At 52.5% G+C, this 142676-nt stretch overlaps 2 protein-coding genes across 3 annotated transcripts; both read right to left on the bottom strand.

Annotated features, from left to right (window-relative positions):
- Window positions 1-39291: 39291 nt before the first annotated feature.
- Window positions 39292-52748, bottom strand: PCMTD2 (protein-L-isoaspartate (D-aspartate) O-methyltransferase domain containing 2). Its single transcript, XM_087819265.1, has 6 exons — window positions 52667-52748; window positions 49959-50295; window positions 48118-48220; window positions 46857-47028; window positions 43825-43948; window positions 39292-41372 (listed from the first exon to the last, which is right to left on the bottom strand). The coding sequence occupies exons 2-6, from the start codon at window positions 50263-50265 to the stop codon at window positions 40996-40998; spliced, it is 1083 nt and encodes a 360-aa protein (XP_087675391.1). The 5' UTR covers window positions 50266-50295; window positions 52667-52748; the 3' UTR covers window positions 39292-40995.
- A 10726-nt stretch (window positions 52749-63474) lies between these two features.
- MYT1 (myelin transcription factor 1) lies at window positions 63475-94831 on the bottom strand. Of its 2 annotated transcripts, none has more exons than XM_087818658.1 (21): window positions 94777-94831; window positions 93414-93444; window positions 88915-88977; window positions 88040-88287; window positions 86048-86752; window positions 84277-84411; window positions 83652-83742; window positions 83348-83461; window positions 82274-82488; window positions 80692-80879; window positions 79907-80167; window positions 77336-77490; window positions 76298-76360; window positions 76123-76191; window positions 71931-71993; window positions 71605-71688; window positions 67882-68103; window positions 66797-66888; window positions 66097-66200; window positions 63917-64060; window positions 63475-63615 (listed from the first exon to the last, which is right to left on the bottom strand). In XM_087818658.1, the coding sequence occupies exons 1-21, from the start codon at window positions 94829-94831 to the stop codon at window positions 63475-63477; spliced, it is 3243 nt and encodes a 1080-aa protein (XP_087674784.1). The 2 variants fall into 2 exon arrangements, with proteins under 2 accessions (XP_087674784.1, XP_016058382.1); XM_016202896.2 differs by having other exon boundaries at window positions 80692-80816.
- Window positions 94832-142676: the final 47845 nt, after the last annotated feature.

The raw sequence follows: 142676 nt of genomic DNA, 5'->3' as shown, positions 1-142676 counted from the left end.
TCGCATGACCCACTGTGCGACCTTATATTGGGGACCTGGGGAGGTGAGAGGCCACTTCACTTCTGTCTGTAGCCCCCACAGGGAGCCAAGCGCTTGACGTCCCCAGACACTCAGTCACTTCAGAGGGAGTGACAATAAATACAGTGTGGCAATTACTTCTGTGGGTACCAGAAAGCTATGGAAATAGCTAGTATGCCTCACAACATAGAATCCACAAAAGGCTAGAAAGGTGTGGGCTGAAATGAAAGAGATAATGCAGCGTTTCCAATTCAGGCTCAAAGGAAAAGGCGTTTGGAAGAGTCTGTGTCGAAGCTGATGTGAACATCTCGGGGTTTTAGTTAAACCTCAGGTGAGTACGAGCCAACAGTCTGAAGTAGCAGATGGAACATCTGATAAACCAGCAGGGGAGAGTATTTATCCTTAGTAGAGTCGTATTATTTGCTACTTTTTAGTTTAAGGACAATTGCAATGTCTGAAGGAGAAGAGCCCAGTAGGAGCAGGTGCCAGAGCCAGGTTACCTGGAAAGGGGGAGTTTTCTGTGTGCTCCTGTTGAAACTTACTTCTGGAAGGTATACTGATTTTTTTTTTTAATTGAAGAGCTGAAAACATTTAAATGCAGGTTCCCTTTCTTTTTCTAGCTGGGAGGAAGCTGTAGGCAGGTTCTCATTATCACGGCCACCATTGAACAGGGGCCTCCGCTGTCCAGGCCTCCTTTCGCCGGCTCCTATTTTCAGACGGATCTCTCTTGCACTGAAGGTTCTTAAGCTGAGCCTCAGTCCAGGGGAGGGCGTTGTCCAGGGGAAGGGGGTTTAAATGAAAACCATTTACTTTTCCAGCCATTGGTATAGAGGTAACCGATGTCCTGTTAGAGAGAAAAAAACCCTGAGAAATATTTCAGGAAATATTGGTGTTTAAATAACTAACATTTAAAATTGGAAAAAGGTGTTAGTTTCAGAAAAGAAATGAAGACTGGAATAAAGGAATGGGAAAATGCTGGCTGGTGGAGCCTCCCCTCTCTGAAGATGGGTTGGGGAGATGCCAGCAAAGCCCAGAGAGAAGCTGGTGCTCTTTTCTCTGTTATGATGTAATCTATTCCTATTTTTCTTGTTTCCCAACCACTCATCTTCTGTTTTCCTTGCTGGGCATTTATTTAGGGGCCACCGACCCTCCAATCCCAGGCTCCGTTCTTCTTGCCCGTGGTCCCCTTGGAAGGAATCTTTTCTCGCATCATTAACCGTCACCCTGATGCAGCTCATTGTAGTGCAGGGTCAGGCCCACGTTTCCCTCATCCCACACCTTCCGCGATGCTGTTCCGTCCACTCCACCCCGCGGGTCTTATCAGGTACAGACACCTGCCTGACTGCGCCCCCTCATTGCTCAAGGCTCAGCTTGTGCATTACCGGGTTCAGAAAGCTGACCCACGGTTTTGCGACAGTCCCCTCTTATTTACATCATTGCCCCAATATTGTATCAATATCCATATCTAAGCATCATTTTAGACATTTCCAGAGTTTGCTACACTGTAGATACATTTTCAGTCTATTCCAAACATTTCTGCTTTCCTTGGAACTTTCTCCTGGACTCAGTGATTTAGCTTAGTTTCCAAATATTTCAAAAATTTTCAGATAGCTTTCTCGTTAATTTTCAATTTATTTCTAATATGGTCAGAAAACATGCTTTGCACAATCTCAGTTCTTCCCAGTCTCCTGAGGTTTTCACAGCGCAGGATAAAGTCTCTCCTGGTCTGTGCTCTGTGTTCTTGTACATGCATGTTCTGTACGTGTCGGGCTGCGGGTTCTAGAAAAGCTAACCCGGTAAATGGCTGTTCGGGTCCTCTGTGTCTTGGTGACTGTTTTGTCTCCTTGTTCTGTAAGTTGTTGAAGGAAGAATATCAAAATACTCAACAGCAATCGTTCACTTCTGTTATTTCTCCTTTCAGTCTATCAGCTTTTGCTTCAGGTATTTTGAAGCTGTCTTGTAAATATATACAGATTTGAGATTTTTACTCATTTTGGATGAATTGGCCCTTTTGTTCACTTAAGTACCTCACTTCTTGGACAGGTTCACAAAAATGAATTTGTAGTTTGTTTGGATTTTTCTTATTGTTACTGAGGGAGCAGCAGTCTCTCCAACTACATTCGATACAAAAGCCGACTTTGTTTTTATTTCTTGTATAGTCAATTTTAGGTAAACATATCTTTAAAAAATCTGGTAACAAAAATTCTGTTTTTAAAATTTTCACTATCTGGCGTAGATGTTAGAAGCAAGACTGGAGATTATTCGCGTTGTGTTTCCCTCAGTGACAGTGGCCAAACTCCGGGTAGGTTTCCTTGTCCTCGAGTGTAGCCCTGACTCCAAGTCCATTTCCCCCAACCAGTTATTGCAACACACAGGGCTCCTTTACCTAAAAATGTCACGACATGATTAACTTAGAAACCCAGCTGCCCAGCACATAAAAAATATAATCTAGTGCACTAAAATTCAAACTATAAGAAATCAGTCAGGGTCAGTGCTATCGGGTGACGTCCGAGACAGAACTGGTCACTTCACAGACTTTCTGCCGCTGGGGATCCAGCAGCCAGACCCCACCCACAGTGCGATAGAGAGCACAGGACGCAGAAGGGCAGGAGCTGGCACTTGTCCGTTAAACGCGCGGTTCCAACAACGACACAAGGAAGCGGATTGTCTCAGAGGAGCCTGGCTGAATTTTTTTATCACATAAAACAGGAACAATTAATTGGAAATAGGCTCCCTTTGGCTCCCCATTTCGAAACCTTGTGGGAGTTTTTAGATGCACTCCTGATAGAAGCCTGCTCTCCAGCACTCGGTTGCTACAGAGACGGTGTCCCTGCCAGGGCCCTCCATGGCGATGCCTGACGCCCTCTCGTTTGGGAAAGCCAGCCCTTTACAGTTACAGACGTGGGGTGCGGGAGAGAGACTATGAGGACGGTCCAACATTTCCCTACGTCTCATAGCAATGCTAACAATCTCCGTTGAATGAGGTTGGGTTACTCTCTCCCGAATGGGTGGTTTTAACCTGAAAATTTCTGTCAAATTGAACTCCAACTGCACGCGGTAACTATGCTGGGGTGCTGATGGTGACTTCTAAAGTACCTCTGACCCCCTGGCCGGTGTGGCTCAGTGGTTGAGTGTCCACCCATGAACCAGGGCACATGCCGGGGATGCTGGGCTTGATCCCCAGTCGGGGGCGTGCAGGAGGCAGCCGAACCATGTTTCTGTCTCCCCCTGTCCCTGCCCAGGAAGCTTGGTGAGACCACCCTTCTATTTGTTTTGGTTTCCCATCAATGTGCTACTTTCCCCACATTTCCTTGGACTGGAAATAAAGGACATCGATGGTAACAGACCTGCCCTCCTTGCTTCAAGTCCCATCCACAGTGAACAGTTTCTGTTCAAATCAGAATTCTTGGGACAGAGCGTGTACATTGCTTTCTAATTTAATTTTGTATTATAAATGGGGCTCCCTCTCCTTGGTTTCCCCCTTTTGCCCTTCTGTTCCTGGAATCTCTGGATTCTCTCTCCCTCCTGTCTCATCTATACGGATGCTGCCCTAAAGTTTTAGACCTAGGCTGTAGAATAACTTAAAGCCCCACTGTTTCCTCTACAAATTATTAACTACACACAAAAAAGTATGATTTCTAGATGAAAGAAGGACATGGGGACAGAGAGTGACAAATCTTCTGCTTTTACTGCAAACACCTACATTTTCCTCGAGCATTGTCCTTTTCACGTAGCTCTTAGCAAAGGTGTATTAGAGCTGGAAATCCCCACACATGGTGCAGAGAATTCAATTTTGCTGCTAAATCACAGCAACATTTTCCTCTACCTTTGAGGACAGATGGAGACCTCACCATACAATGGTCCATTTCATGACTTTCAAAAAGAAAATGTCAATTTTGTCACCTTGTAATAAAATGGGACACCAAAGACACAGGTCCTGCATCTGCCAGGGAAGGTCAGCAAGGACAATAAAAATCACATCTTTATTAATGAATGTTTAAAAAGCGACATGGACAAAATAGACGCAGAAAGGACAGTGTTAGCAAGAGTCTAGAACAAAGGCTCCACATTACATTTGAAGGAAAATGCATCACTCATTTTAAACCTGGAATTTTTAAAAATGGGCAAAAGCTTTGAACAGGCTCTTTACAGAAGAAATTGATAGGTGACAAAAGACAAAAAACAAAACAAAACAAAACAAAACCCTAAACAAATACAAAAAACACTTGAGGCAGTTCAGCGTCATTAGTCCTCAGGGAAATGCCAATTGTAACAACAGTGAGACATCACAGTCTGTCTGAGTGAAGTAGGTCTTCCTGACCACCAGAGGGAAATGTCGGGTGGTGTGAGTCCCCAACATCCTCCAGATCTTAGTAGGCTGGACACTCACGTCCTGAAGGCAGGTGCAGGCAGGTGGGAAACAGAGTCTCTGAATTTCTTGGTTGGCCCTGACCCTGGAGAACCCAGGGCCCACCTGAGTCACTGTGACCCCAGCAGTGTCCCTGGTCCTGACCGGGCAGTGGGGTGGAGATCTCCACTCCTGTTTAAGATTTTGATTCTTCCAGGAGGTGCCTGGGGTAAGGCTAGGCCAAGCCATCTGAGTGTTTGCTCAGTACCTGAGGGCCCTGGCCAGTTTCCACAGGAGGGTGACTGCCCAGCAGCCACTCACCTGGAGGCGTCCAGGGCCCCAACCTCACCAAGTACCCAGGTCACGTTCCCAGCCCCGAGCTCATCCTGATTTGGAGGAGTTCGCCTTGCTGCACTGAAGGAAGATCTCAGGCTGTGGGACGGTTTTCCAGGCCCCGAGGTGGGGAAGTAACTCCGGCCTGATTCGGGGTGCAGCCAGTGGGTTGGCAGTGGTGCATGGGTCTTGGGACCCCCAGCCAGTGCACCTGCTTCAGAACCTGCCAGGGCAACTCTGCAGGGGCTCCAGCCTCTGAGGGGGCCGGAGCCTTACTCTGCTGTAGCTCAGGCCCGCTTTTGCATTTCCAACTCTGCCCAGGTGAAGCAGGCTGGAGGAAATGCGCTCTCCTGTCTGGTGACAGAGACGGCAGCTTGCAGCCAGGTCCTGGCCGGTGACCTCAGGGTATCAGTGAGCCTTTCCAGCAAGTGAAGCGCATTTGGCATCCAGGTGTACAACAGTTAAGTGTGAATGAAAACAAAATACGAAGAATCGATTAAAGTTGGTGTGTTCGTTGAAATCAACGCTTTGAAAATATATTCACATACAACAGAATTTTGAAAAACACACTTCTAGTTTTGTATCATGTCTTAAACAGACAGGTGGTGTCATTTTACTCCTGGGTTTGAAAGTTTGCTTCTGTATGCTTGAAATATTCAGATACTGGGCACACTCGCGACAGCGGCTGCCTCACAGAGCACTGTCCCCTCCCGCCATCGTGGCTGCCTCTCCCGACACTGTCCCCTCCCGCCATCGGGGCAGCCTCTCCCGACACTGTCCCCTCCCGCCATCGGGGCAGCCTCTCCCGACACTGTCCCCTCCCGCCATCGGGGCAGCCTCTCCCGATCCTGTCCCCTCCCGCCATCATGGCAGCCTCTCCCGACACTGTCCCCTCCCGCCATCGGGGCAGCCTCTCCCGACACTGTCCCCTCCCGCCATCATGGCAGCCTCTCCCGACACTGTCCCTCCCGCCATCATGGCAGCCTCTCCCGACACTGTCCCCTCCCGCCATCGTGGCTGCCTCTCCCGACACTGTCCCTCCCGCCATCATGGCAGCCTCTCCCGACCCTGTCCCTCCCGCCATCGTGGCTGCCTCTCCCGACACTGTCCCTCCCGCCATCATGGCAGCCTCTCCCGATCCTGTCCCCTCCCGCCATCATGGCAGCCTCTCCCGACACTGTCCCCTCCCGCCATCATGGCAGCCTCTCCCGACACTGTCCCCTCCCGCCATCGGGGCAGCCTCTCCCAACACTGTCCCCTCCCGCCATCGGGGCAGCCTCTCCCGACACTGTCCCCTCCCGCCATCGGGGCAGCCTCTCCCGACACTGTCCCCTCCCGCCATCGGGGCAGCCTCTCCCGACACTGTCCCTCCCGCCACAGCAGCTGCCTCTCGTGATCCTGGCCACACTCGCGATAGAGGCCGCCTCTCACTTTCCTTCCCAACACTCCAGTAAGCGGCCGCCTCCCGACACAGCCCCACTCGCAGCAGTGGGTGCTTCTCGATGCCGCCCAGACGGCGACAGCGGCCGCCTCTCGCGATGCCGTCCAACTCTCGTGAAAGTGTCTGCCTCTCGCCCCACTGGCAGCCTTTCCCAATAGTGCCTCCTTCCCTCAACATTTCCTTCTGTTCAGGATCCTGCCCAGCGCTCCCAATACTGGGCACCTCGTCCAGTAGTGCCCATCCATACAACAGTTCCTGCCGCTTGTGACGCTGGCGACTCCAGGGACCCTGGCAGAATCTCAGGGTAAGGAATGCCTCGCGCAACAGTGCCTGCCTTTCGAGATACTGGCTCCCTCTCGAGCTGATGGCTGCTTCTTGATGTCGCGCCTGATTCGGAAGCAGTCTCTGGAATAGTAGCTGATGCTTTCCATAGTAGCTGCCTCTTGTGACATTGCACAGCCCTGTGACCTTTGTCCTTGGACCCTTGAACTCTGACCTCTGACCTATGCATTTACATCTCTCCCCTATGACCCTGGAATCGTAGTGAGAGAGAAACACACTTCACACTTAACACACACACAGCCGGGGAAGCACAAACATTTGGAGCTTGTGCAAGTTTGCCCTGGGGAGGCCTGTACTGGATTAAGAATCAGAGTTTGCTGAGCACATTCATGTACACTGGGTGTCACTCATTTAAACAAGAATTTCTAGGGTACTTGAGCATCTTCAATTTGAATACAATGATCTCTCTGCTAATTACAAAAGCATGACTTATTCATTAATATTAGGACTCTGCTTGGTCTGTGTGGTCTGAGAATGATTGTACTGGAAAGGAGGAAAGCTGCTTCCGTGCACAGAAAAAATTCAAAATTTTTACCCATTCTGACTGGATTCTTCCCAGTCAGGGTAAACAAGCCAATCTCACCAAGTCTTTTTCGGGGTTTCCTTTGTGTCCTAGTGTCATTCTGTCTTCCTTTGGATACAGCTTTGAAAACCATGCGGGCCTGGGTACAAGAACACCAAAAACATTTGGATGAGGAATGTAAGGGCAATACGTTAATGTCATGTTCAATCCATCCTTCTTCTGGCCACAAGGTTCAGGTTCCAAGCTTCTGAGAGGCAGTGGCCCTCACTGGCCTGGGTGTCCTTTCACCATCCCTGCAGGGTATGCCTAGAGGTAGCAAAGTCCCAGAATAGGCCTCTGGGTACCATCATATCAGTTATTTATCTCCTGTAAAATGCTTTGGGCAGGAAGATGGACCAAGAGAGGTCCATTCAGGCCAATTTCCCTGTGTGAACCGCAAGGAGCATCCAGCTGGTCAGGAGGAACCAACACCCACAACCGATAGTGTGTTCGCTTCAGATATCACCTAGGAACTGCATGTGGGTTAACTCCTTAGTAATCTCTGCATTATGCATTTCCTAGTGTGAGCACATGCATTCACTACAGTGGAGTGTCTAGATTTCACACCCTCAGTTAGAGCACTATTTCTGGACTACAGAGATCCCAGGGGTGAATCTTCTGGTTACCCATTCATCCTCAGTTATGTAGAAGCATTCCTCTTTACAAAATTGAAAGTGAATCACACAGCTTTTAAATCTCCAGTCACACAAATGGGATCTATCCTGTCAATCCAGGTGCACTGATGACGCCCTCTCTACCCAACCCGAGTCCCAGCAGGTGTACTCTTATAACTCACCTGGAGTCTGCACTGGACCCCCACACCATGATCGCCTGTGGTCTTTGCTCTACCTGCCTCACTTCTGTCTGCTCTGACACTCACAGATAGGGGTGCAACCCCTGGTCCTCCACCTGATCTCTCTGTGTGGGAAACAGCTCTGCTGAGCTGGGCTTTGAGGACAGGAGCCCAGTGGCTCAGCATGATGTCATTATGAGGAGGCCTTTCCTTCATCCATTCATGTGAATTCATCTAGTAACTGGAGTGAGGCCCTGGCAAGGTCCATTGTCCTACTCAACTGTGGGGATGAAATTCAGTATGTCCTAAAACACAGAGAATGTTTCCCATTCACAGGCTCAGCTCTGAAATGGGACATGTTCCTAGCAGCATGGGGCCTAAAAACAAGCCAGTGGTGAACAGATTCAAGTTCAACCTCAGAGAACCATTAAATACCCTGCCTTTCATTCAACTGGCACCCTTCACATCTACTCTTCACCCTTATCTACTCCACTCTATTGTAAAATAGGCTCCCCAGACCCCACTGGCCTCTAGAGTCCAGCTAAGTTTGTCCAACCAGACATACTGGCAGGAGTCTGGGACCACATAGAATGTTTCTTTCCCGCTCTGCTTTAGAGGATTCTCTGGAAACTTCTGGGCCCTCTTTCGTGTGCTTTGGTGGATTCTCTGGAAGGGGACCTGAAGCTTCCAGAGAATCCACCACACCTGCAGTGGCTCCTGCTTAGAGGAGAGGCTTCAGCTTCACCAGGTAGAACACATCCTGTGCCTCCTTCATCCCTCAGTCCCTCCTGTCCCAGGGTCACTAGCAATCCCTTCATTATGCAGATATCTGCCTTCAGTCACATCCTTTGTCTACTTTTCAGCTTTTTCCTCTCATGCACCATTACCTGTGCTAAATTTACTGTTGAAAACCACATAAAACGGCTGATACTGAATTGAATCTGTTTAACAAAAATTACAATCATGGCTGTTTTGGGCAGACATCCAGGGAGGTGGGGAGGGCTCTCTGTAAAAGAGGAAACAGGAGGCAAATCAAGTTCACTGTCATTTTGAGGTAGTGATTGTTTGAGAGATAGGAATGAAAGGTACACACTGGGTTTTGATAGCTGAAGTTTGGAAGCCCATGCAGAGCACGTCCCTGGAGATCTCCAGGAGACCCGGAGAACATGGGGTTTTGGCTTCAAGGCTAGATTTTCTGGGATCAACTCCCATCTCATCTTCCACTGTGACTTAGGGTGAAGTACTTGGCTTTCTCAGCTGCAGGTTTCTGATCTGTAAGATGTGGCGGTTGGAAAGTTTCCATGGCTTGTTGGGGGCTGAAAGATAGAAGCCATGTAAAACAGTTTCGTGCCTGGTGCCAAAATTCTTTACTATCTGGTGTTTGTCATCATGGTTACTACAGCTGTCCTGAGCAAGTCACGTAAAACGTGAGGTGGGATTCTCCACTTTGCCCCCTAAATGTTCTTATTCAGGTATGCGGCAAAGAAATCCTCAGAAAAATGAGGGCAGGAAAACAATTCTCAGCAAAAGGATTTAAAAGGTATGTAAAACTTAACTTCAAAATAAAAATCTAAGGCCCTGGGTGGGTGTTCGGTTACTTAGAGCATCATCCCTCCACAGCAACGGTGCAAGTTGGATCCCTGGTCAGGGCACATACAAGAATCAACCAGTGAGTGCGTAAATAAGTGGAACAACAAATGGATGTTTCGCTCTCTCTCCTTCTCTCCCTCTGTCTCTCTCCCTAGATCTGCCTTCCTCCCTAAAAATTAATGAAAACTTATCCTCAGATGAGGATTAAAATAATAAATAAAATAAAAGTCTAAGAATAAAAGGGATTTTTGAGTAAAGAACTCGATGAAGAGTAAATGACAACTACTTTACGTTATTAACTTGTTGCTATACATTCAACTGATACATGAGCTAGAATGGTTTCTACTCCATCACAGTGGTCCAGTCCTGAGAGAGTGCTCTTAGACAGTTGTAAGTGATCATTGAGTTCAACAGTGTGCTCTTTGGGCCATCATGTTGAATTTTGAATAAATATTTTGAATACTGCAAGAAAGTCAAAATGTTTCTGTAATTTTTTGTGTGGTTTTATTTATTTATGAATTTATTTTGCATTCTTTCATGAAAGTATTATTGAAAAATCTAGCTACTATGTTCATCTGGATCATAACACTTTCTCTATCATCCATGCTATTTTAATCCTCACACCTTGGTACATTTGTTCTTGTGCAAATACAAACTTATTCTTAGTAATTAATGTGCTCTTGCCACAAAATATATCGCTGTGTAATATAATAAATACTTGATACCATGAAGTCCAAACCTAACATTTCTGTGTTTCCTCTCTACAAAGCCATGAATGGCATGCTCTGCCATGACATCTCCACTGAAAACAAATTATCTAATGGTGGTTAGAGGAAAGAGCTGTCCTAACAAGGAAGAAAATCGTACTCAGAGAAGCCAAACCCACCATCACGACAGACCATTACATTATAACATTTCATAGAAGAGAGAAGCTCTCTGCAAAGTGTTTCTCTTGTGTATTTATCCAAAGACTGAAACATCCTCAAAATAATGCTTGTATTTTACAAAACACAACGTGAAACTAATGCCTTTCTAATGGGAAGAGAAAATCAGTATTGGAACAGTGGCGGTTTAAGGTTTCAAGTAGCAACTCATTGTGCACACCTGGGTGGAGCAGTTTGAAATTTATTCATATGAAGAGCGATTTGGGCAATGTTTTAAGCCTTCCCAAAATTACTAATAAAGATGTTTTCCAAATAATGAATATTGGAACATGCGACTCAGAAAGAGACCATTATATGATCCAACTGGAAGATTTCAGCATCTACACAATATTAAGTCCACGATGAGTGTTAAGTCCACGATGTAAATTTAGGGCAAAGAGATAAAATGCATATATTTCTCTGTGAAAGAACCTACAGTCAAGACATAGGTACTAGCTTCTTCAAAGTCTTTTATAAAAGTGTATTTTAGTGTTGCAATGAGTTTTGTGTTGAATTGTTTAAGAGAAAAGGTGATGTAAACAATTGGAATGTTTTATACTTAGAGTATCTTGAAAAACATGGATTTGTAGCCCAAATTGCTTGTATTACATGAGAACCCACACAAGGTAACACGTGGTAAACCATGTTCTTACAGTTAATGCCTTTAGATGATAATAGACACTTGAAAATGGGTGCATTTTGCAGTGAAATTCAACTATGTATTATCAAATGTTCATTTGAGTAGGTTCTTAGAGCTAATGCATGGATTACTTCATGTCACCATGGAAATCCTTACATTTTCAGAGGCTCATAAGAAAGACTATGAAGAAGAAAGAAGTTTCAGTGTTTCATATCATTTAACTTGCCTAAAAGAGGTATAACATTTCTGTACACTGCAGGACAGATGCATACTCTACATATACGAAACACAACTTTTAGAGCGCAATCATGATTAAAAGTGAAACACATAGGCAATGTGTAATCCTTGAGTAACAGGAACCATCACTAAAGTCCATTACATTATAAAACTTCATAAAACAGAGCATCGCCTTGCAAAGGACTAATCTTGTGTATTTACATAAAGAATGAAACATCCTCACAATAATGCTTATATTTAATAAGACATAATATGTAACTAATGCCTTTGTCATAGGAAGAGCAAACCTGCATTGGATCAGTGTATATTGAGGGTTTCAAGCGGCAGCTCATAATGCACACCTGGATAGGGCATTTATTCCTACAGTTCATGATTAGGAAAGTTTTAAGCCTACCCAAAACTATGAACAGAGATGTTATCCAAATAATGACTGTTAGAACTTGCCTCTCAGTGAGATGCGGTTATATGACACAACAGTCCAGAAGGTATCAGAATTCTTCCCCATACTAAATGTATGTTAAGTCCAGAATGGAAATTGACTGCAAAGGGATGAAATGCATGTATATGTCTTTGAAAGAACCCTCAGTCACCGCATTGGTACTTGCTCCTTCAAGGTCTTTTGAGAAAAGTGTATTTTTACTGCTGGAATGAGTTTTGTCTTGCATTGCTTTGCCTCTAGCAATGGTGATGTACAGTCTTCAATGTTATATACTTAGAGTATCTTTAAAAACAGGGATTTGTAGCACAAATAACTTGTAATCCAAGTAAACCCACACTAGGTATGAAGTATAGCATGTGTAGCTCTCCTTTCTTCTGTCCTTACAATCGCTTCTTTGAAGACAAGCAAGAGCAACGAAGTGTATTATGTAGAAACAATGACCTCTTCTCTTCTGGCACTTTATAAAAGATTTCTGCCCACAAAATTCCAGGGAATAGCTAACCAAAGAAGGATAATTAATGATTATCTTAGCTTTTGCATATTGCTTCACTAGTTCTCCCACCTGCTTCCTCCTTAACCAAACACACTGTGGTTTTTGTCTTTCTATTCTCCCTGCAAAGATTCTCCATTGCTGTGAGCTTTGAGCTTTGTTTTGGACAGGAGCCCATTCGCAGTAGCCAGCAAACAGACTCCAAAACAGTCAAATTGGTCTCTGTGTGTTAATCTTGCATAAGACAGGTTTAACATTGGCATGCCCAGCAAGATCTAATTTTAAAATTTCTTCAGGTCACCGGTACTCCACAAATGGCCTGCTGGGGAACTTCCCGTCACAGGGGGTTATCCCCTGAAGAAGTTCCAGGGCCCCATGATGAGGAATTTTACTCTGCAGGTAAAAAGCTGATGCCCTATGGCCATCTATCCATTTGGAGTCCCTCAGGACACAGCTGGAGGTAAGATATAATTTTAAGTTATTTCCTGGTTAGACTTGTCTCTGGATTCTCACCAATGAGGGCCTGACATGCCATTCTATTTGCGTGCGGTCCCTCCTTGGGTCGGGACACAGACGGAGGGATTTACTTGGTTCTGAAAATCTGTTCATGGGGGAGACTGATCACCTCCCCAGACCTATAGAGTTCCCAGTCAGGTTTTGTCGGGTGGGAATGTCAGAACCTCTGAAAGAGTGTCATGTGAATGTGTCTGTAGTCACATAGCTTTCGCTAGGGGATTTGAATGGGCCCTAATCTGCTTCCGTAGTCGGCCACAACGACATAAAGGTGACTGAGCTTTGGCTGACCAGGCCCGGGGTTTATACAGGTGCACTTTAGTCAAGGCTGAACCAATTCACCCCGAGGCACCAGACGGACGGGCACCTGAGAGGGTCCTTTCGGGGGCTTCCCCTTCCCTTTGTTTGTCTCCAGTGTTAATACCAGACACTCTGGAAGGGGCAGAAAGAAATTATTGTGATCTTGATGCCTAGTTCCCTTTTTCAGGACATTCTGCCTCACTCTGTATCCTTAATTTCAGATATATTAAAAGATATTTCTTGGCTTAGTCTGCCCTCCCTCTCTGTTGATTCCATTTTGTCCTGGGTCATAGACCTGGTGTTTCAGCGCAGTCTCTGTCTCTAGTCCCCCCTTGAGACTCAATTCTTTACTTTCTTTCTCCTTTTTTGTCTCATCCTGCACAAAGCCTGACTGATTTTCCCTTTTTTAGAATGACCAGACCCAGCTTTTGCCTTGTTTTGATGACGTCAAGAGTCTTTTCCGTTCTTTTTCTCTTGAGTGTGCTAATTGTCTTAATTAGTTTCACTATGGGTGGGGGAGGTTCAAAAATTAATAGCCCCTCCAGTGCATGCTCGACCAGTGGGAGGACGCTGGTTTCAGTCAGTGGGAGATGGGGAGCCCCTCTCAGGACACATTCCAAAAAGTCTCTGTGAATTAGAGTGGCTGACATTTGGTGTTGAGGGGGCCTGGCATTGGTTCAATTGACCCCCGGGTGACAATACAGGTTTGGAATGTCATCGTGGGTCAACCAGGACACCCAGATCAATTCCCATACATTGATATCTGGCTATACCTGACCCAGAACCCGCCTCTTTGGCTCAGAAAGTGTGCCAAGGTCATGGGCATAAAAATCCTTGTCACTAGGACCGCTTTTCAAGAGGCAAAATCAAATAAAGGAAGGTCTCCTCCTACCCTCCAATACACCGAGTCAGAGGACCCTCCACCACCCTACAACCCCAGTCATCCTTCCTTCGGACTCCTACCCTCTTCGCCGACTGACCCTTCAGTGCCTCCCTCCCCTCCTCAGACTCGCAATTCCACCTTAAGTGCCACGCAGGTGGTGCTGCTATCCTCTGGCCCTGTCCCCCCCCTGCCGGAGGCCCTGCTGGAAGACAGGGACTCAAGGGGAAAATCTCCTTTTCTTGTTCACATTCCCTTCTCATCTAGCGACCTATATAACTAGAAAGCCCAGAATCCCCCTTTCTAGGAAAAACCACAGGCCCTTATCGGGCTACTAGGGTCTGCGTTTCACACTCACCATCCCATTTGGGATGACTGTCAGCAGCTTATGGTTACCATGTTCACCTCTGAGAAACATGAAAGAATTGAACAGGAGGCTCACAAAGCAGTTTTAGTCCTGGGGGGTAGGGGGTTCCTTAGAAGAAAATGAAGATAGATTAGAACAATCTTTTTCCACAAACCGGCCAGAGTGAGATGCAAACAACTCCATAGGAAGGGGTGCATTGGACAATTTTCACCAGTACCTCCTAGCTGGCCCAAAAGGGGCTGCCCAAAAAACAATCAATCTGTCCATCCATTCCACTTAGAATCCAGGAGCCCATGGTGACTCTCGATATAGGGGGCACCCCAGGAAACTTCCTAGTAGGTACTGGGGCTGCCCACTCTGTCCTCACCCCACCCTTAAGGCCACTCTCCACTATATCTAGGGGGCTACTGGAAACTCCAAACAATATCTTTGGACATTCCAATGAATTGTTGACCTAGTGAAGAATACAGACACTCGTTCTTTTTTTGTAACCCTGGACTGTCCCTATCCATTCCTGGAAGGGGCCTCTTCCTCAAACTTCGAGCCACCATCTCCTTCATGGAGGACACTGCGCCTTAAGCCTCTCAGAACAGCAGGCCACCCGGATTTTAGTTACTCCTGTTCTCTCCAAGGAATATCTCTTACAGGACAGATTTCCTACCCGACCAGTCCAGATCCTTATCTATTGGAGCTACAGTGGCATTTCCCTGAGCTTTGGGCCAAAACAAATCCCCAGGGATTGGCTGAGCACCAGCCCCCGGCAGTCGTTCAGCTGCAGGTTACAACCACCCTGCTAAGGATATGTCAATATCCTATGAGCCAGGAAGGAAGACGGGGAATAACCCCATACATCAACTGCCTAAGGCAGGCCAGAATTCTTGTTCCCTGCCTAACCCTATGGAACACTGCACTGTTACTGGTACGTAAGCCACAGACAAAGAACAATCATCCAGTACAAAACTTACGGGGGGGAAATCTTCAGGCAGAAACCATACACCTTACAGTACCCAACCAGCACACCCTCCTTATCCTCTTACCACCTAGCCAACATCATTATTCAGTCCTTGACCTCAAGGATGCTTTCTTCTCCATCCTGCTTACTCTTATTAGCCAACCCATTTTGGCCTTTGAGTGGCTAGATCCATCTACTGGATTCTCCAGCCAACTTCTTTGGACCCAGCAAGCTCAGGGGTTTAAGAATTCCCCTACATTATTAGATGAGGCACTAGCTGAGACCTCACTGACTTCTGGCAGAACCATCCCTCCTGTACCCTACTAGAGTACGTAGATGACTTACTCCTAGCTGCAGACTCACAAAGTGAATGCCGAGTGACCACTGTACACCTATTACAGCATCTACAAAGTTTAGGGTACCATGTCTGTGCCAAGAAGGCCCAACTCTGCACCACTGCTGCAACACACCTAGGCTTCCAGCTCCAAGAAGGTAAGCAGACACTTTCAGACATCCGAACACAGGCCATCCTTCGGATCCACACCCCCACCACCAAAAGACAGATACCTGATATCTTAGGGGTGACTGGATACTGTTGACTATGGATCACGGTTTTGCATAACTAGCCAAGCCCTTACACACCCTGAAGGGGGAGCAGAGGAGAAACCCTAAATTGGACAGAGGCTTTTGAGAATTGAAAGCAGGCTCTTGTATCGGCCCCTACTCTAGCCCTGCCGGATTTATCTAAGACACTCCACTTATTCATTCACGAATCTAAAGGAATTGCCAAAGGGGTTTTAACTCAGGCCCTAGAGCCTTGGAGGAGGCCTGTAGCTTACTTGTCAAAAAGACTCCATCCAGTAGTGTCAGGATGGGCAGCCTGCATAAGAGCAGTTGCGGCTATTGATATTTTAGTCAAGGAGGCTGATAAACTTACTCTCAGACAGCAACTTACTCTCACTGCTTCTCACGTGGTTGAAACTCTTCTAAGGGGAACCCCTGAGAGGTAGATCTCCAGCTCACGAGTGGTTCAGATTCAAACCTTCCTCCTAGACCAGCTGCGCTTCACCTTTAGCAAAACCCAGGCCCTAAATCCGGTGATTCTGATGCCCAATGATGATGGGGCCCTCCCAGTACATAACTGCGAGGACCTCCTAGATCTGACCGCCCACCAGGCCTGACCTCACGGATATACCCCTCACCAGCCCGGATTTAGAGCTCTACGCAGAAGGGAGCAGTTTTATAGAGGAAGGGATCCGGAATGCCGGGGCTGCTGTAGTCACACAGGAGGAAACCATCTGGGCCCGGGCCCTATCACACGGCACCTCGGCCCAGAAGGCCGAATTCATTGCCCTAACACAGGCACTCAGATGGGCAAGGACACAACTGTCCACATATATAAGGACAGCCGATGTGCTTTAGCCACGGCTCACGTCCATCTAAATATTTATAAGGAAAGAGGACCCCTAACTTCAGGAGGGAAAGAATTGAAAAACAAAAATGAAGTTTTAGCCCTCCTAGAAGCCATTTGGTTCCCTAAAAGACTTGCTCTAGTTCACTGCCCCGGAACCAGAAGGGGCAGTCCAAGGAGGCACGGGGACATCGGGCTGCCACCTAGCAGCGAAGGAAGCAGCGAAAGCCCCCATCCGGCCTCTAGACATTCTCCTGGCCTTGCCGGACCCAGTCTTACCTGAATCCCCCATTATTCTTCAGAAGAAATAAAATTAGCCATAACTAAGCAGGCTGCTAAGGACAGAAGGGTTGGCACCACTTACCCTCAGGCCAGCTATTTTTACCAGAGGCAATAGGAAAGGCCCTTGTCTCCCAACTACACCAGAGCACTCATCTAGGACAATTTAAATTATCAGAACTCCTAAGGGAAAAATATTTCTTCATTAATCAGAAAACCATAATAGAATCAGTCACCTCCAGGTGTTTAGCCTGTGCCCAGGTCAATGCCAGGCAAAGAAAACACCCTCTTCTAGGTGTACGAGCACGGGGATCCACACCTGGAGAGCATTGGGAGCTTGACTTTACAGAAGTCAAGCCCCTATTGGCCGGGAAAAAGTATCTCCTAGTCTTAGTAGATACATTTTTGGGTTGGGTTGAAGCTTTCCCCACCCAAAATGAAACTGCCCTAATGGTAGTCAGAAAGCTCCTACCCGAAATCATTCCTAGATTTGGCCTACCCATATCCCTAGGATCAGACAATGGACCGGTCTTCAGGGCGCAAATATTCCAACTCATAACAAAAGTCTTACACATTAATTGGAAACTCCACTGCTCCTATCGACCCCAGAGCTTGGGGCAGGTTGAGCATATGACTGCAACCCTAAAAGAAATCTTAACTAAATTTATACTAGAGACTGGTGAAAATTGGACCCCTAGCTCTCCCACAGGTGAGATGTACTCCTTACAAGGTGGGTTTCACCCCCTTCAAAATTATGTTTGGAAGGACACCCCGTCTTCCTCCCTGGGTACAGGCAGAACCATTAGCTGAAATCCATAACACCTCTCTACTCAAGTTTCTCCAAACTTTACAGGATACTCAGGCTAAAGCACATCAACAAGTTCCCAGGCTCTCGCTCTACCCTCCTTGGACTTGTACACCTTTCCAACCTGAGGACTCGGTGTGGGTTCAAACTCACCTGAAAGATGGACTACAGCCTACCTGGAAAGGACCCTTCCTCATCATTTTAACCACATCTACAACTGTCAAGGTCCAACACCTCTCTACCTGGATCCATCACTCCCGCCTCAAGGCAGCAGTCTTCAGATGGACGTCCCAGCCAACTGGCAACCCACTCAAGATAAGACTAAAGAAGGGAGGGTTCTCCTTCTTAGCATCAATAACCCTCATTTGTCTGATTTGGTCCCTGGTACCTACATCTGAAATATCCTATTATTGGGAAGTTTGAAATGGAATTTCAGGAGCAATTCTAGCTAACCAGACAGACCCTAGCTGTAGCATAAACCTCACCATTCAAATTGATCTATGTACCCTTTTCAAAAATATCCTCCCTAAAATACTCTCAGCAGCCCATATTATAGTCCCAGTACTCCCGGGTGTGGGCACCCCTTCCTGGAGTGAAATTGACAATCTATTGATTTTATTTATGTCCAGGGACAGGCCCTGGACACCCCAGGTGCTCCAATCCCTCATAGTACTTCTGCCCTAGCTGGGGTTGGGAAACAATTGCTCCCTGGGTTAAGGACAGGGACATGTTTGTAAAAATTGGGAGAACCAGAAGACCCACCAAATGTACAGTAGGACAATGTAACCCTCTTCCCCTCCATCCCCAGGATAGAAGCCACTCCTCTTGGCTCACAGGCGGGACTTGGGGAATCTGGTTCTATCTAACTGGTTACAATACTGAGACTCTCCTCACCATCCAGAAAAGACCCAACCCCCAGGAAAAGTGGCCCATAGGACCCATAGCCGAGCTAAAGCTTCCCATTCCTACAGCACCACCGAAACCCCCTGTCCTGACCCATCTAGAACAACAGCCTAAGGCTGCTAATCCAGCACCCTCAGAGGTGCCCCTACTCTCCCTCTCTACTGCTATGCCACCTACTCAATTCAGCACACCCTGACTTAGCATCTGACCGCTGGCTTTGCCTAGTCTACAAACCTCCCTGCTATTCAGGCATAGGAGTATCTCTTCCCCTTACCCCGGACTCAGATTAGTCCAAGTGCCAGCAAGGCCCCCACCACCTCCCGCTAGGAGATATACAAGGCCCAGGGTTATGCCTCCTCACTGCAAATAAGTCCAATACCCCCAACCCATAGTCTAACCTCTGTAACACACCTTATACTTTAATTCATCTTTCCCCTCCTCTAGTCAGTACTTCTCAGCCCCAAATAATACATGGATTGCATGCAACACAGGCCTAACTCACTGTCTCAGTTCTGAGGAACTACAAGACCCCTGAAACCCTGTTTTCTGTTTCCTTGTATATGTCCTACACAGGTCTCTATTTACACTGGGTCAGAGGGGAGCACTCTTATTTTCCCCCCTGAAAGTTTAACTCATTGGAAATAAACACCCTCCTTCTCTTCCCCATTTTAGCAGAGCTCGGCATAGCCATATCTGCAGCTATAAGCTCCGCTGCCCTAATCACCTCTGATCTCCACATCCTTGAACTCACTGAACAGGTTAATACCAATCTTAGCCACTTAGAGGCCTCAATAGCTGCCCTTAATGAACATGTAGATTCCCTGGCAGAAGTAGTTTTTCAAAACTGCACGGGGCTGGAACTCCTCTTCCTACAGCAAAGAGGCCTCTGTGCTACCTCAGGGGAAACCTGTTGCTTCTATGCTAACAACACTGGTATCATTCAACAACCTCTATCCCTCGTACAGAAAAATCAACCCTCCTGCCCGTGATAGCTGGGCCCTTAGTCTTCCTTATACTCACCCTTAGCAGAGGCCCCTGCATCCTGAGCCGCCTGGCACCCTTCATTAGAGACAGAATTCACTCTGTAAACCTCATGGTCCCCAGAACGGAGTATAATCTTTGTCTTTAGAAGAATGAAGGATTTCATTCTTATCACGTCTTACAAACAGGCCTGGGGAATGAAGCGTAGCAGGTACAGCTCTCCTGTCTTCTACCCTCACAGTCGCTACTTTGAAGATAAACAAGAGCAACAAAGTTTATTATATAGAAACAATGACCTCTCCCTTTCTCTGTCACTTTGTAAAAGATTTCTGCCCACAAAATTCCAGGGAATAGCCAACCAAAGGAGGTTAATTAGCACATATCTAAGCTTAGTATATTGCTTCGCTAGTTCCCCCACCTGCTCACCCCTTAACCAAACAGGATGTGGTTTTTGCTTTTTATTCTCCCTGCAAAGACTGTTCGGGGCTGTGAGTTCTGTTTTGGGTTGGAGCCTACGCCCAGTCGCTGGTTAATATGCTCCAAAAGATCAATTAGGTCTCTGTGTGAATTAATCTTGCATAAGACAGGTATAACAGGTAACTCTTCTTCAACTCTTCTTAAGTGCTCTTACACTTAAAGCATTTAGATGATAAAACTTACCAGAAAATACGGAAATTTTGAAGTGAAATTTACCTCTGTATGAACAAATGTTCACTTCAATAGGTTCCAGAGAGCTAATGCATGAATTACTTCATGTCATCGAAGAAATCCTTACATTTATACAAGCTCATAAAAAAGACAGTAAAGAACAAAAAGTTTTCAGTGTTTCAATTAGTTTTGAGTTGCTTAAAACAGGTATAACGTTTCTACACAGTGCTGGAGAGTTGCTCTACATGCGTGAAACACCGCTTTTGGAGCACAGTCATGTTTAAAACAGAAACTGCTACTAACAGTGTAAACCACTCCTGCAAAGTCTTATGAAAAAGTGTATTTTGACTGGTGGAATGAGTTTTCACTTGCATTGTTTAACCTCTCACAATGGTGATGTACAGTTTTCAATATTTTGTACTTAGAGTATCTTGAAAAAAATGCATTTGTATCACAAATTACTTCTAATCCGTGGAAAGACCCACTAGGTAACTCTTGTTCAAACACACTTATTTAATGCATTTAGGTGATAAAACTAAGCAGAAAATAAGGGCATTTTGCAGAGAAATTCAACTTTGTAGGTACAAATGTTCATTTCAATAGGTTCCAGAGGGCCAATGCATGAATGACTTCATGTCATCCATAAATCCTTACTTTTGAACAAGCTCATAAGAAAGACTGTGAAGAATATTTAGGTTTCAGTGTTTCAATTTGCTTTGAGTTGCCTAAAATAAGTATAACGTTTCTATACAGAGCTGGCAAGTTACACAGTCTCCATATATCAAAAACCGTATTTAGAGCACCATCATATTTAAAATGGAAACTGCTATAAAAAGTGTAAGCCACAGAGAAACAGGCAACTTTCTTAAGACCATTACTTTCTAACACATGACAGAGCTGAGGAGCACTCTGCAAAGGACTTCTCTTGTGTGTTTACTGAAAGATTGAATGATCCTCAAAATAATGCCTGTATTTTACAAGACATAACAGGAAACCAAAGTGTTCATAATGAAATGAGCAAACCAGTATTGGAACAGTGTATGTTTAATATTTCAAGCAACAGTGTACACTTGGAATGAGCATCGTGAAATTAACTCATTCAAAGAGGGAATTTGGCAAAGATGTAAACACTCCCAAACTACCAACAGAGATGTTATCCAAATAATGAAGGTTGCAACAAGCTTCTTATTAGAGGCTGTTACATGACACAACCCTCCAGAAGATATCAGCATTCTACACAATATAAAATGTGTGTAAATTCCAGGATGGAAACTCACTTGAAAGGGATGAACTGCATGTGTTTCTCTTTGCAAGAACCTTCAGTCACTACATTGGTACCTGCTCCTTCAAAGTCTTTTGAAAAACTTGTATTTTGAAAAGGCAACAGGCTGAAATCAATCTGAAGCTGCAGCAGGACAGAGCCTGGGGGACAAGAACCAGAGGACAGGGTAGGGACTGAGGAGCTGGTGGTGGAGCAGAGACTAACTCCCGCAGAGTGAGTGCCTGACAGCGACACCTCAAGGGGAGTGACACCCTGAGCTACACTAGCCACCCTGCACCCTGAAGACTCTACAGGAGACTCTGGAGCAAGACCAGGCAACCACAAGGCTGCAAAATGGCTGACAAGGGGAGGTGGTCCACGGAGAGCCTCAGATCAGCCATCTACCTAAGGACACCAGAGCCAAACCTGGACGCGCCTCACATTGGGTGATACACAAGCACCTCCCAGGAGAACGGAAATCAGCACAAAAAACAGTGACCCGCAGACAACAAGTTGCCCAGAAGAAACCCACCTGATGGCTGTCTTCATTTTTTTTCTTCTCTTTGTCCTTAGGAAGAAGAGAAAGGGGGGGAGGAGGGGAATCATTTGTTTTTTCTTCTTGTTAAATTTTATAATAATTTAATTTTATTTTTAATTATTTCTTTTCTTATTTTATTTTTTTTAAGAATTTTGTTATGCTTAGCTTGTTTTTGTTGTTTCTTTTGTTTTGTTATTTGCTTTGTTTTGTTTTATCCTTGCTTCTAGTATCAAGACTTTCTTGACATCCCTGCTTGATGGCTGGGACTGTATCATTATAACCAAGTTTACTGCTGTTCTGTATAGTTTCCCCAAGTCTCTTATTGGACCCCTCCCTGCCCGGCTTTATCTCTCTCTCTCTCTCCTCTCCATCCATTGGCATAACTTTTTTTTCTTTTTTTTTCTTCTTCTTTTCCTTCTTGCTTTTGTTTTCCTTCCTTCTGTCTTCCTGTCTTTTAGTTAGATTGTTAGTTTCTCTTATTATCTTTAATGTATTTTTAGTTTTTCATTTTCAACTATTACCCTATTTCTATTCTCTCCCTTAATTGTTTGCTGGCCCTTCTTTCAGGATCTTTCTCTGCCTCTATTATCTCCCAGAGGCTTCTCCATTTTAATTTTGTGGGTTTTAAAAAAAATTTTAGTCACTATTAACAACAATATACGTCTCTCTCTCTAAGCTATACTTTTCTTTGTCTTTTTTTAAGCTGTTTTTTTTTTCTCTAGAACTTCTGTTCTCCCTTCTCGTTCCCAGTTCTGTTTTCACATGGGTTGTTTTCATTGTGACTGTCAAGATATTTTGTAAGATACCCCTTGTTTCCTGGAAGCTTAGTTGTCTATTGTCCTGCCTTGCCAGCAGCCGTACAACAGCTTACACGACAAGGTTGGGGCTGAGGCACAGTTAGCCAACCAGAGAGGAGAGTCCTCCCAAGGACTGGTCAACGACAATCTAGACCCAACCACAACAGAAGAACCAAAAGAACCCACAAAAGGGACACCCACAAGAGGGACACGCCTAGAGCAAAGAGCTCAGAAGTACAAGGAAAACACACCTCTGGGCTCCACTGGTCTCACAATACAAAATCCCTCCCCACAACACTGGGAGACAGCAAATATACCTAATATATAGATACAAACACTTAGACCTACCAAAATGGGGAGACAAAGAAATAACCCCAAATTAAAGAAAAGGAAAAATCGCCAGAAAAAGAGTTTGATGAGATGGAGTTAAGCAAGTTATCAGAAACAGAGTTCAGAGTATTGATGATGAATATGTTCAAGGAACTTAAAGAGAAAAACAAGGCAATAGAGGATAAGATTGAGGACTTTAGGGAAAACATGAAAAAAGAGATATATAACATACACAAAAATCAGACAGAGATAAAGAATGCTGTATCTGATATCAAGAATGCACTGGGAGGAATTAAAAGCAGGCTCAGTGAAGCAGAGGATAGAATAAGTGACTTAGAAGACAACGTAGAAAAAAATCATTCAATCACAGCAGCAAAAAGAAAAAACACTTAAAAAGCGTGAGGACAGTCTAAGGGGGCTTTGGGAAAACATGAAGTGAAACAACATTCGCATTATAGGAGTGCCAGAGGGAGAGGAAAGAGAGCCAGGGATAGAGAACTTGGTGGAGGAAATAATGACAGAAAACTTCCCTAGGCTGGCGAGGGAGAAAGCCACACAAGTTCAGGAAGCACAGAGGGTTCCAAACAAGAGAGACCCAAAGGGACCCACTCCAAGACACATCATAATTAAAATGGCAAATGTCAAGGACAAAGAGAGACTATTAAGGGCTGCAAGAGAGAGACAAGCAGTGACCTACAAGGGAACCCCCATAAGGCTGACAGCTGATTTCTCAACAGAAACCCTTCAGGCCAGAAGGGAGTGGCATGAAGTTCTGCAAGTAATGAAAAGCAAGAACATGCAACCAAGACTGCTTTATCCAGCAAGGCTATCGTTTAAAATTGAAGGTGAAATAAAGAGTTTCCCAGACAAAAAAATGCTAAAGGAGTTCAAACCCGCATTGCAAGAAATGCTAAAAGGACTGCTCTAAGAAAAAAAGGAATAGTGAGAGAAAGGTACATCAGCATAAAGGGGGAAAATGGCATTAAATAAGTTTATATCAATAGTAACCTTAAATGTAAATGTAATAAATGGTCCAATCAAGAGACAAAGGGTAGCTGAATGGATAAGAAAACAGGACCCAAATATATGCTGTGTACAAGAGATCCACCTGAGAGCAAAAGACTCACACAGGTTAAAAGTGAAGGGATGGAGTAAAATATTCCATGCAAATGGAAAGGAAAAGAAAGCTGGAGTAGCAATTCTTATTTCAGACAAAACAGACTTCAAACTAAAGACCATAACGAGAGACAAAGATGGTCACTACGTATTACTAAAGGGATCAATCCAACAGGAGGAAATAACCCTTATGAACATTTATGCACCCAATACAGGAGCACCTAAATATATAAAAAATTTCTTGGTGGACTTTAAGGGGGAGATTGACAGCAACACAATCATAGTGGGGGATTTTAACACCCCACTGTCAGCATTCGACAGATCATCAAGACAAAAAATCAACAGGGAAACACAGACCTTAAATGACTCATTAGACCTAATGGATTTAATTGACATTTATAGAACATTTTACCCCAAAGCAGCAGAATACACATTCTTCTCAAGTGCACAGGGAACATTCTCAAAAATAGACCACATGTTAGGGCACAAGGCAAGTCTCTACAAATATAAGAAATCATATCAAGCATCGTCTCAGATCACAATGCCATGAAACTAGAAATCAACCACTATAAAAAAAACTCAAAGATATTCAAACACATGGAGGCTAAATAGCATGTTATTAAACAATGAATGGGTTACCAAGGAGATCAAGGAAGAAATCAAACACTTCATGGAAAAAAATGAAAATGAACAGACAACAACCCAAAACTTATGGGACCCAGCAAAAGCAGTCCTGAGAGGAAAATTCATAGCATTACAGGCATATCTCAAGAAACAAGAAAGAGATCTAATGAACCATCTAACACAACAACTAAAAGAACTAGAACGAGAACGGCAAGAAAAGCCCCGAGGAAGTAGAAGGAAGGAAATAATAAAGATCAGAGCAGAAATTAATGACATAGAGACTAAAAAAATAATACAGAAATCAATGAAACCAAGAGCTGGTTCTTTGAAAAGGTAAATAAGATTGATGCACCTTTAGCCAGACTCACTAAGAAACAAAGAGAGAGGACCCAAATAAATAAAATCAGAAATGAAAGAGGCAATATAACAACTGACCCAACAGAAATACAAAGGATTGTAAGAAAATATTATGAGCAACTATATGCCAACAAACTGGACAACATGGGGGAAATGGACAAATTCCTAGAAGCATACAACCTTCCAAAGCTGAATCAAGAAGAGGCAGAAAACCTGAATAGGCCAATAACAACTAATGAAATCGAAGCAGTAATCAAAAAACTCCCAGCAAACAAAGGTCCTAGACCAGAGGGATTTACAGGCGAGTTTTACCAAACATTCAAAGAATTAACACCTATTCTATTCAAACTATTTCAGAAAATTCAAGAGGAAAAACTCCCAAATAATCCCAAAACTAGACAAAGATACTACAAAGAAAGAAAATTACAGGCAAATATCCCTGATGAACATAGATGCTAAAATCCTCACTAAAATACTAGCAAACCGGATCCAGCAATACATTAAAAAGATCATACACCATGACCAAGTGGGATTTATCCCGGGGATGCAAGGCTGGTACAACATCCGCAAATCAATAAATGTGATACATCACATAAACAAAACGAAGGGAAAAAATCATATGATCATATCAATAGGTGCAGAAAAAGCATTTGACAAAATCCAGCACCCATTTCTGATAAAAACTCTCAGCAAAGTGGGAATAGAGGGATCATACCTCAACATAATAAAGGCCATATACAACAGACCTACAGCCAACATCATACTCAGTGGGCAGAAACTAAAACCATTTCCCCTTAAAAACAGGAACAAGACAGGGATGTCCACTTTTACCCTCTTATTCCACATAGTACTGGAAGTCCTCGCCACGGCCATCAGACATGAGGAGAACATAAAAGGCATCCAAATTGGAAAGGAGGAAGTAAAACTGTCATTATTTGCAGATGACATGATACTGTACATAGAAAACCCTAGAGACTCCATCAAAGTACTACTAGATTTGATAAACGAATTTGGAAGGTAGCTGGATACAAAATCAACATCTGGAAATCAATGGCATTCTTATACACCAACAATGAACTTTCAGAGAGAGAAACTAAAAAAGCAATACCATTTACCATTGCAACTAAAAAAATAAGATACCTAGGAATAAACTTAACCAAGGATGTAAAAGACCTGTACTCAGAAAACTACGTGACACTGAAAAAAGAAACAGAGGAAGATTTAAACATCTGGAAGAACATATCATGCTCATGGATTGGAAGAATTAATATCATTAAACTGTCCATACTACCCAAAGCAATTTATAGATCCAATGCAATTGATATTAAAATACCTACAGCACATTTCACAGACCTAGAACAAATATTCCAAAAATTTATATGGAACTAAAAAGGACCCCCAATATCCACAGCCATCTTGAGAAAGGACAGAGTGGGAGGGATCACTTTGCTGGACTTCAAACTGTATTACAAAGCCACTGTAATCAAAACAGCCTGGTATTGGTACAACAGGCATATAGATCAATGGACCAGAACAGAGACCCCCAGAAATAGACCCACGACACTATGGTCAGTTCATATTTGACAAAGGAGGCAAGAGCATCCAATGGAGTAAAGACAGTCTCCTCAATAAGTGGTGCTGGGAAAATTGGACAGATACATGCAAAAGAATGAAACTAGACCACCAACTTTCACCATACACAAAAATAAACTCAAAATGGATAAAAGACTTAAATGTAAGTCACGAAACCATAAAAATCCTGGAAGAAAACATACGCAGTAAAGTCACAGATACCCCACGTAGTGGACTTTTCACTGATACATCTCCTAGGGCAAGAGAAACAAAGGAAAAAATAAACATATGGGACTACATCAAACTAAAAAGCTTCTGCACAGCAAAAGAAAACAGCCTCAACATACAAAGGAACCCCACGGTCTGGGAAAACATATTTGCCAAGGATGCATCTGATAAGGGGCTAATTTCCAAAGTGTACAAAGAACTCACAGCACTCAGCAAGAGGAAGACAAACAACCCAATTAAGAAATGGGCAAAGGACCTGAATAGACACTTCTCCAAAGAGGACATGCAGATGGCCAAGAGACACATGAGAAAATGCTCGACGTCGATAATCATCAGAGATGCAAATTAAAACCACAATGAGGTGTCACTTCACACCCGTCAGAATGGCTCCATCAACAAATCAACAAACAACATGTGCTGGCGAGGGTGTGGAGAAAGGGGAACCCTAGTACTCCTCGTGGGAATGCAGACTGGGGCAGCCACTGTGGAAAACAGTATGGAGGTTCCTCAAAAAATTAGAAATGGAGCTGCCTTTTGACCCAGTGATTCCACTCCTAGGAATGTATCCTAAGAATCCTGAAACATTCATCAGAAAGGATATATGTACCCCGATGTTCATAGCAGCACAGTTTACAATAGCTACGATCTGGAAGCAGCCCAAGTGCCCCTCAGTAGATGAGTGGGTAAAAAGCTGTGGGACATTCACACCATGGAATACTACGCAGCTGTAAAGAAGAAGAAGCTCGTACCCTTTGGGACAGTATGGATGGTCCTGGAGAATATTATGCTGAGTGAAATAAGCCAGGCAGAGAAAGACAAACATCACATGATCTCGCTTATATGTGGACTCTAAAGAAGTTAATAAAATGATGAACAGAATAGATTCAATGACATGGAAGCATAGATGAGACTGATGAATGTCAGAGGGATGGAGGAGGGCAGGTGGGTGGAGGGGGAGAGAGTAACCAAAGAATTTATATGCAAATATGCACAACCCAAGGACACGGACAATGGTGGGGAGAGGGACTGGGGAGGGGGAGGGGATGGGGTGGAATGGGTCATTGGGGAGAAAAAGGAACATTTGTAATATTTTGAACAAAAATTAAATTAAATTAAATTTAAATTAAAATTAAAGAGTGTAATTTGACTGGTGGAATGAGTTTTGCTTTCCATTGCTTAACCTCTCCCAACAGTGATCTATGGCCCTCAATGTTGTATACTTAGAGTATATGGAAAAACACGGATTTGTATCACAAATTACTTGTAATCCATGAAAACCTCCAACAGGTAACTCTTGTTCAAACATGTTCTTAACCTAATGCATTTAGATGAGAAAACTAAGCAGAAAATAAGGGCATTTTACAGTGAAATTCAACTGTTTAGGTACTAATGTTCATTCCAATAGGTTCCAGAGACTCAATGCATGAAATACTTCATGTCACCCATGAAATCCTTACAGTTGAACAAGCTCATAAGAAAGACTATGAAGAACATTAAGGTTTCAGGGTGTCAATTTGCTTTGAGTTGCCTAAAAGAAGTATAACATTTTTATACAGTGCTGGCGAGTTACACAGTCTACATATGTGAAAAACCGTATTTAGAGCACCATCAAGTTTTAAACTGAAACAGCTACAAAAAGTGTAAACTACAGAGAAACTGGCAAATTTCTTAAGACCATCACCTTATAACACATGACAGAGCTGAGGAGCACTCTGCAAAGGACTTCTCTTGTGTGTTTACTGAAAGATTGAATGATCCTCAAAATAATGCCTGTATTTTACAAGACAAAACAGGAAACGAAAGTGTTCATAATGAAAGAGCAAACCATTACTGGAACAGTGTATGTTTAATATTTTAAGCAACAGCTCTTTGTGGACACTTGGAATGAGCATCATGAAATTAGTTCATACAAAATAGGAATTTGGCAAAGATGTAAACACTCCCAAACTACAACAGAGAAGTTATCCAAATAATGAATTTTGCCAACAAGCTCCTCATTAGAGACTGTTATAGGACACAATCCTCCAGAAGATATCAGCATTCTACACAATACAAAAAGCATGTAAATTCCAGGATGGAAACTCACTTGAAAGGGATGAACTGCATGTGTTTCTCTTTGCAAGAACCTTCAGTCACTACATTGGTACCTGCTCCTTCAAAGTCTTTTGAAAAAAGTGTATTTTGGCTGGTGGAATGAGTTTTGTCTTACAGTGTTTAACCTCTCCCAATGGTGATGTATGGCTTTCAATACAGTGTACTTAGAGTATGTTAAAAAACACGGATTTGTATCACAAATTACTTCTAATCCATGAAAACCTCCAATAGGTTACTCTTGTTCAAACATGCTCTTAACCTAATGCATTTAGATGATAAAACTAAGCAGAAAATAAGGGCATTTTGCAGTGAAATTCAACTGTGTAAGTACAAATGTTCATTTCAACAGGTTCCAGAGACTCAATGCATGAAACACTTCATGTCACCCATGAAATCCTTACATTTGAACAAGCTCATGAGAAAAACTGTGAAGAACATTAAGGTTTCAGGGTTTCAATTCCCTTTGAGTTGCTGAAAAGAGGTATAACGTTTCTGTATAGTGCTGGAGAGTTACACAGTTTACATATGTGAAAAACCGTATTTAGAGCACCACCGCGTTTAAAACTGAAAGTTCTACCAAAACTATAAACCACAGAGAAAAAGGCAACTGTCTTAAAACCATCACCTTATAACACATCACAGAGGCCAGGAGCACTCTGCACAGGACTTCTCTTGTGTGTTCACTCAATGACTGAAACATCCTCATAACACTGCTTCTATTTAAGAAGACATAACATGTAAGTAATGCTTTTGTAATGGGAAGAGCAAATCAGCATAGGAACAGTGTAGGTTTATGGTTTCAAGTATTTCGTCACTGTGGACACCTGGATGGAACATGGTGAAAGTAATTCATAGGAAGCGGGATTGCAACAAAGTTTTAAGCTCACCCAAAACTTCCAACAGAAATGTTGTACAAATAATGAATGTTGGAACATGTTCCTCAGTGAGAGACCTTCATATGACACAAGTGTTCAGAAGATATCAGCATTCTTCACAATACTAAACGCGTGTTAAATTTACGATGGAAACTCACGTCAAAGGGATAAAATGCATGTATTTCTCCATGAAAGAGCCTACAACCATGAAATTTGTACTACCTTCTTCAAAGTCTTTTGAGAAATGTCTATTTTTTAGGGTTGGAATGAGTTTTGTCTTGCATTGTTTAATTAGAGCCAAGCTGATGTACACTATTAGAATGTTTTATAGTTAGAGTATTTTGAATAACATGGATTTGTAACCCTAATTCTTTCCATTTGATGAAAATCCACACTAGGTAACACGAGGAAGACAGAGTTTAAGAAAAACCCTCAAAAGCATGTCCAATAACAAAGAAAAGAAGATATAAGAAATGTGGTGAGAATGTTGGAAGACTGGACCAGGATTTCCAGCGTCCACATAACATCTGTGCTCGAGAGAAAGACCCGAGAACATGGAGAGAAGAAATTGTCAAAGAGACTATTGAGTAAGATGACAAAAATATGCCCAGAGCTTAAAGGAGACCTTGATGTCTTACTTTAACTCAAAGGCCTAGCACCAAGGTGAATTAAAAGGTCTGTTACCTAGGACTAAAAATCAAAGCAAAACCCTCCTTTTCAGCTTAGCCATTCACGGTGGATGGAATGTAAAACAAAAAGAGTAACCAATGAACTGACAAAAAATCCAACTCCTAGATCCAGATCCCAGAATGGTGGTTCCTGGGAGAAGGGGGCGGGGGAGGGAGAACTGGGTAAAGGGCTCAAATATACGGTAACAGCCCAGGCGGGGTGGCTCAGCGGTTGAGCATCAACCTATGAACAAGGTGGTCGCAGTTCGATGCCTGGTCAGGGCACATGCTGGGTTTGGGGCTCAATCTCCCATAGGGGGCGTGAAGGAGGCAGCCCATCAGTGACTTTCTCTCGTCATTGATGTTTCTCTATCTTCTTCCCTCCCTCCCACCCTCTCCCTTCCTCTCTGTGAAATCAAGAAAATCATTTTAAAATACATATATACAGGCAAAGAAGGTGAAGCGCACAACTGAGTATACAGATACTAAATTAATGATGAACAGTACCTGTTAGTAACCAGTTACCTGCATAACTTTAATCTTTTCAAAAGCCCCAATAAAGGAATCACAGCTGACCTGCAGAGAAGGAAACGTCCAAGCGACTTGTGATTTATCAAGGACCCTGGCTGCCACAGTGATACGAGGCCTTCAGGTTTCTAGTGGGAAAAGTACTTTAAACTATGAATTCTGTCCCAGTCAAATCGTTAGTCCAACGTGAGGGCAGAAAAAGACACCTGAGAACAACTTATCAGGAAATTTATTTTTCACTCACCCTTTACTGAAAATTAGCTGAAGATGGTCTCGAACATAAGACATGTGTCGGGACAGAGGGCGAGACCTGTGACTCGGGACACCCTGGAGCCCACCCAGGGAAGCTACTGCAGGGGCTGTCGGGAGGACGGCCTCACCCCTGGCTCGGGGACACATCCCTGGGATGGGGACAGGGAGGAGGGCTGCAAGCAGCAAGTCTTCACTGGGGACACTTCAAACACTAGAACGACTAAAGGATGTGAAGAAAAGCAGGCAATGGGAGAAGAAAAGGAAGACAATTAGAAAACCCAAGAAAGCATGTCTGCAACCACAGGAGACTCAGAAATGTGGGGGAGGGGCCACAGTCATAGCCCAGGCACCTTCCTGAAGAGGTGGGAGGTCTCACGATGCTATTGTACTAGAGGACAATCAGAGACACCTATCACAATGCACATTCTTTAAAGGGGCTGATGACGGCAATGACCCCTAGGAAATAAACCCAGATAATGATGTTTCTACTGTGGGGTGAGAGTGGGGGGAGGCGGGTCTCAGAACCTCCACCCTCTGCTGCAGGGCAGGAGCTGGCAGGTCCTCAGGGGCACTGCAGAGGGGAGTGCAGGGCTGGCACCGCGTCCTTTCATTTTCTGCTCTTTCCTCACTGTCCTATTTTGTTTCATGTGCATATTTTAGTTTGACAAATAAAAGACATGAGAACACTAACCTGGGCAGATTAAGGGTGAGGGAGGACTGAGTGGAAGCTACCCTGCCGCTCTCCCAGGACCAAACTGGAATGACAACTAAACTACGGAAAAACCATCCTGAATAACCAACTGCAACTGTAGACAAGCTGGACGGCACCCCCATAACCAAGGAGGAAAAGGGGAGATCGCATAGAGATGTGTAGGAAGTGCGGAGGCACCAGAAGGCTGGCTGGGCTCCCACAGGCAGCAGCTGAAGGTCTGGAGGGAGATCTCAGCTGAGGGGGTTCCCACTGAGGACTGTGGGGCCTAAATCCCTGGCGGGCTCCCCAGCCCAGAGCACCAGACCTGAGACAGGGGCCCACATAACATCTGGCCCTGAAAAGCCAGGGAGAGAACACCTGGAAATGCAGGCCCCCTCTTCAAGAGCTAATGCATAAAGTTCCATGTGCAGCCACTCACCTTGGGCTCCAGCAGAGGAGGGCAGAGTGGACCGTAGCTGTGTGAGGAGAGCCTAGGGCTGTGGGCCCTGGAGATGGAGCTCAAAGGGCACCCTCTGGATTCCTGGGCTGAGCCATTCCCCCAGACTGCAGAGGCAGGCATTTGCCTCCCCAGCAGCTTTTGCTTGAGGAGGAAGCCATTGCCCCACCCTGCAAGAAAACCTCTCCTCCTATGCCCCTGGAGTTTCTACAGCATGAGGCTCATTAAGAGAATCAGGTTTATCAGCCTGCAGGCAGAGGCAGACCTCAGAGTGCTTTGAGTCTTTGCCTGATCTGCTTCTGGACCTGGGCCTTGGAAAAGAAGACTTTGGTGTGCATCTCAGTCCTGTCCGAACACACTCAGCCCCAACAGAGGGGACTGCAAGCTGTGGGTTGCTGATAGCTCCAAACAGAGTACTCAAGGCCACTCACAAACAGTGTCTGGCATTGGCCAACATTAGAGACCCTCCACAAAGACAGCTTGTCCTAGCAGGCCAACCTCATGAACAGAAACAACTGCAAATAGGCAGCTATTATGGCAAGCTTCAGCGGCTAACTGACCCTAACACGGAACCCTAACACAAAACCTAAACCAAACTTTCATCCTAACAGTAAACCTAACCCAACCCTAAACACTATCCCTAAACCTAAACTTATCCCTGGACGTAAACCTAATTCTAAACCTAACCCTGACGCTAGAAATAACCATAACCCTAAGCCTAACCCTAACCCCTCGCCCTCGCCCTCGCCCTCGCCCTCGCCCTCACCCATTCCAAAGAATTGATGAATGAATTTGTTAGTCCTTTGCCAACATTTCCCAATCCTTAATGCTTTAAGAGTGATGTCCTTCTTTTACAAGTGGTCTTTATAGGGCCACAGTTGTGGCTCCAAAATATCCAAGCCCACCAAAACGTTTTACCTCCCCAAACCTCCTCAGTTCCTCAGATGCACACAGATAACTGGCTTTATGAAACCCACTCCTTGGACCCTTGAAATGCAAATACCTGGCCAAAAACTCTTATCTAGATAATCTTTTAAAATACTAAAATAAAATGCAAGTTGCTGGGGGCTGAGCCTCTTTGAAAGGAAAGAAAAAGTAAAAGGAGAACCTTAGCCATCTAAGTAAATCAATTTAACTTATTTCAACTATTCCTTTTTAAATTTCAAGCTGTTGATGTAGCATCTTATAATTTGTGGAAGGTGTGCTTTTTGAAACTGAAAGTTTGAAATGTGTTCATAAAACTCAATCTAAAGAGTAGCAATTGCTTACTTTAGAGGGGTCACTAAAATCAAAGGTTTTAAAGAGTTAAGAATTTTAATGAATTGGGAAGAAATTGTATGCTTTGGGTAAGAGAATGTATAAGGCGTGGAAACATACTTTGAAGGGAAAATGAAGTGAGTTGTTCTAAAGCTGGTTGTTTCTGAATGGGTCAAAAGGTCTGAACTTAATAACAAACTCAAAGAATATAAAAAAGACAAGGGAAAATACACAAATTTATAATCGTAATAGATTTAACACACCTCTCATTCAGGGGCAGAACCTACCTCTTTCAGAACCAATAGACACCCACTAAAAATACAATAAGGATGAAAGAAACTTCAGTAACATGTCCTGCAAATGGGGTTCAACATTCACAAATAATCCGCTCTACCCAGCAGCTTTTCCTGAGCTCCTGCGCCCGGGTGTTATTCCCAAGGTGCCCAGGAGGCGGCAGCATTCAACACGCAGGTGATGCCCTTTACCCAGCAGATATTCCTGATCACCTGCGCCCGGGTGTTATTCCCAAGGCGCCCAGGAGGCGGCAGCAGAGAAACACGCTTGGAATCTTCTCTAAAGTGACCGTGGCCAGGGCGCAGAGGGGGCAGGACAAAGGCGCTGCACCCTCTGCGCCCCAAGGATCATGATCTCGGGAACTGAATCTGACCGGGGCCTCCTGGGTGAAACGCGCAGGGAATGCTGTTGGCCGAGGGGCTCCCCAACTCCGTCTCCACTTCACGGACAGAGGCCGAGGCCCGTGAAGGCAGCCAGTCCGCAGCCAGCTCCGTCAGGAACCTGGGTGTCCAGCCTCTGGGCCCCAAGGATGCGCCGTCAGGCCGGGCACCAAGCAACATCACGTGGGCTAAGACGTCACGTTGGCGTGATATTGTTGGGGGCAGAGATGTGGATCATACTGTTAACGGTGATTGATAAATCTTAAAAAATGAATGACTAAAATGACAAGAACGTATTTAAATGAAATCATGCATAACTTCAAAACTTATTCATATTTCCCTATAGCGTATAACAATAGGGAATTTTATCAGATTACGTTTTATATAAAGATTTGCAGCCGCCTAACATTTCCTGGTTACATGCACTCAGCTGTTATTTTTAGGATGTACTCTAGGTGGCAGCAGAGAAAAACTTTTCCTGGTGATCTTCATTCAGGTGTTATTCCCAAAATGCCCAGGAGACGGCAGCAAAGAGCACTTCTCTGCCCTCAATGCATTAGAGTTGAGAATCCAGATCCTTGGTGTACCATCACTTCGATAAAAATTCCTATTTTAAGCCTCTCACATATTCATCTTACCTACTGCTCCCATTTGGCAGATGTGGGAGGGACATTTGTTAACTCCATTTTACAGGTATTTAAACTGAAGGCTGATTCTAACATAGTTCAAAGTCCAGAACGGAGGCCTGAATGGCCCAAGAGGGACCAGAAGGTCAAGGACCTGCAGAGTGTCCTGGATGTGCCGAGGAGCCCATAGTTTGGGCTGGATCTTGCTCATTCCATTGAAGAAAATCTGCACATAAACTGTGGTGCAGCCATGCGCTCACCCCAGCTGGTGTTTGGGGTGGGACTTGGGCCGCTGGGGAAGGGGGCAGGTGGAGACGGAGGGGCTGGCCTGGCCTTCACAGGAGCACAACCAGCACCAGGTCCCTGTAACAGCAACTTCCCCACTTCTACTCCCTGCCTGTCCTCCGGCCATTTAAAACGTGTTCTTCCGTCCAGTGCCCCTCTCTGCTTCGGCCCACGTTCCCCTCCTATGAAATGTCAACTGACAAGAGCTTCCTAGCAGCTTGGCATGGAGTCTAGGGCAGCAGTTTCCTTTTTGGGGAGTGTCTGAGCCCCAGACAAGTGCAGAGCTGACTTCTGGTCCCACCACCTACCAGCTGTGTGACTTTAGGCAAAGAAATGGAAGCTCAATCCCCCCTCTGTGGGAGGGTAACGGTGCCCCCGGTGGTGTGAGGACTCAGGTGGCGCCTTCAGTCCTGCCCAGCGCATGACCGGCACTCCCTCTCCCTCCCTCTCCCCTTCTTGTCTTTCCTACCTTCCATGGACCCGCAAATCAGGAGTTTAGCAAACAGTCTCCTTTTAGCAGGATGAGCTCTCCTATTGGTGTCCAAAGAGCCAAAGTCCCCCTAGGTACTTGTTCCACAGTATGAACCACAGCCTCTCTGGTCTTCACACCCCTGCTCCCCTCCAAACTCGCGGTCCCTGCCTCAGCCCAGGGCAGCCCACCTCTCACCAGTCTGCTCACTGCGGATTCCTGTCCCCTCTCGCCCTACCCGACTTCCACACTGTGACCAGTTTGATTTTTCAAAATTAGGGACCTAATCTTGTCATTTATGTATAAAAATTACCAACAGCTTCCCCCCAGACTAGAGAGTCAAGTGTCTGTCGCCGACACAGTGCTGAGGCTCTTACGCCTGTCCCCCCCCCCCCCCCGTGTTTCCTATCCTGCCACCCAGTTCAGCCACCAGAAGCCCCAGCTGTCAGCATCGGCCTCTCTGGTTGGAGGACTTTCACTGAGATTGAGCTTTGAATGCAGCGAAGGTAATAGAGAATTTAGTTAATGATAATGTATCAATATTTAATTGTAACAATTCTGTAAAAACAAAGTTAAGTCAAATAAGAGAAACCTATTGCATCAAACAGGAAAACTAGAGCAAATGGGTGATTTCCTAGGAAAAATATGTAATAAAATGGAACCTAAAATAAGGGAAATACAAATCGCCCACCCGGGCCTCTCCCCTGCTGCTGCTTGTCCTCCTGTCGTCCTGGGGTCTTCCCTTCAGGAGGGAAGGAAGCGGACAGAGCTGCTGGGCCACTGCCCAGCACGCCCCGCCCAGCGAGGACACCACGCAGAGGGAGTCCCAGGGGTGACTGACTGTGATGCGTCAGCTAAGACCATCTGATTGCAACGTACTGGACAGGCTTATTTAAGTAAAATGTTAGTATTTTTTAACAGCAGAAATGAACACTTGCAAGTTTAAGAGTGGGCTTGGACGGGGCAGGTGCAGGTTCTCCCACAGTGGGACCAAGTCCCTCTCCAGCTCTCTACCTACAGGCCCGGTTCCTCGCTGTGAGCTGCCCTAGAGCAAGGGAACTTCGGAGGCCTCCAGCCAACAGCTAGGGAGGAACTGAGGTCCTCAACCTGACGTCACCTGAGGAATACAATCCCACCAGCAACCACATCGACGAGCCTGGAAGCAGATCCTCCCTGCTATGGGTTGAGTATCTGTCCCCCAAAATCCATGTCGAAACCTAACACCCCATGGGGAGTATTAGGAAGTGGGGCTGTTGGGAGGTCATTAGTTCATGAAGGTGGAGCTCTCATGAAGAAATTAGTGCCCAGGAACCTGAGAAAGCACCATCCTGGAGGTCACCTACCTGCAGCTCGTGTGCAGATGCCAAGCGGCCAGCGAGGGTGATCCCAGGAGTGCAGCTCGCAGCTCCCCCACATGACAGTCACTCTCTGCTGGTACATGGCCCTCAACAATCCTAAGGAGCAGGAAGGAAAGAGGCCCTTGCTCCACTCAGGGTCCAAAACAGTCTGTGGCCAGGTGGAGGGTGGTGTCCTCACCCTTCAACCCATCACAACACACACACAACCACAGCTCGATTCTTCTAAAGGACTTTTATTTCCTCCAAGTCTTCCCTAACCCTATGGGGCAACCAGCTGCCACTGAGGGGAAGCTCCATCCCCACAATATAAAAATATAGGTTTTTGAAGAAAAAGAACTCCATCCATTGCCCTCCTGTCACATGAGGTTAGGGGCAAGGCCAAGCTGGGCACAGACTTCAAACGGGACTCAGCGGGTGCCTTGGTCCTGGACCCCCAGCCTCCAGCTCATGAGAAATAAACTCCCGGTGTTGATATGCCAGCAAGTCTCTGGTCTCTTGCAGTTGTCAGGACCGACGGACACTCTTGCACTCAAGCCTCAGGCACCACAGCCCCGGCCAGCAGCGTGACCACAGGACCCAGCTAAGCTGCACCCAGGTTTCTGCGCTTTTTTGTTCCCCCAAAACCATACGGTGGGATCTTAAAGCTGTGACAGTGTTAGGAGGTAGGGCCTCAGGCCCTGGAGCGTCACGATGGGCTTGGGGCTGTCGCAGCCACTGAGGGGCCCTTTCCCGACCCTCCTGGCACTCACAGACTTTTAGCCTCCAGAATGTGAGGAATAAACTTGTTTAGAAGTCACCCAAAATATCAGAATGACGTTTTGTTATAGCAGCCCAGATGGACTAAAACAGCCATGTGTGGGGAAAACTGGACTTCGAAATGAAAAAGACATTTTTGCAATAGCACCTCAAACACTGAAGTCCTGCCCCTGCCCCCTGCCCCTCAACCCCAATCCTAAACCCTGGCCCTGGACCAACCCCAAACCAGCCCTAACGCTAAGCCCCCTCCTTTGCTGCTGGTAAGAGGTGCAAGTATCTTTCAACATTTCATGTTATGGAAAAACTGTGCCAGAAATCGAAACATAGACACTTGTCACATACCAGAATTAAGCAATGAAACAAAGTGAGAAAGAGAAAACATTCTAAGAAAGAAAAACATTTATTTTTTAAGATTTTGGGGGGGGAAATGTGGTCAAGCATGTCCACCCTGCACAGGAAGCAGAAGCGAAGCCAAGAAGGCTGCGCCTCAGCCGCCTCGACACCTTGTGCTCACTCAGGTGCATCGGCTCCTTTAAATCTGCTTCCAACTTGTTAACCCCTGAAAGGTCCAGACTGGCAAAAGCATATTCACACACAGGTGGTTTTTACATTACACACTTAGGATTACAAGTCTGAGCTTTGTTTTGTACACCTCCATGGCTTTACTACTTTCAAGACAAAAGTCACATATAAAAATACAGACAACTCTAAACAACAGTGCACAGCATGTGGAACGAGGTGTGGAGCTCGGGCTTGCCGGCGGCTCATCTGTCTGAAGACGGCGACCGCAGTGCACGGGAAACCCCCTCGCAAGTCTCCGTCATGTTTACAAGATAGACACCAAATATTTCATATATATTATGTTTTTTAACCAAATTCTGGTTTAAAAATCACAACTAAGAACAAGTAAATACAAACTGCTAGGCAAGATTTTACACATACATAGGAAAAACATGTCTTATGCATTGTTTTTTTCTTTTTTAAATATGTTTGGTTTTTTTAATGATTTCAGAGAGAGAAGGGAGAGGGACAGATAGAAACATCAGTGATGAGAGAGAAACATCGATCAGCTGCACATCCCCTCCTGGGACTGAGCCCAAAACCCAGGCACGTGCCCTGACCAGAAATCAAACCTTGACCTCCAGGTTCATGGGTCAACGCTCAACCATTTGAGCCACACTGGCCGGGCATGCACTGCCTTTTCATAAGGCAAACGTGGTTTAAAATAAATGAAATCCATATACAATCATAGGGGAAAAATTTAGTCAAGCAACGTAACAGAACAGATTTCAAAGATACCATTTATTTAACGTCATGTCCAAAAATGCCCACATTTTGCACAGGCCTCTACATATCAAATAGAATGATGTCGCCCTGCAGTTAGCGAGTCAACACACCCTGTTCTCCTCTCTGACAGACGATCTGAGTTACAGGCAGTTCAACAACAGCCAGGAAGGGCCTTCTCAACAGCAGCTTAAATGTACAAGCCTAGGACAAAACACATGCTTTCCCAGCGACTCCAGCACATAGCATCCTGTGACAGAAATGACCCGGTCACTAAACACAGCAAAAAGGTAAGAAAAAAAAAATAACCAAAACTCAGTTAACTGGTTGAAACCACAGAGACACTGAACCTCAGCCAACACCCCAGAGGCTACTGGATAAAACTCATCCTGAATCTGGACGGGGATCTGACTTCAGCGCTGAGTTTGGGTTTACTGTTGTAACATTTAATACTACTCTTTTCTTTGGGTAAAAAAAAAAGGAAAAGGTGTTTTGGAATCAGTGATGTAACTTCAAAACAGCCTGCCAAGACCCTCCTCTGGACCAGAGCCTGATCAGACGGAAGCCCTGACAGGAGGCCCGGTGCTCGGTCCCCGTGAGTAAACTGCTCTAATGCAGTGGAGCTAGCAAAATACAGAGATTTGTTCTTAAGAAAAATTACAAAACAGGTATTTTTCTCCAGAATTACAAAAGATAAAATCTGAGTCAGTACTCTAATGGGATTACAGAAAATACCACCTCAAGTTAAGAAAAGCACAGGCCGCCTAAGAGGCCTCTGTCCAGGCCGCAGCCCCACCTGCTCTGAGGACAAGCCCGTCACCCTCAGACCCGAGACCGCATGAGGACCACAGCCATCCCCATGGCCGGGTGAAGTTTAACAGTTTATTACCAACACATGACACTCAATTCATTCTTCAGGCTATTCTTCCAGGGATTACTAGACATTTGGTTCTTTTATTTCTTGATTGATTGACTTTAGAGAGAGGAAGGGAGAGACACTGGTCTGTGGTTCCACTTACTTGCGCTCTCATTGGCTGATTTCTGTATGTGCCCTGACTGGGATCGAACCCGCAACCCTGGTGTACTGGGTCGACTTTCTAACCAACTGAGCTACCCGGCCAGGGGGACATTAGTTCTTTTGAAGATAAAAGTGTTGGGGAAAAAATTCCTTGGAATTCTTTTGGAATTCCTAAAAGATACCTGGCAGCTTCACACTTTTATTCCTGCTCCCTCAACACAATTAGAAAAAACTACAACTGACGACTCCCGTAGTTACTCCAATTACTTTACAAGATGGCTTTTCCAGAATGCACCCGCTCTGGAAAACTGGGTTTAGAGGATGTCAGGGCCATGAGTTAAGAGGCTGACAAACGTCAAATTCAAACGTGGAAACAGGTGTGTCGCACCCAGAAAGAACTTCACACACCACAGGCCACGCTTCCCTTCACGCTCTGAGCAACAGGGCGAGTGCCAGCCGCAGTGTCCCTCTAACGCAGACCTGTCTCGGGCAGAGCTGGGCGTAACCTCTTGCCCTAGGAAACTCGGTCCCTTTCAATGAAACATTCTCCCACGCACTTACATCTGTCAGATTATATTTAAAGAAATCTACCATTTAATGAAAATTCTACAAGATGATGAAGATCGACCGGAAGAGCTGTGCAGACAGGGGGCCTCCGCTGGCTACAGCCTGCGCCGTGCCTGGCTCACTTGTCCCTGTAGTAGAGCAGGTAGCCCTTCAGGGGGTCAGGCAGGGGCAGGCGCAGGACCTTCTCCCGCAGGACATTCACCGGGGGCTCCGGCCTCGCCTCCACCCGGCTTTGCTCTTCCTCCCGCTGCTCCACGTCCAACCCTTCACAGCTGGTGTCCTCAGCGGGGTTGGAAATCCGACTGGCAAACACCTCTTTGTCCAAAAAGACGATGGTTTCCATTCGACGGCGGCGAACTCTCCTTCGCTTGAACCTGGGAGTGGTCTTCAGTCCGCCCCCACTTCTGCTCACTGCCTCCTGGTGGATGGCCTTCTTAATGGCACCCCGAATGGCGATGCGAGCCAAGTCCTGGAGGCTGCGGACCGCCAGGGGGGCTGCGGCCAAAGGACAGGAGTCAGTGTCTGGGATGACAACACAGGCCTAACCACCCGAGAACTGTGTGTGACAAACAGCACAGAACATGAGCTTTTTCAGGAGACACTTCAAACGCATAACCTGAACTTAGACAGGAGAGGGGGCCCCGCTGCTCTGTCATTCGCAGCCACCTGGTCACTCTGGTCACTGCGTCTACTTGCGATTCTCTTGCATCCAGTGCCATCCAGCACTCTCCTGTCTACTTGACTGTTTTCACTGTACTCTACAAACTATTGCCTTTGTTGTTAAAGTAGAGAAAACTAGATCCACAATATTTTAAAGAACAAAAAGTCCACAGCACACCCAAGAAAAGTAAAACCTGATGATTAAAGCTCTGTTTAATGTAGGCCCTGTGTGTGGCCCGGGAGGGCTTTCGTTAGAGAGAAAGGACCTAGGGATCAACTGTTTCAATCCATTAAACTCAAAATCAGCATCACTTTTTCTCTCTCGTACCTAAGTAGCCCAAAAATTATAACCCACAGTAGGGGGGCTCTTACACTGTCACTTTTATTGACCAAATCGTGGGGGGAGGGGGCCTACGCAGAATCTCAACAAATGCCCACTGATCCAGGGGAACCCTAGAAGCTCCTGCGATCCCACTGTCAGCACCAACTCTTCTCTCAGCTCAACTGTCCTCCTCCAGGAAGGGCTCCAGGGCTCACCCTGTTGCTCGCTGCTGCTCCTAAGGCAGCTGAAACGAGTCCTTCATAGGCCACCAGACTTCCCATTGCCAGCGCCAGCCTCCCTGAGAGGCCATGTGCAGAGGTCTCTCACTGGCCCCTCCTCCACCCAGCCCTAGGGGTGTTTCCTAAGATTCTGATTTTCACCCTTACTCCTCTCCAATGCTCATTCCTTGGTTTGACATCTATTCTGGGGCTTTATTGAGCAGAAACCGGCCAGCAGCTCCCAGGACTCAAGCCCAGTCTTGACCAGGGTCCAGAGCCTCCCACAAATCCACATCTATAACAGCCTCCGACATCCTTCCTCAGAGGTCCCTTGTGCCTGCCCTGGATCCTCTCCTGTATAGGCCAGTGTCTTACTGCCCATCTTCATCTCTGGCCTAGAAAACCCCAATCACCCTCTAACTTGCTCCTGCCTTCACTGTCCCTCGCTCGTCCAGACAGCTGGCCCCGTACACCCACACAACCTCACGAGACACCACCTCCCTGTGTGACATGACTAGTCCAGAAGATACAGTTACGAACACCTGGACTGTTGCTCAGTTCAGAAGCCCTAAACTGCATCACACTATTATTTATCTGACATTCACTTTGAACCAGGCCTCGAAACCCACATCCAGGGTGCCCTCCATGTGGCCATGACTCTCATCTAGGCTCAATCAAGCCTCCTAGACACCCCATTGTCCTCTCACCTCCCAACTCTGCTAGGGCTCTGGAAGGTGGTGCCTTCCCCAACCGCGGACAGCATCTGCTCAGTTATTCTGTGGGATTTTCAGGGAGCAGAGGGTAATCCTGAGTGCAGACACACACATCTCTTATCTGAAACCCTGGATAGCTCTCCAATTCTGTGCAGGGCCCCCCCCCACGCCTCCTCTGTGCACCTGGGAACCGGTGCATCCCAGTGACAGCCTCAGGCCCTTGCCTCCCTCTCTTCTCTCCTTAGGGAATTCCTCCCAGCCTCAACAACCAGGCGCAAACATCTCACTCTCTACACACCTGACCCTCCTACAGCTGCTCGTCACAGCTCCTCACCATGTTGACATCTTGTGACCTGCACTTAGCATCACTTTGATAAATGATCCCTCTCACACATTAAAAGACAATTCTGGGAAGAATTCACCAACATGATTGACTATCTTGGTGGTGAGATTAAAAGTGATTTTTTTTTTTCTTCCTACTTTCATTGCCCAAATTTTCTGAATGATCAGAAAGCAGAGTGCATGCTGAATGCTTTTATTTTAAATAAAGACATCTGTGATTCTCCTTCCTGTATAAATTTTTTGTTGAAATTATAAAACAATGTTTGGCTGAATGCTGAGCTCTTTGCTGGGTCTACACCCTGTGGAGTAAGGGGAACAGGCCTGGCAGGAAGGCTCCACTGCACACCTGCCCCCAGTGGAGTGGCTGACACAGGGCCATGCAGTGCCCAGAGCAGAGTGACCCAGGAGCGCCAGCCAGAGGTGCCGGGACACAGGCTCCACACAGCAGACTTAACTCCCTTCCAGGTGGCTCTTCTGCATCCCATGGCACCACCATCAGCAGCTTGCTGTGGATTTAAAACAAGGCTAAAAGAACCTACAATAAGCTGGAGATGAACTATAACTTTTTAAATACCTAAAAATCACTTGGAAAATTTTTAGGTTATAGTGGGTAGAAAATGCTCTTTCATATTAAAGGTTCCTTCTAACGAGATGACAAAAATCTGAAGAGCGGGTTCAGTCTCTGTACTCACGTAACTGGACAAGTCTAGATTTCCCTGACTCCGAGCGGCGTGGCTGGACCAGAGGGGCAAAGGAGACAGCCAGGATCTTCTTGGTCTCCCAGGCAGACGGGCCGGTACGTGTTATCTTCGTCAACTACTCAGAGAAAAAGTGAGAACACTCAAAGACCTGGCTACCAGCAGGTTAAATGTAAACACGACCACTCCTATATACAACCTAAGAGCACTCAGACACACGAGTCATGGGAGAGCCGGAGTCAGCGGTACCGACCCGATGGGATGTGACAGAAACTACATACAACGTATCAGTTATGCAAGTGTGTAGTCTGAACATATTCACGCTCCCAAACCTAACTTATGTTTACAGGAAGTACCTACGATAGAGGAAAAAGCTAAATGGCAACAAGAGGAAATGATCAGATCAGGAGTGTGGATTCATAGGGGGTGGAAGTCAGGGCTCTAAGAGACAGCCACAAGGCACAAAATGACAATGCCCTAGCCGGTCAGACCTCCTTATAGCAAGTGGGTCCCACAACCAACACACCAAGCGACAGCTACAGTTACAGAATCACAGCTACTTGCTGGGAGTGTAGGGCCTATCGTCACCCTGGGAGATGCGCAGTGAAGTCCAATGAGCTGCCCAGGACCCCTGGAGGCAGGGGCTGGCTGCGGTGTCAGTCTCACAACATTCCCTTGAGTTAGCTTCAGGGGCAGCACAACCACCTAACCAGACAACACGACCCTCCCGTGGGTCCTGTGGGCCTCTTCAGCTCTCGTGGCCCAAAAGGGTCACAGGACTATTTCTGATCAGCTCTGACATGCTAGGATTACATGCCCTCTTATCTAAAATTATCTAAACCAGCAAATCCTCTCTAAACTAAGACTCTAGGCCATGAATCTTAGAAAATACGAGAACAAAGCAGCCACGCACCCAATGGACGTCAACAAGTCGCCTGCATTCTTGTCAAACAGCAAAGACATTTCTCAAAAGGATCTCTAGTTATAATGAACATCAAATATTTAAATATAATTTAAAAAAACCAATGTGTGGGCCCTTAAAACTATAAACCCCTATTACATGTTCTGGATGAGAATAATGTTGAAAATATTCTACAGTCCTCGAGTTAATCCAGCTGTAGCACAATTCCAATAAAAGGGCCTATGTATTTTTGCACAACAATGATCCCTACAATCATTCGTAAGTAAAGACAACTTAAACACTATCCTGAGAGTAAGGAGCAGGAATGGGAAGTCTTGTCCTGTCATCACCGACCTGTGAAAAGAGCAGGAATTGGACAGCAGGACATCACACTCTGCACATCTCTAGTGGAATAAAAAGCAAAATAGCACACACACCCCCAAACAATCTTGAACTGGTTACAGAAATCAGATTGCCGGTGATCAGAGTGATGTCATGTGTTGTAGATAAACATCGTGCTGGGCAGATGCTCCGGGAGGGACGACAAGGCTGATGTGGCTGGCAGGGGGCAGAAACCACCACCCCCCACAGGGGAAAGGGCAGGAAGAAGAACACAGGGAGCACCTCACAGACACACAACCCCTAACCCAGGCTGGAGGAAACTCTGCAAGACAAATGATCTCAATTCTTCAACAAATAAGTTGCAAAGAAAAAGAAAAAATCTACAGATTAAAAACACTCAGGTGACATGCCAACCAGCTGCGGCACACACACCTCACAGGGGCCCCATCACACAGACGGCTCTGAAGGACTTGGAGACAATGAGGAAAACGTAAAGGCTAGTTGACAGTCAAAGATGTTAAGAAATTACTATTAATTTTTTAGGCTGATGATGGTTTTTTGATTATGTTTTAAAAACAGAGCCCTTACCTTATACAGATACACGCTAAAATGTTTATTAATAATTTTTTACTTGGGAAATTTGCTAACTCTTTATGTAGCAGTCAATGACTGTGTCCAATCACAGCACCAGGCAGCGCACGGGCTAATACCTCAGCGGCTGCCAGGCAAGGCCTGAGAACAACGATGCTGCACTGACCTACTTAGAATCACACTTGTGGACTCCTCTGAGTAAAGCAGGGAACTTCTGAAACCTGCACAGGTGCCTTCTTAACAAGGGCATAAACCTGAGACAGGCACGAGGACCACACTCAGCCAGGAGAGCGGGAGCATCAGTTGTCCTAAATGTTCACTAATTTCCTAAAATGGATGATTACTTTTCTAACAAAATGAATTAAATGCAAACATTTAAAAATTACAGAAAATTGCAAAAAAATGCACAATCTCCTAATTTAAAAATTTTGTTAACCCTCACCCAAGGATACTTTTTCCATTGACTTTTTTTTAAGAGTGTGGAAGAGAGGGGAGAGGAGGAGGTGGGGGAGACGAGGGGGGGGAGGGAGGGAGGAAGGGAGAGGGAGAGAAACATAGATATGAGAGACGAATTGAATGGTTGCCTCCTGCACGCGCCATGACAGGCCCCAGGGATCGAACCTGCAACCCAAGTACGTGCCCTTACCCCAGAGGGAATCAAACCTGTGACCCTTCAGTGCGCAGGCTGATGCTCCAACCATTGAGCCACACTGGCCAGGGCTCCTGATTTTTATCATTTCTGTTTCCCCTAGTTCTTTGTGACAGTGAGTCATCCTTCCCAATGGCCAATTCACATTGTTTTTCCCAGTGAAACACAGTTCTGAAAACAAACTGAAACACGCTCGACCAAACAGCAGACTTGGGCAAGATCCCACTAAGCAAAGGATTCCTGTGAAATACCATCACAGTGTTTCACCATTAGACCACCAATTAGAATAGTGTTGCTCTAATGACTTTTATACAGAGTAGTTCTAATAACACAACAGCACAGCGGTGGGGGGTGAGGGAAGAGTGCACAGTGAGGCTCTGAGATGCCTATTTGACCCAGGACCTGTCTTTGCCTGGAGCCTCATTTGTGAAACACAGGAAGTTGTTACAGGAGTTACAAGAAAAAAATACGTGTCAACTACCTGGGACAGACCTTGGCAAACAGTTGCATGCCTAGAGACGTCAGTTAGGAAGGGGGTCTAACCTTCTCTTCCAGGGGCATGACCAGGATGCCCCCCACCTTGAGAAGACTCTTCATGTAGTCCTCATGCTCCTTCTGAACGCCGGCCCCGCAGTACACCCGGTCGTACTGAGAGCAATCGGGAGAAATCTCCAAGCAATTGCCAGTAACAAAGGAAGGCTCACAGAAGTCAAACCTGAAAGGAAAAAATGTGTTCATTCCACAACAACGTACCTTGTAACAGGTCTACACAGTAAATGTCTGCTAACCACAAGTTGTCCATACTCATTTCACAATCCCACAGCGATGGATACAACTCACTGAGCCAGACTTCAAAAGGAATTACAGTATCAATAATTAAACCCTAGAAATTCCAAACAAAATATCACAAGTGAACATCATAAGCATGACCCAAGCTTAAACCATCCAACCTCCAGGCATCATGATCTTTGCTCTGCATTTACAATTCATTGTTTTGCTCAAAGTCACTACACAACAGTGAGATGAGGGTAAGTAAAAAAATTTGGTTTTAAGCCCTAAAGAAAGAATCTTCGTACCTTGTTTAAAAATGGAAAGAGCTAGTTACAAATATTGCTCACAAATTCTGTTTTAAAAACAATCAGGTGATAAATGTCTATATCAGAAACATGAAAACTGAACAACATGAACATTCTGTCTCCCTCTTATGATGTCAGTGAAAACTGCCTTTGCCTAGGTGTCAGTTAACAAACCTAAAGCCCTTAAAACCCCAATATATATAAAGTTTTTTTATTGATTTTTAGAGAGAGAAACATTGATTTGTTGCTCCACTTACTGATGCATCATTGGTTCACTCCTGTATATGCCCCGAACCTGCAAACCTGGCGTATGGGGGTGATGCTCTAACCACCTGAGCCACACCAGCCAAGGCCCCAGCATACTTTTTTTAAAAATATATATATATATATCTTTATCAATTTCAGTGAGAGGAAGGGAGAGGTAGAGAGAGAGGAAGAAACATCAATGATGAGAGAGTCATTGATCGGCTGCTGCCCGCAACCCGGACATGTGCCCCAACCGGGAACCGAACCCCAATCGCCTGTATCCTAGGTCGACGCTCAATCGCTGAGCCACGCCCGGCCGGGCTAGGCCAGGATACTTTTAAATAATTAGAACATATCTACGCACACCCTGGTCTCCTGCCAAACCAAACTCATGTCTTCTGGTCCAAGAACACTGGAGATGGCTTTCTCCCATCTCATCAAGCTTATGCTGCAACTTCGCCCAGGGATAGGCATGACCTTACCTGTCGAAGCTGTCGCTGGTCCTGATGAAGAAGTCGAGCTTCTGCTCTGCATACTCAATCACGTCCGGATGGAGCTCCACACCATGGTTCACCCCAAAAGGCCCTACAAGGGTTCAGAACAAGAAAACTCTCCAAACTGGAGCAACAGCTCCTCCTCTTCCTTCTCTTGTACCGACTGCACCGGCCCTGACCTCGCGTGAGCAATTGCAGAAATCCACAAGGCTTCCTGGTCTCACCACACAACACTGGCCTACATCACTGAGCTAACCTTTACATGCAGCGTAGCCTCTGCTCACATCACTCATTTCTATGAGTTACTGACTCCACAGCTTTCCAAAGTCTGAGCCTCCCTGCTCGCCAACTTCTAAAGAATTATTTGAAGATGTAAAAGAGTCACAGTCTCACCCAGCCGGCGTGGCTCAGCAGTGGAACATCAACCTAGGATCCAGGAGGTCATCAGTTCAATTCCCAGTCAAGGCACATGCCCGGGTAGTGGGCTCCATCCCCAGTGTGGGGCATGCAGGAGGCAGCCGATCACTGATGTTTCTCTCTCTCTCTCCCTTCCTCTCTCTCTGAAATCAATAAAGACATTAAAAAAAAAAAAAGTCAAGGTCTAAAACAGGACCTCAAGGTCTTGCTAATAACTGAAGAAGGAACATGTATTTGCAAATAAAACTTGACACAGGACTCTTACCCCGACGGTCCCGCCAAACACTCAGATGTGGGCACTTTAATAATCCTCACAAAACAGGTTTTAATCACCATTGAAATAAAACTACAGTTCCAAGTCACAATGAAACATTTTTTATATCGAAGGAATTTGTCTGTGAGAGGTTACCTGATGTGTGTTCCCTGCATGTAAACCTTCCTCTAGGTAGCTGAGGTGAACTGTGTGTGGGAATCCTCTGACATGAAGGTCAGAAACAGGCAACACCATCTGTGTGATGGAGGGAGCGAGTGCTCCTCTCTGGAGTGGGTGGATACTATGGATGGGGCAGGGTGTGTGTGGGGCGGGGGGGTCTCGGGCCCCAACAACTCTGCATCTTGCTCTGGGTGTGCTCACAGGGAAGTGGATGCATATGTACTAGTTCTCCAAGCTCCACACTTCACACCTGCCCAGTGCCTCCGTTTCTATATCCAAAGTGACTTCTTTCACAACAAATGACATCTTTGTTCTCCAGACTCACTGTAACACAAGGGCCTGGGCAATCCCAGCAAGGGACAGGTTGCCTTTTCTATCCTGCGAGGCTGCCAGTGTTTGGACAGGAAGCCCAGGACCAGGTCCTGTTTCTGGCGCAATAATTTTTTTTTTTCCAGACAAGCTTCTGGCCATGAAAGTTGTTACTACACCTTCCCCCACTATCACATTTTACACAAGGTAGGAATTAAATGAATCCTCAGTTAACTGATACTGTTGTTGCTAAATGGCTACAAATAACTTGTGAAATCCCTCTCATCCTGGAATTCACCTAAAAATAACCTTACAGGTATTAATTCTTCTAGTTTTCAAATCACAAAACAAAAACTATTTGAGAGAACTTTAAACCCCTGGGGACTTTAGAGTTAATTATTCTCAATTTAGAGAGAAACAGGGCAGGCTGAAGGAGGTATGAGTCACGAACTCAGGTAAGGTCCAGGAGGAGGGTGCGCTGCACACCTGCTGGAGGTACAGGTGGGAGGGGACAGGGAATAGGAGGGGGTCCCTAGGGCCCTCCTTCACCACCCCACCCAGTGACGATTGGTAAATGATACCAGGTAACCCTCGGAAGGCTGAGGGTAGTCAGGTCCCTGCGAAGGACACTGCCAGCTGCCTCTTTTGTCCTGCAAACTCTCCAGATTACCTAAAATGAGCCCCACCATGGAGCTAAGGTAGCCGGTGCCACTGCCCAGGTTCAGGAAGGAGAGCCCAGGCTGCAGGTCCAGGGCTTCCATCACCTCCGAGTAGATGCATGGAGCGGACAGGTGGATGTTTCCATGCTTCCACGCCAAGTCTTTATAAGCATTTTCTTTAAATTCTTCAAGATAATAATCTGCACGGTCGATCGCTCGGAAGGCCTGCTCCACCAGCTCAGTCCGGATGTACTGCGCTTCCTTCAAATTGTCTATCAGCTCATCGTTGTCTTCGCCGGCACTCACAGCACCTCCCATCTTTGAAACCACACTCGCGCAACACTGCAACTAAAAATTTTGAAAAAGAGCCATTTACATGAAAGGTAAGAGCAGAACAATGAAAGTGCTGAACACATACCAAATTCAAATTCTGAATTCTGAAAATAATACAGATGGAATATATTTTGTCAACAGCCACCTGTTCCATCCCCAAGGATACCAAATTCAGAAGAAAAAAAAACTCGATTTGTATCCATCCAAAAAGTCTGTAGTTTATAGCATCGACTGAATTCAAATTAACTTGAGACACCTAAGACATATTTAACAACTTTAAAATATATTAAGCTAAAAAAATATATAAATAAAATATATTAAACTGTGAATTCCATACTTTCATCAACAATCTACAGAGTCAAGATTTTAGGATTAAATTTATCTTGAACACAGATCTGCCTTAACAGGAATATATCCACTTATGGCAAAATCACTGAACGTCAACACATCAGCAGAGGAGGCGATTTGAAAACTCATCCTAACAGCAACTGCTCTTTGAGTATTTCAAGTACTGCAGGATTTTTTGTAAATCTTTAAAGCAAAAAACACTGAAATTTAGGAAAACAACAAATACTAAAACGTATTCATTGTTTATGAACACATGGTGTCCTATATTTTATCTGGCAACCCCTCACCCCTCATACACACAGGACGCCGAGCCCAGCGACGCAGAGGATCTGCTCATTTGGATATTCTGATGTGCACAGTTCAGGCAAAAGGAACATCCACAAAACTCTTACCCGATAGAACATATTGTGACAAACCCATTATTGTAACAAACACAAAATCTGTTCCAAGGCAACAGTTTGTGGGTAGGAGCTGCCACTCCAACCCCTACAGGCTCTGAAGTCCCCTACGCGGCCCCCAGCGCCTAACAGCACGAACGGCCTGCGCCCTCCTCCCGCCCTCCATCCAACCAGCGCCCTCCACCCGCCCAGCGCCCTCCTCCCGCCCTCCACCCGCCCAGCGCCCTCCTCCCGCCCTCCACCCGCCCAGCGCCCTCCACCCGCCCAGCGCCCTCCTCCCGCCCTCCATCCAACCAGCGCCCTCCTCCCGCCCTCCATCCAACCAGCGCCCTCCTCCCGCCCTCCATCCAACCAGCGCCCTCCACCCGCCCAGCGCCCTCCTCCCGCCCTCCATCCAACCAGCGCCCTCCTCCCGCCCTCCATCCAACCAGCGCCCGCCGCCCTCCGGCCCAACCCAGGGCCCTTCACCTCACTCCCGGGGAAGCGCCCGGCACGCCCCGCTCCCCCGCCTACACGGCCGCCTCCTCCGACTCCGACCGACTCCGCGCGACCGCCTCAGGCCCGCCGGCGCCCGGAAGGACGCGGCGACCTCACGAGCTCACGCCCGCTCCCCGCAGCCCCCGGGTTCTCACGGCGCGAACCTGAGGCGGCGCTGGGCGCAGACCCCGCCCCTCACCCCCGGAGGCTCGGCGGAAGGGCGCCTCCCAGCTGCTCCGGGGCCACGGGCGCGCGGCGGGCGCTCCAGGCGGGGGCAGGTCGTCGCCGCGGGGCTCTGCCCGCATGGGCGGCCGCATGGGACACCCCGCGAACGAGGTCGGGCTTCATCTTGGACGAGCCGCTTAGATTTGAGCCGAGTCCGGGGCGGTCACCGTAGGGTTTGGGTCGCTGGTGAAAAGGGGCTGCGCCGGGGTCTGTCGGGAAAGGCCCGGAGCCGCCGCGGCCGCCGCCCCACCCCGCCCTCCGGGCCGGGTTCTCTCGCGCCCCCCCAACTCGGCCTCGCCTTGAAAGCTCCGTCCACACGCACGGCGGGTTCCCGGGGCCGCACCTCCGCGCGCCGCTCGCTCCCGCTGCCCGGCGCCGCCAGGCGGACGGGGCCGCGCCCTCGGACCGCCGCGCGGAGCACGCGAGCCCGCCCGGCCGGAGCCGACGTTCGCCCACGAAAGGCGGCCCTCAGCGCCCTGACCTCGGCACCCTGCTCGCCGGGCAGCACCCTGGCCGCAGACCACGTCCGTCCGTCCGTCCGAAACGCCGGACGAGTAGCCCGTCTGCGCCCCTGGCGGCCGCCCGCGGCTCTGCAGGGCCGAGCGGGCCCCGCCGCGGCCGCCACGCGGCTGCGCGCCCCCTGCCAGCCCGCACCGCCCGCCGCTGGCCCCGCGGGACCGGCCCTCACGGCCAGAAGCACCCGCGGGCCCAAAGCCGCCCCTCTCACCCCATCGGCCCACCCCACTCGAGCCCGAACCCCGGGACGCCGCGCTGGACGGCGCTTCGCGACGCGCCTCCCAGTGGACACGGGCACCCCCAGCCCCGGGCGTGCGGGCCACTCGCGGAGGGGCTGCTCCGACGGGCGGGGCGCCTCCTGGGGGGCCGGGCAACGCCATTCGCGGGAAGACGAGCCCGAGAGGCCCCGACCCCGCACTTGCCTGACGACTAACTGCGGCCGCTTCCCGCTTGTCACTCAGGGGCCGGCGGCGGCCGAGGCTGTGAGGACGCGCTCGGGGGCCGGCGGCGGCGGCGGCGGCGGCGGCGGCTCCACCTCGGGCTCGGCCGGCCCGCGGCCTGTGTGCGGCGCGCCGACCTCCGCCGCCGTAAACATCCGCTGCCCCACGGCGCCTGCGCGGGCAACGGCCCGACTGCGCGTGCGCCCGGGCGGCTCGTGGGCCCCGCCCCGCCCCCGTCCGCCCCGGCCCCGCCCCGCCCGCGGCCCGGTCCGCACCGCCCTGGGGGCGGAGGAGCGAGCCCGAGACGCGGGGCCGCCTTGCATCCTTCGGGGTTGCGGGTTCGAAGCGCGGCGGGGCGGGAGTCTCGCCTCGGCGCCCCGCTGCCAGCCAGGCCCCTCCGTGAGCACGGCAGGGGCCCACAGCCGGACAGCCCCTGGCGGCGGTGGCTGCTGTGCCTCGGGCGGCGCGGACGCGACGTTCAAGTCAGGGCGCGGGACACGCGGGTCAGCCCGGAGCCCGGCTGCGGCCCCTCCCCGCCGCCCGCGAGCCCGGCGTTGGCACCGGCCGGGCAGCCGTGAGCCCACTGCTTCCGCGCGTGGAGCCCTTTTGCGGTAGGGACCCTTGAGGACATCGCAGATGGCACCCGTCCGGGCAGCCTCGCCTGAAGAAACGAGGGTGAATGTCACCACGTCTGGGCTCCTGGCTGCCGACCACACGCAGGAAGAATTGGGGCCGGCGGGCGGGGCCTGGGGTCCGGCCCGGGGGTTCGATTCCGGTCAGGGCACAGGCCCGGGCTGCGGGCTCCATCAGTGGCTCTCTCATCATTGATGTTTCTGTCTCTCTCCTTTCCTCTCTCTGAAATCAATAAAGATATATTTTTTTTAAAAAAAGAATTGGGGCTGGCGGGTGTCGCTGGTTGGTTGAGCATGGACCTCTGACCCGGGGGTCACGGATGGGTTGGGGCCCCGCACACGCCCAGGGGGTCACGGATGGGTTGGCGCCCCGCACACGCCCAGGGGGTCACGGATGGGTTGGGGCCCCGCACACGCCCAGGGGGTCACGGATGGGTTGGGGCCCCGCACACGCCCAGGAGGTCACGGATGGGTTGGGGCCCCGCACACGCCCAGGAGGTCACGGATGGGTTGGGGCCCCGCACACGCCCAGGAGGTCACGGATGGGTTGGGGCCCCGCACACGCCCAGGAGGTCACGGATGGATTGGGGCCCCGCACACGCCCAGGAGGTCACGGATGGGTTGGGGCCCCGCACACGCCCAGGAGGTCACGGATGGGTTGGGGCCCCGCACACGCCCAGGAGGTCACGGATGGGTTGGGGCCCCGCACACGCCCAGGTCGCTGGCTCAGGCCCCAGTGGGGCGCAGGCGGCAGCCCATCAATGTTTCTCTCATGAATGTTTCTCTCTCTCTTCCCCCTCCTCTCTCTGAAACAAATAAAAACATTTTTTTAAAGATTAGGGGGGGGGGGCTGGCTACTGCAATTCAGTCCCCGCAGCCATGAGCACATGCTGCAGAGGGAGAGGAAGGAGAGGGGCGTCTTGCCAGAGGGGGGGGCCTCCTGCTATAGCGGGGAGGCTGGGGCGCCCCCCTGCAGGATTCCTGCCTTAGGGGACAGCTGTGCATTTTGACATGGGGGAGAGTGGAGTCTGGTCAAGAGGGCCTACTGGTAAAGTTTCTCTGGGTCCTACAAGGCAAAGAGAACTTTTTTGAATAATTATGAAAAGGAGCGATATGCAGGGGTGAACTCCGGAGCTACACAGGAGCACATGGTGTGTGTAAGGGGGTGTCCACTTTGTTCGTCTCAAGGTGAGTCAGGGCTACCCTGGTGACATCGGCCAACTTAAGCTTCAGTGGCCTGGCAGGTGGACCCGCACAGGCTGCCTGCGAAGCCCTCGCTTACGAGAGTCGTTGAGGTACCTCTGCCGGACATCAGTCAAGATCATGCTGGGTTGTCTTCAAAGTATAATACCAAGGCTTCCTTTGAGTGAGGTAACCCACTTTTTTAGTTTTTTTAATTGTGGAAACATAGATAACATAAAATTTACTGTTTTAACTATTAGTTACATGCACAGTTCAGTGGCGTTAAGCACATTCACCACCATCATCTTCAGAGCTTGCTTTATCATCTGCAGCTGAAACTCTGACCAAGATGCAGCGGCAGAAGCTGGACTGGCTCTCGCGCCTGAAACAGTGGACACAGTGTGGGAAGCAGCAGTTCTTAGGACACTGGATGTTATGCAACAAAGCTCAGTGGCTCCTGAGGAATGAAAAACCAGCAGGCAGAGCCTAACAATTGTCCCTTCCTCCTGCTGGCACAGCTTCCAGACTACAATGCAGAGCGGAACCCAAGCAGGGCCGGGAGGTCTCCCTGAGTTGAGGAAATAAAACTGAGGATGCAGGGAGACCAGGGCAGCTAACAGTCCCAAAGCGGACTGGTCATGGGGAAGTCTCGAGATCCGAAGGTTCCCGCAAGGATCCAGTGGAGAACTAATCAGCACCTGCAAAAACGATCCGAGGTACCACTGGCCGCAGTCCCAGCAGGTAGGGAGTCGTGCCTGTCCCCACCAGCCAGGCTGGAAAACTTGTGGTCCATGGGACATTAGACGGAGCACACGGCTCTTCCCTCAGCTGTGAGGAACAGCCACTGACCCCAGCCAACAAGTCAAAGAAAGATTTGGAAGGATCACATTGTTCCTAGTAACTGTGTCCTAGAACAAAGCTCAACAGTATTTACTATAAGAATACAAAATCTTCAATACTCCACAAGGTAAAATTCGCAGCGTCTGTCAGCCAGTCTGAAATCGTCCAGCGTACAAAGGAGGAGGGAAGTACGACTCCGAGGACAGCATCCGGAGCTGACGGAGACCTTAGTGTTTGCAGGCAGACGTTAAGGCCTGCGCAGCATGTTACCACAGTGAATACCGTAGGCATCCGCGTGCCTGACGATAGAGGAGGTACAGTAAAAGTATGTCCTGAGAGACAGAGGGGGCACACGTGAGAGGGCACGTGCTGCGAGGGGCGCCTCCAGGACGCCGTGGCTCGGCGAGTCAGGGTCAGGCGGCGAGCGGTGTGGAGGCCAGGACGTGCTGGACGATTGGTAAACACTGTACACTTAGGCTACACTCAACGCATTTAAAAAATTTCTCTCAAGTAATAAAGCAACCTTGGCTTACTTTAACTTTTTTACTTCATAAACTTCAAAATTTTTTTAAACTTTTTGACTCTTTTGTTGATAACAGCTTAACACACAACACAATGTATAGCTGTACAAAAATATTTTCTTTATATTCTTATTCTATTTTCTATTTTTAAAATTTTATTTATTTCTGCATTTTAAACTTTTTTTGGTAAAAACTAAGACACGAACACACACATGAGCCTAGGCCTACGCAGGGTCAGGACCACCAGTGTCGCTGCCTCCCACTCCACACCCTGCCCACCGGGAGGTCTGGGGGGGGGGCGCGTGGCCTGTCCTGTCCCGTGACAACAGCGCCTCCTCCTGGAACACGTCCCGAAGGACCTGCCTGAGGCTCTTCTTGAGGAAAGAGGTGTCCTCTTGTCATAAATATGCCCACAGTGGCTGACTTCGTTTCTTTTTTCCAATCACAGATTTGCTTGTAAGCAGATAGTGCACCATGAACATTCTTCTCTACTTTTGAGAGCTTTTCAGTGTTGGGGTCTATGCTTCCAAACTTTTCAAGGAGCTCCTGAGGTCTGCAAAAGCTCCTGCTAAGCCCTTCACTGTGAATTTTCCAGGGGGTCTTATTTTCCTTCTCTGGCAGGTTCCTTTCTCTTGTCTCTTCTCCAGCTCTGCGTTGCTGTTCCAGTTCCAGCAGTTCCCCATGGTCAGCCCCTCAGGAACCAGCTCCAGGAGCCCCCCATGTCACCCTCATGCTCACCCAGGTGAAGTCATTGGCCGCCTCCCCACAGCCTTGACTTCTGCAGCCACCTCATCCTCAGCAAATCCTTCGACGTCACGGGGCTACAACCTCATGCGGCAATAGGGGTCTTTCAGCTCCGTGATAACCTTGTGGGACTACCGCTGCCCACGCGCTCCATCACTGACCACAGCATAACTATGTGATGTGTGACCGCAAACCATTAACCAATTTGAATTTGAAATTAAAAACAATACCATTCACATTAGCACAGAAAAAGGAAATACTTAGGCATAAATCTAACAAAGCACAAAATCTATATGAGAAAAACTACAAAATTCTGATGAGAGAAATAAAAGATCTAGGTAAGTGGACAGATGTTCCCTGTCCATGGGCAGGAAGACTTAGTATAGTTAAAATGTCAGCTGTTCCCAATTCAAGCTGTAGAGTCAACGCAGGCCAGTCAAAATCCTAGCAAGTTATTGATGGGTATCAACAAAACAATTCTAAGGTAATATGGAGAGGCAAAAACAGAACAAAAGAACACAGAACAAACCCAAAATCCAGACTAACTAGCACAACATTGAAAACAAACAAAGTTGGAGGACTGACACGACCCAGCTTTCAGAGCTGCTGTAACTACAGGAACGGGACAGTGCAGCATCGGTGGGGGAGCCGACAAACATCAGTGGAACAGAACAGAGCACGGAAGTAGACTCACAGATAGTCAGCCGGGCTTTGACAAAGGAGCAAAGGCAACTCAGCGGGAAAAGGACAGTCTCTCCGACAATCTGTACTTGGACAACTGGACATCCACATGTGCAAAAACAAGTCTAAACACAAACCTCACAATATTCCCATGAAAGTTGTAGAAAGTTACATAGAAGGTGGCTGACCTGGGCATGGCAATGATATTTTGCGTACATCACCAAACACGTGGTCCATGAAAGAAAACTGTGGACTTTAGTTAGTAACATATCAACCTCGGCACATTTATTATAACAATGTTCCACACTAACAAAAGATGCTGATAATAAGACTGTACTATCTCTGCAATTTTTCTGTAAACCTAAAACTGCTTTCAAAAGTACAGACTATTAATTTTTTTAATGATAAAATAAAAGCCAGAAGAAGAAGCCAACTCATACAATGTTGACATGAAAGGGGAGTTTCCAGGCAAAAAGCAAGTGATACCAGATGGAAAGATAGGTCTATACAAAGGTATGAAGGGCACTGGAAAGGATGGTCATGTGGGGAATGTGTGTGTGTGTGTGTGTGTGTGTGTGTGTGTGTGATTATTTCCTCGGTGTGTCAGTCCTGGCTGATGACGCCACTTCTTGTTTTATTTACCACAGTGCTGTCTTACTGTTTTTACCATGGGAAAGTATTGCTTTTGCAATGACAGTAACTCCAGTATGTTTTATCAGCTAAGAGTTTTATGCACAGCACCTGTTTTTGAGGAGGAGCTCCGTTTCTAAACCTGAGACAGTGATCAGGAAGCTGAGTCAGGGCTGCAGATGGGGACTCCTCCGGCTGCTGGAGTGGAGTCAGACAAACAAGCCCCGCTGGGTCATGGGGGCTCCTTCCATGTCAGCCAGGAAGCACTGCCAAGCTCACCCTCACTGCCTTTTGCAGAGGAAGTGGGAGGAAGTGGGCAGCCTGGTCCCTGGCCGCCCTTTCTGACAGACGTCTCCAGTGGAGGAGGAAGGTCTCATGCCCACTCGGTGTCCTGAGCCTCTGAGTGAGATTTTTGCCTGCAGATGAATGAACCACCACTGGGCTGGGGAAGCAGAGCAGCCTCTCGAATGGATGGCCTTGAACCTGAACCTTCTCTCCTGCCTCTGACAGGTGTGTAAAGTAGCCAAGGAGGGGCCACACCTGGCAGCATGGGGCCACAATGATAACAAGGTTGGATATTCAGCACAAGGTGGCACCACAACACAGCTGTTGTGATGGGAGCATCCAAACTAGGTTCTCTGAACAGCGGACAAATATTTCTTCCTCTTTTTAAGGCCTTTGCAGCCACAGTGGTCACCCACAGCGTTCAGACTTGCACCAGGCCTCTCTGCTGTGCGTGCTGCATGTGTGACTGCCGCTTCATATCCCCCTGAACATGTTGGCGAGCTCTAACATTCGTATTCGTATGTGTAAACTGATTCATAAGATAAAAATAAAAATAACTTCTCATCTTAAAACAGACCACCTTATTAAAAGTTAGCAACGCATGGGCATGGGGAAGGAGCTCGAGACGGTTGATTTTATGTGTCCACTTGGCTGGGCCACGGTGCCAGATGGTTGGTCAAACATCAATCTAGACATTGCCGTGAGGGCATGTGTTGTTTTTTAATGTGATTAACATTTAAATCAGTAAAATTTGAGTAAAGTGAATTCTCCTCCGTAATGTGGGTGGGCCTCATGCAAGTAGCTGAGGCCCTAAAAGCACAGATGGGACCTCAGGGAAGAAGGGACTCAGCCCCAGAGAGCCCTTGGATGTGAGGCTGCAGCACCCACTCTCCCTGGGCCCAGCCTGCTGGCCTGCTCAGCCTCCTGGCCCGCCTACAGAATTCAGACTTAGCCCCTACAATCGCATGGGCCAGTCGTTAAAATAAATCTATCCTCTATGTGATTGGTTCTGTTTCTCTGGAAAAACCTGACTATTGCAGGGCCCTTGCAAAGAAGTGGCATCAGACCAGGGTCCAGAGATCTGCAGGACACCAATTTCTTAGGATGTAGGTCCCAAGGTTAGAGGTCTCCTCTCTTTTCACCAGCCCCCCAACCACTCCTCATTATTTCTTGTGACTGAGGAGAGGAAAAGCTTCAGGGAAGAGCATGAGTGAGTGATCACCTCAGCAAGGTGGGGCGTGAACTCCAGCACTTCTGACTGCAGCAGCTGGTGGCCAAGACGTCGCTCAGGGAGGGGGTAGCAGCAGATGTATGCACTCTGCAAGCACCAGGTAGATGGCAGCGAGACCTGTGCGTGTTTACAGGAGGGTCCTGGGTGGCAACTGTGGTTAAACATCAGGTGGCTGGCGACCTGCCAGGAGCAGACCGAGGTGCCAGGAGTAGCAGCTGGTACAGATGAGAGGAGGAGGCGGGTTCAGGGGTGTCCTCAAGGTGGTGCATGATCTGGGGTCTGGGCTCCCCCTCCTTCAGCAGCATGTACTGTGGACCCCTTTGCAAGGAAGGAAACTGAGGCACAGAGGCTGGAAGTGATCTGCTGAAGGTTCTCAGGTATGAGGTGGGCCCAGACTAAAATCCAGAGCTGTCACCTGTCTCTGCATCAGAAACCAGGAGCTCCCATGAGGGGGATCTCGCCCAGCACCCGACTCGCCCATGTGCCATCCCTCAGACCTGGCAGCCGCCCTGTACAGACCAACTTCCTGGTTCCCACCCCCCAACAAAGCGTACATTTTGTGTGTGGCTGGCTCCCCTCCTTGGGGTCTCTGAGGCTCTGTACTTGACTGATGAGGGGAGACTAGAGACCCTATAGGAATGGTCTGTCTGGACCACTCCATGGTGCTGGGCATCTCCCCAAACCACACTGGCTCTGACCCTCAGCCTTGGCCATTGAGGGTTCTGTGTAACATTCCATTCACAAGGTTTGTTTGCTTGGACTATGTTCGAAAGTCACCAGTCCTGGCCCCGGGCTCTAGCATGCAGGGTGACAGTAGCAGCTTGTGGGAGGGTGCTGTGCTGTGTGATGCACCCTGGACCACCCACACCTGCCCCACCTGTGGTCCCTTAACACTGGCTGCCAGGAGGCCTTTGAATGCCCACCCACCTAGAGGCCTTTGGCAGAGGCACACACATTCCCAGCTTCACCTACACATCCACAGGCTCCCCCACTCAGAAACTGATGGTGCCCCTATTCGTGTCCCCTGCTGTACCGCTGGCTCCAGGCAGCCCAGGAGGGAGCCAAACTCTAGGGCCCCTTGCATGGGGACCCCAAGCAGCATGTGCCACAGGTCCAGGGATATGACCGATCTTCCAGGGCCTTTCCCCAGGGCCCTCCCCCAACTTTGGCCTGACCATGGGGGCACCCTGCTCAGCTCCATAGGCAGGAGGGCCAGAGGAGCCCTGGGGGATGTGTCTCCACCTCAAGGAGTCCTCAGGGTCCCTAAACAGAGCCACCGTCCCTGGGGAATGGTCGGAGCATCCTAGGAGGCAATGGCATTTACCTGGGAGCTCCTCCAAGACTGGGTCAACCCTGCCCCCCACTCCCCAGCCCACTCTCAAGCCCTCCAGGATGAAGTCACGTCAGCCTGCCAAGGGACACTTTAGAGTCAGGCTTGCTCACACCCAAGCATTCACATATGATGGACATGGGTACAGCCCAGTCCCCCGTCCCCCATCCCCACGGGGCTTCAGCAAAGGAGGCCTCCAGGAGTCCTCTTCAAACCTCCTACACAGGTTCCACACGCCTTCTTCTCTGGTCCCCAAAGTCAGCAGCTGGAGCTCTCCAGACACACAGAATGTGTCCTGGACCCTGTCGCCTCAGACAGGGGTTGATAATGAACCCCAGAATTCCTAAAGCATTTCCTTCGTTCACATGTAAGATGGGAGCTCCAAGTTGGTATGCAAAGGCCAGATTCCCAGGGAGGTCAAAGTGAGCTGACAGGTTGGGTGCGACTAGAAGCCCCAAACCTAAGTCTAACCCTGGGGGAGCTAGAGCTACACCTGTCAGAAAAGTGTGAAACAGCGAGGCCAAGAACTTAAGCCAAAAAAAAAAGGAATCTGTTGCCTCATATAACTGGGTAGATAGCCTTCAGGTATGGGTGGATTCAGGAGCTCTGAAAAGACCATTAGAGAGCTCTCTCTTTCCCCTCTCCCACCTCCACCTTTCTCTCCATTTCTCAGCCCTGCCTCCATAAGGTCCAAATTCTCTCCTACTGCAGGCTTTTTCCTTGTGGCCAGGAGAAATGGCCCAGGGCAGCACCCATTCCCCTCCTCCCCATTAACAGCCTCAACAGGAAGATTTCTCCCTGACCCCATGAGAAAACAGTGGTTTGCCCATCCTGGTTGTGTGGGCAGAGAGGGTGCAGTGCCTTAGATCTTCCAGAATCACGCCTCAGGGGAAGATGCCGGTTCCATGTGTGGCAGCAGGAAGAAGCCTGAGATGAAAGACTCTACACCCACCCTCGCTCCCCAGGAAGGTGATGGAGGGCTGCACCCAGGGGGGCAACTCAGCTCTCAGGCACAGGGGGCGTCCTCACAACACACGCTCCCACCACAGTCAGAGTGGACTTTTATTAGGAAATCACCCTGCAAACACGCCGAGAAGCACTGTGCTGTGGGCTCGGCGCATTTCCTGAGGAAGGAGGGTCACAGTATCAGAGCTGCGGAGGAACTGGGGGCCAGCAGGCTGCCAACTGCTCAAGTGGTGGCGGCCAGCACTCCTCCCAGGGACGGGACGCGGCCATCGTGATCCGCACGTGGCCGCGAGGACTCGACAGGACACACAGCTGCGCTGCACAAAAATAAACAATAAATACAGAGTCCCGCCTGCTGCTGTCTGGGCCTGAAACACAAGGAACCGAATGGGATAAAGAAAACCAAGACTTTCTTTCCACTGGACCAAGGGAAAACATACCCAAATTATCAAAATTTCTCAGTTACAAAATACTTTTTAAAAATTCCATTATTAAAAGAATAAATAACAAAATATATAAAAAATAACTTGGTTGCATCAAAATTATAACTAGAAGTTATAGCGAGACTTTGTGTGTGGCCCTGTTCACGGTCAATTAGTTAATTCTGCTTTGATTTCATTTGTTTCTCTCTCATGGTGTCCTGATGTGTGGGGCAGTTCAAACAGTATAAAATTAATAAATAAAAATGTCAAATAAATAGCAAACGTTAACATAAAAGAGGCAATGAATAGAAATACTTACATCTTGACAAAATTAAGTAATTTACAGAATAATTAAACTAACTACTTTTTTATGTCTTCCAGAAAGAGCAATTTCTCTACTTTTAAATACTAACTTGGAATTGCAGTCACAATCAATTTGGACTCTATTTACATGTAGAAACATTGTGTTTTTAACACATTAAATTAAAATTTACCTTTTCTCGCATCTTGAATAGATCTAAAAGGAAGTGAAACCTTGGTGGTCTCCAATTAAGAATTTGTCCCCTGGCCTCTGTGATGCCATCTCTACCTTGCTCAAGCTCAGCCATGACCCAGGTAATGCAGCAGAGACAGGTTCTAGGCCTGGGTCACACACAGAGAGTCCAGGGCCCTGGCCCCACGTCAGACCTGGATCTAGAGCTGCAGCCCCAAGAAGGAGCTTTAGCCCAAGCTGCTCATGTCTGTGCATGTTAGAGAAGGAGCTGCCCCGGACATGAGGTGCTTTCTTGAGGAGCCAGAGGCTGACTTTCAGGGGCGTCCCAGGTTGGACTCCAGCTGCAGCTCACCCTCACTACCCGCAGGAGCAGTGCTTTGTTCCGTTCTTAACACAAAACTGAATTAACTGAAAACAAAAAACACATTTGCCACACTGGCCCCACTGAGCAGACGGGCCGGGCGTGTGCTCCCGGCTGACCCCACAGCACTCCCAGCTCCACAGACACAGGATCACTGTGGAGCAAACTCCAAACTTCCCTGAGAACCACTGGATGCTTCGAGCTGCTCTTCAGATTATTTTCAGAAAACAAAAATAAATCAATTTGTAATACTTCACGCTCAGCCCTCGCTAGGGGAGGTTGAGGCCTCAGACCCGACAAGTACATCGAGGGAGGCTGATTTCCAGGCCGCCCTTTAGATAAACCCGCCCGAGGCTGCCCAGCTGCCACCTAGAAGTCACTGTGACTTGGGAATCTCCATGGGAGGGCAGGGCGAGGGAGGTAAACAACAGAGCCCAGCTGGGGTCCCTGGCGCCCCCTCCGCAGGCAGGGCCTAGACCTGGATGCCCCTCACGGCCTGCTTGATGCTCTCCAGGAGGTCCTTGTTCTCGGGGTTCCGGTAGCACTCCTTGTTGGAGTACATGTCGGTGAGGGTGCTCACGTAGGCGTCGAAATTCTGTTCACATATTGGCTCCTGGAGAACAGAACCAGTCTAGCGAGCCTGCCTTGCCACGGCCCACGACCCACAGCCCATGCACTTCGGAAACTATGGAAATCAATGGGGACAAGGCCACGCCCACCCAGTGCCCACTGCTCCGCCTTCAGGCTCAGTCACCCACGAGGGCTTGGCTGTGGGTCATGAGCAGCATGGGAGGGCTGGGTCTGTGTGGCAGCAGCCTGGCCGGGCAGCCCCCCAGGGACAGAGGGGTGTGCTCGTTGCCCCCCCCCCCCGTGTCCTGGGGCAGGTGAGTGCCCTAGGACCACATGCCGCTCACCATGTGCGGAAGGCGGATGTCAGCGAGACTTTGGATGAGAGCCTGGCTCAGGCCCGACAGCTCCAGGAGGAGGGCTTCGTTCTGCTCCTCGATGAGCCTGTTCTCCTGCTCGATGGTCCTCAGGCTCTTCTCCATGGAGCAGATCTGCACCGGCGAGACAGGAGGGCCCTGTCCCTCACGTCCTCCAGGACCATCTCAACACTCTTGGGGAGAGTGGAAAGGCAGGGGCCCTACCCCTGGGGGGTCCTGCCACAGTGAGGGACTGGCAGTGCCCTGGTCCCTGGGTGGAGGAGGGGAGATGGTGATTGAGCCGGGGGTAGTGGAGGCCATGGCTTCCTGTGCCGTGTCTTCTTTATAGGGGTGGGAGGAGCACAGGGTCCAAGGCACCTGAGCTCAAACCCTGGGCAACACTCACTTTGTATTCCACGTCTGTAATGGGGATTCTGTACCCAGTGGGGTGTCCCCCACCACAAAGACCAACAACGTGTCTAACATGGAAGTGGAAAGCAGGCAGAGCAGGCAGCTGGGTGGAGTGGCCAATGACTCCTCCGGGCACCTGACAGTGCCCTGGGGTTTCCAGCAGGACACCAGAGGCAACTCCCAAGGGGGCTCCGCAGTGGAGCCTCAGAGGGCAGTGATGACGGGGCTGCCAGCCATGGGCAGTGCTGTCTGCTCTGGGTGGCTCAGGCCCCCAGGTGAGTCTCAGCATGACCCTGTGCATAGGTGTACGGCCCGCATGGGGAGGGGGGCCTGGCCTGGGCCTAGCCTGGAGAAGACGTGCTTGGGGGCGGCCCCCGGCCTGACCGCACCTCGAAGGAGCCTGGGCAGAGGCCAGTTCACCGTGTCAGTGACACACTGAGCTGTCCCCTGTTGTGGAACAGTGAGCTGCCTGTTAGCAGGCTATGTACCCGACAGAGTGCTTTCCTCCAACCAGGAGGCTCTGTGACGAGTGGCTGGGAGCATCATGCTTCTTCGCCTGGTGACAAGCCTCTGGCTTTAAAGGTGTGAGTGGGCTGGGGGTCTGCCTTCTCTTTGCCTGAGACTTCTGCAGAGCACATGGCCCAAAATGGGGGCCTTCCCAAAGGATACTGAACACTGTCTTTAAAAAGGTGGGTGCTGGCAAATTAAGAGAAGTCAGAGGTGCTACCTGTGGGGTTCGACACCAGAGGGCCTGTGGTCTTTGAGAGGGGAAGGGCCAGGGAGGGACAGACACAGCACAGCGATGTGTCTTTGGCGCCAGAGATGGCCTGACGCTCGTTCTCTGCGTCTCTTCCCATGAACCTGGGGAAGATGCTGCTGGTAAGGAAGCCCCTCCTTGCTCTCCAGGGCTGATGTGCCTTTATACAGGCCTCTGACTCACGGGTAGTTGGCAAAAGCCCTCTGCCGGCGAGGAAAGAGCGGTATCAGACATGCCAGGCGGCAGCCTCAGGACAAGGGCCCCACCTTCCTACCAGTCCTCTCTGCCCTCAGGTCCTGCAGGACCTGGTCCCCTCCTATCCCTTTGTCCCTTCAGCCATAGGGACACGACTAAGTGTGGCCCCACTCCTGTACCCCAGCTCTGCTTTGGGCCCCACTCAGCAGTCAAGGGCAGGCCATGGTCTTCTTTTCAAAATAAGACCGTTACTGCTTTTTCATGATTACAAGCCCTCATTTGGAGGAATCAGAGAAATATGACACATACACTTAAAGTCCTTGGCAACCCTATCGCTCAGCAACAGCAGCTCTTTCTGGGTCACACTCCTGCTAATTGCTTTCTCGTAGAAACGCATTCATCTTACAACCACCAGGTGCAGTGGATTGGTATTGTGCCCAGTCCACTCGAGAACATGAAGGGGCACATGACTAAGAGGTCGTCAGGTCACTCAGCCTGGTTGTGGTCACCCACCCTGACGGGAACACCCACCCTGAAGGGACCACCCACCCTGATGGGACCACTCACCATGATGGGGACACCCGCCCTGACGGGGTCCCCCAGCTACCACCAGAGCACTTGCCCTGGTTGAGCTGCCAGCACAGACAGGCCGAGCTTGTCAGGGTGGTCCTGAGCACTGTGCCCATCGGCTCAGCCCGACAGTGACCTTGATGTGGGCTCAGCTCTCCCCCCCACAGAAGAGGAGGCCAAGGACCAAGGGCGAAAGGACTTGCTGAGCTGGGGACCCGCGGGCAGGCGGGCGGCCCACCTGCGACTGCAGCTGCGCCATGGCGGCCTCCGCCTCTGAGTTGGCCTCGTTCAGGTCCCGAATCTCCTGGTCCAGCTGCCTGATGTCTTCATCGCTCTCCAGCACTGCCCCGGGGAGAAGCCTCGGTCACGGAGCCCAGCCTTCCCCAGCCACAAGTGGGGGTGTGGCAAGGCCTGCTCCCTGCATGGACCTGGGGCCCCTTTCCAAAAAGAGGCGCCCAGCCTGCTTTCTGAGCTCCCCGCCCACATTTCGTGCTGGGGTGGCCAGTCTCGGACCACTACCCGCGTGTCTGTGTTTGCCTGAGGCCCTGGGTCATAGGTGGGAAAGTCCAAATCTCGTTGGCAGGTATTAGTTTCCAAGATCAACACGGGAGTGTTTTCAGATAACACTGAATTTCCTCAGCCTCTCTCCATTGAGGTTGTGTTCTCTGCTCCAAAAACCCCCAGGACACAGCCTCCAGGGCTGCCAGCAGGCTTCTCTGATGCCAGAACTCACGGGTGTCCTTGCCAGAGCCAGAGAGCTGGGAGCCCAGACATGGGCCCCCAGAGGTCAGAGCCAAGGTCAGGAGAGCCACTGGCTCAGGTCAAGGGGTCTGTCTCCACCACGACGGGTTCTGCGTCCCAAACCCAAGCCCTACAGGTACTGCTCGCGCACCCAGGGTGAAGGGTCCCGTGCAGACGCCGCTGGAGGTCATCCTTACCGTCACTGGTCTTAAACTTCATGCCGAGAACTTCATCCCCTGAGAGTTTTCCCTTCTTTCCAGCAAAGGTCGCTCTGGGACAGCCGGACAAGCTGAGAGCAAAGGTCACGCATCAAAAACCAGTCCAAGGTGACACATCCCATTGAGAGCCACGTCCTCACCACGGCAGCCTGCTAGGGTCCTGGATGGAACATTCTAGCTCATGTCCTTTTGTCCCGCACCCTGGGGACAGTCTTCCAGCTCCCTCATTCCTTACCCAGTGCCCCGGCCACTGCCCTGAAGACCCGTCCGCCTGTGTCCTGAGGAGGAGGGGCAGGCCCGCACACCCTCCCTGCTGCGATTCCCAGTGCCGACCAGGCTGACCCCCTCGGCGTTTCACTCGCTCTTCTGTTGTAATCTCTCTCCCACCTTCCCTCTCACGTCGACTGCAGGACAGGAACTGTCGCTCTTGCCTCTGCCCTATCTCCAGAGCCTGGTTCTCAGTGCACTCCAGGAAACACCATGGAATTAATGAGTCCATTGACCTTACAGGTGGTAGATGAGGCAAGGACAAGAAAGACAGCTTCCAACAGGACCAAGTGGTGGCCCTGCGCATCTCGCTGTCACTTGGCACAGAGAGGAAGAGGGTTGGTGAGGTGAGGTTCGCCTCGCCCTCGGGCAGGTCTCAGGAGGCAGGTGAGCACGCAGGGGCCACTGCCAGGGCCAGGAGGGGTCCTGTCACCAGGCCCCTTTGCAAGACAGGCAGAGGCCTGGCCCCAAACTTCAAAGAATGTGAGGGGCAGGGCACAGGTTGTAGCAGACAAAGCTCCTCATGAGAAGCTGGCAGCCTGCTGCCGGAGGGCCTCCTCTGGATGTGGAGGGGAGGCTTCTGATAACAGACATATAGGTAACACGGGTCACAAGCACTATCTACTGGCACCAGCAGGCTTCCTCCCCCTCCCCAGTCAGCTACCAGTCCTGGCCTTGGTCTTCCCTCGAGAAAGTGTGGATCACCCGAGCCCCGGGTGGATCCCCCAGGAGCCTTGTGCAGAGCCCCATAGCCAGGCTCCCATGGGGCACACGGTTGGGGGGAAGGGGGCATTTACCTCCGGTGAGTGAGGAAGCTCCCATTGGCATGGCCAGAACCGTCACAGCCGGGAGTTGGGCAGGCGGGCCCTTCACTCTTCAGCGGCTTCCAGGAGAAGGGGGAGCCGTTGAGGGAGCCCTCCTTCTGCCTGCGGGAGGCCAGCGGGCAGCCCGACGCACTCCTGTGAGAGGCGTATTTGCCACTGATGTGACCAAGCCCCACGCAGCCTGGAACTGGGCACCTGGGCACAAACAGTTCAGAGGTGAGCAAGGGGTGCTGGAGGAAAAGCTCGGGGACCCCCTCAAGTCGGGCCCTGCAACCTGCTGGGTGCTCCTGGACAAACACCCACTCTTGCAGCCCCAGGGAGGTGACTGGAGCAGGAATCATGTCCCCTCTCCAGCCTTGGCTTCTTGCCCCCCTGCATGACCAGAGGGTCCCTCGCAGACCTGAGCATGATGTCCTGGGCCCTGGAGTGGTTCTCAGGGGCTTCTGGGACCTTGTTGCCAATGTGACCTCTGTGCCACTCAGCCATGAAAGTGTTGGCTGAGACCACCCAGAGACTACTTGCTGGGAACTTGCTCCAAGCACCAGGTCTGGGTGGCCTAGGAGTCACAAGAGGTCAGAAATTACCCTCAGCCAGGCAGCTTGGGGACAGCAGGGGACAGCCACCCCACAGCATCCCAGAAGGAGGCTGGTCATGGCATGATGCCCATGGATGTCCCAGCTTTGCCACATCTAGAATGTGTGTTCTGGAAGGACGAGTGCGAGGCCACAGAGCTCAGGTGGGAAAGGTGTGACTCGGACATCCACAATGACTCAGCCCGAGGCCTGCGGTCCCCTTTGCTCAGGTTGTTCAAGGAGAGGAAGGGATCCCTATGGATCCCAAACGCCACAGGACAGTTGAGACAACTTGAGAAAGGTTCAGAGTGACTGCCCCCCACACTGCTATTAGAGTCCATGTGGTCACATGAAACGGTGATGCAGCAAGTCCTGGGGTCCCTCCTCGTGGCCTTCGGGAGGGGCCTGGACTCAAGCTCACTGTGGTGCCTCTGAGCACTGACAGCTCAGGACTGTGGAATCAACATGTAACAGAGGACAAGGTCCTCCATCAGCAAGTTTCTAGTCTTCAGTCTTCTCCCTCCAGCAAACAAAACTCATTTAACTTGATGTTTGTCACCCACTTTCCATGTGCTGCAGACCCAGCAACACACAGGACCCAAGAGGGGACACATTGCCCTAGTTTTCAGGGAGGTTCCTGGGGTCCAAAAAATCAGAGGTAGGAAGCCCTCAACAGGGCCAGGGCCGTCCCAGGGGCTCCTGCTGCAATGGGGGGTGGGGGGCCAGCTGCGCTGCCCGGTGACAAGGCCATCCAGGCTCATGGCCCCCACACCCTGGCCTCAGTCAGAGGCAGCCACCACAATCAGTACCAGCCTATTTGCCCCCCTCTGCCAGCTCTAATATCTTTGTTGGTCATCCTACCCACACGGGCCTCAGGCCTGTGGGGTGTCCACTGAGCCAGTCCAAGGTCATCTCAGTCCATAGTCCAGAGCAGAGAAAGCAGGGGGCTTGGGGAGGTTCCATTTTACACCCACCCTCCAAACCTGGACACCTCCCAGCTGGGGGGTCTTGGGGGATGCCTGCACCAGGTGCTCTGAGGTGCTCTAAGGTGCCCGTGAGGCCCCAAAATGACTCCACTCTCCACAGCTACAGCCCATGGTCGGACCTGAAGTCTTCTTCCGCACTTTCTGTGCAAACCCCTCCCCCATCTGGAGGGCTGCAGGGCTTCCCTGGAATTGCATTCCCAGGGAGTGCTTTCTTTCCATCCACCCGCTGTCCAGTCTTCAGAGCTGTCAGGTGACCTTATGTTAACACGTGTGTGGGATGCCAACTTGTGTGGCTTCTGTGCTCCCCAGGCAACCTGTGCTGGGGCACAGGAGTGATGTGCCACCGCACCCCAGGGTCACATGAGCATCTCTTCTGTCAGATGCCACTGCAGCCAGGAACAACAGGGCATTCAGCTCCGAGCCCCAGGAACCTCCACAGATTTTTATGGCCAGTTATTCAGCCATGGCCAAAAGGATTTACCACAAAGTGCTGATGGGACTTAATCTTACACAATGTAGGCACTGGGCAGCCCGCCCGTCCAGACGCAAACGAGCGCTCAGGAGATGCCACCACTCAGCAGGACTGAGCGCACTGCCACCATTCCTACTGTAGTGAGCACTTGGGCAAAGATGCCACTTGGTAATGAACACGTTCAAGTGTATGGCTGGGGGAGGCCTATGAAGGGAGGCTCTAGCGAGTGGCTCCCTCCTTGCCTTGGAGCCACTAGGAACTCACCCATCCTATAGATGCAGAACTGTTTCTAAAAGTCACAGTCTCCAGTTGGCTGCAGAAATCTTGTTTGTTTGTTTTGTTTTTTAAACAAAGTAGACAGCACATTAAGAGGAGGAAACCATTTCTCCCAGTTAACTTGAAAAATGCTGATGTTGGTTTGAATCATTTGCAAACACAGCACAATACGCTCACAACAGCTGACCAGCAGGACCAGGCCTTCCATCCACATGATCACAGGCAAACCCTGGACTCTCAGAAGAAAACACTCTGAGCCACCCTCGCAGTTAGTAGGCAGCATTCCAACAACAACCTATTTTGCATTTTTGATTTAGCATTAATTACATTGTTACTATATAATTTAAATAAAGAGAAGAGTGACAGCCTATTACATGAAACAGCTGATGGGGACCCCCTTTGAAGGGTGTCATGCTGATCAATTAGGCCCTTCCTTTGTGGCCAAGCATAGCTGGCCCAGGTTGCTCCCCTCTGCAGGGGAGGCTGTGACTGGCTTCCAGGCAAGAGGGTCAGAGCAGGACTGCTTCCCCCTTGTGTTGACCTGACCACCTGATGACCTGGCCAACTGACCACCTGACCACCCTATGGCCATGCCCTGACCAAGACAGCCCTGGGTGCTGGGCCATGAGAGAGCCACAGCCATTCCCTTTCTCCACTCCTCACTTGCCAGGAGGATCCATTCCTGCTTTGCCACATCAGCTCTCAAATTCCTGGGCAAATTGCATGGTGGGTCACCCTGTTTGCACTTGTGGCCTTGCCTTGCCCCCACCTGCTAGTAAGGACCTAAGGGGACAAGTTCCCTTCTGGAAAGATTAGCTTACAATAGTATAAGCCCCCACTGAGTGGGGCACACATAGGGTCAGAGTGCATGCACAAGCCCCCAGTGACAGGTCAGATACCCCTAGTGAGGTCAGTAGAGGGTTCCAGGGACTTCCATCAGGTGAGGCACAGGATGTGCTCTCTCCTCCCCACAGCCGTGTTCAGGATGAGCCTCCAGGGATGTCACACTGGCTCCCTGGAAAGGTGTGTGGATGTGCAGGTGTATGAGGGTTTGTTATCTTTCTAACCACAGCCTCCTCCTCGACTCCTGCACCTGACCTTTCCCACCAGACTGAAGTTGTGCAGAGACTGATGCCCACAAGCGCCCTATGGGGCTGCCCCACACCTTGAGCCTGTTCCCAAGTGGCCCCCAAGTGCACAATTAGCAGGTCACTTTGCCTCTCAGCCCATGGGCCTGGGCTGCAACACACATGGCTCGCGCCTTCGTAGGCGTCCACAGGCAGGTGTTGTCACGGGTCAGCTGTGTTCATGGAAAGGGGGTTGAGAAGGAGCATTTTAGTTCTAGGACACAGGACAGGCACAGCCCCGCAAAGCAAGGGCCCTGACTCACTTCATCAGCTCCGGGTCTTCCTTGTCGTCCTTCAGCGGTGCCACCTTGGCTCCACTTTTCTTGGCACGAGGGCAGCCTGATAAGCTGGTTTCGAAAGAGGAAAAATACAGCCGTGGTCCCGACAGCAGCTGCTCACCCTCCTCTCGAGCCTGGGGTCAGCAGCCCCGGAGATCCACGGCAGGGGCCGTCACCAGGAGCCCCAGTTCTGGGCGCAGAGGGCAGCCCAGCTTGGTGGCCGGCAACATTAATGTCTTATTTGGAGCTTTACACCTTCACCTGAGGAAGAAGCCCCACCCCATTGGCACCCCAGGACATGGCAGGCTCACCTCCGGTGTGAAGCATAGTTCCCCGTTATGTGGCCAGAGCCGTCACAGCCAGGCGTGGGGCACCTGCAAAGGACATGGGAGCTGGGACCAGAGCCAGTGAAGCTGCACGGCCTCAGAAGGACACCCTATGCGCCCAGCCCCCTGCAGACCCACCTGCCCACCCAGGTGAAGTGTCACAGTCGGCGGTGCCTGTCCTGGCGGGCCTTCTGCCACAACCTCCGACCTTCACAACTTTGCCACTCGGTCTCCCAAGGGGGCCGGGAAGGCCAAGAGGAGAGCACATCCCCACCACAGGGACTCTCTGAGCCTGGCCTTCTGCAGGGTTTTGGACTACAACAGAAGGTTCCAGAACACATACAGGCCTTCACTTTACACGAGTGTTCAGGAAGGCAAACCTAACACCTAAGATGGATTGTCTTGGTGGCGTCACTGGGAGGAAGAGGGCTTCTCTCAAGGAGGGCTGCACATGTGAGCACGTGAACACAAGCTTACTGAGCACCTGCACCCACACCCACAGAGCTGGCGCCTTGGGGTGTGTCCTCACCTAGGGAGGGTGGCAGGTACCGGCGCAGGAGAGGAGTGGAAGCACGACACAGAAGCCCTGAGTAAAATGCGTGTGTTCCTGCTGCTGTCAGAGTGGGAGCTAAGCCTGCTCTGCACATGCGTCTGCAGGAAGCCCCTCCAGAGTCAGGTGCCACGTCATGTCTTGTCCCTTGTGAGGTGCGGTCGGGACCCTGGGGACCAGGCAGGACTGTGGTGCTTGCATTTGGAGAGCCGTTACTCACAGAGCACTCGCCTACTGTTCCCGGTTTAACCAGCACACACAGAGAGAACCCTGGCACCCCAAGTGGTCCGGGAAGATTGTGGGGACTAGTGCCCACTGGAAGAGTACAGGGCCTCTGCCTCCAAACAACAGAGGTGCCCAGGTGCCTGCACTGTGTCCAAGGCCCTTCCTTGGGGCCTCCTGCACCAGCACATGCAGCATCTGGAGTCTGGGGCAGGACAGGAAGCTGGGATGCCAGAGGACTTCCCACAGTCTCTGGGCCACCGCCTAGAACCCAGCAGCCCGGCACTGCCTGTCCCCATTAGAGAAACCTCGAGGCTGGCAACCAACATGGGGGGCTCAATGCCCAGGGACCTCCTCTGTCCTCTCCCTGCCCAGCTCCTTCTCCAGCCCCAGGGACATTCTGGGGCCCCTCCTCATCACTGCCCCGGGGCCACACATCAAATGCCTCCCTGGTGTGGCAGCTGACCAATGGGTCAAATCACCCTCTGACCAAGTTTTGGGGTAACTCAAACCCCATTGAGGTTATGATGGCTCCTGCCCCAGGCACATGTGGTCACACTTCAACCCACGCAAGTCTGGAATAAAGAAGTTTTTGCATTTTAATAGAAGCTACCCCCACTTTCATCTGGCAGGCATCACCCTTTCCCACAAACCCCGGCTGCTGGCACTCCTGCTCTGACACCTCGTGTCTCTGCATCGTCTGAGGTCCCAGGCACCAGTGGCTCGGGCACTGGGTCCTTCGGGCACATTGGGGGAGCCTCACATGGCTCTCTGTGCTGAGGCCGCAGCCCGTGACACCCCGCTGCCCTTTCCTCAGGTGAGGGCGGCCTGCCAAGTGCTCCCTGGAGGCCAGTGCAGAGTGGGGTGAGGTCGCAGCTGCTCAGGGGGCACCTGGTTCTTCTTAGCCTTGGGGCAGAGCCCAAGCACAGGTGTCCCAGGCCCTGATGGCCCCGGTGCAGCTCTGGGTAATAGGTGATGGCCCTGCCAGGCCCCCCAATGGGCCTGAGTCTCGGGTGGGGGAGGTGACTTATGGAGAACACGCACATGCTGGGACTGGCAGGGGGGACTGTCCTGCACTCCTTGCTGAGACCAAATTCAACAGCTTTTCCCAGAGCTGCATCCAAGAGAGGATGGTGTCCAAGTGGTTGGAGAATCAGCTGTTCACGTCAAGCACCTGCAGCATCAGCCATTCTTGGGGCCCTGAGTACCCACAGGGTCAGCTGCAGGGACGCTCCCACCATTTGCTTTTTAGTGGGTTGTCGGGGCAGGAGGAAGAGCCCTATGTCTAAGGGACACACTACAGCTTGGCAACATACAGGCTCTCACCTCCAAGCCTTATCCCTGTCCCCACCCTCTGTGCAGAGCCCCCATCACACCCTTGCGCCCCAACTCCCCACACAGAGTGAGCTGAGCAACCATGTCCCAGCCCTTAACCACATTGGGTACATGAAAGGGAAGAGCAGATGCCCTTGGGATTTAGTTAAAACACAGAAAACAAATCATACAGGGCTGTGGTTGTGTCCCGGTGTCAGTAGGGAGGCCACCAGAAAAGCCTCATTGGCAAGGCGGAGGCACAGGAGTCAGCCTGAACCCCTGCCACAGGGCCGGTCAGGAGCAGCCCATGACAGACACCCACTGGACAGAAGGAAGGGGGAGACGGGGGAGCTTCAAGCACCAGGAAGGTGCTGGGACCTGGCCCACCTACCCCTGTGGCCTGAGTGAGGCAAGTAGTGGGCTCCATGCGAAGACCCTGTGCAGAGAGAAGGGCTTCTGGAAAAGTCAAGGGCACCTTGGCCACAGTCCCAGGCCCTCCTGAGGCTGAAGACTGACTTGTTTTCACACAAGGAAGACTTTCTGTTGCTATTTCTAAATATGTTTTGGGTTAAAGTTCTTCACAGGCTTTTATTTTTAGAGGATGCAACCCTCCCAACAGCCACGTTTCTGACATTTTCCATCCCGTAGCCCTGAGCACCCATGGTCACAGCTCTAAAAATCATTCAGGCCCTCAAACTAGAAGTCCACAAAAACCAATTACAGGTGGGAAAGGCAGTAGAATTGGAAAGAAAACAGGGGAAAGGAGAGTGAAAATAATGGAAAGATAAAAGACAGGCAAGAGGGAGTTGAGGAAGGGGGTTCCAACAAGGCTGAGCGTTTCAGCTGGATTTCTGGGGCTGGACACCATGGTGCGTCCAGTGAGCTGAGGAAACACCTGTGTTACAGCTGTCACTCCCAGAAAGACGATCTGGTGGCAAACCCACCAGCCCCGTCTGCAGGAACAGAGGCCTCCTTGGTAACAAGGGGAAACGAGACACTTCTCCCAGGTGCTGGGGCAGACGTGCCTCCTCACAGCACTCTGGGAGATCTCGAGTTTTCTGCCCCGTTTCTAAATCAGCTCAGGTCCTTGGAACCCTTCAGGAACAATAGCTCCTCAGCTCAGAGGCACCAGGGCCCTGGCTTTTGTCTGGCCACAGAGTGGAATGAACCAGAGAAATCTGTCTGGATTCAGGGCCTCCCAACACAGAGGCCTAAGGGAGGGAGGAACACTCTTGCAGAGGGGGTGGCCTGAGGGGCCAGAGTGACACCTCTTCTCCCTCCATGGCTTAGCCTGGGAGCCCAAGACCAGCATGTCACAGCTCAACTGAAGGCATGAAAACCAAAGTCAAGGACAGTCCCCGACTCTAGCTCCAAGAGGACACCAATACCTGGGAAACCTCTGGGTGCATCGAGAAGGGCTCTCAAGCAGGTGCTGGTGCCCATGGGGCCTGCCTGGCTGTGCGTTAGGGGCAATGAGGAACAGAGGCAGAAAGAGGAGGGGCTCGGCAGAGAGAAAGGACAAGCAAGGAAGAGAGGCACATCTAAACACCAGGGGCCAAGGCAGCAGCTGGAGGGATTGCAGAGAAGGGAGGGCAGAGACTTTTCTCTTTCATCAGCAGCAGCCACTTCATTTAGCACAAGCTGCACAGCCTGCAGTGGGCTGAGCCACAGCGAGACTCACAAGGAGAGGTCAGTTCTGGGCTGCTCCCAACCCCAAGTGCAGGGAGAGAGCAGGCCCTCAGTCAGGGCCCTCAGAAAGGGACAGAATGGGCCGGGCCACCGGGGGCCAGAGGCGGGTCCTGCTGCCCTTGGAAAGCTGCCAGGGCCGAGGGCAGTACAGGAGCCTGCAGCGGCCCGGGCCAGCGGGGACAGACAGGCGGCAGCACTCCGAGCAGGGAGACACAAGCAGCAGCGGCCCCAGCCAAGCAGAATCAGCCCCTCCACTGCCCTGCCTCTCTGCCCCATTCCACAGGCGGGGCCAGCCTGGGACCGGAGCCCTGGAGAAGGCCGATTTGGGCTGGAGCCTCATGGAAGGGGACAGCAAAGCCAGGGAGCCACCCAAGAGATGGGCGGCCAGGAGGGCAGACATACTTGAGGTCAGCAGAATGGGCAGCCATGAGGTTTCTGAGGCTCTTGTCAGCAAGAGGGCAACCAGAGAGGCTGAAAAAGAAGAGATGGGGGTAAGCCACAGAGGGGAGCAGAGCAGGAGAGGAGGAAGACCCACCACGCAGCACCCCGGCCAGGCCGGCCCGAGCGGGGGACGAACCTGCGGTGGGAGGCATAGTTCCCAGTGATGTGGCCGCTGCCGTCACAGCCGGGGGTGGGACAGCTGAACAGAGGAAAAACAGCGTCAGAACAGAGAGCAAGGCTCGCCTGCCAGGCCTGCCCCGGCTGAGCCTGCACAGGGACGGTGGTGGCACCTGCTCCTGGGTCACCCACTGGCCAAGGGGCAACTCCTCCACTCAGCCTCAGAGCGCAGCCTCGGCCTCGGATGGCAACTCGCCCACGTGATTGAACTCGAGAAGGAAAATGGAACCGAACCAAACCAACTCTCAGCTTGAAGTTAGGATGCCCCAAGCAGACGTGTTGCAAACACACACTTGTGGGTGCCGTGAACACGCAGGGAGCGCCTTTCTAAAGAGTGTGGGCTTCCCTGAGGACAAGGCCCCAGACTGGAGCCCGGATCTAGCCACCCTGGGGAGCCAGCCACAGAGCAGGAGGCTCAGGACAAGAAGAGGAACCTCGGGCACAAACTAAGCACAGGCAAGACTGGATCACCTGTGGTGCAGGTGCTAGGTACGGCCTCACACGGTCCTCTAAGAGAGGTGGTTCTCAGTGGAGGTTGACCAGAAGGCTGTGTGGTGACATCTGGCTAGGAATGGCTTATATCCACTAGCAGTTTTCCTGCTCTCCAATGACATCTGATTAGCCCGCTAGGACTAGCTGGAAGGGCTAGCCAGGCTGCCAATGCTAAGGGCACAGAGTCCTGAGACAGACGCACATCAGGCCTGGCTCTGTGACCAGGGCAGGCCGCTGCGGCTCAGGAGAGGTCAGCTTCCCTCAGCTCTCATCCTGCCATGTGGGTTGTTCTTAATCACATCGGAGGATTATGTGAGCCCAGCACAGTGCAGAGGTGCGGGAGGCCTGTTCCCCCCATGGCCCAGCCAAGCCCATCCCGCCCACTGAGGGCAGCAGGAGGCCCCGGATGCGTTGGACCCTACGTCCCAGGCCTAGCCCAGGCTGCGGTCCTTCCCAGACTGTGGAGGTTCTCCCGAGAGTCCTGGCAGCCAAGGCGGGGACTTACGTGAGCAGCTCCTTCTTTATGTCCTTGGAGAGAAACTTCAGCTTAAAGCTGGTCAGGGTGACTTCCCCCGGGTACTTCCGCTCCTCGGGACTCTCCCCCGACACCTCCTGGTCATCTGCTTCAGAGGAAGCAAAAGAATGGGCTGCTGGCTCTGACTGCAAAAGACCAGCAGGGAGAGGTTTTAACGCCGGCGGGGGCGGCGCCCGGCCCAGGGGCGGGGGGCACCTGTCAGAGCGGCGTCCACAGAGGTGTTTTCTGGAGTCTCCTGTCTTCTGGATAAGGGAGGAAGATTACCCCCCAAAGACACAGAAGGCAGCACCCCAATCTCAACCAGAGCTGCCCCAGGAACAGGGGGCCTCCTGACACCCTCCGTGTCCTTGGCACACCGGCCACCTCCTAAACACGAGAGGAGGGATGTGCTCAGTACACAGTGGCCACCAAAAAGTACCTGTCGAAATGCCGTGACGATGAGGTGACAGGAGAATAACAGCACACAAAGTGCAAGGGAACTGGTCCCCGACCCCCTGGCCACCGCCCTACGTCCCACTGGCGCAGTGCCTGGGCCACAGCCAGCACTTAATAAGCTTTTTGAACTTGAATGCTGGGTCCGGAGGTGCTCAGTCACCACCCAAGGGCAGGGTGCTATGGACGGGGTGACCAAGCACCCAGCCTTTGAAGTTGGGGGGCAGTCTATAAGAGTCAGGAAGGTCAGCGCCCTGCAAGTTGGTCCATAACAGGCAGTTTCAGTGGCTCACAGCTCACATCCCAGCATCGGCACTTGCTTTATGTCCCAAGCAAATGTTCAACCGCCTGGGACCAAGGCTCCCCTTTGAAACTGGAGCTAAGGGCAGCCCCTCACAGGACTTCTGGGGATCAAAGTTGGAAATGCCCTGGAGCACACAGCCAGCATCAGGACTGCCTGAGATCAGTCACTGCTATTGACTCATTCACCTGATCAAGTTGCAAGCTATTAACCAATGTCACCCCAATAAATTTAATTCAAAAAAAAGAAGCTGTGCTTCAGGATGGATGGGGCTCCCAGAAGCACCAACCTGGAGAGCATCCCAGAGGCCTGTGGGCATGGACACTGAGTATGGGCTGCAGCCGGAGGCTGGGGGAGCAGCCCCCCCGGACAGGGCAGAGCTGGCAGGAGGTCTGAGTCAGGAATCCAGGGCCGTGGTACAGAGACCGAGAAGGCCCGGCTCAGGAAGTCTTGCTAAGGGTGACCCAATGGGCGGTGAGGTCCCCATGCCTAGGGGAGGCAGCTGGAGAGAGGAAGGGGCTGGGCGTGAGCTGAGGCCTCTGCCTGGAGGGTGGACTGTCGGCTACAGGGTAGAGTGTGGGAACAGGCTTCAGTGAGCAAGAGCCTGGTGACAGTCCTGGGAGAGGGCAAGGGTGCTCAAAGAGGAGAGGGGCAAGCAGCCCAGGGAGGGGACCAGCCTGAGGTGGTGGCTGAAGAAGGAGCCAAAGGGGGCCGGTGAGGGCGAGGTCGCCAGGGGGGCAGTGAAGCTAAGTCCTGGGAGCAAGACAGGAACAAGGATGACAGCAGATGCGAAGGCCCCGCCTCCACTGGCAGCCCCCCACAGGAAGGCCCCACCAACTGGGCACGGTTTTGCCAACCAGGGGGAAGGCAGCAAGTACAGCCCTGGGCAGGCGGGTCTCGGGCAGCCGCCCTCCGTCGGGGCTCAGGCTCAGGTGCCTCTTCTCTGAGGCCTAACGCCAAGGCACAGCCATGTGACTGAGCCACAGGGTCTCAGCCTGGACCCGAGCCTGCTCCTCTGTAAAGTGGGGGTGCATACGTCGCACGTAGATGGAGCTGGTTCACCAGCAAGATGGAACCAGAGAGGAGACCTCCCCACTCCCTGCTCCACAGGGCCTGCCCTCCTGGTGTGTTGAGGGGGCTGGCGGGGAAGGAGGAGGAGGGAGGGGACCTGCAGACCTGTGCACACTGTGCAGAGGCTGCCTGGAGCCCGCGACAGCCTCAGAGTTGGGCTTTGCTATTCAGGATGCACAGCTCTTTGGGAAAAGCCCCCAATCAGCCCCCATCTCAAGTTGGTGGAGTGACTAGGCAGAAACTGTCCACTGTCCCCAGGCCACAGCCCATCACAGACACCCGACTTTTTGCTTTTTACCAGGTGGTGCTTGTCTTGGGACTCAGGCCACTCCCCAGCATGGGGGCTCCGAGGCCAGGAGTTCTCTCCTGCCTTTATCCAAGGAGCCAGGTGGCTGGAGCATCCTAGGGACCATAGAAAGGGCTGCTGGGGTTTGGGGTGCCCCTATTTGGAAAGCGGGTTGGCTGGAAGCCCACAAAACGAAGTCATCCCTGGTGGGGCCTGAGAGAAGCCCTCTCCTCCCCAGGCTCTCAGAGGCCCCATGTGTGCTGACCACTGTGTCCTAAGAAGAGAGACCACCTCTCTCACAGGGACAAACACAGAGCCCCACCCAGTAGTGAAAACCCTTCACAGGGGAGGGTGAGTCCTGGCTGCCCTGAGGGTGCAGAACCCTGTGTGCAAAGGGACAGGACCCCCAGAGGCTCTGTCCAGAGAAGCAGCCTCAGTCTGCGGCACCCACCTCCTCAGGCTCCCCCTCTCGCTGGCGGCTGGGCTTGGTGTAGTCCAGAGGCCGGTCCCACTCATCCTGGCGGGAGGCCTGGTTGGATTGGGGCGAGGTCATGGAGCTGCCAGGGGTGCTGGTGCTGCTCTGGCGCTGGGAGGCATCTGGAGACTTCACTCCAGGGCTGCGGCTAGGGAAAGCGCCTTCCGGCCGGCGATGTTTGGGCATACTCAGGTCCAGGGTCCCGTTTTCATCCACCTCGACCTCGGCATCCACTGCCTGCAACGCAAGGGCCATCTGTGTTTGGGACCCCACGTCCTCCCACATGGGCCTTGAGGCACTGAAGGCAGCTTTGCAGAGCACCCCAAACATGGTTCCCTCGAAAGGAAGCAGAACGAAACTGAATAGAAGGGCCTCTGAGAAGCGAGTCCTGAGGCCCAGACGGAGGAAGCTCTACCTCCCTCCTTCCAGTCCCCCGGACCACAGACCAGACCCTTGAGGGCATGAGCTCGGTCGGACGAGAACATGTGCATAAGCCTCAGACTCAGGGAGACACGGGAACACACGTGTGCCAGCCACGTGGCCCCTCTATAGGCACACCACACAGTCTCAAAAGGCACCCATCCACGCTCTCTGCTCACCAGGGGCCATAGCTGGGGAAGAAAATGGAGAAAAAGTGATAATCTCCAGATAAACCCTGGATGATCCTGAGAATATCTCGCTCAGAGGCTTGTGGTCTGGGCTGTAAATTCCTCCAAATGAACTCCGCCTCAGAAGCGACTCCCTGCAGGGGGCACACCAACCTTGCTGGGCACGTCCTGTGGCTTCGTGCTGAGGTTCTCGGGCATTTCCCAGCAGCGCGTGGAGAGGTTCAGGATGGCGGTGGCGGCCATGTGCGCAGCCTCGGCGTCGTGCGCGTAGTCGAAGCCTACAGAAGAGGGCGGGGAGCAGGCGCTGTGCCTGGGGGAAGGGGCCTTTGGGAAAGGTCTGGCTGCAAAGAGGGAACACCAGGCTGATGTACAACTTGAACAGCAGGTGGCACACAGACACATAAGGGACTTCAGGGTGGCTGGGGGTGCACAGGGCAAAGCTACAGGGAAGGTGGGCTTGGGGCGAGGTCGTTCAGGTTGCTCACATGTCCACACACCCAGCTCCTACTTGCACTCCTGTCTGGGATTGAGGAGGTTATTTCTGGCCTGACCAAAATTTGTGCAGAAAGAACAAAACCCTCCAAAGACATTCCAGCATCCCTGATATTTTAAACAAAAACAAATTATCCACCTGTGAATCATTATTGAAAGACTAAAGAATTCTGTAAATAGGATGGCTGTTTGGAATATCACACAAGTAGGACAATTGTGTCAATCATGTCAAAAGGCTGGTTTTGATGTCCCCATAAAAGGCTCTGCTTTAGTAAAGTAACATTATTGCTCAAATAAACATAAGGCATAAAATGTTATCTTTTCTAGTAATTGTGCCGTAGCCATAAAATCACTCTCAGGTATGAGATTTCTGAGTAATGACAATATCCCCAGAAAATTTCCAGACCTACAGCAAGCTCCATGTGAGTGCGTGGTGCTGGTGGGTGCCTGTGCGTGAAGGCGGAAACACCTCAGGCCTAACAGATGGGAGAGGTGTTCATGCTTCAGCTGCAGTTGTATCAGTTCGCATTTTTATTATTAACAGGTAGGAAACCCATCACTACTGCATTGGGGCCCATTTCCACCAGGAGATGCCAGCTCCAGCCTCAGGTACAGTGCGGTGCTTTCCACTTCCTATGCGCTTCCAGGGCTAACAGACTGGCAGCCCACAGGTCAGTGTAATAAGGGACAAAAAGACAGGAAGGGTTGTTCCTGAAGGTTCATTTTTGTTAGTACAAGTACCTAGAACATTTGTTGCTAGTATTACAAATAACACATCGTGTCCAGCAAGATGCTCCCCAGCAGGGGGGGAAATGGCTCCTGTCGGGGTACCAGGCTCAACACAGCAGTTGTCTGACCTACCCGACACCAAACAGAGACACAGACACACGCACGAACACACATGCGCATGCACACATGTACACGTGTGCCCTGCCCCTCTGTGTCGGAACAAACAGGCTGGGAGAAGATGGCCAGGAGAGGGAGATTTTGCAGGGTGGGCCACATCAGCAAAGCCATTCTCAAGCCTTTGGACACGCACACCACAAAGGGCCTAGTTTTGTTTCACAAATAGCGAGGGCACACACGGAGTTTGACGGTGAAGAGGGAGGGTAGGCACTGAGACAGCTGAGGCCCTGATCCCATCCCATCAGCAGATGGGCAGATTCCCCTAGTGCTCCTGGCCAGGGCCCTTCCTCCACCACTCCTCACTCTATACCCCCAGGAGCAATTCTACCCAACTTACATTTAAAGGCTTTAGGTGAGGTTTCGCTGGTCTGAATCTTTGGGGCAAGCATGCGTTTGCCAAAAACCTGAGCATCAAAACTTGCGTAGTCGAAGGTGACCTTGGAGAACTTCTCCAGTTCCTTGGCCAGGTTGGCCCTGGGTGTGGCAGGGGCCACACTGGGCCGGTAGCTTCCGTATGGAGGGACCTCGAGCTGCTTCACAAAGCACATGGGTCTGGGGTGCAGGACAGAGGCAGAACCATGAGGACAGGACCCAGGGACCCTGTGCTACTCATCCCCATTGCTTCACCTGACAGCCTGCACAGGGCCCCGCAGAACCCAGGTGGACAAACACCCTGGAAGACCTTCCCCATGTCCTACCACTGACAGTTGCCTGGGGCCTGATCTGTATGAGGAAGACTGGCATGTCCCCTTGCAGACAGCACCAGTCAGAGGAGGGGGGACATGAGACTTTCTCCCAGGACTTAGAACAGATTTCCAACAGGTCAGCGACAGTTAGTATGAGCCCGTGGCCAGAAGCTGGGCAGCAGCCACTCCACAGCAGAACTAGTGGTGGGATGGCGTAGAGTTCCTGGGGAGAAGGGTCTGAGGCATGTTTCTGAAACCAGTCTCAAAGCTAGCCCCACTCAGCTCTTCAGTGGGCAGGGAAGGTTGAGATGGCCCCTGAAGGGGCTGCAGCAGGGTCAGGGACAGGCAGGAAAAGGCCACCGCAGGGGTTTCATTCATCGTTACTGAAGCTCTTCAAGAAGTTCAGATGTTTAAATGCGTAAGAGGCAGCAGGAAGACCCCAGCCCAGACAACACAGGATCCCGGGCAGGAAGACCACCTGGGAGGAGACTGCCAACTGTGCCAGGTGTGGAGGGGCTTCTGTTCCCATCAGCTCAGAGAGAAGATCTGGGAGACTTCCACCCTGCCTCTGCAGCAGACTGGAGGCTGTCCCGTGTGCCCCTGAAGCTGCCCTCCATCCTGGCCCTGGGAAGCCCCACAGCTGCTTGAAGCATCAGCTCCCACACCCGCCCACAAGCACGTGCAGCCAGAGGCAGCCCTTCCGGAGCTGCGGTCCTTGCACTCACCTGAGGATCCGATCGGAACTAGAGCCAGTCTTGGAAGGATCTCCTGTCTGTGGCTGTTGCTTCTCGTGAGATTTGGCTAATTTTTCTGCAGCAGCAATGGGACACCCGGACAAGCTAGAGAAAGACAAGGGGACAGCTGAGCCCTCTCCTCCAGGCTCTGTCTGTCGAGCCGGGGTCACAGGCGGGCACCTGCGAGGAGCCCAGGGAAGCCCAACGACATACAGAGGTCTGCCCGCCATGCACCAGCCCTGGGCCACGCAGGCCCAGCGCCCCTGCCGCCCTCCACGCCCAGCTAGGTGAGTACCTTCTGTGTGTGTTCCGGTTGCTGTTCACGTGGCCCTGGCCCGTGCAGCCGGGGGTGGGGCACTTGAGTACATTCTCGTGCATGGCCAAGACTGTAAGGGGGGGGCGGGGGGTGAGCACGGCAGGAGGGGGCGGGAGCCCGTCCAAAGGCCGCAGCTTCGTGGGGTGGGCACATAGCACCTGGGAGCACAGGTCTGGTGGCTCCAGCCCCCAAGCCTCAGCCCAGGCATGGCGCACACACCCACCATGCCCCCTGCTTGCCTGGGGCAGAAACGGATTCAGCTTTACAACCTCTGGCTGCCAACCTCTTGGTCACAGCTACTGCCTCCAGCCCAGAGGACAGGACAGGCTTCCTCCTGAGCCTTCAGCACAGGCGCAGCCTCTCCACAGCCAGCTGCCTCGTGTCCCTTGGGTATGCCCAAACCATGCCCGACTTCTGGGGGCCCTGATCCAAGTTGCCATCTCAAGGAGGATGACTGAGCATGCTCCATGTCCCCAGCCTTGTAGGGCTCAAGTTTGGGCATTGGGACAGTACCAATCCAAAGGACAGAGCCCCGAGTGGCCACTCCCCCACATGGACACCGTCCGAACATCAGAGGTCCCCTGAGCTATGCAGAGCTACTCACTCTCCGGAGGGATCCTGTCCTTGTGGGGGCACCCAGACAGGCTGCGGTGGTGAGGGTACAGCCCCGTCACGTGGCCAGTTCCGTCACAGCCCGGTGTTGGACACTTGATCTCCCGTTTCTCTGCTCTTGAGGAATCTAAACAGACATGACACACCAGTCGGAAGGTGGCCAGGAAGCCATGTGGCGGGTGACGAGCAGCAAGGGGGCGGGACAGTTCACCCTTCTCTGGCCATCCAGAGGGGAGACTGGCCAGGCTGCCCAAGTGCCCAGAGGGGCCTGGGCTGGACAGTGAGGTGACTCTGGAGAAACTGGTCCACACCAGCTATCTGCCCAGAGACGAGAAGACCAGAGATGGACAAAACTGCCCCAGACAGCAGGGTGCACAGTGATCTGAAGGGCAGCCCACATAGGGGCTGGCACCACTTCCTCTCCCAGCAGCTCGAGTGGGGGCAAACCTTCCCGGAGCCCCACCCTTGAGGTCCAGCCTCTGCATAGGAAGGTGAAGGTAATGTGACAAGCCCCCTGCAAATCTAAAGGCAGCCTTTAGATTTGACAACATGAGAACAAAGTGAAGAGACTTACCCAACGTCACATGACAAACAAGCGCCTGGGCAGACATTTAAGCCCAAATCTCAGTTACTGGGCTTATCTAGCCTCTGCAAGCCCAGAGAGGTCACTAGTGAGTGTGGGGGACCAAAGGGGACACCTGAGAGGGCACTGATGATCTCCAACATAGCCTATGCCCTTGAGAAACTCCTGGACAGAGCTGTCCCCTCTGGGAGAACCCAGACACCACAGAGCCACACACACAGGGACGGCTCACAAATCCCTCCCAGCACCTGCTTTCTGAGCTGGCCTCTGTGCAGGGCACCCATGTCTGCACCTCAGCATCAGCTCCACATGGCCTGCGTGGCGCTGCCTGACGCTCCTAGCTCGGCCACCTGCGTCTGTCCCACGGGTCCATGCCCTCAACTTTAGCCCTGAAAGCAGGACACTACATCTGATCTCCTAATGTCCATCCCATAGGTATGAGTGCCTGAACACTTGGGCCTGGAGCTGTCCCTCTGTCTGTGTCCCCAGTCACTCTCCTCTCCAACACTGTCCCTGATCTGTGGGCCCCACGCCCACCCCCAACTGACACCCTACATCATCCCTGAGTCTACGTCACCTTCACATGTGTCTCCTTGTGTTCATGTCCTCTCAAGGCCTATGCATGAGCCTGTGCTGGCCTGAATGTGAGCCCCCAAACTGCTATCCCTCAAGTCTGTGCCACCCTGAAAGGGTCTCCCCTTGACAGCTATCCTCAGGTTGCAATAATGTCCCCCTCTGTATACTCTCAGCTGTGGCCCTGAATATCTTCCCCTGAGCTGGTTTCATGAGTGAGTGTTTCCAGAAAACATGGCCCTGCGTGTCCCTCCATGATCCAGGTGCGTTCCCCAGGTCTATCTGTGCCCTCCACAACCCAAGTGGGTCCCCCAGGCTGTGGCTGGGCCACTGAATTGGGTCACTGTCCCTCCCACCCTCCTCCTCTCAGCTAGTGCCTCAGCTCTGTCTTTCTCTCCGATGACCTTCTGTGAGCCGTGGGAGCCCTTTCTTCAGGTTCAATGACCAGACTCTGTGGTCGTGTGCCTGTTTGTCCCTCATCTGCATCTGCCGCCCTCCCAGCAGGAAAGGGCGTCAGGCCATGCCTCTCCTGGACCTGTATCTGCACACCTGGGCATCCTGGGTGAAGGACTGGAGGATGCGTGTGCAGAGCAGGCACCAGCCCTACCTTTGCTGCAGTAGGTCTTCCGCGTGGCATCCAGGGGCCTGGCCGCCTTCAGCGGCTCGCCTGGGCCCTGCTCCGCAGGCTGGCACAGGGCATGCACCTGCTCGGCCTTCAGGGCGATGGCCTGCTCCAGGAGGCCCAGGTTCCCCCGGGTCATCACGTCGTACATCTCAGACTCGTCCGGGACCTCGTCCCTGCTGTCTTCAGAGTGCAGCTCAACTGTGATGGAGCCCTCCGGCTCAGGGCTGCGGGGCTCGGGGGCCTTCTGGGGGAGGGCCTGGGGGGCGCCCCCCTGGCAGGTCACATCGGGAGTGTCCTCCTCCCCCTCCTCGGGACCCAGGGACACACTGGGCTGGCTGGACTCCTCGCTGGTCACACCCTCCAGGGACTGGGGACACAGCTCCCGGGAGCACGCACGGGCGACCCCGATGACTCCCTCCGCGCCCCCCGGCTGGATGAAGACACCCTCCTCCCCTTCGTCGCTGGTGGCCCCTTCTTCCACTTCCTCCTGAACCAGGGGCTGGACACCGGGGCCCGGCATGGCGTCTTGGCCCAGGCCCTCCCCGGCCAGTGCCTCTTCTGCAACTTGGCCCAGGTTCAGGAGAGAAGCTGCGATGATCTCCTGACAGCTGCTGCAGCTGCCTGTGGAGGAGCCTGTGGGGCTGCCCATGGGGTCGGAACCACAAGGAGGCTGGATGGGGCTGCTTCCTGCACAAGACCAAAAAAGCCACGTGGAGGGGTGCACAGGAAGGGTGGGTGTCCGGGCCCCTGCCCCGCCACCTGCCACAGCCGGGGAACACAAACCCCTAGAAATGGGGACACGGTGAGGTCATTTTAGTCACAGCCCCTGCCTAGGTCGGGAGATCACATTGAACTTATTTTAGGAGTAGACGGAGTAACGACTACTCTGTTTTTAAAGCAATTGCGGTACTTTCTCAAATCATTTCACCAAAGCGAGACCAAAGAATACATCAGATTTTTTAAAATTGTTTCAAAATCAAAAAGCAGTAAACAAATTTATACTTTTTAAAGGACTCAGCCCTAACCAGTTTGGCTCAGTGATTAGAGCATCGGCCCGCAGACTGAAGGGTCCCGGGTTCAATTCCTCCCAAGGGCACAGTTGCAGGCTTGATCCCTGGCCCCAGTCAGGGCACGTGCAGGAAGCAACCAATCAATGCATTTCTATCACATCAATGTTTCTCTCTCTCTCTCCCTTCCACTGTCTCTGAAAAGAAATGGGAAAATATCCTCGGGTGAGGGTAAAAACATAAAAAATAAAAATAAAAAAAATAAAGGACCCAAATTTAAACATTTTCACCACCATGACTAAGATGTAGGGTGCTCCCCATGCACAGCCCTGTGGAGTCTTCCGCAAGGTCTTGGCAGCCCAAGAGGCCAGCCCTGCAGTCCATGCTCCAGGGGACCGAGCAGGGAGACTGACACCGGACCCCAAACTCCCTCCTTTGTAATTAGTGCTTCCTACCTGGAGCCCAGGAGGCCACACACACTTCAGGCACAGCCAGAGCCTCAGAGGGAGACAAGTGTGGACACCCTCCAGGATATGCTCCAAAATTTAAAATAATCCACCTCAGACCCAGAAGTTCAGGGGTGCTGAGGGGTTTGGACCCGGGGCCTTCACATCAGCATTTGCCAAGGGCTGGGTGCCCCACAGGAAAGACGGTGCAAGCAGGCGTCCTTCTCATTCTCGCCAGACGCCAAGCAGACCCCCGCCCCAGCCCCAGGCAGCTCTTCCCAAGGGCCAGACACACAGCCATGTCCATGTGTCCGTCATCTCTCGTCACACGCACAGTCACACACACAGTGTCTGCACAGATGCAGCCGCCGGCCCTCTCCAGGAAGCCCAGCCGGTGTGGGACAGGACATCGCTTGTTCTCAGGAAGGGCGTTCTTGGCGGGGCCTCCCGGCTCACAGGCTGCGACTCTCCAGGGACACACTGAGCATCCTTTATTCGAGGCAGAAAGAACAACAAAGCACCTTCAGCTGGCCCTGGGCGATGAATCTCCTCCTGTCCTGACATCTCAGCTTCGTCTTCCTCCAGAGTTCCTTCCGACGCATCAGAAACAGAGGCGTCCTTCACCTCGGCATCCTCGCTGCCGTCACTGTCTACACCATAGCCCTCATCCAGAGCCAGCCTCAGGGGGTGTGACTTCCGCTTGGACACCAGGTGCTGGGCCTTGGCGCCCTCCAGCTTCCTCTTCTTGGCCAGAGGGCAGCTCTGCAAACTGGAGGAGGGGACCGGGTCGTGGCCACCCCGTCAATACTGCCCGGGCCCCCTCCCACCCTTCACCCTGTTTCTCTTGGTATCTCATTGCCATCCTTCCGCTAGAAGCCCCAAACTCACTGGCAGGCTGGTTCCAGACTTGAGTGAACTGTCCTGACTGTGCTTTAAATGGCATTTTCAGCTTCTCTCAGAAGACCCCCGAGGGTGGGGCCGGCACCCGCTGCTCTGCTCTGCACCCACCCAGGCCCACCCCTGTCCACCTGCACACCCTTCATACCCTCACCCACCCTCTGAACCTTGGATGGCAGTGGGGGTCCCTGAGGTCCAGCAGACCCCTCGGGATAACTCAGATCATCCCAATGCACCCCAGGTCTGTTCCAAGCTCTGCTGCTCAACTCACACAGCCTCACAGCAGCCTGTCAGGGAGACCTCGCACCCACGCCATGGCAACACTCAGCCTCAGCTGTGAAGGCCCCTCAGTAACAGGTCGAGTGGGAGGACACTGCAGCACAGCACTCGTGAGCAAACGTGGATCCACAAAAGGCCCAGGGCACTAGGTGGGCTCCAACACCCCAGCAGCCCACCCTCCTTCCCAGGAATAGTGGTGAGGGCCCTCAGGCCTCCTTACCTTCGGTGCCTGGAGTACTTGCCGCGGATGTGTCCTGAGCCCGTGCATCCTGGGGTGGGGCAGCTGGGGAGACAAGTGGAGTGGTCATTCAGGGGAGGGGCCCTACCCAGACCCTCACCCTGGGGAGCAGAAGATTGTCTCCAAACTGTCCATCTCAGAATGGATGCTTGCAGTTGGCTAAAAATTAATGAAATAATTCCCCCCACTTAAATAAATGAACAGTTCATTACAGTTTTATGAATGTGTTTAATTAGAGATCCCTATGTCTGAGATAAGACTCCCAGCACTGGCATCTCCTAGGAGGCACTCTTTCCACACATGAATCTTTTCCATCGCAGGCAAAGTGTCCCAAGGGGACGGGACACTCTGAGGCACCACAGGACCAGTGCCTGAGGCCGGCCCAAGGGCAAAGCACAGACACTGGGACTCTCCAACATCACTGATGTCCCGCAGCTCTGAGCCGTGGTCTCTGCAGCCTTCGCCCAGTATGCCCTCGCCTGGCACACTGGGCCAACACAGGAAGGACCGTACAAACACGTAGATATGGCCAAGACACCTGCCCCAGGCTGGAGGCACCCAAACCTGGTACGGCAAAACCAGGAGGACCTGCCCTGAGACCTCAGTGGGGGTGATGCTGGGCCTCTCACAGCCCCCCTGCCTCAGGGCTGGTGAGTAAATGTGGGTGGGCAAGAGCCCCAGGAGCTCCTCACCCTTCACTATCATCTCTTCCCACAGGACCAAACCATGGGCAGCTCCAGAAACTTCTGATCATGAACACAGACCATAGCGCCCAACCCACTTCCCCAGGAGCTGGCTCCCCAGGGCAGCAAGGGGGCCTGTGTGGAGTGTGGGGTCAGTGTCCTGTGGGCTGTTGGACACATCCACAGACCAGTGACTGCAAAGAGCTGTTATCACCCTATTTTAGGAAGCAGCAAACTGATACTCAGCAAGATGGAGAACCTGTGGGAGGTCACCTAAAGGAGGGGGGCTGAGCCTCTCCTGGAAAGGCGTCACCCCAAGGTGCCCCTGTCCAGATGAGAAGGCTTTATTTTTAACAGGAGCAGCAACAAGTTCCCACCCTGGATCAGACATTCCCAGAGCCATGAAGGAAGGAGCGTCCAGGCCACTGACACCTCAGGCCTCTGGAACCCAGAGAGGGGCCCACCCTTGACCTCCTTCCAGATGCCCCCAGTGATTTCTAACCTGACTGATCCCAGGCATGAGTGCAGACAGCTGTGGGGCCCAACTGGCCAGGAGGCCACACCTACTGACCCGTCAGGGAGAAACAGAACAGTATGTGGAGGCAAAGCCCCACCCTGAGGTCAGCAGTGGCCTTTGGGGGATCAGGGTGTCTGGTGGGAAGACTGCCTGCAGCCCCCATGTTGGGGCCTCATGGATGATCTCAGTGCTGATTTTCATTGTTTTTAAAAGAAGACAGAAGGAGCGATAGAGGGAGGGAGGGAAGACACTCCACTTTTTACTGTGGATTTCTTCTGTGGACACAGAGCTGTGGCCACTGTCCCCTGGTCTGCATGTCCGTCCAGTCTGTGCCCTACACTTGCTTCACACTCTCAAGAACTAGTTTTGAGACTTTCCACAAAAGCTCCTTGTTATGGGGGATTTGAAGCTGAGGTCCCAATTAGTCGATTAATCACTGAGCTAATCAGGCAATTAGGTGACAGCTGCCGGGGAGGCCTGTGGGGTACTGGCACTGCCCCCAGCACGTCACCTGCTCTAAGACACACCTCCGCCCACCAATTCAGAAGAGACCTGGCTGCCAGCCCAGCCTGTGTGGAGAGCTGGGAGGGCTACTAGGAGAGGCGGCTGGGATGGGTGGGCTCGGGAGGGCCTGGCGTGGTCAGCACTGAGCAGATCCTGGAGACCGAGGGTCTGGCTGCGAACAGTGCATTCTGGCAACAGATGGGCCCAGACTAAAACCCAAAAAAAGTGTCTGGCACCTTTTTACCGGCTCGAAGGTAAAAACCACCAGACCCCTGTGTTTTCTCTTAGACACTTAAATTCGGCTCTGGAGGCAGAAGGAGCTGAGGGCTCACTTGTCCCAGCTTCTCTGCAGCTCACCTCATCACAACCCCATGCTGCTCCCCAGACAACAAGGGGCTGTGCTTGAGCTAGTGAAGAGACAGCTCGGGAGAGGTGACACAGAGTCTGGGACAATGGGGCCCAAGTCCCTTACCCACGGAGTGAGTCCTGCATGCAGCTCCTTACATAGAACACAGCAAAGAGCTTTCTCTGTGGTCACACTCCCTGTGCCGGCACCCACAGGGGAAGTCTGACCGGAACGGGGCTTGTCTGCTTGTACCTGGGAGAAAGTCCTGTCGTGCTTGTCTGCCCATTCCTGTGGCACGGATATGCTCACAGTGGGCGACGTGCACAGAGCTGAGCCACCAGAGGCCACAGGTCACATCCCCGCAGGCAGCTCATGGCCACAGGCAACAACGGCTCCCATCTCGTGGGATGCGTGTGGCGCTTTGGCACAGTCTGCTCCACTTCACATAAGTACTGGTTCTCAGAAACGTGCAGAGCTGCTGAAGACGCTGTTGCTAGGATGCTACACATAGTTTCCTTAGTTTACACATAGGAAACTAGACAGGTGCTGCTGTTACCAAGTCCATAGGTTGACCCGTAATACTAAAGAAGGTAGACAAGGCCTGGTGCTCACACAGCCTCGCTCATGTTGGCTGTCCTCTCGTAAAGTGTTTCAAAGCCAATCTATTTTGAGTCACTTTTTCTTCGAGCCTCAAAGTTACGAGAGAATATCCAACCCTTTGGGTTTGCCTTTCCAACTCCTTCCATAATTTCATCTAGTGCCAAAATTAACTGCCATTACCAAAGCCAGAGCTTCCCAAGGACTGAGCCCAGGGCCCATTGTCACATGGCCCAGGCGAGGAAGTGGCACCTCCTCCTGGAAGCTTCCCCACCTGTGACCAGGGCCCTTAGAGATCACATGGTGTTGCTCAGGGGTGCTGGTCCGACTGCTGCCATCCTCACCCCACCACCCTTGACCAGGGCCGGGCTTTGAGCTGTAGGGCATGGGATTCCGCTCTTCTGGTTAGATGACCTTTACCCCACTCATCCTCAGTTTCATAAATGGGACAAGAGCACCAGCAGGCACAGCCTCCGTGAGGGTCCCTGACATCAAGACCGTACGGACCGGCCACCACAAAGCCTGCCCAGGCCTGGGCTCTGAGCTTCTGTCCAAACTCCCACGCCCCTTCCCTTCCAAATCCAAGGCACAGCCCCAGAGCTGGAAGGACTCTGGGACACTTTGGGGGCCTCCCTTTCTACTGAGTGGCAAAAGCCAATAGCTCAACAACCATCTAGAGAAGAATAAAGTGGCCCTGGCCCCTGGGTTGTTCTGTTTAGTGAGAATCTCCACCCCTAAGAATTACAGTCCAGCTGAGGCCCTGGGGCCCTGGCATCATGTGGAGAGCTGCTCAGGAAAGAGCGGCATTAACCCTCAGGAACCTGTATGTTCTCTGTCTCCACCCAGAGTCTGGGAGCTCACAGAGACTTCCATCGAGGTGTGCTTGTCAGCCTGGCCCACAGCATGGGCACCTCATGCTGCGGCACACCTACCTGCTGTCTTGGGGGCTGGGCACCATGGTGTCCTCAGCACCAGAGCTGCTGTGGGGCAGGAGCCCCTCCACCCCTCCACGGATGAGCCTCGGGCACGTTGTCTCATAGGAAATTCGTGAAAGTTAAATGGGGCACCCATTGCCTGCATGGCATATTGGGGACCCTTAGCAAGCGTCACCCCCCCCCCTTCTCTCGTGTTTTGAGCTCTAAGAGGATGGCACCGGAGATCCCGGGAAGAGGCCTGCAGAGTCTGCAGTCTGCAGGCAACGTGGGGTGGTGCTGGGACGGCCCAGCATAGGGATTGGGGTGGTTTTGCCTCTAGCCGTCCCCCACCCCAAAGACTTTGGCAAGGCCCAAGGCAGCCAGCAGGTGAGGGCACTGCAGCCTCGGGGAGGTAGGCCTGGCCCCTCCTGCTCTGACCAACATGTCACTGCAGTGGGCTGTCCTCCTTTCTTCCTCAGGACACTCGTGCCCTGTGAGACGTGGCCTGGAATCTGCAGTCACAGAGCTCTGCCACACAAGATCACAACACACAGAACCACCATCTGCATTTCTGAGTCAGTCGAAGACTTGGGGCCAGGAACATCCTGTCCCAGTTCTGGCCAAATGGGGCCTAAGACCATCAGACAAAGAAGCCTGTAACAGCCCACTAAGACCAGCAAATGCTGGTGGTGGCCAGGTGTGCACACATCTGTGACCCTGACGTGAGGTGGCTGTGTGATGGGATCAGGGCAGAGGCAGGGTGACGACAGCTGACATGTGGCAAGGAGAGAGGGGCACCATTAGGGAAAGGGGACCCCAGGGTGCAGCTGGTCAGTTCCAAGTGCCCAGTGTGGGGACATTTAGGGCCTGCAAGACCACAGGTATGACCATGCTCAGTGCTAGCAGGAAGTCTTTCTTACCTAAGGTCAGCACCTGCAGGCTCTGGGAGTGCTGGTGAGAGAAACAGGAAACACTGAGTCAGTATTGAAAAGGCACAGAGGAGAAAAGGTGGGGCCAGTCTTCTCCTGACCTTCTAGCATGCCTTAGGGTCTAATGGAGCAAGCTGCCTCCTCCAACCCCATGAGGGGCTGGTGGCTTTGCAGAGGGATAGATAGCTCCCCCCCCACACACACACACAGGCTCTCTGGGCCCTCAGGGCCAGGGCGGTATCTCTTTCTCTAATTGCACATAGAATTTGGTTTCTGGCAGGAAACCTGACCCAGCAGATAAAGCTGGACAAACAGAGGAGCAGATGGGCTGAACGGCTGGGGCTCAGCGATGGGCCCACTGAGGGCAAAACACACCGGGGGTCCCACTGGGCAGGCAGCACACCTGAGAAGCTTGGTGTTCCCCTCACCTGTGTGTGCCCTGTGGTATTAGGGGGGTGAGGTTGGCCAAGGGACAGGGCTCAGTCCTTGCAGAGCCCCTCTCCCTCCTCACCCCACTGCCAGTTCAACCCAGCCACCTCCCAGTCCCCACCAGCACCCAGACTGACATCCTGGGAGGTGGAGGCTGGTGACGGAAAATTGGCCACCTGTCACTTCCAAACAGAATGGCCCCCTGACACTTTTGCGTTCCCTGCCCTGTGGAGCTGGGTCTGTCTCCTCATCTCTGCCTAGCATGCTTTGTCTGGGCCTGAGGCCCTGCAGCTGCCCCTCAGGCACCCTGAGACTACCAGAGCCTTATGCCCCAGGCCCCAGGGCAGGGGAGGAAAAGGCCAGGCCTGGGCACTGCCGTGGGCTCTGTTCTCCTGAGGAACACTGTTGGAGACAGTGACATCTACAGCTTTAGCCGCTGGGACTGGGGTGGAGCCAGCTGTGGATGCCGGGAGGGGAGGGGAGGGGAGGGGAGGGGGGAGGGGGGAGGGGGGAGGGGAGGGGAGGGGGAGGGGAGGGGAGGGGGGAGGGGGAGGGGAGGGGAGGGGGGAGGGGAGGGGAGGGGGGAGGGGGAGGGGAGGGGAGGGGGGAGGGGGAGGGGAGGGGAGGGGAGGGGAGGGGGGAGGGGGAGGGGAGGGGAGGGGGAGGGGAGGGGAGGGGAGGGGGAGGGGAGGGGAGGGGAGGGGAGGGGAGGGGGGAGGGGGGAGGGGAGGGGAGGGGAGGGGAGGGGAGGGGAGGGGAGGGGAGGGGAGGGGAGGGGAGGGGAGGAGGGGAGGGGAGGGGAGGGGAGGGGAGGGGAGGGGAGGGGAGGGGAGGGGAGGGGAGGGGAGGGGAGGGGAGGGGAGGGGAGGGGAGGGGAGGGGAGGGGAGGGGAGGGGAGGGGAGGGGAGGGGAGGGCAGCACTCACCTCGCAGGGCCTTGGATCGCGTGCGAGCTCGAGTGTCCTCATTCTCTAAGCTCATCTGCAAGGAGAAACAACTGTTATGTTCACGGGAAGGCAGGGCCGCCCGGACCTGCGGCCGTCTCAGCTCAGACTTTGCTGGTGATGGCAAGTCTGTGACACAGAACTACCGGGAACAGCTCACGGGGCAGGAAAGGCCTGGGGCCTGAAACAGCAGGCCAGCCCCAGGGTCCCCCATGCCTTGTGCCTGCCCCCCACCCCTGCCCCCTGAGGAGGAAGGGGCCTGTCCCACCTGCTGCTCACCAGGCACAGGTGCTCAGGCACTAGGGCAGGTCGTTCGTCACAGACTCTGACAACACCATGCCCAGAGCCCAGCTTCCCATGGGAGTTATGTGAGGGTCGTCCGGTCAGAAACAAGTGGCTGGGACCCAGATGGACCATCCGGGAAGCATTCAGAGGTGAGACAGCTTCAAACTCCATTGTGTGCTGTCCCAGGAACAGTCCAAGGAGAGGTGGCCTGAGCTCGGGGACCTTCCCTAATGTGAGGCAGGACGCTCTGTGTGTGTTCCTAGGGGCGCCAGGGCTGCCAGGACACGACCACCCAAGGGACTGAGCCCAAGTCACACAAGTCGCTGTGAATGTTGTAATGTTCTAATAGTCCCATTAACAATGTAAAGAGAAACAGCTAAGATTAACGTTACCCTAAAGTAAGTTAGCCCAATCTATCCAAAACATTATCATTTCAACAATAATTGGTGTAAAAATTGTGAATGGGACTTTGTTCTGTGATAGCTCAGAAAACTTGCATGCCTCCAGGGTTCACAGCACATCTGAGTGTGACCAGCCACATGCCAGGTGCCCATGGCCACTGCGCTGACATGAGGCTCTAGAGGCGAGAGGTGGGTCAGTGAGAGCCAGGCTGGCACAGATCAACCAGACCCACTGGCCACCCTCAGTGTCACTTCTTCCAGGAGTCCCTCCTCGAACCACTTCTTGGGCGACACTGCCCACACAGTCCTCCAAGGAGTTGAGGGAGAGCCCTCAGGAGCTACAGGTCATCACACAGGATCGTTGGCCTGAGGCACTCATGACACATCTGATCAGGCAGGTGATGAGGCAGGAGGTGGGTGGTCGGCAGGAGCCCTGACATGCTCCATGTCTCCAAGGGAGAGAAGCCTCTGCCTGGTCTCCTACACCCCAGGAGGCCCCAGGAGAGCAGGGCTCACCACCTGTGCCCATGGTCAGGAAGAGGAGGAAGCTGTGCCACCTGTCTCAGACCACACTGTGGCCATCAGAGGGGCAGCAGACAGTGGGGAAGGAGTGGCAGGAGAGAGGAAGGCAGGCCGGCAGGAGGGGATGTCTAGGGTACCACCCAGGAAGACAGAAGGAGGGATCCCCCCAATTAGTGAGATAGAATTTGCAGAGCAAACCTCCCCCCAAGCAGCACTAACATAGGATGATTTGTGTGATTTGTTAAGGAGGAAAAGTCAAAACCGGGGGTGACTTATGCAGCCGGCCGGGGTCCAGGCCGAGGAGCCAGGGTCCGAGGTGCACCTATCACAGCCATCCAGCAGCGAGACACAATGGCCACCATTTCTATTTTGGAAATGAGGTTCCCTGTGACCAAGAGCTGACGTTGAAAGTGAAGAGAGGAGCAGGCTTCAAAGGGGCTTCATTACCGTCATGAGCCTTCAGACGCATCTGTGGGCCCAGGCGCCTGCCTCCCCTGCAGGATGCACCATGACGCTGATGCTGCAAACTGCTGGGCGCCTGCTTGCGGATGAAATGCGATCTATAGCTCTTTTTTTGTCAGGTTTCCCAAGGAAACTGGCAAGCAGTCTGCTACGTTAAAGCGTGCCTTGGCAATTTGGATTTCCTGCAGATAAATTATTCAAAGAGCAGAGAACAGAGAGGGTGGCAGGGGTGGGTCGTGGGCGCTGCCTCCAAACCGTGAGCCCTCTGTCGAGCACCTTCCCTTTGCAATTTATCTGGTCAGTCAGTGAGAAATTCTCTTCGGTGCATGTAGCTTTGATTTTAAGGGGGAAAACTGCTCGACGGGATGAAAGACAAGTTAGCTCTTTAACGTGAGAGTGGATTTGTAAGAGCCAAAGACTTGGGATATTAGCAACGAGGCTGATTTCTGAGCTGTCTGAAGCCGGCAGTCCTGGCAGTCTCGGACACAGGGACAAAGCTGCGATAAAACCAGTGAGCTCCATGGTTTTCCCTCTCAGTGGACGTGCAGCACTTCAGAGGTGGATTCTCAGCTGTCCTCATGCCCTGGAACCCTGCTCCGCGTCCCAGACAGAGCCCAGCACCACCCAGTAGCCCCCACCCCGCAAAGACAAGGAGACACATTCTAATTTTTCATTCATTTCTTGCTTAAAAATCCTTTGTTTGTTACAGGCACAAATCCACAAATAACTGAACAGCCTCTAGCCTTGTGGGTAAAAAGGCCCCTGCGTCACAACTGAGCCACCTCCAGCCCACTCCTGTAACACCAGCCCATTCTGCCACGCGGAGCGTCTCCCTCCCCTGTGCTCCTTAAACGGGCTCTGTGCTCAGCCAGCGTTCCACTGGTTTTGTCTTCAATAGGAAAGCTGGGGAGGAGAATCACTTACACACGCCACCCCTGCGAACCAGCCAGGTGGCCTCCGGGTCCTCCATTCGCCTGCTTCACTGACACCATTGACATGGGTCTCCCACGGGGGCTGCTCCTGCTCCTTCCACACGCGGTTGTTGGTAAAGTCGAGAGTAGCCCTGTGAGCTCTTTCTAGGTACAGATGGTTCTCACTACAACTTGCATATCACTGTTGACCAAATTGGGTTCCCTGGGTTGGACATTTACAACTGGGAACCAAACAATTCCCTGTGGTCAGCAGCCTCCAAACCTGTGGATTCATCTGGACTCTGAGGCCATGGAGGGGAGAAGTGCACTCAGACCCAGCCAGTGGCACAGTGGCCAGGAAGGAGGCACTCTGCCCAGGAGTGCTCAGCCTAGGCACCACAGGCTTTACGCCAATCTTCACTTTTACCCCGAGGTCAGTTCTGCCCACACCCTAAGTTCGGTCCTTCACAGCGCAGGAGCCTCCCTGCCATTCTGCACAGACAGCTGAGGCCTGGCCCCGAGAAGCCCCAGACAAGCTGCCTCCTGGCCCCTGCAAGATATCCTGGCCCGAGCAGCGCCACCCTCAGTAACAGAGGGTCCCTCACTCCAGGGAAGGGGGGAGTCGGGGGAGAGCTCAAGAGGAAGGGGGCTGCTCAGACCCAGGAGCCTTGGTAGGGAGGGGAGGCTGAGTGGATTAGTGGAAACCTGAGGACATTTAGGCTGCCTCAGGATGGGAGATGCTCAGAGCTGGGGAGCAAGGAGCACCCTTGGGTGGCAGCTCCTCTCAACAGTCAGGCCTGTGCCCTCCTGCTCTGCCCTGCGCATGCTCATTTCCCTCACGGCCCTCAATTCCATCTCAGATAAACTCCTTCATTCCAGTTTCAAGTCCATCGTGTCCTGCAGAGCGAGGTGCCATGGCCTCATTCGCTGCTCAGCACACGTTATGTGAGGATGGACGGATGGACAGACAAGCGGGAAAGTCAGAAATGTCTCTGAGACCCTGGACTGGAGAAGACAGCTGAGCACACACCAGAGCCCCGAGCTGGGTGAGGGTTCCAGAACCCTGAGACCACAGGGACATTCACTCGGCCCTGGGCTGCAGGTTAGGGCTTCATTTTATTCAGAATTCATTCCAACAGCTGCAAAGTTGCAGAATTACAATGGACTTAGGACAATTTTTTAAAGCCACAAGATTATATGGATTATAGTGTCCCTGGAGCAGACTTAGAGGGAGAGGCGGGAGCATCCACTGACTCCCAGGAGACCACAGGCAGCCCTACCTGAAGGAAGTGGTGGCATGGAGTGAGGGGGGCAGTGGGACATAACCAGAGGTGGCCAGGAGCTGACCATCACCTGCCCTATTGGCTCTGAAGTACCCGCCCAGTGACCCCTTTCTCCAGGGGAGGGCGCGCTCTGTTCTCTCACGGTGCTCACCTGAGGGTGCGCCTGCTCACACTGGCTGCTAGGAAGCCCCTGAGCAGAGACCACTGCATCTGATCCCAGCCACTCCTGGGCAGGACTCCAATTCAGGACTCAAGAGCAGCGTTTCAGGATGCTTCTTGCTCCTCTCCCGTGGAATCCTTCAGAGCCCTCCTGCCTCACCCTGCACAGCCTCCCCGGCTTCCCTTTCTTCTGAACACACACCTGTGCAGGTCAGGGTCTGCCTCAGAGCCACCTCTGCTTCGGGACCTGCAGGTTCTGCTACCTCCGGAACCCCCAGCAGACCCCGGCTTTCCATTCTCTGATCTCTGAGGCTTAACCACTCGCACACACCCGTGCACCCCTGGTTACCTGCAGTGACAGCTCTGTCCCCCTTTGGGGCATCCCACTGCGTGTCTGACATTCTCCTGGCATTTCACCCATTGTTCTACCTCCTGGCACCTGAAGACACCAGCCTCCGTTTTGGGTTGCAGAGAGAACACCCACAGAGCATTACTGACCACGTGTCCCAGGAGAGGTTCTCCAGGCACCTCTAAGCATGGGACCATGGCTCACTCCAACTTCAAGTTAAAACTTACAGCTTTGTAGCCCTGGCCGGCATAGCTCAGTAGTTAGACCGTCGGCCTGTGCACTGGAGGGTCGCGGGTTCGATTCCCTGTGTCTCTCTCACATCGGTGTTTCTCTCTCCCTGCCCCCTCCCATCTGCTCCCTCTAAAATCAATGGGAAAAAATCCTCACTCCTCAAGTGAGGATTAAAAAAAATTATAGCTACATAATGACACCCTGATAAAGCGACCACGTCTGCGTCCCTGTTTAAACTCCACAATAAATGGAATTTGTACCTGCCCAGAGGTAGAAATTGGGCCATGTTAAGTGAAGTGGCACCTCCCTCCCCCATCAGGAACCCCAAGGCCTGCCTGAACGTCCTGCAGTCAACCTTCTGACTGCTTATCTCTAGCCATCCACTGGGTAGCATGTGGCTCAGGGCCCCAGTGTTTCATTCTTCAAGGTCACGTAGAGGTATGAGGACCTACAGTCAACGCCCACTCCTTGTCTCTTTAGGGCTAAACAAGCGCACACTCACAGACACCCCACTCAGCACTCCCCCAAACACAACCACCTGATCTTTTCCTAGGGCCCCTTCCAAACCCACCTATGAGCTGTCCACTTGCCTGGTGCTGAACCCAGAGCCGCTGTGCGTGTGAAAGGGTCCCACACAGGATCCCGCCGCCCTCCGGACACTGAGCTCCTCGCCCACCTCCTATCTGAGGCCAGTGCTGCCAGTGCCGTGTGATTCTCTACTGTCCCGAGGCCAGCACAGCTGGGCTGCATGAGGCCTTCTCAGTCCCCCCGCCTGAAGCTACCGCCCGCACCAGGTCCCCAGTTCTGGGAACCGACCCTTCCACAAGCCAGAACTGCAACTCAGGCCCTACCTGCCCAAAACAGAGTGAAAAGTCTCTCTTGTGAAACGGTCGATGCTGCCGGAGAACCTGACCGTGGCCCACAGACTGGTCCGTGGTAGGTCCCACACCCGCAAGCTCCTCACACTGGAGCCAGGGAGATAGCACCTCCCTCCCATCCCTCACGCAGCCCCATCAATGCGGGTGGCCCAGAGCCCTCGGCCTCAGACGAGGTCCAGGCAGCCTTCTGTGGCTTCACAGATACTGTTTTTTTAACAAATGGAGGGTCTGTGGCAACCCTGCGAGGAGCAAGTCTATTGGCAATATTTTCCTACAGTATTTGCTCAGTTTGTGTCCCTGTGTCACTTTTTGGCAATTCTCACAATATTTAAAACATTTTCATTATTAATATATTTGTTGTAGTGACCTGTGGTCAGGGATCTTTATGTTACTATTGTAATTGTTTGGGGCGCCGTGAGCCATGCCCATATAAGGCAGCAAACTTAATAAATGTTCTTTGCATTCTGACTAAGAAGCAAAAATTTGTGTGACTCACTTTATTGCAATATTAGCTTTATTGTGGAGGCCTGGGCCTGCAGTATCTCTGAGGCTGCCTGTCACTTTTCTGGTCATGGGATCTCTGTTTAGCTGCTCGGGGCTGGGATGAAGCAAGTAAGGCATTTACCTGGGTGCAAATTTAAGGGGGAAACAAAAACTCAGCAATCGCAATTAAATAATAGTTATTGCAATATTTTAAGACATCAAAATTAATGTAAAAAAATCCATGATGAACAAAATGCTAAAAATTTAAATAAAGGTAGGATTGGTGTTACCGACTTTTCCTTTTGCCTCGGGCTCCAGATGGCTCGGCACAGCACCGATAATCCCATAGGAATAAAAGTTCAGGCGGGGGTGCTAGCACAGAGCCATTAAAATGCACATCCCAGCCACAGATTCAAAAGAAAGATGTTGGGCTTTGAGAGTAAAATACAAGCACCCTCGGATGAGGTTGTCACCTAAAACTCTGAGGTCCTGCCCATCCACACCCTGGGACATCACATCTTGGTGGCCGTGCCTTGGGTCACAGCTTGAATCCTTGACAGAGGGCGACTCTGTATCTAGAAAATGAGATCAGAATCTAAGATCTGGGAAGGGAGGCCCACCAAGCCTGTTGTCACCTGCCCTCCTGTCTCCAAGGGTCATCTGAGCCTGGGGACCCAGTTCTGCCCAGAGAATGTCATGGGAAGTTCTAGAATTAGAGGTGTGGCGTGGCTGTCAGCGCATGTGATGTCCTGGGTTTTGGCACAGCCCAGGGAAGGGCGCCTGAGTCACCGTCGTGAATTTTAGGCCAGCACAAACCATCTGCCTCCACTTGGGAAGATCGAAACAAGCAAGATATCCTAGGGATCCCCAGCCTGCCCAGGTCAGACGACAGTGACTGAGGCAAGTTAGGCAGCCCGGCCCCCGTGCTCTGCTGTGGGTCAGCTCTGCCCAGCTTTCTCCCTCTCCTTTTAAAGGGACCAGATTGCTGATGGTCCCAACCTGCACTTTGCTTAATCTAGACTGGTGATGACCAGCCCAGACGTCACCTGTGTGCTGCATGCCTGGAGTGGGAGGGACCTTTGCCCAGGCCCTGGGCCAGGGTGGGGCGGCCCTCCCAGTACCTCACCTTGCCTCGGGTGTCCAGGAGCCTCGAGGTCCTGCAGCTGCTGGCCTTGTCTCCGTGTGTCCACCTCTGACTCAGCAGCTCACCCCGGAACTCATTTTCTGAGGGTCAGAAAAGGAATTAGTGAGTCCAGCTGCGCATCCCAAGGGCAGAAGCAGGGGAACATGGGTCCTGTTTGCTCAGCCATCTATGTGGTCCCCGTTTTCTGGAATCCACCAAAAGACACGCAAGGGACAAGAAAAGGGGCCCTCGTAGGAACGTCATTCTCCTGATTGGGACACCCCTGCACCTCACCCAGGGTGTCCACGGGACACACTGTGGGTTCCAGCCAGGGCTGATACAAGTCACTGTTCCCCCCACCCTGGTTCCTGGCATCTTTCCTCTGCAGAAGCTTCGAGTTAATATTTAATTCCTCACAGAAGTTCACAGGTCCCCGCAGAGGCTGAGGCATCAGCTGGACGTGACAAAGAAATGCATTGTGTACCTATTCCCTGCTCGGCACTCCCTGTTTCCATGACAACCAGCTTTCCAGAGCCGGGCAGCGTTCAAAGGAAGGTCATTAGTAACCAACAATAAAAACAGGAAATGAAAATTCCTGCGTTCTGCTCTCTGCTTCTCCTTGAAAAGAGGTTTGGATTCTGCTGAAGGCAAGTCAGGCCCACCGTTGTCATACCCATGGTCCCCTCTCATGCTTGCCAAGCACCCCCAAAGGTGGTCTTTCTGGAATTCCACCTCTCCTGCCCCAAGCACCCCCATGGTTCCTGGCGACAGCGTCCTCGTGTCTGGAAACACCCCCATGCCCTCAGAGGGTCTCCTGTGACCTCCAAGAGCACAACACAGAGAGAAGCAGACTGGTCGTCAAGGAAACACCTAATGCAAGGTCTTCAAAGGAATGGTTTGGTACCTGTGTGCCCCCCTCGCTGAGCCATGGGCCACCTGCAGGGGACCCCTGTGAAGACTGGCCTCGACCAAAGAGGTATGAACTGTGTGACTCTTGGTTCCTAGGTCCTCACAGGTCACAAGCACACTCAAAATGGGGCCAAGCCCACACAGGTATTCAGATTTCCAAACCCGTAACAGGCATGTGGGGGACAGCCTTTGGGACTCACACGGGCCCTGAGTTCACAGGTGGAGGCACAAAGAGGAAGCAGACAGACTCACACACGGAAGGGATGAAAGACACTCAGGGTGAATCAAGAGGCATAGGGTGTGTCTCGCAGCTGAGGACAGAGGCGAGAGCACACGGGGCTCACTTTCCACACACACCTTCCAGGAGAGGCGACCCCACAGTCCTCTGTGCACTGGCTGGTTTGCGAGACTCCAGTGGAATTTCTTGTCCCTGTGACATATGTAAACCTGTGAGGTGACTGGGGCATGTGTCACTGACAGCTGGAGGGGAAAACATAAGAGCCTAAGATCTGTGGTGCTGCCTGACCTGCGTGGCTCAGCAGTTGAGCATCGGCCTATGATCCAGGAGATAGCGGTTTGATTCCTGGTCAGGGCACATGCCCAGGCTGCGGGCTCGATCCCCGGTAAGGGGCGTGCAGGAGGCAGCCAGTCAATGACTCATCATTGATGTTTCTATCTCTCTCTCTCCCTCTCTTTTCCTCTCTCTGAAATCAATAAATATGTATATTTTTTTTAAAAAAAAAGATTTGCAGTGCTGGCAGGACTGTTTCCCCCCTTGGCACCCCAGCAGGGGGCCCTAGACACACACACCCCTGTGCGACCCCCTCGAGGTCCCTCCTGCTTCCCAAAGCAGCCCAGTGGGGTGAACAGAGCAGGTCTCTGATGGGAGACAACCAGAAAAGCAGGTGTTTCCCATTCTCACCTGGCCCCATTCCCTGTGTTCCCCACACCTGTTCAGGCAAAGCAGAGGGTAGTGAGAGCATTGTCACCTGAAATGCCCACTGCTGCCTCCTCTGGGCCCAGGAGCAGGGTGGCACCTCAGTGACCTGGAGCTCACGCCCCTGGTGTGTACCATCAAACAGGGCACCCCCAAGACCAGATCCTTATTCATGAACCCGCTCTACCCTGATGTGAGTCCTTCCTTTTCCTGGGAACTTTTTGACAGCAGACTATAGTCACTGCTGGAAGTCATAGCTCCCCCTGTGCTGGGAAATAACTAGGGCCCTAGGGTCACCCTGGGACCACCTGTGGCCAGGCCACATGCAGACCAGGCCCATCCTGCCTGACCACAGAGGCAGCACATGAAGCCCCCACACGCCTGACTCAGAGCTCCCAGGCTGGAGGAAGGCCCTGCTGGGGCCCCATCAGGGTGTGCCTCGAAGAAGTCACCTGCTCTGGGCACACTGGGTGGTGGGGCAGAGCTGCCCCCATATCTGGCCTGAGTGTGCCCCTCTTCATCTGGGATGCGAAAGGAAAGCGACGCCTGGGGATTTAGAGCTTTCGTGGGAAGCGCCCTCTCAGGGCCTGGTGCACGGTGAATGTGTGAAGATGGCACTGCCTTATTATCAGGAATCTGGAGCACGGAGCAGGTTTTCCTCAAGACAAGCCCTCCTGTGGGTTCTTAGGTGTCTAGTGAGCTCATCTGAACTCCTGTGCACAGAGGCAGCAGACAAGCTGCTTGGGAACAAGTGGTGTGGAGGTGCTGGCTGGGACCTCTCGGGGTCTGGCACCACAGGCCTGCCTGTCCCCACAGGGGCCCCCCCGGCAGGCAGAGACGCTCAGGGAAGCAGCACAGGCCGTGGAAAGGAGGCTCCTCCTGCGCTGGCCCAGCCGGTCCTCTTCCCAGTGGCCCCACCTTCTCCACTCAGCAGGCCAACCCCCAGGCCCGGACTCAGCAGTTCCCAGAAACAGCAGAACAAAGCCCTGGACCCCAAGCGTGCAGGGTCCCCTTGGGAGGCCCGTCAGCCCAGCACTCCTCAGTCCCTCTCTGTCCCCTCCATGTGGGCTTGATGCCCCCACTTCCCGTTATCAATTGGAGGGTCCCCGGGTCTTCCATGACACCTCACACTCCTCTCAACTTAACCCTTCCTGGGGCTTTTCAACTCTTCAATAAGCTTGAGGCGTCACATTTAAAATCACGGTCCGTGTGGACTGCACACCCAGCGACATCTACCTCACCCCCAACACAATCACGTTTCTTAAGAGACCCAAACTGGCTGACTCTACACCTCGCTCCCACGGCAGTTGGCCTCCACCTACAGCCCTCCCAAAGCAGCTATCCCTGAAGGGTCACCGTCATGTCCATGTCACATCCCCACAGTGCACCCCCTGAACCTGAGCCCCCCTCTGCAGCCTGTGGGCTCCTCCTGGCTGCTGGCCATCCCATCAACTCCTCTTCTGACTCTGGTCCCTGCTCCTAACATCTGCTCCTCACAAGACTGAGCTTTCCTCTCCCAGGGACACTGGGATTGTCTTGCACCTCAGATCCTGCCACTGTTGTGTTGTGAATCTCACCAAAATCTGGCCACTTCTGTCTCTCCAGCTGTTTTGTTTTGTTTGCAAAAACTGACAAACTGATTCTAATATTTATATGACAGTTCAAGGAAAATAGAAGAGCCAAACAATGAAGTTGGGCCCTCTCACACCATACACAAAAATTAACTCACAGCGGATCACAGATCTCAGTGTAAGATCTAAAAGTCTTAGAAAACATCGAAGTACATCTTCCTGGCTCTGACTTAGGCAATGGTCTCTTAGAGGTGACACCAAAAGCACAGGTAATAAAAAGGAAAAGTGGATAAATTGGACTGCATCAAAGTTTATGACTTTTGTATGTCAAATACCACCAATAAGGTGAAAAGACAACCCATAAACTGGGGGGGAAAATATTTGCAAATCATGTATCTGATGAGGGACTGGTATTCAGAACACATAAAGGATGCTTACAACCCCATAATTAGACAACCCAATTTGAATAGACACTTGTCCAAAGACAACATGTAAATGTCAGTATACACACGAAAAGAAGCGCAACATCGAGTCATTAGGGAAATGCAAATTAAAACCACAAACTCACTAAAGTGACTATAATTTAAAAAAACAAAACAGACAGTAACAAGTGTTGGAGAGAACCTGGGGAAACTGGGGCACAGATGTGCTGCTGACGGGATGAAAAACGGCACAGCTACCTAGAAAATAGCCTGGTGGTTCCTCAAAATACCAAGCACAGAGTCACCACACAGCCCACAGTGGCCCAACAATTGCACCCTTAGGTACAGGCCCAAGGGAAATGAAAACATATGTCCACACAAAGCCTTGGGCACAGCCCTGCTTCACATCTTTATTCATAGCAGCCAAAAGGTGGAAACAACCCAGATGTCCATCAACTGCTGAATGGATGAGACAAAATACCGCTGGTCCCCAGCCAGGCGGCTCAGGTGGTTGGAGCACCGTCCAAGACGCCAAGGTTGTGGGTTCCACCCCGGTCACGGCACATGCAAGAAGCAACCAATGATGCGTAGACAAGTCAACAACAGATCGGTGTTTCTCTCTCTCTCTTTCCTCTTTCTCCCTTCCTCTCTTTCTAAAATCAATCAATAATTTTTTTAAAAAAGGCTGAATTGTTCTTGGCACTAAAAAGAAATAAAGTGCTCCTGCATGGTGCCGTGTGGGACCCGCATGCAGGGCGGGCTCAGCAGAGGCAGAGAAGAAACACTACCCAGAAATGGCGAATCCGCAGAAACCCAGGTGTGTCAGAGGTTTGGGGGTTTGGAAGTCAAGTGGGGAGTGACTGCTGATGGCACTGGGCTTCCTTCTGGAGGGAGGGAAGCCCTGTGAAGTCAGTGTGGGGACTGTGCAGGGCCAGGGACGTGCTGAGGCCACTGAGATGCTCGCCTCATTGGGGTGCCTCAGAGGATGGGGGACTGGGGGAGTGCCTCAGAGAACGTGGAGCTAGCATTGATCAGCTTCCACTGGTCAGCAGGGACTTTTGCACATCAACATAATGATTATAACCCACTGGATAAAATAAATCATGTCTACACAGATATGAATAAAAATGAATAAATTGGTAGTTTAAGGAGGAATGAAACATTTCCATAGTTTCAAAGTACCCTCCCCCAAATGCTTATTAAGTGCAAAGAGAAAGACTGTCACTGCCTCAGGAGCTGTGGGATGGCACCATCTCACCCACTGACCAAAGCAGGGGCATCAGGATCAGGGAGAAGAGCGTCACACCTGGGTGTCCCCAGTTAACCCACATCTAGTCATGGGGACAGCTGACAAACCCAAACTGAAGTTCTACAGAAAGCTGACCAGTACCCTTCAGGAGGGTGAGGGTGAAGACTGACGAAGCCAGTGAGATGCAGCAACCAAGGGCGCGGTGGCCCTGAGCCTGCCCTTGAGACCTGAGCCTGCCCTTGAGACAGACTGTGCAGGTGAGGGCGATACTGGAGGACACACCTGAGCAGGTGTTCTCAGTGATGGGCATGGACTTGGCAAATGTTCTCTCAAATGGTTGAGGAAAAGCAGCTCTGTCCTGTATTTGAAATGTTTCTGTGAGTTTGAGATTGTTTCAAAAAATATTTTTGAAAGTAATGGGATACAAGGATATGATTTTGGTCATAGTGGTGTGTCAGTGGAGGTCTCTGTGCGGAGAGACTGAAGCTGGGGCCCGGGGGTGGGGGGTCCTCAGGCCCCTGCAGGTGCACGTCTCCACTACGGCAGTCCCGGGACTGTTCCTGGAAACCCAGGGTGGCTAAAATGTCTGGGCCAAGGCTGGCTCCAACCTGCCCTGCTTGCTTTCCTCGGGATGGCCTGCTCTGTCCGGGCCTCCCGGGTGGCGCTGCCCTCCAGAGAGTCTGACAGCCCAGAAAATGAAAAAGGGAGTGGCAGCGGTGCCCTGGACAGCGGGTGCCTGGGCCCCAGGCAGGGCTGCAGGAGGGCCCGCATTTGCCCCCCTCCGCTTTCCCTGCAGCCCCAGGCCTCCCAGGCAGGGTGCCCGCTCACCGCCGCCCTTCTCTGCTCCACGCCTGAAACTCACAGCTGCAGGGGGTTCTGCTCCTGGTCCGGGTGGGCTCTCCAGGCAGGGTTGGCATCCCACCCCAGACCAGGTTCTGGCAGGAAACACAGACAGGGCCACGTGACAAATGAGGCACATTTTGCTCTCTCCTTCCTTTCTTCTTAAGCCGGATTCAGTGAGGGTAAAATGAAGACTTGCTGAGCAGAGCAAAGGCGGACCTGCCTTTGCTGAGCTTGGTGAAAACGAGGGGGGCGGGGGGCTGGCAGCTCCACCCCTGCACATTCCTCTCCTTATTTTGCTTCTAAACCAGCCTCGCTGGAACTTTCTGTATCCACTAAAAGCCAAACGCGAGCCCTTTACCTTAATCTCTGCAGCAGCAGCTCTCCGCAGAGAAAATGATACCGATGCAACTTCCAGCCCGTGCACTTTCTTTCCATTTACATGCAAATAGTGACCTTTCACCCAGGCAGCCTCACAGAGTGTTTCCTTAAAAATGCAAATAGCACGTTGCAGGCAGTTACTGTGGCTGAGTCTTTCTTATATTATTATTATTATTATTATTTCTTTTAACCTTACCAAGCCTGCAAAAAAAACAGCTAAAGTGCTCGGCAGTAATAGAGACTTTACAAACCAAATCATCAGCTGCTCTCCAGGCGGCCTGTCGGAGCCCGCTAGCCGGGAGGGGGCCCCAGCGGGACGGGACCCGGACGGGAGGCGGCTGTCATCCCCCCGGGCCCAGCCTGCGGGAAAGGCACAATAGTGCCCAGCTGTTTCAGTCTGAGTCGCCCAGGCCAGGTCTCCAACCCAGGCAGGTGCCCGGAATACAGGCTGCAGGAGCTCCACACAGATACATGGGACTTCACAGAGAACTTCCCACTCAAAGTGGAGTTCCACGCTCGGTGTCCACTCTGCCTCCAATCCCCACCTCCATCGGCCAGCTCACATGCTCTCCCCGAGAGGAGGAGCCGGTGGGGAGGCAACCCTCCCTGCCAACAGGAAAGGCTAGAAGAATAGGCTAGGAGAACCAGGGGGAACCCAAGGGAGATGGACAGGGCTACCATATTTGCATACCGTATATGGGGTGAGGGGCTCCCTCCACCTCCGCATGACCCACCCCCCTGACCAAGCCAGGCCACAGGCCAGGCAGGAGCTGGGAAGACATCTACTCCGTCACCTGCACCCGCCCACAGATCCCAGGGCCCCTGTAATTGCCAGCCACCCATCCTCTGTGTCTGTGGTCCCCCAAGCCCAGAGCTTCGGTCACCCCAAATGCTCACGAAAAGGAGGGTGGTGGCCAGACAGGCGGAGACACTCTTCAGAGCAGGTGCATCAGAGTTGCCTGTCTCAACCCTAGGGTGCAGACAGGGGAGCACAGAGGAGAAAGAGGCAGCCTGACAGACTGGGATGGCACACCCGCAGCCTGAGGGCGGTGCCCTGGGCTGGCCCGGTGCTGGGCAGTATTGCTGGGTGGCCTGAAGGGAGCCACTTCAACCCAGTCTGCACCTCTCACCTGGGAAGCTAATTGGTCTCCCAGCCTCGGTGTCTGTCTAGAAAACAAGAATGACCCAGCATCCATCCACCCACCGGGCACACTGATGGGAATTAAATGGGTCCGCACCACCCCAGGCACAGGGGTTGACATGACAGTGTCAGATGTGCCTGTTTCATGGGTGGCGGTCCAGCCTCAATGAGAACAATGTACTAAGTCCTTCCAATTTCAAGTCCGTCTTTGCTGCCCAAAAGCAGGCCAGGGTAGAAGGTGTGAGAAAGTGCACAATTCATGTGCAAACCTGCGACCAACAGGCGAGCTCATTGTTCTGCTAAGCCTGGTAACTGAATAGGCGCTTTGAACACGAGTCCAGGGACCCTGGGACAGTGACGGCCCAGGAAACCCAGGGCTGGGAGGGCCCTTGTTCCGAACGCACGACTTACGTCACAGGTGAGGCACACCACCTCGGAGACGCCTCGTGGAGAACAGGCAGCACCTTCAGTGGGAACCCTGGGCTGCCCTCGGAGGACAAGGGCTGACACCGGTTACTCTCAGGATTCAACGACCCTGTAGGTGTAAAGGCTGAAGGGCTGTGGCAGGTCAGCTCAGCAGGATGCACAGGGAGCCTGGGAAGCATCTGGGCCCTCAGAGCTGTGGGTCTGCCTCACGATGACCCAGGGTCTTACCCCCGAGCCATTAGCCCCTGCGGGTCTGAGGTCTGGGAGCCCCACAGACACTCTTGGACCTTGTCAAGCAGGCACCTCTGCATGACAGTGTCCAAGCTCCGGTCCCAGCAGAGAGAAATTGGGAGGTCGGCCATGGTCCAGTGATGGGCCTGCTGGTGGGAGCAGCCGCCTGGCCTTGGAGCTCCGGGGAGCCTGTCCCTCAGTCTGCTCCTCTAATGCACAGTTTTTAGACAACAAAATGGGGAAAAAGGAGAGGACCCAGATGGCTTCTGCTAGAGCCTTCAGACCAACATCCAACTGGATCCAGGTGTGAAGCCAGTGTGAGGGTGGGTGGGAGCCCAGCAGGCTGCTCCATCGGCAGGTCAGTCCATAGGGGAAGCCCACGATCCTGACTCTAGATCGTCACATGTGCACAGGCGCTCCTTGGCCAGCACCCTGACCGACACAGAATGCCAGTTTTCAAGGACCTATCACACACCAGCCCCGCTCTGGCCATGGTCACAAACCAACCCCACAGCGCACCACACATGACAGACCAACTCCAAGCTACCCCCGGAAACTGACCCCTGAAGTTGCCGGAAGCACCTGAAGGTGGGGCTGCAGAAGCTGCGCCCCAGGGTGGCAGGACAGGTGGCCGTGAGGCCCAAATACCTGCCCCTGGGCTGGGCTGCCTCTCCCCTCCAGCTGCTGCACTAACCCCGACAGAGGCAGGCATGCTCACAGCCATCGTCTGAGTTATTTTCATCCCTGGTTGGTTTGGCTCAGTGGTTAGAGCATCAGCCTGTAGTCTGAAGGGTCCTGGGTTCGATTCCGGCCGAGGGCACATAGCTCAGTTTCAGGCTCGATCCCGGGCCCTGGTCAAGGCACCTGCAGGAGGCAGCCAGTTGGTGTCTCTCTCACATCGATGTTTCTCCCTCTCTCCCCCCTTCCACTCTCTCTGAAAAGCAGTGGAAAAAATATCCTCAGGTGAGGATTACAAAAATAAATAAAATAAAATAAAATAACATTGCATTTTTATGGGCAAATTTAAAAACAGAAAAGGGATGAAGCAAAGGGTGCAGCCCTGTTGGCACAGGAAAAACACACGTGTTCCTGGCAGTGCGTCCAGGAGGCGGGAAGGGCTCCAACGTGCACCTGGTTCGCTCCAGCAACACTGCTGACAAAAAGGAAGCGCCGGGAGCTGTGCTTCCCCAGCATACACCACAGATCTGTCCCCTCTAATGCAAGCTTACAGAGTCTGAGTGCAAAAGCATTTCAAGTCAGGTGAAAACCTCTCTCTCTCTTTTTGTTTTGAGCTTTTAAAGCAACATTTGGAGAAATTCAGTGTCCATGAAAGATAGAAAGTACTCTGAGGACCTGGAGACCCCTCCCCGCACCTGGACCCCAGCAGCACCCTGGCGGGGCTGCACGGGGAGTGGTCCTGAGAGAATGGGCTGTGGGGTCTTCAGGAGCAGAGAGCCTCTGGGGCAGCTGCTCTTATCCCTCTGGGAAATAGTATTTTTCAGGCTGACTAATCTCCTAATGACTCCCGCTCCCAAAGACCATTTTCCTGTAAACTCTCACCACAAAATTCCCGTTAAAATTACATCTATAGACACTCAACTCCTGGTTTATTCATGAGCGAGTTCACAAGGAAAGCACACAGGCAAGGATCTGGGAGCTGGGATGGGAGGGAGGCCCCGGCCCCGGCCCCTGCCCGCACCACTTCACTCTCCTGCCCAACTTTCTACAAGATGAAAGTCGACAGCAAGAGGACCTGGGCGGGCCCTCCAGGGCCAGGCCGGCTCAGCGTTGATCTTCCCAGCAAGCCTGAGTGACTGTCGTGCAGTCTGACTGGCTGCCCAGTGCCCTACCTGCCCGCAGATCAGGTGACCAGTGGCGCCCCCGCCCCTGGGCCAGTCCATCACTCTGAGCTGGCGTGCTGATCCAGGCGTTCGTTCACCAGGGCGGGGTTTGAGCTTTGCACCACAGCACATGGCATATAGAGCCCATCCAGGAGGAGCTCGGCCCCCACCAGCATGCCCACCACCATCAGGGCAGCTATGGGAGGCCAGGGGGAAGTCTCTGGCATTCTGGCACTTGTCAGTCTGCAGACACTTTGTCCTGCTGTTGTGCCCAGTGCTGGACTGTGCAAACCAGCATTCCCAACTGTGTGGCCATTGCCCAGGCGTGGGCACCATCCAGAGGGAAGTAGGCTTGGCTCTGCTGCTTGCACACTCCAGGCGACCGACTGCCCCCTACCATGCTCACACAGAGTCACCATGTCCTGGTGGGCACACTGAGTGACTCCAGGCCAACGGAGGGCAGTCGGAAAAAGGAGGGGCCCAGGCACCGGGCAGCACCAGGGAGAGCACCCAAAACAGCCTGGCCAACCTCCAGTCAGAACCAGCCAGAACTGGCCAGAACCAGTGCTACTCTGAGTCAGGGGCAAGCACCTCTGCTGGCCTCTCTCTGCCATCTCTGAGCACTGACAGGCTCTCCAGTAAAAGCTGCTGTGACACCTGGGGCAGAGCAAACTTTCAGCACCATAGGCTCTGCCCACAACGAGGGGGTCACCTCTGACCAGCTCCTCTGCTGTCTGGCAGCAGGAGCAGTCAGGGAATGAGTGGCTCTGTCTTTGCCAGAATCTTCCAAGAAGGTATATTGGCTCCAAGTACTTGGGGCTGCCTCTAGACTGAGGCAATCCTAGGGTCCCGCAGGCCCCTCGGGTCAGAAGCAGCTCCCTGACCTGCATGAGCTCCCAAGGGAGTTGGGACCCAGGTGGTTCCTGGTTCAGCTCTCCATGGCCCCAGGGAGGTCCAGTGCTGCCCAAGGGCCAGGGAATGCTCTCGGGGTTCCGTCTCCAGCTCCAGGGGCACAGGGTTCGTGCAGCTGCCTCCTCTTCGCAAACAAGCTGCCCCTGAGCCCTGACGGGCCCCCTCTGCTCAGTGAACAACCAGGGAGCTAGGCAGTGTCCTGCCCCGCGGGTGACACCCCCGGCTGGCACCGCAAATCCCAACCCCTGCTCTCCCACTCTTTTGTTTACCATTAATTAATGGAGCATATGGAAGAAGGTAATAATCACAGCCAAGGACCAATGGGAGGGGGCCCTGGTGGCAGGATACCCCCGGGCCAGAGCAAGCACGCCGGTCACACCTCACCGAGGGCTCACCACCTGGGGTTTGTCCAACACCCCCCTGCCTTTTGTTCACTCAGCCACTAGCCTCAGAGACCTTCGCAGGTTTCTCTGAATTTTTTTTTTTTAACCACTATGGCAAAATTTCCCACCTCCCTCTCCCAAAGGGTAAGGATAATAATTGATGTCATTATCACCATTACGGGGACAGTCTGAGAGACCAAGACCAGAGGCACCTCGCAGATGTTTTGTTTCAGGAATTAAACAAACTTGACTGGCCAGCGACGTCCACTGATGACATGAAGCTGAGACGAGAGCAGTCGGCAGTGACAGGAAGAGAGAGGAGGTGGACTCCCGCATGAGGACCCCACACACACAAGGGCCACCAGGCTCGTCTGCTCTCCTGGTTCACAAAGAAGAAAGTGAATCCAGGGCACAAAACAAAGTCCCTGGCCCAGACACGTCACCCTGCAGGCCAGGGCATGACATTACTCAAAGCTCTCACCAACTGCGTGGCCAACCGTGATTTTTAGTTTTAAATACGCAACTCCAGTTACCCTGACACATACACACCGGCTCTCGGACCCCGTCGCATCGCGAGAAACGAACCAAGAAGAATGGCTACTCAGTCCTGAACGTCTCCACAGACACGCCACCTAGACGTTGCTCCCTAACTTTAGAAATACGTGACACGCAAAGACAAAACGCTCACATGACCATCTCCACTCCGCGTCTCGGGTGGGGGCACACAAGGTGCAGGCTCTGAGCCCCGTTCCAGAGAGGTTTCTGCCTAAGGAGCCAGCGTCTTCCCCAGGTCACAGACGCAGGGTCCCACAGCTGTAGGTATATTTCTGTTCCTCCTCCAGAAATGTACATAAAGTTTCTCTTCTCGATACAAGGTCCCCCAAGTGTCTTTTCTGGCGGATGCACAGCGTGATCACCAGACTCAGAGAGGCCAAGCGCGTGAGCAAGCCAAGGGGGGTCGGAGAGAGAGGGGGGAACAGCCACGGGCAGACCCGGGAGAAGAAAGCCTCAGTCCAACAGAGCAGCCCCAAAGAGCCATCCCCAGACCTGCTTTTCCTGCAGAGAAAGCCTTCGTCTCGGCAGCTAACTGCTCCCTGTCCCCCTCCGAGGGGAGAAGCCAAGCACCCGGTGTCTGCCTTTGTCAGAGAAAGAACGTAACATCGACTTACCTTTCCCCACAGCTATTGTCTGTTCTCTTTCAAAATGACATCACGGAAAGCAGTCATGAAATTTACATGGGGGGTGCAGGGTGGCCGGGAGGAGGGGCCGGCAGCTGCTCCCCCGCGTCACATGTGGGCAGGAGCCTGTGTGCGGGTCTCAATTAAACATCTTCTCCCCTCAGTGTGCGAACTCCTAAGCCAGCTAAAGGCGACGTCTCATTTACTTAATGACTGCTCTCATTAGCGGCGGTGGCACGGGCTGGCAGAGAGGCTCCTTTGTAAATACGCTACCCATGAACCCTTGGGGCTCAATATATCTGTTTACTCTCCGAGGTGAAATAAATTTACAGTATAGCATCAGCAAGATGGATCTGCTGACCCGGGAACTGAGAGGTGCCTGGCTGGCCGAGCCCCGACTCCTGCTTCGACCCTCCACCAGCACAAGGCACCTGCATTTGCCCACACTGATTTTAATTAATATGCAGCATGATTGGGGTTTTTATGCAAAATACACAAAAGGGCAGAGAGCGTCACAACTGCCATGCTCACCCCCCTCTGCTTTCTCCAGCAGTGGTTCAGCCCAATAATTCCTAATAGCAGCCACCGGAATGACAGATGCCCTGGGTTAGCACGGCTGCAGAGAAAGCACTTTACAATATTTATTGGTGGTTAAGAATATGACCCACCATCATAAAGAACAGACAGCAGGATTTATCACTCGGGTGGGCCAGGAGGGCCCACAGGGGCTCGTCTGCATATTCAAGTACCAGTCACCTAAATGGATATGCATATATATATATTTTAAATATATCTTTATTGATTTCAGAGAGAGGAAGGGAGAGGGAGAGAGAGGGATAGAAACATCAGTGATGAGAGAGTCATTGATCGAGCCCGCAACCCGGGCATGTGCCCTGACCGGGAATCGAACCCCGGTCACCTGGATCCTAGGTCCACGCTCAACCGCTGAGCCACGCCCGGCCGGGCTGCATATATATTATTAAAGTACATAAATAGTACCTATGGCCATGGACAAAAAATAAATTCATATGCACAAAGAACCGACCAGGAAAAGATAGTCGCCTTTCATCACACAGTCTCTTTCTGTGTTACGTTTTAAAATAATAAAAACCCTCTCAAAGACTGTGGGTACCTCCCGAAGCCCTAAACTGTTACATTCACCCCAGCCGCAGGGAGCACACCGCTCAAGTTCTCTGCTCTTTCTGAGTCTTTTTAAAACTGCCTGCAAGGAGCCACCCAATGAAAATCAAGGGGAGGAAAACCCATGGCGCACACAATGGAAGTGCCCACCCCCTCTCTGGGCACCCAATTGTCTGCTTTCTCATCTGATCGCTTTGTGATTTTTTTCCATACTCAGAGATAAATGTAGGAATTTCCTCAGTGTACCCAGGAGCCCAGGTATTCTTCCTTACTACCCAAATTCCCTTTTCTTACTGAAAAATCAGGCAAAGAGTTCTCTATTATATTATCATAATCGGGTTGTTAGGAACTGTCCCACGATTTTCAGACACTTCCCGAGGACGGACTGTCGTGGGCCAGCTGAGAGCCATGAACCCCCAGCTCAGAAGTACCGTGGAGATTTCAGGGCAGCAAATAGCACTTCTCAGTAAGTTACTCAGGAACACATCGCCCCAACTTAATTAGCACTAAAGGGCTCAGGCCACCAAAAGTATGAATGAAGCAGAACTAAAACATTTAGCATTCTCTAAGAAAGCATGTGTTGAAAACCAGCTAAAACTCTTCCACAAGCAATTATTTTTAACATGCAGTGTTCTGTTTACAGTAAACCAATGAGCTTCACCCTATAAGTAGATATGTTCGGTTCTTATACACACACAATATTCTCATCAAATAAAATACACAATATACAAATAAAATACATGATATGCAATACGCAATCTCTCAGATTGAGCAAAAGGAAGTAAGTGCACACCTTCACTGGTCAGACTGAGGATGAAATGTTAATTAGCCAAAGGAGAGTGGTTTGAGGTTCCCACAGCGTCCATTCTTTCGGACGCTCATGTCCATTAGCACAGAAGGACACAGTCAGTTGAGAGCTCTCCTGAAAAGCCATTTTCTGTCTCCTCTGGACGCTGTGAGTGCTGGGATATTTTACATCCAAACCTTTGGCATTCAGAAATTCTATTTAAGTCTTATCGGCAGGCTGCAGGCTCGGGCAGCCCCGAGCACCATTGTTTGAGGTGGAGATAGACTCCAAGGGGGGCTGGCGCTGAATCAGCGGGTTCCCCACAAAGCTCCTCTCTCAGGAAAGCACTTAATTCAGATACGTAACAGTCAAACTTAGGAAACAGCAACAGACAGAGGTAACAACAGGGAGAGGTCAGTTTGTACAACAAAAGGCCTGGCTTGCAGCAGCATTATTTTTTCAGGTAACAGAAGTTCTTTCAGCGCAGCCTACGTCTCAGCGCACCGCGCCCCTGAACCCCGAGCAGTGCGGCCGTGGGGACTGGGCCTCCCAGGGTGCTGGCCGCCGGCCGGGGCCCGGAAGGGACCCCCTGGGAGCTGTTTCAGAAGATAGGTTTTGACAAGCACAGGTTCCCAATCTCGAGCTGGCTCGTCAAGAGAACAAAGGAGGAGTTGTCCTGATCGGAGAGGAGCAGGGAGGGACTTCAGGCCGCGCCGGTCAGCACTTCGGACAGCGCCGCCCCACCAGCCTTTGTCCCTGCAGGCCGGGCGGCCGTGACCGCGGCCAGCAGCCCGGGGCTGTCTTACACCGGGAACAGCACTCAGGACGTTTTACATCCTAAGACACTTTCTTTCCCAGAGCGAAGCACTGAGCAGATTGTTCCTTTAAGCTTTATAGGGAAGTCACGTGTGACTTAAGTTTGGGAACATCCACAGGGAAACCACCTCTGTCTTCTGGAGGGTCCCCGAACTCCACCCCGGGGAAAGGAGGGAGATTTGCAAAGCCAAACTGTGGCAGGAGCCCTGCTGGGGAACAGGCTTCAGGATCGCTTAGCTGGAAAGAGCATTTCGGATACGGTGTAATTCCTTGCGCACATCTGCATGCAGACATTCCATGTGTCTGTTCACTTGCTTCATAAAAACTCTTTCAAGTAATTTTGGTCTTAACTTTCTGCATGTGTAATTGGCCCCACCTTCTCCAGTGACCAGCTGGGGGTGAGGGTTTTCTTGTGTGTTTTTTCTGAAGCTTCCCTGCAGATGGACGCCCGCCTTAAAGCTGCAGATGACAATTAGGGCCCTTGTGTGTGGAGCCGAGGTGGTCAGCATTAATATTGTATATGAACAGCTGAGGGTGAGGGGGGGCGGCCCCAGGCAGGCGCTGGCAGATGGAGCAAACAAAACCCAGAGCCACTCTTACCAACACCCTGGGCTGACTTTGTGTGCCTGTCTCGTGCACACACACACACTCTAGGCCATATTGTGAGACTGCTTCACGCTGAGATATCAAACACATCAACCCTCTGACACTGCATGAACACATGTACACATACAAACACACGCATTGGGGAGGATCTGTGGGGTTCACACAGTAACTCTCGCTCCAACACTGTGTTAACAGTACACACAGAGAGGAACACAGCAGCAGGCCCCAGCCAGAGCCCCTCTAGTTCAGGTGAACATCTCCCGTCACACACACAGGACATGAGAGACTCACATGCCTTCTCTCCACCCCACCTCTTCCCAGGGCCTGGCAGCCCTGCCAGCACCCATACCCTCGCTCCCTGCCCTCTCTGCCTCCAACCTTCTGCGGCCAGCCGAAGATGGGCGGCTTTGACAGGTTTTGCAAACTCTCGACCAGCTGCAGGGGAGGAGGCAGGCTGGTTTCCATGGGCCTGGCTTCTTTCAGGAAGGAGCCTGTCTGTCACCTCCTCTGCTGGCCAGAAAAGAGCACTGAGTGCTGACCGGGGACGCACAGCTAATTAGTCTCTTTGGCATCTTGGCAGAAACATGTGAACAGGCCCAGGGAGGAGTGCAAGGGGCTGGGGGTGGGTACATACCCAGGAAGGTCCCGCAGAGAGTCATCCTGGCTGGGCAGATAAACCTCCACTCCAAGCCTGTACACACCGTCACTTCAAGCTGAAAAAAGTTGCTGCACAAACTTCTATGTAGTCGGGCCCTGGATAGCCCCCTTCTCGTCCAGCCAATCAGAGCAGAGAACAGACAGTCACAAATTAATGCCTTGCCAATGAAGCTCCCTTCCCCACACAATGGGCCCAGCCCAGACAATGGCCCCGCCTGCAGGTGGGCAAGAGAACACTGCCCCTCACACTACGGAACTAACCAGTGAGCCAGGGATGGGTCCTCCAGAGGAGGCTCTCCCCTCCCCTCGTGCCCCTTCCTTCCCTGAGCTCCTCCTCCCGCCCCTCCCCCTTCCCCTTCCCCCTTCCCCTGGCCCCTCCCCCTTCACCTTCCTCCTCCCACTTTCCCTCTCTTCCTAATTCCACCCAGACCAAGTCAGGTCAGATACCTGGTGGGAGACCAGTGGGATGGGGTAGGGTAGGATCAGGTGTGGGGAGCCCTGGCCTGTCCCCAACACAATCACTGACTGCTTAGGGGGCAGGCCCCTGGGGCTCTTGAACTATGGACTCCCCACCACCTAGTTAGGGAGCCTTAGCATTGGGGTGGGGGAAGGTGAAGGGAGGACCAGGAACCCACCTCTCAAGGATGGAGGGTCAGGAGGGGGGAACTTGAGCTTGGACTCCAGCAGCTCAGTCCAGGCCAGGGGTTGGGAGGGGGGTAGCCTTTCTAGGAAAAGTCCTCTTGCCTCACCCCCTGTCCCTGACTCTTCATTACCCACAGGGGCCCTTTTATGCAAAGCTTGGCTATCCCCAGACCTGGATGGACACTCCCAGCTTAGAGCCTGGCTCTTGCTTACCCTGAGACAACTCAAGTTTCACCTCCTGGGGAGGTCTCCATCCCATCCTGTTCTGGATACTCACCTGCCTGTGTGCAGGTGTCTGCGGCTGACAGGTGGGGGATACTCAGGCTGCTGAGGGTCCGGATGTGGGATGAAAGCAAAATGGGCCTGAGACATCGGGTGGGGGCAGTACCACTCACTAAGGGGGAGGGAGCAGGTGTGTGGGAATCGATGTGGGTTCCAGTCTGAAGCTCAGGGCCCAGATAAGGCTAAAAATAAAAGGTGGGTCTTCTGATTAGCAGACAGCGTAGTGAGAGTGGGAAGTTGGTGAGGGTCCAGGGAGAGAAGGGCAGAGCAGGCAGGTGGGGGGGTAGGAGGGGCAGATGAGGGGCAGAAGAGAGGCAGATAAGGGGAGGGGCATGTGGCTACAGACACTGCTGGAACAGGGTGGGAGGTCCCCTCTGGTCAATCACTGTCCTTTGTCTTCAGTGGCCAGTGGCTTACAGAGAGCTGACCTTGGGAGAGTTATCCAACCCTTCTGTGACTCAGTTTCCTCGTCTTCAAAGTGAGGGCAGCAGGGCCAGCCTCCCTGTGTCCCAGACAGGGTGGCACTGACTGGCTTTGTGCTGAGTCATTACCACTGGTCCCCATCACACACCCCAGCGGTCCCAACCTCAGAGACCCCAGGAAGCCCTCCCCGCACCACAGGTACCAGGTGCCTGCAGTTAGCAATTCAGCTCCCTCCACCTCATCCAACTCCCTAACCTTGGGGAAAATGCATCCTTTGGATGGAGTTAATTAAGATTGATTATTTAAAGTAACAGTGGGGGAATCTATGAATGCTTGTGCTGTTTCCTTTAATAAAATCAAATGGCCTCCTAATCCATCACATGACAAAACCACTTGAACAAGTTCAGAGTCAGGTGAGACAAAGTCATCTGTCCTCTGAGGGGCTGCAGAGGGGTCCTCAAGGCTTCTCCACCCCCCACTCACAGTGCTCAGGGACCAGCAGGACCAGCACACAATCCCGTCCTCTCCATGCAGGCTGGTATCAGGGCGCTGCCTGCCTAGAGTGAGGGGTCACAGTGCAAGCTGAGGGTGAGCTGCTCCCAGGTGTGGGGCCCAGGGAGCTGAGCACCGCGTCAGATAGCCCCAGCCCTCCTCCCCCCAACCTGGCCATTTTGGAGTGGAGGAGGCCAGACAGGTCCAGACCTGAGGGAGAAGCCCCACCTGAGAGTTCTAAGAGAGTCCAGGACAGTGAGCAGGAACCAGATGCCTCCTGAGGGCCAGGACAGAGAAGGGAGAGAGAGCAGCTGACCTGGTAGAGGAAAGAGAGAGACAGAGAAAAGACCTGAGTGACAGGCAGTGGCAGGGAGGAGCTGGAGGCAAGGGTCAAGGGAACAGACACAGAGTTGGACACAACAGGCAGAGAAGAGACAGAGGTGGGGACAAAGGAGAGACCAAGGCAGAGAGGTGAGGCAGAAATCAGACAGGCTTGGACAGACAGATGGACAGAGAAGTGAGGAAAGTAGAGAAAAGGAGACAAAGGACAGGAAACAGTGCTGGGTGGGAGTCTCCCTGAATTTGTCCTTTCTGTGGCCTTGCGCCCTGCAGGGGTCGCTCATCTGTGTGCATGTGTGGTGTGTATGTATTTGCACACGTGTGGGAGGGCAGAGGGCTCAGCACCTTCCCTGCTCCAGGGTCTGTTTAAATGGCTTTGGAATGCTCCTCCCAGAACAGATGGCCTGGAAGATAAAGCCACCTGGAGCCTGGACAGAGTGAGGCCAAGGGTGGTTGCCATGGCAGCCAGGCTGCTTATTAGCGGCCATGAGACTGCTGCTCACAAATGTCAAGACAGCTCATGGGGAAGGGAGCCCTCCAGCAGAGCCCCCAGAGGAAGCACCCTCGCCTAAACATCGGCCCCCAGCAGCAACAACAAAACCTGGTGGAGCCAGTGGGCACCGGCTGGCTGAAAGCTTGGGTCTGGGGACAACAGTGGTTTGGTCACATGGGGAGAAGGCTGAAGGCTTGGGTCTGGGGACAACAGTGGTTTGGTCACATGGGGAAAAACACTCCCTTCCAATATTCAGTCTCAAGTTGCCGGAGGTGGAGCTCAGAACAGCTGACCCTGGGGTGTTCCAGCTGCATTCAGCATTGGAGACCAAGAGCCAGCCCAGGGCCAACAACACACTGGATGAGTGAAGGAGGGAAGAAAAGACCCAAGTCAGCCGGTCTCAGGCACAGTGCCCTGGGGTGAGGGTGGAGGTGTCAGGGCCCTCCCATCTCAGCTGGTGCCCCAGAGCCCAAAAGGGGTAAAGGGCAGCTGGAGCCCTCATTGGAGCAGTAGTGGGGGACAGATCCATCCGGGCACCAGGTCACCTGTCATCCCAGCAAGCACACGAACCCCTGAGGGAGCCAGGCAGGATGTCCCAGGTGGTCCCTTGACCCAGCGGTCCAGCCCCTGAGGAGGAAGAGACATCACTCCTATGCCAGGCACTGTGAAGTCCCCTGCAGGGCCCGCAGTGTTACTCCTGACTTGCAATCCTAGCTCAGAGAGCCATGGGCCCACAGATCCCAGGACAGAGCTGGGACCGGAGCCCAGAAATCTGGGGCCAAATCTTGGATCTGGGCCTTCGGCACCATGAAGAGGCTTTGGGTGCTTCCTCAAGTGGAACTCACTGGGAAAGGGCTCTCCGTGCAGGAGTCAGAGTCTCTGGGCGAGGAAAGGTCCCACCCTAGGCTGAGTGAGCCTAGGGCTTCCCAACTATCCAGTGGGCCTGACCAGGCCAGGCCTAGCAGCTCTGTCCTGTCTAGGGCCCCAAGGCCATACCTTTCCTTGGACCCCAACCAAGCCTTCATAGGTTAGAACAGCTTGGAACCTTCCAAACCCTGTGCAATCTCCCCACCCCCAACACACACACACACACACACACACACACACACACACACAACTAGAGCCCTGAACCTGCTGGATGAGGCTACAATGAGCCCATCAATAGCCCTGACCTCTCCATGCCCCAACTCTGCCATTCATGAGTGTGAGGAAGGAAGGAAGGAAGGAAGGAAGGAAGGAAGGAAGGAAGGAAGGAAGGAAGGAAGGAAGGAAGGAAGGAAGGAAGGAAGGAAGGAAGGAAGGAAGGAAGGGTAGATGGATGGGTGGATGGGTGGATGGGTGGGTGGATAGATGGATGGATGGATGGATAGATGAGTGGATGGGTGGATGGATGGGTGGATGGATGGATGGATGGATGGATGGATGGATGGATGGATGGATGGATGGATGGGTAGATGGGTGGATGGGTGGATGGGTGGATGGGTGGGTGGATGGATGGATGGATGGATGGATGGATGGATGGATGGATGGATGAGTAGATGGATGGATGAGTGGATGGATGGATGAGTGGATGGATGGATGGGTAGGTGCATGGGTGGATGGGTGGGGGTGGGATATGGGTGGATGAGTGAATGGATGGGGATGGGTGTATCCCTTTGCTGGTTTAGACTGGTACATGTGGATGGGGCTACATCTGACATGAACACGGGATACAGGTCATTGGGGGACACCAGTATAACAATCCACAATGCCCCTAGGGCTCAGAACCCTGCATGTCCCTACCTACCTGACCCAACCTCACAAACACCTGGAGCCCTGGACACATCCAGGCAAGGCAACCTCATGGCCAACCAGAGGTCTGAAAGATGACATCAACCCCAGCCCCACACACTGGACATCCTGGGTCTGGAAGGAAAGAGAGACAGGCTGGCAGAAACACAGCTACCCCTGGTCCCAGGAGCACAGGCTGGGGCAGGAGATGAGGAGGAGGCTGCCGGGTGAAGGCCCAGAGCTGGCTGGGAGGTGAGTGCCGTGAGCCCAGAGCCTTCCCCTACCTTCTCGTGGTAATCAGGCCTTGAGGACATTAGAACTGTGAGACTCCTCTGAACCACTAGGCTCCCGGCCTGTAAGAAAGCAAAGAATGCCAAAGCAGCATTCCCCAAGCAGGGGTGTCAGCGTTCACATTTGGAAACTCAACCTTCTTTACAGTTGAGCTGTTCACACAAGATCGCTGGATCGAGTAAAACACTCCAGATGCATGGAGGCCTGCCTGGCTGAGCACCACCCTGCTTGGAGGGAGCCCCAAAAGTCTTCACAGGAGACTTTTGTGAAAGTACAGCCTGGGTCTGAGGGTCCTCCTGTGGCTGCAGGGATGCCCACCTGTCCACCTCCAGCAGGCACAGGGCCCAGTTCCTCCTTACACAGCCCTGCAGCCCAATTACAGACGAGGAACTGAGGCTCAGACAGCCACTAAGAGTGACAAGGCTCCAGGGACAGCTAATGGCAGACCAAGGGCTCCCCAAAGGCCCCACACGCCAGAGCCCACGGTCCCCCACTGGCATGGGCACGAGGCAGCAGCTCTGAGGAGGCAGCAGGAGAATGAGACCCATTTCCAAGTGGCCATTGTCACACCACCTGTGCTTCTGTGCCCCACCCCCACTCCTCAGCTGCACCAGGCAGGGGCACCTGTATGCAAATCCCCCAGAGGGCACAGGGGAGGGAGGGCTGAGCAGACCAGACATGGCAGGGTGCTGGAGAGGAGGGCAGGGGGACGGGGTGGCCACAGGCCCCACCCTGGAAGGAATAAGCAGGATCATGGGAGGAGGGCCTTCGAGCCCCACTCTGAGCTGGGGAATGGCTGAGGGACAGGATATTCAGCATGTGGGATGGCGTGGACCTGGACACAGCAGTCACTGCGTGAACTTGAAGCTGCTGGCTCATCTGTTCACTTAGCTGCAAAGTCTCCTTGGAAACACAACAATGGCCCGTCTGAGTTCTCATAAAACAAGAGTGAAGATCATGGTGGTGTCAGGAGGAAGAGTGGTGGCCAGTCACTGAGCCCCTGGAAGGTGCCCTCTTACAGTTATCGTAGTGAATCGTCACTGCGTTTCAGGTAAGACCGAGTCTACCTGTTTCATGGACTTGGGCCACAGTGGAGCCAGGGCACTGGTTCCCGTCCTGAATCGGCCAAAACTCACTGGAAGCTTGAAAACCATGCCAGGGACCCTCAGCGTCACACAAAGCACAAACAGAGCATGGGACAGACGCCCTGTGCACACTGTACAAACCGGGCGTGGGAGGTGGGGGCCACGCAATGCCCTAGGGTCAGATTGGAGGCACCAGAGACTCAGCTGCATGTCCAGGGTAAACAGATGGACCCCACACACCCTATCCTGCACCTTACTGCTTGTTTTCAGCCTGACTGAGGGGGACCCAGACACATGGGGTACATTCTGACACTTGCTTCTCAAACCAAGAAAACTCCAGACAGTGCGTTAGGCTCCAACGGCCAAGGCAGCCACACACTCCCAAAATTTCCCTTCATGCAACTGAACACTCGTCACTGGTGTTTGCAAAGTGGATTTTCCAGTGCCACAAAAAAGGCAAATGCAAATGGAAGAGGCCTGGTGACCCAACTCCACCCTGCAAGGGCAGGGGTGAGAAGCTCCTGGCAGCCAGCAGCGCCGCATGGCAGAGGGGCAGGGCTGGGCCCTGCCGCCGAGCTCAGGCCACACCTCCTCAGGGGAGAGGCTGCCGTGCCCTCTTCCTGGCTGGACTCCAAAGCCCATTCTGGGCCCATCCTCAGACCAGGCCCTGCCACCTGGGGGTCCCACCGCCTGCCGGAGGCTCATGCGCATGATTGTCTCCAAGCGACAGCCGGCAGCAGGGGCTGCACAGGGGAGCTGTTTGTGTGAGTGCGTGTCTCTGTGGTTACACGTGTACCTCCTGTACAGTGTATGTGCACGATTATGTGTGCACATCTGTGTGTGCGCATCTGTGTACATGTATGTGCATGCATGTCTATGTGTGTGTGTACTTGTGCACGTGTACATTGCACATCCATGTGTTTGCACATATGTGCATCAGTGTGTTCCCATGCACACCTGTGCACACACACCATCCCTGTCCCCACGAAGGGCACTAGGCTGGGGAAAGCACCAGAGCTCAGGTCTAGCCCCTCACCCACCGGAGGGCATGTGGACCAGCCTATCAGCCGCCATGCACCTGGACTTGGCCAATGTCTAGTCCTGCCACCCACCCCCACTGGTGTCTGCATCCTTCCCAGCCCAGGCCCATCACATCCCCCTCCTCAGACTATGAGGCCTTCCTCCAGGTGGGCTGTGTGTCCCCAGACCACGGCCTCTTGGGTCTCCGGCTCCCACAGGCCCTGGCACGTGCTGGCCACACAGGAATACTCCTGGCTGCCCCTCGCTGAGGGAACAGGCTGCATCCGCCCGACCCTCAGCTGGTCAGTGGCGCCCCCTGCTCCGCACTGCCCGTGGGGTGTTCCCTCTCCCACTAGGCTGTGAGGCAGGCGTCTGGGGCCCCGTGTGACCTGGCGTGAGTACCTGTCAGCGCCTGCTGTGTCTCCCCACAGACCTGAACCAGAGGGTCTCAAGCCACAACCACAGCCGCCTGCAGCCATCTACGTCCTGTGGCCAGTGGCCTGAAGTGTCCTTATCTTGTTGCCTCTCTGGTGGTTTTTCACGTTTATCCCGGAATGTGGAGGCGTTCTGTTGGAAACAGCTTCATCAGAAAATGAGAACCTGTCATGGGAACAACAAGCACCAGGAGGGAACATTCTGGCCATTAAGCAGCACGTGAGGCCCCCCACCTTCCTCTGGTCTCAGCGCGCAGAGTCCCAGGGGAGCTGGGGTGGGAACAGGGAGCAGCCCTTCTCAGGGCCAGAAGGAGGTTTGGGTGAAGTGACTGTTTCCAAGTGAAGTCACCCCGGACTTGAGATGGTGCCCTTCAGTGAGACATGGACACACCTCCTGTTTTGCACTCACAGTGACAGGAGTCCATAGTTCCCAACAGCTCTGCGGTGGTACCACCATTCCCAATGTAATCTTACTGGGTGATGAGGTCCCCAAGTCTGGAGCCCTCTGCCTTATAACCCTCAGCGTCCCTTCCTTATGGGACCCTAGGTGGACCCACTTGCTCAGCAGTAGCTGTAGGGACACAGGGCATGAACACTTGCATGTGCTCAGGCCAAGAGTGATGGGGCCCAGCAGAGATGGCCACCCACATGGACACAGACAGCCATAGCACAGCAGGGGCTGGACATGGGTGTGAGTTTCACAAGTGGAGGCAGGCTGGTTCCCTTATGCCCTACCACTGAGGGTCAAACACCCCAGAGCCCACCCCAGACCACTTTAGCTGTCTACCTGGCTTAGTCCCGGTGACCTACAAGCGCATGGGAGGGGTCTCCACTAAATCAAGTGTGCCCTTTCCTTGGCTGGAGAATGGGGGGGCCCTCCTTCTGCCCATGCTCAGCACCTCCCTGTACCCACCTGGCAGCAGCTACCACCCCATCCTGTGTGCCCCCCCCATTGGGCCTCATCCTTCAGGATAAAGGCCCAGGCCTCCACCTGCCCCTGCCACCCCTGAGCTCAGCCACAGTGGGGCCTGCTCCCTCCCACTTCCCAGGCTTTGCCCAAGCAGCTCCTTCCCAGGCCCCTCCTGCTAAGCTCTTTCTGAAAAGCTTCCAGATGAGGTCAGGGCCCCCTCCTCCTGGAAGCCTTTATCACAGGTGGAATTTCACAAGTCATTGTGTCACCGTTTGTCCAGCATCCAGCTCCTCAGGGACAGGATGACTCGCTCAGGGCGGCTGAGCTTCAGAGCAGAGTGGATGGAGAAGGAAGGGAGGACATGGCTAGGACTGTGCCAACCCCACGTCTAAGAGGCTGCGTGGGTGGGGTCTCCCAAGGATGCTGGGAGAACAGGCGTTCTTTGAGAGCTGGGAAGGAGGGGGCAGGGCCCGGAAGGCTTGGTGGGGGGAGGGTCCTACAAAAGGGCTCTGTCTACAAAGTTGGGCCCTGCACCTGCCCTATACCCCCTCCATCCTCTCACCCAGAGGAGGGGCCTGGGCCTCCCCCAGGGAGCCTGCAGCACACCAGGTCACCTCCTCCATGTGGCCCTGGAGCTGGTTCAGATGGCCTTTGCCACACACAGGGGCACAGGGCTTGACACCCACTCACCCTGGTGTGCAGGGTGCAGAGACCAGAGCCCCAAACAGAAGCTGAGAAGCGGGCACATTCCTTCCCCAGAAAACTGCTATGGATTGCTTCGCCCACCCCTCAGACCACAGAAGTGGGAGTAGGAATGTCACAGGCAGTTCACCTAGTGCCCTCATCTCCCTGAGGACAGGGATTTAATTCCCCTCTCCTCCTAGCCTCCCAACCAGGAAGGTCAGAGAGGCCCACGAGGGGCAGGGAAGTGGGAGAGAGGGAGAGGAGGGGTAGGAGAGGGAGGTGCTCAGAGGGAATTTGCACCCAGCACCCTGGCTCAGGGGCTGAGCTTCTCACCAGCATCCTGTCTTTGTCTCCTCCACAAGCAAACCAAGGCCCAGGTGTCTCTGGGTCTCTCTTCTGGGCTGCTCACCCTCTCCTCCTAGGACCCTGAAGAGAAGGTGAGCCCTGAGCTGGATCTCTAGGCTGGGTGAGTCAGCAGCAGCTGCCAGGCTAGGGGACAAAGAGGGGATGGGGCAGGTGGGGGACATGAGTGCATTCAGTTGCCTGCAGCAGCCTGGCTGCTAATTCTCCCTAATTGCTTTAAAGTTGTACTAATTGAACTGATTGAAAACAGAGTCTGGGGAGGGGGTGGAATGAGGGAAGGGGAGGATGTTGTCCTGGAAGTCACAGCCCATCCCCCAGCCGAGCTGAAGCCCCTCAGCTGCCCAGGATCTCAGCCAGGGTGGCTCTCTGTCTCCTGACCTCAGGTCTAGCCAGAGCCCCCTGCCAGATTTGGAATTGGGCCTGGTTGGGACCCGACTCAAACTCAGAGCCTGTCCAACCCAAGGGTAGGACACAGGCAGGAGCTGACAATCCACCCCACCAAGCCCAGGGCTCAGCACAAGGGGTCCCGGTCCTGGGGCCACCAGACTCCCATAGCCTTGTATGCAGTTATGACAAGTCTGTTCCCCCACCTGGAGACCCAAAAAGCAGGCCTTGGCCAGACCTTCTGCAGGACCCCAAGAGAAGGGCCAGCAAACATTTGGGCAGGGGAGTGAGTAGGTATGAAGGACCCTTCACCAGCTCAATATACAGACATGAGTATGGGTTTGTGTTTCTCCAAAAGTAAGCCTCCGAACCATCTATTAGCACAGAGTCTGTGATTTCCTCCCTAGCCCCCTCCTCCGACCTTAGTACTCAGTGGTACCAACCCAGTAAGGGCTCACTCAGCACCCAGAGGGCTGTGCTGCCCCAGCCCAGGTAGAGAGCAGCTGAGTTCCACCAGGTGCTGCTCCAGTGGTGGCCAGAAGGTGTCACTGTGGAACACGGGTCCTGCACAGCCCTGTTAACTGGCTCCTGGATCTGTGGTTTCTCTGCTGTCTCCATCCCCACAGGCTGCAGTGAGGACAGGGATCATGACTCTCATCAGCTGAAGCATGGCACACATCCAAAGCCTGGGGGCAAATGCATTACCTCCCTGTGTCCCCTCACAAATCTCCAGGCCCTGTGTTGAACCTGGTCTTTCCTCTTGGGCTAGGGGGACTGGCAGTTTTTCCTATCAGCCAGCTTCCATCTGGACGCTCCCAGTGCATCAGACTGGCTGTAATAATGTTTGACCTAAAATTGAAGGAGCTGGTGGGATGGGAATGGCCTCTCCTTTTCCTCCCAAGAGGATGCCATGTAAATGTCTCCTCCTGGCCTGGCCTTGCACCCTGGCTGGACCCCCAGCATGGAAGGGACACCCTCAGAGGGATATTTGGGGAGGCTCTGCACACAGAAAGTGCTCAGCCAATTTCTCTATACTGAGGGGGCCTGGAGAGGACTACAGAAATGCCACCCAGAAGATGACTCAGTCACCCTCAGAGAGTTCAGAGACCGAGCTCAGGGCCTGCTGGTGGGAATCTGATCCACCAAGAGGATTTTCCTGCTCAGGCTCGCTCTGCTTCAGCTGCACACAGGCTCATTCTGGGGCCAGCCTGTGGAGAGGACCTGGGCAGGGGACCAGAGCTCCTGGGAGGACTCTTGCCATGCCCTGTACATAGGAGGGGGTCAAGGTTAAATAAATGAATGAACAAACATATGAACAGATGTGAAACTTACCTGAACACTCCACAAGGCACTCCTGGAGAGACAGGGCCACACCGGTACCAACACACAAGCAGCAGGAGCTGAATAGTAGGAACAGGTGCTGCTTACAGAAAGGAATGAACCTTGGGAGCCCAGGTCTCCCTGTTTTATGTAATTCCTTCTCTCGTAGAGAGATGAGCAGGGAGACCCTGGACAAGCTGAGGGGCCACAGGAGCCCGAGGAGGGGAAGGAGCCCGAGTCAGGGCAAGTCAGCAGGGCAATGTCAGACTGGTCACAGGGGCACTGACTCTTCCTGAGCAGGGACAGCAGATCACAGCAGGGCTTGGGTGACTGGAGAGGAAGGCTGACCCTCCAGGAGGTGGGTGGGCCTGGAGGGCAGCTGCACAGGAAGTCGTGACCAACTGCAGGACCTGGGAAGTGAGAAGACTGGGAGCAGGAAGCAATGTAGAAAGATAGTGAGCTGATTGGCAAATGAGTGAACAATAATCTCTTGATGGAGGATGTTTATGGTGCAATTAGCAGCTGTGCCATAAAAGAAGTTTTAACTGTGTGTGATCAACTTGTTGAGCCGCAGGAAACAGCTCCCCGGGACTGAGCCAGGCTCTCACACTGTCGACTCCATGCAGTGTCCGTGGTGCATCCCTGAGTGCACCTCCCTCTCCAGCCCACATTTCCATGCCCAGCCCTATCCTGACCCAGGACCTGGGGGAGAGGAACCAACCCCTCACTGGGCCATGACACCTACTGCCCAGATTCTGCAGTCGGGTGCAGGTACGTGTCCCCACCTGAGCTCCATGTTCTCAGAAATGTCATTCTGATTCCCAAAGTGACCTGCTGGGTGCAAGCCTACCTTGAGGTCAGAAACTGAGCACCTGCCCCACCGCCAGCCTTTGCCCTGGACTCTTTCCCTCTGCTTCCACTCTTCCTCCTACAAAATCCTGCCTGGAACCCCCATCCTCTGCCTGCCCCATGGCTGCCGGCCCCCCACCACCAGGGCAACCTCCCAAAGCATGTGCCCCCTTGCCCCAGCCCTCCTGATCTTTTTGTTTTGTTAATTTGTAGGCATGAAAATGTTCAAACACAGAGACAATGATAAACACTCGGAACTCATCACCCTCCCCTAAGGAGATTGGCTTGTGTCATCTCTGCATGTTTTCAGTTTTGCCATCTACATACACATCCAAGAACATCACATAACATTCTTCGCATGTTACATTAATGTGAATTAATGTGATCACACAGAATAAAACCCTTTGTAATGTCCTTTTTATCACTCAGCATTGTTTCCGAAGTGTGTCAGAGCTGGTCTGCCTGACCTTAACCCTGTGTGTCATCACATGAAAGAAATAAAATCTGTGCTTTTCTGCCAAGGGACACACAGGTCACTTTTTAGTCATGACAAGTACATTTTCAATGACCCTGTCTCCTTGCTGCTGAGTGCCACAGATGAGCCTGGATGACACAGATGACCCTGAGTAACATGTATAACCCTGGGTGACACGGGTGATCTTGGGTGACACGGATGACCCTAGGTGACATGAATGACTCTGGGTGACATGGATGACCCTGGGTGAGAGGGATGACCCTGGGTGACATGGGTGAAGCTCCCCAGGGCTCCTGGTGGTGGCTCTCTTGCCACAGCATGAAGTTCACATTTACTTACCATACTTGGAGAATCCAATTTTCAGTTTTGCCAACCTCTTGTGTTTTCTGGGTGATTAGTGAGGTTGGGTGTCTTTTTATAGGATTTGGGGTGGGAAGTACCCCCCCCACACAAGTTCCAATTATTAGCCAACGACCAAGAACTTCAGGATGGTCATGAGGCTTCTCCCAGGTCTTGCTCCTGCAGGGCCTCTGGGACTGGACCGTTCTCCATGCCAAGCAGAGCGTAGCACACCCTTCCCGTTCTGAGGAAATTCACAGACATTGTAGCTGCCACCCAGGATAGGCTCCGGCTTCTCAGACACAGGTCAGCAATCTGGGGCAAGGGAGGCAGCACTCAGGGGTCCCCAAAAGCCACTTCTCCAGCTCCACTCTCTCTGGGCAGCTCACCTCTGAACAGCCCCATTGCCCATTTTTTCCATTCAGTTATTTTTCTGTCAGTGTGAACATTTCCCCCATGTTGGGGGAGTAACCCTTGCTGGCTGTGTATTACGAATGTCCACATCCAGCTGGGGCTCCTCTCTTTCCTTAGGTTATGAACTCTGCACCCTAACCCTGACCCTGCCGCGCTCCGGGAACCGGGCCCTCCTGGCAGCCTCAGGGCACTTTGCTGCTATATACTTTAAACACGTTTGAGTGGTTTTTAGAATTTATTTTCATCATAGAAGAAAGGTGGTAACTCACCTCCTGAAAGAAAGGAAAGAAAATCACCTCGTTGGTGTCCTGAGCCCGTTTCACACACTGGTCCATGGGCACCTGCTTCGGGCTGCTGCGGGCTGCTGAGGCTTCAGGCTCTTGTGTGTGTGTGTGTGTCTGTCTGTCTATCTGTCCCACTGGGCGGGACGTGGAGAGTGAGGAGGGGCTGGCGAGAAACCTGGGAGCAGCAGAGGGAGGCTGGTCGAGGCCTCGAGGGTACTTCTTAGTGAGAAACCACTGATGTGCTTTCATGACAGGGCAAGACTTCCTCCGCCCAGCCACCTCTCTCTCCAGCCCTCACCCCCCCCACCCCCGCGTCCTCCAGAGTCCCCTGTGTGTCCTCTGTGTGTCCCCTGGCCCTGTTCTAGCAAACATCTCACACCAACACTTCCACACACCCCAACAGCCCATAATGGCTCTGGCTTACCTCTCTGGGCTCTTGACACCTATTCCAGGTATGTCTGCGCTGACTGTGGGCTCTGCGGGTGCAGGACTGCACCTGCTTGTAAGTAAATGCTGCTGTCTCCAGTCCCTGGGGGCTGCCTGTCTCCCGTCTGCATGGCATCTTCAGTGAGGCCCAAGGTGGGGACAGTCCCGGGCATGGGGACAGCTGCTGCCCTCATGCCAACCTCCTCTCACCCAGCACAAGGGTTGGAGGGAGGGACACCCAGCCCCACACCCACCAGGCCTGAGGATGCCGGCAAAAAGGTGAGGGGTCCCTTTAATTTCTTCCCAGGCAAAGCCTCCAGGCTACAAAAACAGCATTTTAATTTAAATTCCGATTCCACTTTCATTCACGGAGCAGCTCTAGGCAGGGGTTTCATTAAAGGCTTTAATAGATTTTGTGGGACTTGTCACGTCCCATAGAAAGGAAACAGAGAAAATCTATTTCCTCTGCTTCCAGAATTTCAACAACGGCTCGGAAACAGATCTGCTGTGAAGATGCAGAGCAGCCCAGCCTTGCAGAGATGGGGAGAAGTGAGACTCGCTCCAGGGAAACAGCGCTGGTGATCCCCACACACATCGGGGCCACTGCCACAGAAGACCAGCAAGCCCAGGTGTGCAGAGGGTTTTGCCTTGAGCAGGGGAACGAGAGAGTCCCAGGAGGCCAAGTCCCTGCAGGGCGGGCCAGACCCCTTGCCTGGGGCTCCTGGGTGCGTTGCCCTCTGTGTCTACCACTCCCTTGGTTTGGGGCGAGGGAAGCAGCTTGAACTCTGACCTGGCTTCTTCCCTCTTTCCTGTAGGACCCTGGCCTCGCAGACAGGGGGCTGTAGGGGCCGCTCTGACACCTGAGGAACAAAGACGCAGCGGCTGCCGCTCAGGAAGGTCTGCCAGACAGCCTGGTTTTAAACTGAGCCCCAGGCCCTGGCGGGGTAGCTACGTTGGTTAGAGCATTGGTTAGAGGCTGCTGGTTCGATCTCGGGTCAGGGCACATGTGATGCCTAAATACACGGAGGAGCAAAGCAATGTTTCTCTCTCCCTCTCCCTCCTCCCTCCCCCTTCCTTTCTCTCTCTAAAAATCACCAAATAAAACCAAGCGCCCCAGACACCCCATCATCCAGGCAAGCCAGGGTGGTGGGCCACAAGGTCAGACAGGCAGCAGGCCAGCCCACCCTACTTGGGCCCCCATGGCTTCCCCAGATTCAGCCGTCACCAGCAGAACCACTCTGCCCTGTGGCCCTGGGCCGCTCCACCAGGAGAGCATCCCACAGCTCCCCTCTCCTCCCACCTTCTTCTCTGACTGGGCCACAGACCAAGGGGGCCACCTGCTCCTCACCGCACATCCCATGCTGCCCAAGCTCAGCTCCAGGCCGTCCTCCGTAGTCCTGGAGGTCCCGTCACCCCACCACAGTGTGGTCATCAGCAGTGCCTGCAGGATAACAGCCAAGCCCCTATCCCTGGGTGACCTCCCTGGTACCCAAGCCCCTGCTCCTCCCTCCCACCCGCACCGTCAAGGCCCCACCCACAGGGACCCCCCCAGCTGGGCACTGAGTCTCTCACAGTAAGAGCAAGTGTTAGAGCACCCTCAAAGCAGGGCCTTTGTTACAACAATCTATGGCTTAATGTTTTTTGTTGAACTTTATGTCAGGAAGGATCACAACTTTTTGACAAGGGCTCGACACACATGTGCTGAAGAATGGATGCATGCATGGTAGCAATGCAGCACAGTGCCCTCGCTCTGGGCCCGCTTGGGAGGAGGTTGCTGATGTGCACATCGATGGCCTCCCCAGCCTCCCCGCTCCCACAGGCCCAGCTCCTTGTGGCTCCACATCGTCCAGGCCAGCTCGAGGCCACTCACCCCACACGGTCTTTCCCAGCTCAGTATGGTTCACCCTCCTGTGCCAGACGTGTCCAGCATCCAGCTCACCCCACTGACCCCTTCTCCACCCTGCCCAGAGCTGGAGGTAACCTGCAGGTGCACCTGTGGGCTGCCTACCTCCTAGTTGGGATTGCCTCAGAGGAGCCCCACAGGAGGTGGGGAGCCCCAGCCCCCTCCCTGCTGGGTCCTCACCCACAGGTCTTGCCTCCTGTTGGGCAGCCTTCTCCAGGTCCTCTCAGGTTAAGGGTGGACTCTGATTTACCCTTGGTGGCTTCTCTACACCTTGCCCACACCTGAAGCCCTTTATTCCATTCCCTTCAAATTTCCCAGCTTGAGGGTGACATCCGTCTTTTACTTGGACCTTAACAGACACAGATCCCTGACTTGGATCTTATAGCAAAATAAATTCTAAGTTGGTCAAAGATACAAACGTTTAAAAATAACCATAACGTACGAGAAGAAAGAATAGGGTCGTATTATGAGATCACAAAGCTCAAATCATAAAGATTAATTACCCCACATGATAAAAAATTCCTACATGGCAAAGCTGCTTTAAACAAAGCAAAAATCAAATAGCAAACAAGGAGAAATATTTGTAAATATTTAAGGATAATGCCTTTCTATGTAAAGAGTCTGAACAAATAACTAGGACAAAGTCCAACAACCCAATTTTAAAAAATGGGCCAAGGCCCAGCCGGCGTGGCTCAGCGGTTGAGCATCGACCTAGGATCCAGGAGATGGGGGTTTCACTCCTCACCAAGGCACAGGCCCGGGTTGTGGGCTCGATCCCCAGCAGGGGGCGTGCAGGAGGCAGCCGATCAGTGACTCTCATCATGGATGTTTCTCTCTCTCTCTCCCTTCCTCTCTCTGAAATCAATAAAGATATATTTTTTGAAATAAAATAAATAAATAATGGGTCAACCATTTACAGAACAAGGGGAAAATATAACTTTTAAGCAAAAAGTTGTTCCACTTGACTCATGGCAGGAGGCGAGCAACTTTAAGATACAGAGTTTCTCTTTTAAATCTGAGATTGTCAACGATGCAGAAGTTTCCTACCAAGGACATGTTGGGAGGGTGTGGGGTAAAACACTCCATCCACTGCTGTGGGCTGAGTGTGCGGGGAGCTCCCAGGGGCAACCGTAACTGCACCCTCGCCGTTGGGAACTGCACACACTCAGGGCCTTACTGACGCCATTGTCTGTGCAAAAACGGTTGGAGATAACCCACCTGTCGGTGGATAGGAGCATGAGCTCTGTGGAGAGATGGCCAACCCGTGACAGCCACCCCGAGGGCCCAAGGGAGAAGAGTAGGGAGGCCTCTCCTCTCCACCGGCCCCTCGCTTTTCTCGTTGACTCTGCTCTGTATGTATGGCCTCTTCTCCTCATCCAAAAAATAAAACCAAAATATATCAAAGTATTTCAATATGCATGTTTGAATTCCACTTCTGTTGTCAATGCCAGAGGTTCTGACCCTGGGGCCTAGGGTGGGGACCCCCAGGAGGTTCTGCAGTGCTGGGGGTCGGGGGCCAGGAGCAACAGGTTGCCACTTCCTTCCACATCAGTCCCTCCCATGGGGGAGTCTGCCTGCACCCAGGAAGTCTCAGCACCCCAAAGATGGGCCCCCAAGGAGTCCTGCAGCTGTCCCAATGGGCAGACGTGAGGAGACGCTGCCATCCTCTGGTGAGGAGAAAGGAGACACGGTCTGGAGGACCCTGCTAAAACCTGGGGGTCGCTGCAGAGCCATGTTCATTCCATGTGGTCCGAGGCTCACTGTGAGTGTCCGTGGGACTCACACTGGTGCTTGAGTGTGTTGTGTGTCTGCTGTGCTTCAATCAGAAATAAAGAAACCCAGGTGCCAGGCCCCTCCTGACCTGCCTGGGCAATGGGAGGGTCTGAGGTTAACAGGATCCACAGGCACCCCTGGAGGGAGTGCTCAGGCTCCTTCCAACATGGCTGAGGCCCAAACTGAGATCCCGGAGAGAAATGGGTCCTCACACACACACCCCAGCCCCCAGGGCTCCACCAAGACAGAGACAAGTGAGGAGAGCCCCACACCATGAGAGGAGCCAAAGCAGGCTGGTGCTGGAGAGACCGAGCCCCACCAGGGCACCCCCTCCTGGCTCCCAGGTCGTCACCCTGCTTCCTGCCCTGCCGAGCTCAGGCCCAGCCAGACACCCTGGAGCATCACTGTGCAGATGTAGTGGTGGTGACCAGACAGCCCCCTCATCCACTCTGAGACCTGCTCCTGCGCCATGGGGTCTACACTGCAGAGGATCCTCCCGCACTACATTCCGTGCCCCTCTACCCTGCGTGTCGACATTGCAGGCATCGACCCCGGGCACATCCACCCTGTGATCCGTCCACAAACACAAGTGTGTACACATGTGCACACACCTGGACCCAGGGTCCCCAGGAGCCACCTCCCCTGCCATCTGTAGACTGAATAATGGTGTTAACTGTCCAAGAGAAACATGCTAACCCTCCACCCTCAGTGCTCAGCACAGTCTTCCCCATGGCCCAGAGTGAGAACTCCGACAACCTTGGACATGAGGGTCATTTGTTCACCTTCAAAATTCATCTCAACATTTTCTAGAAGGACTTGTTTTTTGCTTTTTAGGGTTTTTCCCCCCAAAAGCCTCCCATTGCCTTTAGGAAACAGTCCAAACTCCTCTCTATGACCCACCCTTCCAGCCAGGCCCACCGGTCCCAAGCACACTGGTGAGGCCATCCTGACTGAGGGCAGAACTCCAAAACTCCCGCCAAGCTCCAGAGAAAGATCCTTCCAGCTTCTGGTGGCCCCCGTGCTCCTAAGTCATGGACACATCACCCCAGCCACTGCCTCCCTCATGACTTGGTGTTCTTCCTGTGTCATCGGTGTCTCTATCCACATTTCCCTCTCCTTATAAGGACACCAGTGTGACCACAACTAATAACACCTGCAAAGACCTGACTTCCAATAAGGTCCCACCCACAGGTCCTGGGAATAGGACTTCCACATGTCGTTTTGGGGACACAATTCAACCCACAACACTCATTAATGAAGAAAGCAGTAAAATGTTACAACCCAGTTCAAAGGAGAACCCGGACCACAGAGACACACGTAGGCAATCAGGAATCCTGAAATGATTTGTCAGTAGACGCAAAACTGGTCAAGCCCAAAGAGCAGTCACAATCGCTTTCCATTGGACAAAATTAATTTGCATTTCTAGGAATAATTGTTTGCATTGCTATCAATTTTCTGCAATTATAAAGCATTAAAATAGTTCAAAAATAATGAAAGACAACCCTAGCTGGTTTTGCTCAGTGGTTAGTGTCGTCCTGTGGACTGAAGGATCCTGGGTTCAATTCCAGCCAAGGGCACATACCTCAGTTGCAGACTCAATAGCCCCGGTAGGGCAGGAGACAACCAACTGATATGTCTCTCTCACACTGATGTTTCTCTCTCTCTCTTTCTTTCTCTCTCTCCCTTCCACTCTCTCTGAAAAGCAATGGAAAAAGTATCCTCTGGTGAGGATTTAAAAATAATAATACTAATAATAATGAAAGACAGACAATCTGGAAAGGTAAGCCAACAGGACACCCAGTTAAATTTTTTTGACATTCAAAAGGTCTTTTGCAATTTATCCTGACAGGATTTCAAACATATACACAGGCGCTGGGTGGGCATCACTGAACTCCAGCAAAGACAGGTGCTGGGCCACTCTAGCTGTCTGCTCTGTGCCCACATCCACAGGGTCACCTTGAATCAATCCCCAACCATGACCACTTCATTTCATTCATCAGTATTTAAATGAGTCATTTTCAAGGCTTTTGGAGAGAGAAATAACATGACCTTACTGCATTGTAGGAAACGACCTGGCTGCCAAAAATGGCCTGAAGAAAGAGACAGAAGGAGCAGGGAGGACTCAACCCAAAACACACACACGTGTGCACATGCAGACACAGACATGCACACACTAGACACACATGTGTGCTGGCACAGAAGCTCCCCTCCTCCAGGGATGACAGTTGTCAGGTCCCCAAAGCACCCCTCGGGCCTGACCCTGTGGCTGCCCTCAGGCTCCGGCCTCATCTATTGCCCCTCTCGGCCCTAGGCAGCTCCCACTGCCCAGGCACTTGTCCATCCTCAGAAGACTCCTGGGCCCACTTCTCTGCTATTTCAAGATGTGGGATTTCACCCCCACACTGCCCCTGCCCAGTAGGGCAGGAAGATGACTGAGGCCTCCCCAGGGACCCAGGTTAGTCTGAGGCCCTTGAGACCTATTAAGCCCCTCTCCATGGACCCTCCATCACCACTTCAGCTGGCAACTGAGACTCCAGACCAGGTTCCCGTCTCTCTGTTCTCAAGAATGCTGGTGTCCATAATCGCTCTCCAACCCACACCCTATGTTCAGGCTGTCCCCCACATTCTGTGACAGTGCCCACCCCCCGCCAGGCTGCAGTCACTGGCTCCAGTCCCCACTGGTAGCTACTGTGCCTCGATGCCTCTCTCCAGCTTCCATCCAGCAGCCAGTTGACTGTTGTGAAACACAAGCATGGCCATGTCACTCCTCTGCCCACAGCGCTTGGGCCCCCACAGATAAAGTCTCATTGCAGCCCCCTCCCAGTGCAGCCCCTGCCCCTCAGCCTCAGCCCTTCCTGAACGGATCACAGCTCTCACCAGCCTTGCCCACTCTCTCCCATGCCCCCCGCTCCCTGCACTCCTGCTCACCCTGGAAGCACAGCTCAGAGGCCACCTCTCTGGGAAGCCTGCCCTGACCCCCGTTGGGGTTGGCCCATCACAAACAAGCTTCGGGCATCACAAACATCAAATCCAGAATAGAACTCCTTAGGGGCAGGGCCCACTGCCCCGAATCTTCAGCGTTCACAAGCCCCGACTGGGATCTCCTTTGGGTGTGTCCCGGTTATTCCTCAGGAAGGGCCCTGAGAGGCCGGAGCTGGGGTCACAGACAAACCCCCAGTCACACATTGTGCCAACTGTCCTGGCCCCTCTGCAGCAGTGCTCAGAGCTGGCCACTGGGGGTCAGAGTTGGGCTGCATTGTGCAGGACTGGCCCAGGTGGGAGGTAGAGGGGACCCTGCTATCTGCCCCAGCCTTGGGGAGATGACTGCCCCTCAGTTGGACAGAGCTAATCCATAAGGGCCCCCTGGAAGAGGGGGTTTTCAAGGTGCTGTCCCTCTGTGGCAGAGTCCCACACCTCCAGTCAGTGGTTGTCCTGGTATCCCACAGCCCCTGCTGACCCTGATCAGGGACCTCCCAGACTGACCAGGCCGTGTCAGCCCTTCCCAAGGTGGCCTGGCCTGGCCTGGCACCTGACCTCCTCACAAGTGGTGTCAGCACTGCTGACTCCATGTTAGCAGGAAGGAGCTCGAGGTGCAGGCGATGTCCCCAGGCTGCCTGCCCACCTCTCCATTCCCAGCTGATTTCAGCCTGATGGCAGACTAAGGCCAAAATTGGGGGGTGGCACCAGTCTGGATTCAAACCTCTGTCCTTGCCCAGGCACCAAAAAAATGGTGGCCATGGGGCCCCAGGACATGGGACTGTCCCCACAGATGCTGCAGGACCACCAGCAGGCCAGGCCGATGAGGTCAGCACAAGGCTCTTCTACAACCCCTCCCTGAGCAGACCCACATTTTGGACCTTGGTAGGGACCGAGGTCCCAGGCAGGGAAATGTAAGCCCTGACCAGGCCACAAATCTCACCTGTGTCAGCACCAGCCCTGAGTTGCCCTGTGGCTTCCACACACACCCAGCTCAGGCTCACATCTGTATGGGAGGCTTGCATTGCTATGGTAACCCCAAGACTTTGAAACCTGTTTCTGCCAGGTATTCCTCTACTGCTGAAAGTTCCTTCCACCTGCATCCACAGCCCCTCCCTCCCTTCCTAGCACCTGCAGTTGAGCACACTGTGGTCGACAGGATGCCTCATGGCCAGCCCAGGGCCTCATGGAGGGTCAGGCAGGGAGGAGAGATGTGTCTCAAGGACACATGATGAAAGGGGCCCAGACAAGTGATGGCTTCCTGGACTGGAGTCATCACTCACTTCTTTGTCTCACTCAGTCCCTCAGACAGAAGCCCCACCAGGACTCTGGAAGCAGAGCCCACCCCTCCCCAGCCCCAGCCCCAGCCTCAGCCCCTCTCTTGGCAGCTGCCACATGGCAGCAAACGCACCCTTCCCATGAGCCCTGGACAGGCACCCCCAACCCTTCCAGGTCCCAGCTCAGTCTGGCCCCAGCTTGTGCCCGGGACCTGGTGCACACTGGGTAGCACCAGGGTGTGTCCCACAGACCAGCAGAGGTGCGGTGAGCAAACGGGTGAGGCAGGGTCCAGCACGGCTCCACCAGCATGAGGCTGGGGTGCAGCAGGGTCCAGGACTGGGGTCTCCGGGCTAAGGGTGCCTCCCACCTTCAGCAACCATCATGTGCTTCAAACTGAGGCCACAAAATGTACTCTCACGTGCCCCCTTGTACTCCGTCTGCTCCCCGTGCCATGGCTCAGGCCCCCAATGGTCCAGGCACCTCTGTGTCCTCCAAGCCACAGTCTGTGGCCCCTCACCTCCTGTTATAGGAAGCAGGGCCCTTCTGCCAGGGCCTTTGGACCCCCCACAGTCTAGAGGGGTCATCTGCTATTTGGAAAGGCTGGCATCTGGACACTTTCCTCCCCAGGGTGTGGCCTGAGGCCTAGACAGCACCAGGGTCAGGGTGGGGACACTGAGCTCCTGGCTGCTCAGAGAGCCTCTTCCCAGGTGGGAGGGGTGGGGCAGTCCCTGAAGATTGCTCTAGTGGCCCGGGCTCTGCGGCTCCCAGCTGGTTCCACACTTGGTGCCCAATAACCCTTTGCCACTCAGGTGCCCCAGGTCCCTCATGACTCAGAGCTCTGACCAGTCTGCCCAACTGGCATTCAAGACCCACCATTCGCCATCCCTTGAGGTGGCCCCAGAGTGCAAGACTGAATTCCCCACCCATCATGTACTCCAGCTTCCCCCATCACTTGGTCCTTGCCTGTCTGAGCTTTGAAGAGCTCAGGCCCACATCCCCTCCTCTCTCTCAGCCTGAGACAGCTCAAACCCCACCCAAGTCCCACTATCGTCCCGAAGGCACCGTGTTAGTAACCTACTGCTGAGAACTTTCCCAGACCACAGGTAGGTCTCGTCCTGTGCGCTTCACAGATACTGAGCTTTCATCAGCATCCAGGCAGGACGCTCCCCCAGCAGAAAGGTCACGGTTCACTGAAGGCTCAGACAACGATTAGCATTTTCAACACTAAAGCGTTTTTGTAGTTAAGGTGTGTACATTGTTTTTTTAGACAGTGCTATTGCACACTTAATAGACTACGGCATACTGTAAACATAACTTTTATATGCACTAGGAAACCAAAACTTTCGTGCGGCTCGCATTATTGTGAGACTCACTTGACTGCAGTGGCTGCTCTGGCCCACAGTGTCTCTGGAGGGTGCCTGCCACCACAACCGTGGGTCAGGAATCTGAGAGCAGCTTTGGACAGGTTCCAGCTCAGGGTCTCCTGGGCTGAGGCTCCAATCCAGGCTCCCTCACAGGGCTGCGTGGGCATCTCCTGACGGCGATCCCCAGGGCGAGCCATGGAGAGAGCCAGGGTGTGGTCATGTTCTCTTCATTAGCAGCGAGTGCCCACGCTTGGACACTTTTTAAACCACCTCGGACACCCATGCCTCTGCCCCTACCTCATGCACCACAGTCACCCCTCTGATGCAGGGGGGTAAACTACCAACCACATCCTGTGCCTGAGAGCAGTTGTGAGGTGTGAAGGACACTGTAGATGGTAGGCCTAAATGAGGAATGGACAGGCAGAGGCAGAAAGAGCAGGAACATGGGGGAGATGCGCCATGTAAGAGACCCCCACTCGGCCCAGTTTGCCCTCTGGCCCCAGCAGAACATGTCACAGCAGGGCAGGTGCCAACCAAAGCACCTCAGAAGACCCTGGGCCTTTCTTCCCTTGGGTGGCTCCTGACCCCTCCGCAGCCCTGCAAGGAAACCAGCAAATCTTCCACTGGAAACATCATGACGGGGACCAGGCAGATCAGACACAGCCAAGGGCCAACAGAGCCCCAATCCATCGCACTTCCAACAGGAGGGAGACCCCAAGGACTGGGGAGCCATGGGGGAGCCATGGACCAGCACAGATGCATGGGGGGAGGTAAAAGCTCTCTGGGATCCTCCTGCCCAAGGAAGTTCCTGGCCTGGGAGGGGAATGCCCCCTCACCCCAGCCCAGAGATGCTGTTTGTCTCCCACACTCCACAGTGACTTTTTGAGATGGATAAAGGCACAGACAGGGAGTGTCCCCATGCTTGGGGTTCCTGGTCCCAGGGAGAAGCCAACCCTCCCCTTCTGGTCCCCAAATATCACTGCCATTGTTTAGACCCTGGCCCAGAAACACCCAGCCTGCCCCTTGGCAAAGCGTCCTGTGGGCCACATTGGCCCTGATGGGCAAAGCCCAAGGCTGCAGCTGGGCCCACAGCTTCCCTGAGGTCCAACCAGGTGTGGACCCCTTCCCACGGCTGGGCCTTCTTCCCACAGCTTGGGTCTTTCCCGACCCCGCAAGGAAGATTCAGCTGTGCCTTTTGCTCGGGTGAGAAACCGAAGCTCAGAGGAGCCCAAAGACCTGACCAGAGGCTGGGGCTGCGGTGGTGGGGGTGGGGGATGCTGGGGGTTTGGTGGCGGCTGGGACATGGGCTAATGTTGGGGGTAGGTGGGAACAGGGATGAGGGGCTGGAGTGGGGG

This window comes from Miniopterus natalensis, chromosome 7 (genome assembly GCF_054644295.1).
Source record: "Miniopterus natalensis isolate mMinNat1 chromosome 7, mMinNat1.hap1, whole genome shotgun sequence".
NCBI lineage: Eukaryota > Metazoa > Chordata > Mammalia > Chiroptera > Miniopteridae > Miniopterus > Miniopterus natalensis.
This window is presented reverse-complemented; position numbering and strand designations above follow the sequence as displayed.

Bases quoted from the DNA above. Each gene is read 5' to 3' on its own strand.
- PCMTD2 (XM_087819265.1), bottom strand. From the start codon at position 50,265: ATGGGAGGTGCTGTGAGTGCCGGCGAAGACAACGATGAGCTGATAGAC. The intron at 48,221-49,958 runs GTAATCTGGAGA...GAACCCTTGTAG, and splicing joins CATGGTGGGGCTCATTTTAG to GGCCTTTTGGGGTGAACCAT. The intron at 41,373-43,824 runs GTGAGTACAGAG...CTTTGGCCGCAG, and splicing joins ATCTAGACTTGTCCAGTTAC to CCCCCCTGGCGGTCCGCAGC.
- MYT1 (XM_087818658.1), bottom strand. From the start codon at position 94,831: ATGAGCTTAGAGAATGAGGACACTCGAGCTCGCACGCGATCCAAGGCC. The intron at 84,412-86,047 runs GTAGGGCTGGTG...ATGTCTGTTTAG, and splicing joins GAAGACCTACTGCAGCAAAG to ATTCCTCAAGAGCAGAGAAA. The intron at 64,061-66,096 runs GTGGGCCGCCCG...TCGCCGGTGCAG, and splicing joins TGGCGCAGCTGCAGTCGCAG to ATCTGCTCCATGGAGAAGAG.